The sequence below is a fragment of the Bufo gargarizans genome, chromosome 2, assembly GCF_014858855.1.
Source record: "Bufo gargarizans isolate SCDJY-AF-19 chromosome 2, ASM1485885v1, whole genome shotgun sequence".
In the NCBI taxonomy this organism is placed as follows: domain Eukaryota; kingdom Metazoa; phylum Chordata; class Amphibia; order Anura; family Bufonidae; genus Bufo; species Bufo gargarizans.
The window spans coordinates 371,236,765-371,380,943 of record NC_058081.1 but is presented as its reverse complement, the minus strand read 5'-3'; the positions used below and the strand labels follow the sequence as shown (position 1 = coordinate 371,380,943).

The window sequence follows — 144,179 nt, the reverse complement described above, 5'->3', positions numbered from 1 at the left end:
CCCCACTCTACAGTAGACTTTTTTTATTTTTTTATACTCTGCGTGTACTGTACAGAACCCTGAAGACGCTCCGGTCCTCTCTTATTATATATTATAATTATTCATACCCCTGGCAAATTTTGACTTAAAGTTACTTTTATTCAAACAGCAAGTCATTTTTAATCAACTCAACAGCAGCTCTCTGTAGTCGGTTTGTGGACAGTCATGGCAAAGACAAATGAGCTCAGTGTGGACCTGCAGCTGCGCATTGTGGCTGCTCACAAGTCAGGAAAGCTACAAAGCCATTTCTAAATGTTTTCAAGTTCGAGTGGCTACAGTGCAAAGTATTATAAAAAAAAATATACAAGTTCCGCACTGTGGAAAATCTCAGAGGACGTGGTCGGAAGCCAAAAGTGACACCTGTGCTGGCCAGGAGGAGTTAGGGAGGTGAAAAAGAATCCAAGGATCACCACCAAGGCCATCCTGGTGAATTTGGGCTCTGCTGGTGGCAATGTCTCAAGACAGACAATCCAACGGACACTGCACACTGCTGGGTTCCACGGATGCAGACCAAGGAGGATGCCACGTCTCCAGATAAGACACACAAAAGCTTGCTTGGCCTTTGCAAAAGCTCATCTAGACAAAGAAGAAGACTTCTAGTCTTCTGTGTTATGGTTAGATGAAACAAAAATTGAATTGTTTGGTCACAATGATGTTTCCTTCATTTGGCGTAAAAAAGGAGAAGCCTTCAAACCAAAGAACACCATCCCCACTGTCAAACATGGTGGTGGGAACATAATGCTTTGGGGGTGTTTATCAGCCAATGGACCAGGGAACCTAATCACAGTAAACAGCACCATGAAAAAAGAGCAATACAAGAGGATTCTCAATTACATCAGGCAGTCTGCAGAGAAACTTGGCCTTGGGCACCAGTGGACATTTCAGCATGACAATGACCCAAAACACATAACAAAAGTGGTGAAGAAATGGTTAGCAGACAACAACATTAACGTTTTGGAGTGGCCCAGCCAGAGTCCAGACTTGAATCCAATTGAGAATCTGTGGAGGGAGCTAAAGATCAGGGTGATGGCAAGAAGACCCTCCAACCTGAAAGATTTGGAGCTCATTGCTAAAGATGAATGGGCAAAAATACCTGTGGAGACATGCAAAAAGCTGGTCTGCAATTATAGGAAGCGTTTGATTGCTGTAATAGCCAATAAAGGCTTTTCTATTGATTATCGAGAAGGGTATGAATAATTTTGGACTGGACACTTTTTGCTCAAATGTAAATAAAAGCTGAGAAATGTTTTTTTTTCCACAATAATGCCTCTTGTACATCGTCTTATTATCTTTTGGGAGACACCTATGTCATTTCCCGTAAAAAAAAATACTTGCTGGTTGAATAAAAGTAACTTTAAGTCAAAATTTGTCAGGGGTATGAATAATTATGGGCAGCACTGTATATAAAAATGAGTTTCTCTCTATCTTTAAATGCGACTGGACCGATCTGCACCAAATTTGGCACATGGATACATCGGGTGTACGGGAAGGATTTAGACCGGGTCTCAGCTTTCTAGGACGTACCGTTCTTGACATACTCCCCAAAAAATTAAAATATGGCACCATCAAATGACTTGCTTTAGCCAATAGAAGCCTGCAGGTCTTTCTCTTCATATCCCAACTGCCAGTCACACGGTCATATGACCCTTATCAACCAATAGAAGCTCACAGGTCCTTAGTCTCCACATACACACAGTTTTACACCAGGTTTCCATAACAACCCAGCCATTTTTCTTCACTGCTGTAGGTCACCTTTAAAGGGGCAGGGCATTGTGGATGACACTTAAGGAAGCAGAGTTTTGTGGAGGAACAGTTAAGCATGCAGGCTGATGTGGAGGTCACAGTTAAGGGGACGGTCTACTATGGAGTTCAATGTTAAGTGGAGTTCTGTAGAGGTCGCTGTTAAGGAGGTGGGTTACTGTAAAGGCCACTAATAAAGGGGCGGCCGCTGTGCAGGTCACTGTTAAAGGGGTAAGCGCTGTGGAGGTCACTGTTAAAAGGGCAGGAGACTGTTGAGGTTACTATTGAAGGGGCAGCTGCTGTGGAGGTCACCGTTAAAGGGGCGGGTTATTGTGGAAATCACTGTTAAGCAGACGGGGTATTGTGTAGGTCGCTAATAAAGGGGCGGGCACTCTGGAGGTTACTGTTAGGGGGGCAGGGGACTGTGGAGGTCACTATTAAAGGGGCAGCCGCTGTGGGGGTCACTGTTAAGGCAGTGGGGTACTGTGGAGGTCACTGTTAAGGGAGGAAGGTACTGTGGAGGTCACTTTTAAAGGGGCGGGCTCTGTGGAGGTCTCTGTTAAGGGGGCAGGGAACGGTTGAGGTCGCAGTTAAGGGGACAGTATGGAGGTCAGTGTTCAGGGCAGGTTCCTGTAGAGGTCACTGTTACGGGGGCAGGGTTTTGTGGAGGTCACATTTTAAGGGAATGGAGCTCTGTGGAGGTCACTGTTTAGGGGGCGAGTTATTGTGGAAATCACTGTTAAGAAAATGGGGTACTGTGGACGTTACTTATAAAGGGGCAGCTGCCGTGGAGGTCATTGTTAAGGAGTGGGGGGTTATTTATTGTAGAAATCACTGTTAGGCCTCTTGCACACAAACGTTGTGCATCCGTTCCATGCATTGGGGACCGCAATTCATAAACGTCCGTACGGCGGCTGGGACGGATCGAGACCCATTCAACTTGAATGGATCCGTGATCCGTCCGCACCGCGTAAAAATAGAACAAATTCTATTTTTTTGTGGCGCGGAGGCACGGACAGAAACAACACGGAAGCACTCTGTAGTGCTTCTATGGGGTTCTGATCCGTGCTTCCGTTCCGCATTCTCGTGATTGCAGACCCATTCAAGTGATTCAAGTGGTCACTGTTAAGGGAGCGTGTTATTGTGAAGATAACCGTTAGGCCTCTTTCACACGAGCGTGACGGATTGGCTCCGGATGTGTTCAGTGAAACTCAAAATAATTTTGCAACCAAGTTCAGTCCATTTTGTCTGCGATTGCGTTCAGTTTTTTCCATGCAGCCGCAAAAAACTAAAGGTTTACAAACATCTCTAAGCAACCATCAGTGAAAAAACGCATTGCATCCGCACTTGCTTGCGAATGCAACGCTTTTTTCACTGAAGCCCCATGCACTTCTATGGGGCCAGGGCTGTGTGAAAAACATAGAATATAGAACATGCTGTGTTTTTCATGCAACGCAAAACTGATGCTTGAAAAAAATTTACACAGACCCATTGAAATCAATGGGTCAGGATTAATTGCGGATGCAATGCATTTTTTACTGAAGCCCTATTCACTTGTATGGGGCCAGGGCTGCGTGAAAAATTTAGAACATAGAACATGCTGTGTTTTTCATGCAACGCAAAACTGATGCATGAAAAAAAATGTACACAGACCCTTTGAAATGAATGGGTCAGGATTAATTGCGGATGCTATGCGTTCATGTCACGCATTGCACCCGCGCAGAAAACTCGCTTATGTGAAAGGGGTCTTAACAAGACAGGTTACTGTGGAGATCACTAACAAAGGGGCGGCCTCTGTGGAGGTCACTGTTAAAGGAGCGGGCACTGTGGATGTTACTGTTAAGGGGAAGGCGGGGTCAGTGTTAAGGGGTGGGGGGCTGTGGACTTTACTGTTAAGGGTGCTGTTGAGGTCACTGTTATGGGGGATACTGTTGATATCTTTTAATGACACACACAAACATTAAATGATATAGATGAAATATACCGGTGCAAAGCCGGGTCCTTCTGCTAGTATATATATATAAAAATGAGTTTGTCTGCCTGTCTGTTCTTTATGCATGACCAAACGACTGCACTGATCTGCACCAAATTTGGCACATAGATACATTGATACAAATTTGGCACATAGATACATATGAGATATTCCCTAATATGGCACCATCACATGATCTGCATTAGCCAAATAAAGCCTGCAGGTCTTTAACTCATATCCCAACTGCCATACGCATGGCCACATGACCCTTATCAGCCAACTGAAGCTTGCAGACCCTTTGTCTCAACATACCCAGGATATTGCAAAATTGTTACCCATCACTTGTCCTACACTTTAGCAAAAAAATAAAATAAATATGACAGTTATCCTTTAATTCACACACAATGGAAAGTTCATATTGCACAAGTCACCTTGTTGGCAGTTCTGCCTCCAGTAGTCCACAGCAGCCTTTAGGGGGCTTGTTCCCCCATCACATGGGTCTCAGCCCTCCAGTCCACAACCAAACCTTAGATCCCAACACAGAGACTCAGCTGCTAAGCCCAGCTGCCTATTTAAGGACAGCCAAGTGCTGCCAAAACCCAGAGTGGCACTTAAACTACGGTCCAGTATTTGACCTCACCTGGCTGGAAACCAGCCCTGTTGCACATGTTGGGAGGTAAATATCTGCCTTCCCAGACAAAAGGTACTGGTGATCTCCTGATGAACGAGCAACTGCTAGTTCATTGGGTGATGGTGTATTTTGGATGGAACTTAAAATCATGGTTTCTGTGCAGCAGATTGTTGTGTACAATCAAAGATCTGCTGCCCAGGAGCAATTATTTTCTATAGGGACACCTCCGCTGCCCTCATACAGCATAGGTGATTGCTGCATATAAATGTAGCCCTCTTCTCCGCATTTCTGCACCATATCCGCACCAATATCCACAATTTCTAATTGTAGATTTTGGTGCGGATAATGTGCAGTTTAGCCAGAGATTTCAGCCTTCATTTGAAAAGGGTAAAATCTGCAGCTAAAACCACAAACATAATTGAAATGCTGTGAATTTAGAAATCACACGGCAGGTAAATTTTTGCACGGAAAACATCCAAAAAGCGTACATGACATTTGTGTAATCTCTTTGCTAGTACTGTACTGTGCTGAGGTTTTTATACATGAGAATCCATGCGGAAAAACAGTGCATATTCTACATTGTGTGCAGGTGGCCTGGTGCCTGCACATCATGCAGCTTATGCATGGATTTCGTACGAAAAAAAACGCAGCACACGGGTTCACGCACACGAACGTTGTTAGCCAGTGCCCGTATTGCAGCCCACAAACAGAGGGTCCACAATATACAGGAATCGGTCTTTTGAGCACCGCATCAGGGATGTGGACCCATCCAGAAGGTGCAGAACAGAGGCACGGAACCACAGAAGCACTATAAAGTGCCTCCGTGGATTTTCTGTCCGTGCTTCTGCACTGCAAAAAAATATAAAAAATAGAACATGTTCTATTTTTTTTGCGGTGCGGACGTATCACGGACCCATTCAAGTTGAATGGATCTGCATTCGTCTTTGCCAGTCACACGGACAGTGCCCGTGCATTGTGGTCCCCATTGCACGGAAAGTGTGGCACACTTTGTGTGCATGAGCCCTAGTACAATACCAGCAAAGTGTATGGGATTAGGCAAATTTTATGTGGCGTACTTTTCGCCCTATAAGATGCAAAACCTCTGGCACATAATGCAGATTGTGAAATTAACACAAGGTAAGCAAATAGGGGTATTTACAGAATGAGGACCTATCCTCTGGTGTTCTGGGTATCTGATATTCATGACCTATCCTGAGTATAGGTCATTCATATATTTTCCCAGAAAACCCCTTTCATTCTATAGTATATAGAAATGGTAAACTTGGGTTCAAAAGTAGACACATTAAAAAAAGCCATCTTAGTGTCTTAAAGGGATTCCCAGTGGTATCAGTCTGTTCTATATGGCTCACAAGGTTGCTCTACCGCTACTGTTCCAATGCTTCTGCATTTCCTGTTTAACATGCCGAAAATTATAGGAAAAGGGCAGAGGCTGTAGATGGTCTTTCCGTCCCCTGGTGCAAAGATTCAATGGGGCACTCTTCCCCACCCCACTTGCAACTTAACTAAAACAGTTTTCCCTGCCCAGATAATGTATCATACACAAACTGTACCACTATATCATACACTATATAGCACTGCTATATCATACACATAAGTAGTATTATTGTACATATTTAACACCGTACAGATACATACAGCGCATGTTACAAATATTAGACATACTTGCCTCTCCTTCAGATCACAAGTATAAGACAAGAAAAAAGGTACAAGAAAATTTCTGTGTGATATCAGGAAGAAGTGAAGCAGCAGTCCCAGAAATTGGAGTAAGTCCCTTCTCCAGAAAATCAGCCAAAGTACATATGTGTGGGTCCGAGCTAGGTTTCCACAGGCAGGCGTTTCACTCACAGGAAGATTCTATGGAGATTCCACGATGTTACAGGCACATCTCCAATAACAATCCCGATACCAACCAGCAAAGTATCTTTCCTCTTGTCCTTCAGGAGAAACAGAACATAGTGCAATACCCAGGGTGTTCAATATTCAGTAAGGTTTATTGTACTTACAAACATCAATAGGTAAAAAGCGTGTGTAGATGCCCGACCCGGGTTTCGCCTTTGCTTCATCTGGGGCGTTACAAACTAATCAGCCAAAGCTGTGTTCTTATACCTCCCAACTCTTATGTCAGATCCCGTTTCCTGAAATCCAATTCACATATAATCGTATACATTCGATAAACATTCGATTTAAATCGTATACATTCGATAAACATTCATTTAAAAACGCATCGTAAAATCGTATACATTCAATAGACATTCGATTATTTAAAATCGCATGATAAAATCGACCCTTTTAAAACATACAATAAAATCGTATGAATATTTAATTTTTTTTTATATGAAAAATCACCAACACGTTGCTACATTGTTGAAAAGGTACATGACTTCAACGAACACATTAAAGCAAAGTGTCAGTGTGCGCGCTCTGAGTTGGACTTGAGCCACACATATAATCTAGGTGTCATACTTCATTATATTTTCTACACATTTCAAAACCTAAAAGGAATTATGATAACCCCAATGCCTACTTATATTAAAAAAAAAACACCTATGTCATGGAAACTGTTAATGTGCTAAGGACTACCTAATAAATACCCCACGCTAAAACCTCTATTAACCCACCCTGTACCTCAACCACCTATTTTCCTACATATACTAAATAAGGAGCAGCTTATGGACACTTGAAGATATCTAAACTGGTGATCACGTTCAATACATGCTAACTGCCTTCATGTCCCATTCTATATTTAGGCCTTTAGGTTGCAGGGTATTCAGTTCGTATATACATTTTGCCTCGATTTTATTGATCTGTTGTACCGCATCCCCACCTCTCCAATTTTTCTGCACATGTTCAACTCCAACAAATCTTAAACCGGCAGGATTCTTCTGGTGGACTCTTTTAAAGTGTGCAGATACACTGTGTGACTCAAGACCCCGTTTTATATTGCCTATACAGGTCCTTCTAAAAAAATTAGCATATTGTGATAAAGTTCATTATTTTCTGTAATGTACTGATAAACATTAGACTTTCATATATTTTAGATTCATTACACACCAACTGAAGTAGTTCAAGCCTTTTATTGTTTTAATATTGATGATTTTGGCATACAGCTCATGAAAACCCAAAATTCCTATCTCAAAAAATTAGCATATCATGAAAAGGTTCTCTAAATGAGCTATTAACCTAATCATTTGAATCAACTAATTAACTCTAAACACCTGCAAAAGATTCCTGAGGCTTTTAAAAACTCCCAGCCTGGTTCATTACTCAAAACCACAATCATGGGTAAGACTGCCGACCTGACTGCTGTCCAGAAGGCCATCATTGACACCCTCAAGCAAGAGGGTAAGACACAGAAAGAAATTTCTGAATGAATAGGCTGTTCCCAGAGTGCTGTATCAAGGCACCTCAGTGGGAAGTCTGTGGGAAGGAAAAAGTGTGGCAGAAAACGCTGCACAACGAGAAGAGGTGACCGGACCCTGAGGAAGATTGTGGAGAAGGACCGATTCCAGACCTTGGGGGACCTGTGGAAGCAGTGGACTGAGTCTGGAGTAGAAACATCCAGAGCCACCGTGTACAGGCGTGTGCAGGAAATGGGCTACAGGTGCCGCATTCCCCAGGTCAAGCCACTTTTGAACCAGAAACAGCGGCAGAAGCGCTTGACCTGGGCTGCAGAGAAGCAGTACTGGACTGTTGCTCAGTGGTCCAAAGTACTTTTTTCAGATGAAAGCAAATTTTGCATGTCATTCGGAGATCAAGGTGCCAGAGTCTGGAGGAAGACTGGGGAGAGGGAAATGCCAAAATGCCTGAAGTCCAGTGTCAAGTACCCACAGTCAGTGATGGTCTGGTGTTGGTCCACTGTGTTTTATCAAGGGCAGGGTCAATGCAGCTAGCTATCAGGAGATTTTGGAGCACTTCATGCTTCCATCTGCTGAAAAGCTTTATGGAGATGAAGATTTCATTTTTCAGCACAACCTGGCACCTGCTCACAGTGCCAAAACCACTGGTAAATGGTTTACTGACCATGGTATTACTGTGCTCAATTGGCCCGCCAACTCTCCTGACCTGAACCCCATAGAGAATCTGTGGGATATTGGGAAGAGAAAGTTGAGAGATGCAAGACCCAACACTCTGGATGAGCTTAAGGCCGCTATCGAAGCATCCTGGGCCTCCATAACACCTCAGCAGTGCCACAAGCTGATTGCCTCCATGCCACGCCGCATTGAAGCAGTCATTTCTGCAAAAGGATTCGCGACCAAGTATTGAGTGCAGAACTGAACATAATTATTTGAAGGTTGACTTTTTTTTGTATTAAAAACACTTTTCTTTTATTGGTCGTATGAAATATGCTAATTTTTTTAGATAGGAAATTTGGGTTTTCATGAGCTGTATGCCAAAATCATCAATATTAAAACAATAAAAGGCTTGAACTACTTCAGTTGGTGTGTAATGAATCTAAAATATATGAAAGTCTAATGTTTATCAGTACATTACAGAAAATAATGAACTTTATCACAATATGCAAATTTTTTGAGAAGGACCTGTATGTTCACCAATCCTAGTTTTTAATTTTCTTAAGGTTCTACCAACATATTGTAGCCCGCAGGGGCACACTAAAACATAGATTACCCCTGCGGACTCACAAGATAATTGTCCTCATGCGCAATTCATTTTGATTGGAGCAGGAAGATATAGTATTCTGAGTACTACACTTTTTATCCATCATGGATCTATTTTTGCAACCCAAACAAAAACCACACCACACAAAGTTATTTTTGGTGGACTTTTCTGTCTTTGCTTTTAGACATCCTCTTACTATTTTGTTCCGTACAGTGGGTGCCCTCTTAAAAATAAAAGGTGGTTTGCTTGGGATCAGAGGCCCAATGACCTCGTCAGTCTTCAATATTCTCCAGTTCTTCCTGATTGCCTGCTTGATCTCAGGACAAGAAGCTGAATACACAGTTTTAAATGCCCACTTGAATCTATCAGTGTTTTTCTTTCTAGCCGTTTTTATTCCACCTTGGTTTTCACCAATTACACTTCTTTGATCTTGTAGTGCCTCCTCATTATAACCCTTTTCTTTGAACCTATTTACAATGATCTCACTCTGTGTCTCATAGTCTGCCTGGTGGGAGCAATTTCTTTTTATGCGTTGGAGCTGACTCTTGGGGACCCCCTGTAGCCATGGGCTATAATGACAACTAGTGGCATCGATATAGCCATTCCTATCTGTAGGCTTGAAGAAGGTTTTAGTTGTAAGTCGTTGATTGATGATAGATATTTCCAAATCAAGGAAATTAACCCTACCTTTACTACTCTCCTCCGTAAATTTGATGTTCCAATGATTATTGTTGATATACTGAATGAACGCTCTTAGAGAAGACTCATCACCCTTCCAGATACACAGGCAATCATCAATGTATCTTCTCCAAAGAATCAACATACCTCCTACTCCTATTTTCTGTATGATTGGGGTAATAAACATTTTTCCCCAGTAGGACATAAAAAGATTGGCGAAACTGGGTGCGAATTTCGCACCCATCGCCACTCCAGACGTCTGTAAGTAAAAGGAGTCACTGTACCAGAAGTAATTATGGGTTAAACAATATTCGTTGCAGTTTAAAATAAATTATTTTTGTTCAATTGTCATGCATTGATCTTGATCCATGAAATATCGTACTGCCTCCAAACCCTTATCATTGGGAATTATGGTGTAGCGTGATGAAACATCTGCTGTCATCAGATGAACATCCTCTGTCACCTTATCAACCTCATTCAAGATCTGCAGAACATGACCTGTGTCTTTGAGGTAGGATGGTGTAGTGGGCACATACTTCTGAAGAAATATGTCCACATATTCTGAGATCCTGCTGGTGATAGATCCGATCCCAGAGACGATCCCTGGTGGATTGACTGGATCCTTGTAGACTTTCGGCAAATAATAAATAAAGGGTGTGATTGGATGAATATTGTGGAGCTAATCAAATTACTTTTCATTTAAGATCTCCTTCAGATCACGGTCACATCCTGGCAGTAGAGAGGAGCCATAGTGAGTAGAGAGCGCTGTGCTCTCTGCACACTCCCTCTCCTGTCTGTCTCAACAGAACTGCTGCCTGCATCAAGTTACACCAGCCAGAAGAAGATCTGGCAGTTCTAACTTAAAAGGGAACCTGCACCATGTTATAGAGCAGGAGGAGCTGAGCAGATTGATATATAGTTTTATGGGGAAAATACTGTAAAACCTGTAATTTATACATTTCAACTTATGCTCATTATAGGCTTTAAAGTTGAGGAGGAGGTCCTATCAGTGATTGACAGCTCTGTCTGTATACACAGTCATAGAGGGAAACCTGTCAATCACTGAATTGACAGGACCGCCTACTTGACTTAAAAAAACAGGCTAAGCAGAAATTTAAATAAAACTAAATACAAGATGTCACGTGCCAGAAGCCCAAGGCAGACCTGGGAACAGGACACAGGCAAAAAAGAACAAGGACCCACAGAGAACTTTATTACAAGTGTGATAAAAGCACAAGAGTGGGAGACCAGAAGCAAAACCCAGAGAGCGGAGAGCCAATGAACCCAGTTCTTCACAGAGCCCCTGGTGGTGGGGATGAACTGGGCTGAGGGCTCACTGGTAGCACCTCCAGGAAGGTCCCGGTACACTTGGCCCCTACCTGCAGAGAACTACGCACGTGCAAGCACCAACGGAATAGACAACGGAACTTGAACCCAACCAAACACAGGACATGGAACTGACAACAAGACGAACGGGAACCAGCACAGAAGCAGATGCCTGGACCCCAAGCAGAATGGAAGCATGGCAGTTTCAGGGAGAGCTGCACACAGACTAGAGATCCCCCCTCCGGGGAAGCCAAGGACCCTCTCAGGAAGGCAGGACAAACATGGGACAGGAACAGACCAGAAATGAACTACAGGCAGACAACAACAGACAAGGATCAGAAGCAGTAGGCACTGCCAGGCAGGACATAGGACAGGAAACACTCAGAAGCAGTTTAGCACTGCCAGGCTATCAGATGCAGTTGCGCACTGTTAGGCGAAACAAGGAACAGACAAGGATAACATAACATCACACCACACAGGACAGGTACAGATCAGACAAGGACATAAACTCAAACACCATAACAGAACAGGTACCAACATCAGATAAAGCAGCAACAAACACCAATGCAGAACCAGGCGACACCACACAAAAGGGAGAATGGCAAGAACCCCCTGGGTCAGCAGCAAAGGGCTACACCTAGAAAGACACAAGAAAGACTGACCTCCTGGGTGAGCAGCGAGGTGCTACACCCAGCAAGACAGACTGACCACAAGCCCCACAGCTCACATGTAGAAATAGCTGCTTAATGAGGGCACCTGTAAAGCTACACCCAGGCACAGATCAGGGGAAGTTAACCACATCAGAACAGGACGACAGAACCACAAAATACACAGGCGGCAGTACAGGATTACATCTCGGTGCCTGTGAGATCCAGGGCGCTGGATCTCACCGGCTGTCACGGAAGGCAGCCACGATGACTAAGGAAGGCAATGGGCTGCCTTCCCTGCCATCAGGTCGCCGTCACAGCAGCACGGGGACCCGATGGACACCCTGCACACGTCTGAAGACCGTGCAGGGGTTAATGCGCTGGCATCAGTGATTTCACAGATGCCGATGTATACAGCAGGGGTCCGGCTATCAGTGACTGCCGAACCCCTGCCGCAGATCCTGCACCCGCCCGATCAGCACGCCTTATATGTACGCCGCTGGGCGCTAAGTCACGTCCGGTTGCGCAGTACATGTACGGCGCTGGCCGTTAATATTTTCTCATAAAACTATATATGATCTGTTCAGCTCCTCCTGCTCTATAACATGCTGCCTGCAGCTAAGAAAGCATGTTTAATGTGACAGGTTTCCTTTAAAGCAGTGCAAGCAGAGAAGGGAGAAGGCAAAGTCTAAACACCCCTATCCTGCCCCACACCCCAAATCTGCGCTTGGGCCAGTGCTCTGCCGCTCTTCACAAACTACACTAGTGTGGGCCATTTTTTGTGAGGTTTTAGATTGTTATAGTGTCTAGTAAAAACAAAATTCATTACAAGAATTTTTTGAACAGTGATGGCATATGTTTAACAAATGAAAGGGAACCAGTCACCATGAAAATGCAGTGCAATCTACAGGCAGCACGTTATCGAGCAGGAGGAGCTGCGGAGACTGATTTATAGGGAAAATATTCAGTACAGCTTATGACATACAAGGAAGGTGATCAATAATTGACATGGTTCATTGAGATAATATAATTTGCTTTTTGTTTCTAGTGCTGTTCATTTGAAGAGATCATTTGCAAGATCAGCTGTGCCAATGCATGTCTTATGTGAGCAAGAGTGACACCTGCTGTTCATTCAGAAATACTGTATTCATGGAAAGATTAAACAAATAACATTTATTTAGTCCTGAGAAAAGACATCTAAGGGGAGACATGATTAACCTATACAAATACCTATACCTCTTTGATTCCAGAGGGGAAACCTCTTTGATTCCAGAGGGGAAACAAACCAGGCTGGTGTAGTGAGCTGCATCTATATTTTGTTATATAAGGAGATATATAACGCGAGTTTGACCGCGACGCATGGTTGATTTAAGTGTGGTTGCATAAGTGTGTGACTTAAGATTAAGTGACTTTAGATTCAGGGACTTCAGTGGGGGACTGTAATTAGCCAGTTTCTTAGTACTACATTATATTGTATTTTTTGCTTTGCTGGTGTAATCCCCATTTAGTATGTGTTGCACAATTGACAACGCAGTCCAGTGCACATCTTGCATGATGTATGCAGTCCTGGAACAGAAGTTTAAGGGTGCATATCTTTGTTCAAGATGTCAGCAAATTACCCGTTTGGAATCGCTAATAGAGTCTCTAAATGGGCAAATTGCAACACTGAGAGGCATTGACAATTTGCAAAAGAGTTTGCTTCTCACCGAGCAAGCACTCTTTGGGGTAGATGAGGGGGAGGGTGACAGAGAGGAGGCTGAGGAAAGTGAGGTAGCTAGCTGGGTAACATTAAGAAAGCGGGGTAGAGGGAAGAGTGTCAGGGAGGCTAGCCCTGATCTGACACACCCCAACAAGTTTGCACGTTTGGCAGATGAGGGGGATGTCAGTCCAGGGATGGCACTGCTGCAGCCAGACACTTCCTCTGCCAGTCAGGGGAATGTCAGCTCCGGTAAGCAGGGGCCCAGGAGAGCAGGGCAGGCCAGACAGGTGCTGGTAGTGGGAGACTCAATTATTAGGGGAACAGATAGGGAAATCTGTCACAAAGACCGTGATCGCCGAACCGTGTGCTGTCTTCCTGGCGCTAGAGTTCGACACATCGCGGATCGGGTTGATAGATTACTGGGAGGGGCTGGAGAAGATCCAGCGGTCATGGTCCATATCAGAACCAATGACAAAGTTAGGGGTAGGTGGAGAGTCCTTAAAAACGACTTCTCTATCGGCTACAGGCTCTATCGTAGGGACGGGCTGCACCTCAATGGGGAAGGGGCAGCTGTGTTGGGGAAGAAGATGGCTAGAAGGTTGGAGGAGTGTTTAAACTAGGGACTGGGGGGGAGGGTAATTATGTTATAGAATGGGAAGATAGTGCAGATAGAGACCGGGGGCAAGGTAGTGAGACTGGGGGAGGAATGGAAGGAGGGACTAGAACAGTTCAGAAGGAAAGGTGTAGAGTAAAAAAGATACATAAACCTCTCAAATGTATGTATACTAATGCCAGAAGCCTGACTAATAAAACTAGTGAACTGGAATTAGTGATGTGTGAGGAGGATTATGACATAGTGGGAATAGCTGAGACATGGCTGGATGATAGCTATGACTGGGCAGTTAATGTACAGGGTTACAGCCTGGTTAGAAAGGATCGTCAAAACCGGAGAGGGGGAGGGGTCTGCCTTTATGTAAAGTCCTGTCTAAAGCCCACACTCCGTGAAGATATAAGTGAGGGACATGAACATGTGGAGTCACTGTGGGTAGAGATACATGGCGATAAAAACAATAATAAATTACTAATAGGAGTTTACTATAAACCACCTAATATACCAGAGTCCACAGAAAATCTACTACTAAACGAGATAGACGAGGCGGCAAATCATAATGAGGTGGTTATTATGGGGGACTTCAACTACCCAGATATAGACTGGGAAACTGAAACTTGTGTATCTCATAAAGGAAACAGGTTCTTGGCAATAACCAAAGACAATTACCTCTCCCAACTGGTTCAGGACCCGACTAGAGGGATGGCCATACTGGACTTAGTATTAACAAATAGGCCTGACAGAACAACAGACGTGCAGGTCGGGGGACACCTGGGAAAAAGTGACCACAAAGTAATAACCTTCCAATTATCATTCAAGAGAGCGTTTGTACAGGGAGGAATAAAAATACCAAACTTCAAAAAAGCTAAATTTAGCCAACTAAGAGAGGCCATAGGCCTAACTGGGATAAAGTCCTCACAAATAAAAATACAGCCACAAAATGGGATATCTTTAAAAGCATCCTAAAATCTCATTGTGAGAGGTACATACCGTATGGGAATAAAAGGTTAAGGAACAAAAATAAACCAATGTGGATAAACAGAACTGTAAAGAAAGCAATAAATGACAAAAATAAAGCATATAAAACACTAAAACAGGAAGGTAGCACGGAAGCATTGAAAAACTATAAGGAAAAAAATAGAACATGTAAAAAACAAATAAAAGCGGCCAAACTAGAGACTGAGAGATTAATTGCCAAAGAGAGTAAAACTAACCCTAAAATGTTCTTCAATTATATAAATGTTAAAAAGTATAAATCTGAAGGTGTCGGCCCGTTAAAGAGTAATGAGGGGGGAGTCGCAGAGAGCGACGAGGAGAAAGCAAAGCTGTTAAATATTTTTTTCTCCAATGTATTCACTGAGGAAAATAAACTGTCAGATGACATGCCGAATGTTGAAATAAATTCCCCATTAAAAGTGTCCTGTCTGACCCAGGAAGAAGTACATCAGCGACTTAAAAAGATTAAAATAGACAAATCGCCAGGACCGGATGGCATACACCCTCGTATCCTAAGGGAATTAAGTAATGTCATAGCCAGACCCTTATTTCTGATATTTGCAGATTCTATATTGACAGGGAATGTCCCACAGGATTGGCGCATGGCAAATGTGGTGCCAATATTCAAAAAGGGTCCAAAAACAGAGCCTGGAAACTATAGGCCGGTAAGTTTAACATCTGTTGTGGGTAAACTGTTTGAAGGTTTTCTGAGAGATGCTATGTTAGAGCATCTTAACGGAAATAAGCAAATAACGCCATATCAGCATGGCTTCGTGAGGGATCGATCATGTCAAACAAAATTAATCAGTTTCTATGAGGAGGTAAGTTCTAGACTTGACAGCGGCGAATCAATGGATGTCGTGTATCTTGACTTCTCCAAAGCATTTGACACTGTACCACATAAAAGGTTAGTATATAAAATGAGAATGCTCGGACTGGGAGAAAACGTCTGTAAGTGGGTAAGTAACTGGCTCAGTGATAGAAAACAGAGGGTGGTTATTAATGGTAAATACTCAGATTGGGTCACTGTCACTAGTGGAGTACCTCAGGGGTCAGTATTGGGCCCTATTCTCTTCAATATATTTATTAATGATCTTGTAGAAGGCTTGCATAGTAAAATATCAATTTTTGCAGATGACACTAAACTGTGTAAAGTAATTAACACTGAAGAGGACAGTATACTACTACAGAGTGATCTGGATAGATTGGAGGCTTGGGCAGATAAGTGGCAGATGAGGTTTAACACTGACAAATGTAAAGTTATGCACATGGGAAGGAATAATGCAAGTCACCCGTACTTATAAAAATGGTAAAACACTCGGTAACACTGACATGGAAAAAGATCTAGGAATTTTAATAAACAGCAAACTAAGCTGCAAAAAACAGTGTCAGGCAGCTGCTGCCAAGGCAAATAAGATAATGGGTTGCATCAAAAGGGGCATAGATGCCCGTGATGAGAACATAGTCCTACCACTTTACAAATCATTAGTCAGACCACACATGGAGTACTGTGTACAGTTCTGGGCTCCAGTGAACAAAGCAGACATAGCAGAGCTGGAGAGGGTGCAGAGGAGGGCAACTAAAGTAATAACTGGAATGGGGCAACTACAGTACCCTGAAAGATTATCAAAATTAGGGTTATTCACTTTAGAAAAAAGACGACTGAGAGGAGATCTAATTAATATGTATAAATATATCAGGGGTCAGTACAGAGATCTATCCCGTCATCTATTTATTCCCAGGACGGTGACTGTGACGAGGGGACATCCTATGCGTCTGGAGGAAAGAAGGTTTGTACACAAACATAGAAGAGGATTCTTTACGGTAAGAGCAGTGAGACTATGGAACTCTCTGCCTGAGGCGGTGGTGATGGTGAGTACAATAAAGGAATTCAAGAGGGGCCTGGATGTATTTCTGGAGCGTAATAATATTACAGGCTATAGCTACTAGAGAGATATCGTTGATCCAGGGATTTATTCTGATTGCCTGATTGGAGTCGGGAAGGAATTTTTATTCCCCTAAAGTGAGGAAAATTGGCTTCTACCTCAGGGTTTTTTTTGCCTTCCTCTGGATCAACTTGCAGGATGACAGGTCGAACTGGATGGACAAATGTCTTTTTTCGGCCTTATGTACTATGTTACTATGTAAATATATAAATGGGCCATACAAAAAATATGGTATAAAACTGTTCTATGTAAAACGCCCTCAAAAGACAAGGGGGCACTGCCTTTGACTGGAGAAGAAAAAGTTCAGAAGCGTCAAAGCTTCTTTACTGTAAATCTGTGGAAGAGACTACCTCAGGATGGTCAGAACAGGAACAGCGGGCGGTTTTAAAAATGGCTTTGATGAATTCTTAAAGGCTATGTACACCTACGGGGGCAATTCTATTTTATCACTGCATTTTATTCATATAGGCTAAAAATCTTTTTTTTCAATTAGTCTTTATTAAAAATATTGAGCCGTTCTGTCACAAAGGGTTAACGGTTTGTCTAGGGGTGCCTTCATAAGTGGCAGATTTTGTGCCAGAAAATTCAGGGACTGAAAATCTGTTCCATTCATTTTAATGAGACAGCAAGCACATGGATTTCTGCAAGTTCTACAAAAGGTAAATGGTACAGATTTACAGTCACAGAATTTTCTGCTACAAAATCTGCTGCTTGTGAAGGCACCCTGGCTGTCTGAATGTACTTTTGCTTTCACTTTGTGCTGGTCATCTAATAATCCTTATCTCTAATTTACCAAGAGGTCATAAACACTTATTTAAGCCACATTCTTATCAGTAAGATAAGAACCAAACTATAATTGGATTTTTGTACTTACCGTAAAATCCCGTTTTTCATTCAATTCATTGGGGGACACAGCACCATGGGTATACACCCAACTACCACTAGGAGGCGACACTAGATATAAAAAAGGTTGGCTCTGCCCAGGTGGGCTATACCTTCTCCACAGACACTAGGCTAATCAGTTTGTACCAATAGCAGTAGGAGAGAGAAACAAAAGCAAAGAACCAACATGTCCTGGATCGTGGAAGGAAAGAACAGCAGCCCGGTGACAAAGAAAAATGAAAACAAAGGGTGGGATCTGTGTCCCCCAATGAATTGAACAAGAAAGGGATTTTACGGTAAGTACAAAAATACAATTTTCTCGGTCATCTCACTGAGGGGGACAGCACCATAGTACGTCCCAAAGCAGTCCCCGAAGGTGGGAAGGAAATCTCATGCAAAAAGTTGGGCACACAGGTGCATGAGAACCATGTGACCCAACAGGACCAGGAGTGGCCATAGCATGAAATGGTAGATAAAAAACTAAGGAAGTGAGCTGAGAGGCTCCAAGACCAGGAAGAGTCCAAAGAAAAAAATTGTAGGAGACCGCCAGGATCCCAAGGAGAAGTGTCTCAAGGCCATATGCAAGAAAGGAATAAAGGGAAACACCCAGCTCCACCCAAGGTGGGAAAAATAAAGAAGCTAGAGCAGTGATGGCTAATCTCCAGCACTCCAGCTGTGGTAAAACTACAACTCCCAAGATGCACACTTGCTTAGCTGTTTTCAGAATTCCTTGGAAATGAATGGAGCATGCTAAGAGTTGTAATTTCACCTCAGCTGGAGTGCCGGAGGTTAGCCATCACTGAGCTAGAGGATAGGGAGCAGGGCTAGATGTCCTGCACAATAACAGAGAGTTGAACAAGTGCACACTAGAGAGCCAGAGGAAGGATCTGGAAGAACCAGGGCTCCCCCTGAATAAACAGGAGAGCAGCACAACCGGAAGGCGTCTGTTGGCAATGGCCTAGCGCTCTGCATATAGAATGATGCTCCAGGAGGAGGATGTATAAGAGGATGTATAACAAGAAAAATTAGACCATGAGGGAACCTGTCAGGAGAGAAAATGCATGGGAAAAGGACAGAAGCAGTCTTGAACCAAGGAAAAAAACACTTCCTGGAGACAAACTAAAGGAAGACCCTATGGACCACCTCTCGGCAAAAGAAAGGAGATTCCATAAAGCCTGGAAGCAAAGGAGAAGGGAACGTAAAGACATGAGTAGTAAGAGGGTATATGTTTCGTCAAACTAAAAGTGACAGGTACCACGCCCCCATTTATACAGTTAAACCCGCCCCTTTTATATTGATGGATAGTGTTTGATATAAAGTTTATATCGCTTGATACTGCTTGATATTACGTTTATATCGCTTGATACTGCTTGATATTAAGTTTATATCGCTTGATACTGCTTGATATTACGTTTATATCGCTTGATACTGCTTGATATTAAGTTTATAGCGCTTGATACTGCTTGATATTAAGTTTATAGAGCTTGATACTGCTTGATATTAAGTTTATAGCGCTTGACATTGTTTGATATAAAGTTTATAGTTTGATATAAAATTTATAGTGTTTGATATAAAGTTTATATCGCTTGATATTGTTTGATATAAAGAGTATTCATCTCTTAAAATTTATAGGGCTAACAAAATTTATAGTTCGAGCTATTAAAATTTATAGTGTTTGCTTTTAAAATTTATAGGTCTACTATTAAAATTTATAGGTCTAGCTATTAAAATTTATAGTGTTTGCTATTAAAATTTATAGTTCGAGCTATTAAAATTTATAGTGTTTGATATTAAATTTATAGTGTTTGATATTAAAATGTATAGTGCCTGATATTTTAATATAATAGTATTAAAATCAAACGATGACAAATATAATTCGGTTAAAAAGCTTTATTCATTTTGTTATTTGCAACATTCACGTAGGGACAGGCACGTTTGCTTGTAATTACAGCATCATATACATAAGCGTTTAATGCACTTTGTTACAAATGATCGCACAATACGGTCATTTTTTCTAAAATCGTTAGTGAACATTTTTAAAACCTTTTCAAAAGATATTCCTTTAGCGAGACATTGTAAGATATAGATACAGTAATGGCCGCAGACGGAGCTAACGGCGTCTTGTATTTGTCTGTTTTGATATCTTATAGTCTTAGAATTTTTATATAAAAACTGCATAAAGTCGCCCGGAAATATTTCATTTGTGGGGGATAAACCATAACTATCAAAAAAAATTGATATATCATTCGGGTATAATATAATTAAAATCCAATGCTTCCCCCGCTGATACGAATTATCCATATTTACAATGTAGGCCGTGGGCCTGTCGATGATTTTATCCCCGGTAATAAATCACACGGGAATACACCTTTAAATATGCGCCTGGCGTTAATATCAGCTTTAATAACACATGCAATTTCATAATTATTCATGTCTATTGAAAATCATATAATACCTCACGACGATTATTTATTTCAATAATATTTTCATGAACTGAATATACAATCATATTAATTGTGTTCGCAATCGGTTCGGCAAATCTAATTTCAGCTCGCAGATTGCCAGTTTTTACTAGAGAGAAATGACCGCCTGGCTCTTGATCTGGCAATAAATCAAAAGCGAACAAAGTGTAACCGTTCAAAAACTCGTGTCGATTGACGGATAAAGCGTTGTCGGCCTTTTGTTTCCCCGAAATATTTACTAGTGACATATATTCACGAACAGCTGATTCGTCTTGGAAGTTAGGTTAAAAAGGTTTTGCCGGTATCTGTTGACCATCCAAATATAAGGCTGCATAATTCACATTATAGTGGTTGAAGCACAAAGGGTTTCTTTGGTAACTCCCCGAAAATGATTCGTTATCCACAAACGCTAGTATTACTGTTTTTGGTAGGTTGCCGAGGAAAAGATTCTCGTGGTTACATATGCGAGTGCCGGCGGGTACGCTATACACTTTAAGTGACGCCCGATCGATCGAGTACTTTGCGTTAGCGGTTAACAGAGCGCGACTGTGACCGATTCTTACAGCGGGCGATACTTGTACTCTTTTGACAAACAGGGAAGCGTGCTGTATTTGTACTTTAAAATGAGCCGCCTCGGCCGACATAAGGCAGAAAGTGTCTTTGTTTCTTGTCAATTTTATCTTTAGATCTAAACCGTTCAGTATTAACTTCGATTGATTAAATATATCGGCGTAAATGGGGCCCATTAATTCAACACTCCTAGAACGGGCTGAATACTTTGCTCGCTTGCCGAAGCCGTCATTACGCCCGTCGAGAACCCGGTCATCATGATGTCCCGCTGTGTCTTTATAGAATAAACCGGCTGTAAATTGGGACGTTAAAGTTTGTGAATTATAATTTATTAGGGACTCTATATACGCTCTATACGTATAAAGGTTGTCGCTTCTTGAAATCAGCGTGTTGCCGAGTTATATCCAGTTGATTAAAAAGACTCGCTATAGGGTAGTTAATAAGTGCAACGCGGGATCCTTCTGGTATGGGTGTGTTATCAGGACTAACGATTTTGCAAACGACGTGCAACAATGTGTTATTAAGGTCGTAATAATATTCACCGCTGCCCGTGATGTAGAATTCCAAAGGGGCATTGTCAGTGATTGCGGCGATTGGCTGCACCTCTACATAAAGCGATTTTTCAATGCTTGTTTGGGTAGGAGGTATTTGAAAGATATCCAACTCTGATTTGGCGTACTCGGCGGATGCGTCATGCACGAAAGCCATAGCGGCGGCCTAGAAGATGTCACTCGGTGAGCGACTTCTTGTTTTCTGGCGGCGACGTCTCTTAGGTTGTGCTACTTTATTCATAAAAGTTGGTAAGACAATGGCAGCGCGTTCACGTTTTCTTTTACGTGTTTTTTAACGTATTTGTACGACACCAGAGCCCTCCTGGTTCTGAGTCAACCTATTTATACGATCCATAAAGGCTGTCGAAGCCGTAGTGACAACGTCTTTAGCGATGTTACGGGCGGCTGTTTTCACGTGCGGTTTTGCAAGCTCCACACCTTTCTTAAATAGGGGAACGACACGGCGGAACAGACCCCGAAATAACCCGGCGAGTCCAGAACCATGCATGAATTCAGTACCGTGAAAGCCGTCCAAGCCATGACCGGCTTGCGTTATGTAATAATGCGTATAAGCGTCCGGGTCACCGTACACTCTCTGGGACAACATTTTAGTGCGTCGTCACCGCGTGCGGTCTAAAGTGTAATCGCACAATAGTCTTACCGTATTTGAATTTAACAGGTTTAGCCTGATCCGTCAGTATCGATATTGTAACCGTGTCAAAATGATGTTTACAAACAGGTATATAGTCCAGACGGTGATACTTTTGTGTGACTATATCACCATTTTTACCGCCTAACTCGACAGTTCTTAAAAGTTGTACGTAACTATCGCCAAACAAGTTGATGTTGGACGATATCGGTACATACAATGAATGTATAAAATCCGGCTTTAATATCGGAATTAATTTTTTTCTCTTTTGATGAAACTAGAGCAATCCCCTTTATACCACCAACATGATGTTCTAAAACAGGTAAGCCGGGTCCTTTGTAGCGGAGAGTGATGCGCTCGGTGTCGACATTCTTGAGCGGCGGAGTTTTCGAATACCCCGTCAGCCCCAAAATATTCCCCAACTTCACACAAGGCATGAACTTGTATGCTGGTGAATTCAGTACATAAACGGTTCTGTCAATATTGTCGTATCTTAGACGCAATTGATCGGAAGGTATTTTTATAGATTCAAGTTTGCTATTAACGGATTTGATGAGATCTTGCATATTGGAGTAATAACCCGATTTAACAAAAAGCTTGCTGATCGTCTCGTCGCGCTGTGCGACGTAGAATACACCATCTCCCGGGCCAAAGGTTTCCCACGTATGTGGATACTAAATCTCCACTAAAGCTACTTCGTAAGGGCCGCAAAGATGCACCGCTTTTGCTAACTTAGTGGTGTAATCGGCGCTGCTTCGGGATAAAGTTTGGCGGAGGCGTTGCAGGGCAGCGTGATAAAAAACGATCCATCCTCCATAGTTTACAGACGCATCAACTGTTTTTCAGGCACCCAAGAGTTAAACTTGTCAGGGTAACCTATCCACTTTACAAAACACAACGTTTTACCCCGAACTTTCTTCTTTTTCAGTATTTTTTCTATCCTGTAAACGCGTAGCTTGTCGAGAGTTACTTTTTGGACTTCTTCCGGGTAGAACGAGCCTTCAATGAACTCATCAGACAGGTCTTTCAGCTTATAAAGGGGTCTGAGGCCCCTAGTGTTTACAGCGTGAATTTTAAATATCTCGTCCGTATAGGTTTGTTCATACCCCTTTGTAAAAACACCCTTATAACGAACAATTCTGACGTGATCACCTATTTTTAATACCTGTTTAACTTTTTTAATAGTACCGTAACACCCGTAGATATTTTTCCAAACGGTTAAAGAGTTCTCTTTTGTAACATCGACGGGGCGCCGCCTTATAGTTCTGTGGTATGTGTGGTTGTAACTATACACCTAGTCTTGTAACTTGTCGATGTATCTGTACGTGTTTTGTTCTCTAAGATAGCGCTACATTTTAGTTTTCAGCGTTCTATTAAAACGCTCGACCAATGATGCCTTAACAGCATTTGTAGTTAAAAAATGATGTATTTTATAGGTTTCACAAAGACGCCTCATAGGTTTGTTTATAAACTCACGGCCCCGATCAGTCTGGAGCTTTCGGGGGGTTCGGCCGCTTAACTTAAATATCTGCTCAAAAGCGGTAGCCACGGTAGCACCGGACTTATTTGAAAGGCCGGAAACCCGGGCATATTTAGATAGAATATCAACGACCATCAGCAGGTATTTTACACCATTATTTTCTTTAGAAAAATCCATCATCGACACAAGAGATGCCTGCCATGGAACATCTATATCAGACACCATAACCTTGTTTCTTGTAAAGGATTTTTTAACTGGTTTGTACAATGTGTAAGTATCCTCGTTGCTCAACCAGAGTCTTTTCTTATTCCAAATTTCCGTACTTCTCTGTATAAAGAGTCAATGCCCCCATAAGAGCCGACAGCTTTTGGCGTGTAGTACTGTTTTCGCAATATTTTGCTTTTTGCAGGCATTTTAGCTGTGCTTTAAACAGCGTCTACTCAACAACACGTCCTAACTGTTTATACAATTTTAAATAATCAAGCTATTATATTTATTGTAAAAAGAAAAAACAGAATACATTTTTATTTAAAACTGTTTATGTATAGTAAATAAAACATTATAAGACATTACACACCAAGAAATTTTATATACATGCAAAGTAAAAATTTATGTAAAACAAAATATAAACATTATAAGATGTTTACTACAAACAAAGTTTATATACAATCGCTAGGCTTTATATACAATCGCTAGGCTTAAAAATACGTCCGTAGATGCAACAGATATACGCCAAACAGCCATACGTCGCTTAGATGATGAGATTAGCGAAATACTACACAGGAATGACCTTTCAGATGATGAAAAAATTAAGAGATACACAGTCGTGTTACAGAGGTACTTAATGCTCAACAAACAGTCCGGTAAAGAAATGCCTGGTATAACCCTGATTACACAGCCGCAAACCGATCAACAACAATTGTCAAATGCAACCTCAAGCAGCACCGATACTAACGAGATACTTGACAGTATTAACACACGTTATAGAAAAAATGCCGAACTATTGTTAAGTAAACTGTACCGCGCTGGTAATAAGCCGTACTGGAACGCTATGGGTGAGTTCATTTACAAAGAGCAAACTGTGCCCGGATCCAACATTATTGACCTGATTCGAACAGCTACCCAGAGTCACGGCTTTCCTAATATTAAACCTCACGGTTGGGACTATTTTATGGAGACTATCGCACAGCTGAACGCACCTTCAACGGTTATCGGCAATACAAGAACAAGAGAACTTTTCGATAATTTGAAAAAGCGGTTGCTGAGCGAGCCCTTTGACGTGGCTCGAAGCCCGTTTACACCCCCGGTGTTATTAAGATCGCCTAGTGTATCGCTGCGTGGCTCATTATTACCTAAAAAGAGGCCACCGCCCTTGTTGCAAGCTGCTTGGTTAACGTTGTAATTTTTCTTACTTTAGCGATTGTATATAAACTTTGTTTGTATTAAACATCTTATAATGTTTTTATTTTGTTTTACATAAATTTTTACTTTGCATGTATATAAAATTTCTTGGTGTGTAATGTCTTATAATGTTTTATTTACTATACATAAACAGTTTTAAATAAAAATGTATTCTGTTTTTTCTTTTTACAATAAATATAATAGCTTGATTATTTAAAATTGTATAAACAGTTAGGACGTGTTGTTGAGTAGACGCTGTTTAAAGCACAGCTAAAATGCCTGCAAAAAGCAAAATATTGCGAAAACAGTACTACACGCCAAAAGCTGTCGGCTCTTATGGGGGCATTGACTCTTTATACAGAGAAGTACGGAAATTTGGAATAAGAAAAGACTCTGGTTGAGCAACGAGGATACTTACACATTGTACAAACCAGTTAAAAAATCCTTTACAAGAAACAAGGTTATGGTGTCTGATATAGATGTTCCATGGCAGGCATCTCTTGTGTCGATGATGGATTTTTCTAAAGAAAATAATGGTGTAAAATACCTGCTGACGGTCGTTGATATTCTATCTAAATATGCCCGGGTTTCCGGCCTTTCAAATAAGTCCGGTGCTACCGTGGCTACCGCTTTTGAGCAGATATTTAAGTTAAGCGGCCGAACCCCCCGAAAGCTCCAGACTGATCGGGGCCGTGAGTTTATAAACAAACCTATGAGGCGTCTTTGTGAAACCTATAAAATACATCATTTTTTAACTACAAATGCTGTTAAGGCATCATTGGTCGAGCGTTTTAATAGAACGCTGAAAACTAAAATGTAGCGCTATCTTAGAGAACAAAACACGTACAGATACATCGACAAGTTACAAGACTTGGTGTATAGTTATAACCACACATACCACAGAACTATAAGGCGGCGCCCCGTCGATGTTACAAAAGAGAACTCTTTAACCGTTTGGAAAAATATCTACGGGTGTTACGGTACTATTAAAAAAGTTAAACAGGTATTAAAAATAGGTGATCACGTCAGAATTGTTCGTTATAAGGGTGTTTTTACAAAGGGGTATGAACAAACCTATACGGACGAGATATTTAAAATTCACGCTGTAAACACTAGGGGCCTCAGACCCCTTTATAAGCTGAAAGACCTGTCCGATGAGTTCATTGAAGGCTCGTTCTACCCGGAAGAAGTCCAAAAAGTAACTCTCGACAAGCTACGCGTTTACAGGATAGAAAAAAATACTGAAAAAGAAGAAAGTTCGGGGTAAAACGTTGTGTTTTGTAAAGTGGATAGGTTACCCTGACAAGTTTAACTCTTGGGTGCCTGAAAAACAGTTGATGTGTAAACTATGGAGGATGGATCGTTTTTTATCACGCTGCCCTGCAACGCCTCCGCCAAACTTTATCCCGAAGCAGCGCCGATTACACCACTAAGTTAGCAAAAGCGGTGCATCTTCGCGGCCCTTACGAAGTAGCTTTAGTGGAGATTCAGTATCCACATATGTGGGAAACCTTTGGCCCGGGAGATGGTGTATTCTACGTCGCACAGCGCGACGAGACGATCAGCGAGCTTTTTGTTAAATCGGGTTATTACTCCAATATGCAAGATCTCATCAAAGCCGTTAATAGCAAACTTGAATCTATAAAAATACCTTCCGATCAATTGCGTCTAAGATACGACAATATTGACAGAACCGTTTATGTACTGAATTCACCAGCATACAAGTTCATGCCTTGTGTGAAGTTGAGGAATATTTTGGGGCTGAAGGGGTATTCGAAAGCTCCGCCGCTCAAGAATGTCGACACCGAGCACATCACTCTCCGCTACAAAGGACCCGGCTTACCTGTTTTAGAACATCATGTTGGTGGTATAATGTTCTAGTTTCATCAAAAGAGAAAATAATTAATTCCGATATTAAAGCCGGTTTTTATACATTGTATGTACCGATATCGTCCAACATCAACTTGTTGGCGATAGTTACGTACAACTTTTAAGAACTGTCGAGTTAGGCGGTAAAAATGGTGATATAGTCACGCAAAAGTATCACCGTCCGGACTATATACCTGTTTGTAAACATCATTTTGACACGGTTACAATATCGATACTGACGGATCAGGCTAAACCTGTTAAATTCAAATACGGTAAGACTATTGTGCAATTACACTTTAGACCGCGCGCGGTAACGACGCACTAAAATGTTGTCCCAGAGAGTGTACGGTGACCCGGACGCTTATACGCATTATTACATAACGCAAGCCGTTCATGGCTTGGACGGCTTTCACGGTACTGAATTCATGCATGGTTCTGGACTCGCCGGGTTATTTCGGGGTCTGTTCCGCCGTGTCGTTCCCCTATTTAAGAAAGGTGTGGAGCTTGCAAAACCGCACGTGAAAACAGCCGCCCGTAACATCGCTAAAGACGTTGTCACTACAGCTTCGACAGCCTTTATGGATCGTATAAATAGGTCGACTCAGAACCAGGAGGGCTCTGGTGTCGTACAAATATGTAAAAAAACGCGTAAAAGAAAACGTGAACGCGCTGCCATTGTCTTACCAACTTTTATGAATAAAGTAGCACAACCTAAGAGACGTCGCCGCCAGAAAACAAGAAGTCGCTCACCGAGTGACATCTTCTAGGCCGCCGCTATGGCTTTCGTGCATGACGCATCCGCCGAGTACGCCAAATCAGAGTTGGATATCTTTCAAATACCTCCTACCCAAACAAGCATTGAAAAATCGCTTTATGTAGAGGTGCAGCCAATCGCCGCAATCACTGACAATGCCCCTTTGGAATTCTACATCACGGGCAGCGGTGAATATTATTACGACCTTAATAACACATTGTTACACGTCGTTTGCAAAATCGTTAGTCCTGATAACACACCCATACCAGAAGGATCCCGCGTTGCACTTATTAACTACCCTATAGCGAGTCTTTTTAATCAACTGGATATAACTCTTGGCGACACGCTGATTTCAAGAAGCGACAACCTTTATACGTATAGAGCGTATATAGAGTCCCTAATAAATTATAATTCACAAACTTTAGCGTCCCAATTTACAGCCGGTTTATTCTATAAAGACACAGCGGGACATCATGATGACCGGGTTCTCGACGGGCGTAATGACGGCTTCAGCAAGAGAGCAAAGTATTCAGCCCGGTCTAGGAGTGTTGAATTAATGGGCCCCATTTACGCCGATATATTTAATCAATCGAAGTTAATACTGAACGGTTTAGATCTAAAGATAAAATTGACAAAAAACAAAGAGACTTCCTGCCTTATGTCGGCCGAGGCGGCCCATTTTAAAGTACAAATACAGCACGCTTCCCTGTTTGTCAAAAGAGTACAAGTATCGCCCACTGTAAGAATCGGTCACAGTCGCGCTCTGTTAACCGCTAACACAAAGTACTCGATCGATCGGGCGTCACTTAAAGTGTATAGCGTACCCGCCGGCACTCGCATATGTAACCACGAGAATCTTTTCCTCGGCAACCTACCAAAAACAGTAATACTAGCGTTTGTGGATAACGAATCATTTTCGGGGAGTTACCAAAGAAACCCTTTGTGCTTCAACCACTATAATGTGAATTATGCAGCCTTATATTTGGATGGTCAACAGATACCGGCAAAACCTTTTCAACCTAACTTCCAAGACGAATCAGCTGTTCGTGAATATATGTCACTAGTAAATATTTCGGGAAAACACAAGGCCGACAACGCTTTATCCGTCGATCGACACGAGTTTTTGAACGGTTACACTTTGTTCGCTTTTGATTTATCGCCGGATCAAGAGCCAGGCGGTCATTTCTCTCTAGTAAAAACTGGCAATCTGCGAGCTGAAATTAGATTTGCCGAACCGATTGCGAACACAATTAATATGATTGTATATTCAGTTCATGAAAATATTATTGAAATAAATAATCGTCGTGAGGTATTATATGATTTTCAATAGACATGAATAATTATGAAATTGCATGTTATTAAAGCTGATATTAATGCCAGGCGCATATTTAAAGGTGTATTCCCGTGTGATTTATTACCGGGGGGGTAAAATCATCGACAGGCCCGCGGCCTACATTGTAAATACGGATAATTCGTATCAGCGGGGGAAGCATTGGATTTTAATTATATTATACCCGAATGATATATCAATTTTTTTTGATAGTTATGGTTTATCCCCCGCAAATGAAATATTTCCGGGCGACTTTATGCAGTTTTTATATAAAAATTCTAAGACTATAAGATATCAAAACAGACAAATACAAGACGCCGTTAGCTCCGTCTGCGGCCATTACTGTATCTATATCTTACAATGTCTCGCTAAAGGAATATCTTTTGAAAAGGTTTTAAAAATGTTCACCAACGATTTTAGAAAAAATGACCGTATTGTGCGATCATTTGTAACAAAGCGCATTAAACGCTTATGTATACGATGCTGTAATTACAAGCAAACGTGCCTGTCCCTACGTGAATGTTGCAAATAACAAAATGAATAAAGCTTTTTAACCAAATTATATTTGTCATCGTTTGATTTTAATACTATTATATTAAAATATCAGGCACTATACATTTTAATATCAAACACTATAAATTTAATATCAAACACTATAAATTTTAATAGCTCGAACTATAAATTTTAATAGCAAACACTATAAATTTTAATAGCTATACCTATAAATTTTAACAGCTAGACCTATAAATTTTAAAAGCAAACACTATAAATTTTAATAGCTATACCTATAAATTTTAATAGCTAGACCTATAAATTTTAAAAGCAAGCACTATAAATTTTAATAGCTCATTTTAATAGCTTGAACTATAAATTTTAATTGTTAGCCCTATAAATTTTAAAAGAGATGAATACTCTTTATATCAAACAATATCAAGCGATATAAACTTTATATCAAACCCTATAAATTTTATATCAAACTATAAACTTTATATCAAACAATATCAAGCGCTATAAACTTAATATCAAGCAGTATCAAGCGATATAAACTTAATATCAAGCAGTATCAAGCGATATAAACTTAATATCAAGCAGTATCAAACGATATAAACTTTATATCAAACACTATCAATCAATATAAAAGGGGCAGGTTTAACTGTATAAAAGGGGGCGTGATACCTGTCATTTTTAGTTTGACGAAACATATACCCTCTTACTACTGAAATGGTTCCCACACAAAGAAGGCGAGAATCGAGCCTCAGAAAAACTGAAACAAATTATCACTGTGAAATTTAAGACCAGAGAAATCTCTGGCCACATGACATCTCAGGGAAAAAGGAACCAGTCACAGGGCCTGGTAGTACAAGTGGAGAAACACTTGTCTGAGAGATATTGGAGTAGAAGAGAGAGAACTCCAAACAGCCTAAGGAGGAACAGTTCTCAAATCGAGGAAAACGCCATCCCAGAAGTGGCCAATATGAATGTAAATTGCAAACCGGAGCAACAAACTCCCAGTTACTAGGACCTGAACCCCTGAACCTGGGGAGACTAGAAGAGAGGTTAGAATCTCAAGATGAAAATAAGCCTATGGGGACCCAGGAGGGAAAAGAACCAAACCAGGCCCAAAGAAGCAGCTGTCATACAGAGCATGTGCAGCCAGAGATGAGATGATTAGCTTCCCCAGAGAGAACCGGCCAGCTAGATGGTCTAAGAATCATTGGGGCAGGGACTCCAAGCAGGATTACCCAGTCAGAGGCTCAAGTAGGGTCCACAGAACTGGACCACATGAGGACAATAATAGCCAGATTATCAAAGAAAAAATAGCCATGGTTAACCAACCATCCTAAGTGTAGTGACTAGCATACTGTATAACACTGCTCCGGAAGGGGCAAGTACAGCACCCTGAATTTTGTAAAAGAATCGCCAGACATCCATATGTCAGAAAAAGATGCAGAATTCGCCAGGGGAAACCGGGAGAGACTACATTGACATGTAGAAACCAGCTACCAGCAGAGCACAATGAAACCCCCAATGAAGGGGAAAGAAACTGACACGTGCAGACAACGGCAAGGCCCAAGCGAACGGCACTTCTGTAAGTGCGATTGCATTTGTGTTTTTGCGTTTGTATCTGTATTTCGCCATAGCAATGTGCACCTGCATACAGGGTTGTGCTGACTGAACCCCCCACATTTTTTTCTTTGTAGCATATATTGGAGGCGTGGCGATCTCCATGCAGTCATGCACACCTGACCAGTTTGTCTGCCCTGGAGGCTGGTTTTAAAGTCAGTATAAAACCGAGTCTGCTTTCATAGCGCCTACCAGTAGCCATTTGGCTCCAGGAGAAGTATATAGTGGGCTCAGCATGCATGTTGGTACTTGCATCCCTGGATCCAATGAAAGCTGTAATGGCACCGGACAGGGTTAAAAGCAGAGTGTGCCTGGCGTGCATGCTGTACAGAGAGTCTGTTAAATTTGAAGTACCGCACACCGTATTGCTGGTGCCAGCAAGGACTTGCTTGTCGAAATCAAGTAGTAGAAAATTGCAGCATACAGTATTTTTCTTTTCCGTTTAGGTTATGTTTTAATCGTATATTATCATATGATCATCATGATCCAGTGCAAAAACAGGATATATTAGGCAGTCATATACTTTTCTACTACAGCCATATCAGAGAGGATGTCCAGCGATGACCCGAAAACTGCAGTAGTGGCTGGTGCTCACAATGATGCATATCCCTGCAGGATAGAGCATCCAGTGGTGATCCAGGTACTGTGCCAGGACTGGGCCATGTAACTGTGAAAACAAAGCAGAGAGGCAGTAACAACAACGCAAGTACTCCATCCATTAAATGGGGTAACGCAGCTGTGCAGAATATAGTAGTACTTTATACAACCTGCCCATGGCAAAGGGAGTGTGGTTGTCTGGTGCTTAACAGGACTGAGAAGTCCTGTTAAGTAGTGCGTCAAGCAGTAAAGTAAAAATCATGCCTAGTACAGGGGCAATGAGGAGACTTGGTTCACTCAGAGGGCCTGGTTCAGGAGGTACTGCACTGGGTGTCAGATCTTAACAGGCCAGCCATAAACTGGACTCCACTCCGCCCAAGAAGGGGGGGGGCATATGGTTACCAGATACATACTACAACCAGGATGGCTTGTCGGATAAAGCGCCTTGAGATAGTACAAGTACACCGCTGGGGACGACGGTAATGGGGTGCCAGATGCATACTAGAACCAGAAGAGTGATGAATACAGTATCTGGGGATGGCACCATCACTCCGCATAAAGAGGAGTCTCAAGACTGAGTAGCATACATTAGAGCCAGGAAAGGGCAATGCAGGAGCTGTATGCTCCACAGATTGTACCGAAATGGTATAGATACTCCGCTTGATAAAGGAGTTGTAATAGGACTGCGTGATGCACACTAGAACCGGACAGGTGTAATGGCTACAGCATTTGGAGATGGTACAGGTACTCTACCTAATAAAGGAGTAATACGGCTGTGTAGTGCAGACTAAAACCAGACAGGTAAAATGGCTACAGCATCTGGAGATGGTACAGGTACTCCACCTAAGAAAGGAGCAATGTGGCTGCATGGTGCACACTAGAACCAGACAGGTGCAATGGCTACAGCATCTGAAGATGACATCTGTACTTTGCCTGATAAGGGAGAAATACGGCCTCATGATGCACACTAGAACCAGACGGGTATAATGGCTACACCCTCTGGAGATGGTACAGGTGCTCCACCCAATAATGGAGTAATATGGTGCATGGGGAGCATTAGAACCAGACAGGTGAAATGGCTATAGCATCTGAAGATGGTACAGGTACTCTGCTTAATAAGGGAGCAATATGGTTACGTGGTGCACACTAGCACCAGGATGGTCTGGAGAAGTAATACAGTGGCCTGGAACACTCTCCGACTAGGAGGGTGTGTTGAATATAGCCCCTGGTAATAGTGAAATTACTCCAGCTGAAAAGGAGACACATTGAAACTAGGAAAGTCTGCCGGATACGGCATTTGGCAGTGTGAAGGGGAAGGCGTACGTACCTGGGACACCACATAGGTGTGCCAGGGTGCTAAACAGGGTGGTGACTAAAGCACCACCTACTGGAGAGGCTGCAAGCTAACTTACCTGTGTGGATAATTACCTGTGCAACCAGGGGAGTGTAATTTGAAAATCCACTAAAGGGGATACCAACCCTGGAGAGGAGAGGTTCCTCAGTGGACATTTGTCTTTGACCACCCAGAGGGATTCTGTATGGTGGAAGACCGCCTGATGCTCTGTTCTGAGTCAGAATCGGTGCAGAGGAGTCCCCCGATGAAGCAGAAGAAACCTGAGGCATTTCCCTCAGTGCTAGTCCCCTCCTTGGAGGAAACCAGGATGCAGGGGATGAGCGGGACCCATGAGGGGAGACCCTTCGGCCGCTATTTTGTACCAAAAAAAGTGCTTAGAGCCGCAATCTGAACCCTTAGTACTCACTGTCAGACCTTTGTCAAGGCCTGTTTGTTGAAAGTCTAGGATTAGACTTATGTTTGGTGACATGGAGGAGCCCCACGTGTCTTTTGCAAACTGAAGGAAAGCTTCCCAGGACCTTAAGTAAATTTTTGACGTCACCGGCTGTGCATCAGAGTGGTGATAACCGCATCTGAAAGGCCCTTCTTTCTCAAGAAGGTCCTCTCAACCTCCAGGTGCTCAGACGGAGCAGAGGAATGCTGAGATGAATAACTGGACACTCTGACAAAAGATGCGGAATGGGAGGGAGAGACCAGAAATCTTCCCCCGGCAATTTCTTTATTACCGGGAACCAAGCCCGCCTGAGCCAGAAAAGTGTTATTTATATGATTTGGGCTTTCTCTTCTATTACTTTTGCTAGTACTTTGGGGATTAGCGAGAACGGAGGAAAAGCGTAAAGTAGGCCTCTGGGCCAGGGAATTGATAAAGCATCCACTTTCAGTGGTCGATCCTTTAGGGACAGAGAGTAAAAGTTCTTCACTTTCCTGTTCTCCCTTGATGCAAACAAGTCGATTTTTGGAGAACCCCATTTTGCACAGATCTGATAGAACACTATCAGATTCAGACTCCAATTTCCTTCTTTTAGATATTTCCTGCTCAGAAAGTCCGCCATTAGATTTTCTTTTCCTCTTACATGGACCGCTGAAAGGGACAATAAATTATCTTTGGCCCAGACAAAGATCTTTTTTGCCAGCAGAGTGAGAGATCAACTCTTCCTCGTTCCTTGTTTGTTCAAGAAGTCTACTGTGGTGGTATTGTCGGAAAGAATCCTTACATGACCTAACCGAATCGAGGGAGCGAAGGCCTTTAGGGCCTGCCACACTGCATTCAGCTCTCGCCTGTTGGAAGATGCTTGTTATATATCTGCATTCCATAGCCCCTGCTTCATGGCAACCTTCATGTGTGCTCCCCAACCCTTCTTGCTTGCGTCTGTCGTAATGACTTTTTGGTTCGTTTGATGCCATTCCACCACCAGACAGGTTTTCCCGCTTTGTCCACCAGGACAGAGAGACCTTTACCCACCTTGGAACGCTCACTTTTTTGTTCAAGGAAGTTTGTTTCTTGTCCCATACCTGTAATAAAAAGGACTGAAGGTCCATCAAGTGGTCCTGTGACCACTTTACTGAAGGGATAGTGGACGTCATGAGCTCTAGGATTGTAAAGATTTTCCGAATGGAGGCTATTTTCTGTTGTTTGAATCTTAGAATCTTCCCGTTTAATTCCTCCTGTTTCTGGGCTGGAAGAAACGTGGACATCTGATTGGAGTCTAGCAGTACTCCCAGAAAAATCCTAATTTGTTGGGGAAGACGACCCGATTTTTGTAGATTCATGATCTAACCCAACTGAGAAAAGGTTTCTGACACAGACTGAAGTTGGATCTGCAGAAGGCTTTCCGATGGTGCTGCAATTAGGCGGTCGTCCATGTATGGAATCAGTAAAATTCCTGCCAGGTGGAAGAACTTTGCTTTTGCTCTGCCATAATTTTTGTGAAGATTCTCGGTGCTGAACAAAGTCCGAATGGTAGGACCTGAAATTGTCAGTGATGCAATATTCCTTGGAACCAAACTGCCATTCTCAGAAATTTCTGATCGTGAATAGGCACATGATAATATGCATCCGAGAGGTCTATTGTGCTCATGAAGCAGTCTTTTGTCAGGAGATTGATTTCATCATTTCCATCTTGAACTTCTTGTACACAATGTATTTGTTCAGATTCTTTATTTATTCTGGTTTAGAAAGAACCGTTTGGTTTTCTGACCAAGAATATTGAGGAGTAAAATCCTTTTCTTTGTTCCTCTAGTGGGACTTGTACTATGGCATTTTGGCACTTCCCCTTCGTCAAAGTCCTGTTCCTGTTCAAAGAGGCCTGTTCTTCCAAGATAAGGGCCTTAGATGTGGAGACTAGGAGAAATGGCCAAAAGCTTTTCTTCAACTGCCGCTCCAATCTTCTCTTTAATCATGGCCCTCAGGCTCTCTACTAGGTTCATAGTTTCTTCCGAGACTACCTTATTGGCACATCTTGGGCACAAAGCTTTTTTGGAAGAAGCCTGGAGACCCTTTTTACATATTGCACATTTCTTCTTTTGGGACGGTTCTCCTTTAATAATCTCTCTCCCCTAGAAAATATAATGTTGAGGGAGACTCCTAAGCAGATATTACTTTTAAGCCAGAACAGTCACCCAAGAAGAAATAGCCCCTTGTGCACAGATAAAATTAGTGACAAGTACGCATTTAACAACAGAAGGAGGCTTACTGGGCTTGGAGGGCCTAGAGATATCAGTGGTCTTGCTGGTAGAATCGCTGTCTGCTTGTAGAAACATGATGTTTGCAGGAGTTGCGCTGTACCCACCATACGCCAGATACCATGTGAGCCCCGGCGTTCTTTATTTCAAACCTGTCTCTTTGCAGCACGCTGACGTCAGAGTTAGGACGCAGATACCCACGTCATCATGAGATGCGTCTGTGTCACTCCGCGACCCAATGACACTTTCTCCACCTTGGGAGCGCTCTCCAGCCCTCATGGGAACGCCCCCTACCACTGCATCAAGCGGTTCCTTTACCGAACACGGATAATGAGCCCGTGTGCTGGACTTACACAGTGAGGAGCAATCCACTTTGCTCCGCGACCCCTTCTTACTGCAGTGGCCCTCCAAAAGAACCGGGACAACCTACCAACAAGGCCCTGTGTTCCATGCTGATCCCACGATCCTGGCTTCAAAGGCACAGGAAACAACTGGAGAAGGTAAGAGGGAGGGGGCCTTTTATTGACTGATCTCATAATTGTTACCTGTCCTTGAGAAGGCGGGGTAACCCTCCAGTTGGTGCCGTTGTGGAGGCATGGGGAAAATGAGTGTTTATAATGTCAGAGATAAGGAGCGGTCAGCAGAGCTGCTTGATGGAACAGAGTGAAAATACAGAGTCTGCTATTACAGAAACTCAAAGCTGCAGAAAGACAGTGGTTAAAAATGTAAATTAAATGTTAAAAGGGAACCTGTCACCATAATCATATGTTTGATCCAATATTCTGATGCTCCATAGATTCAAAAAACAATGTTTTAAGCGCCATCAGTCTCACGCATGCGCGGTGCGCTCCTTGGTTAAGCGCAATCCTGTCTCAGGCTGCCGCTGTTAGCCGGGTTTCAGCGGCGCACTGCGCATGCACGAGACTTGTGCGATCCCAGCCGCACTGCAGGCTGTCAATCTAACAAAAGTGGGGACGGTTAGGGGGCGTGCTTACCTTGACTTGAAGCAAGGAAGCCACTGTCCCCTTGACTACATGCTGACTAAAATTCACATTCACATCTATCCCTTGGTTGAACTTGAAAGCCTTTTTTCAACCGCATTAACCATGTATCCAGAGGATAGGTAATCAGTAAAAAAATAAATAAATCTGGCCCAGGTAAAAAGGTATGGTCTCTCTATACAATAAGATACACGGGGCTGCACCTTGCTATCTTGCTATACTGAATGAAACTAAGCTCAATAAGGGAAAGTGTACATGTGTGACAAATCTGGTGCAAGTGGGTGAAAAGATTTTAAAAAACAGATATAATAGAGGAGCTGGTTTTATTTTAAATAGTTACAAGAACCTAACCAACAGACCAATATATAAGATGAAACAAATCTGCAAATGGCTTTAAAATATCCAGTAACTTCTGTACAAGCAGAAAAACTACTGGTGACCGGGCTAGCCTTTATGGAACCAAATAGTATCTGTAAAGCTGAAGCTACATGGGTGCTGCTGATAAAACGGCAAACATTTTCAGCATTATCAGAGGGACTGATAAATCCCACCATGCTGCTGGGTTGATTTCTAGAAGAACGCTGCATACTACATCTTTGATGTGGCTGTTGGGTTGTGGCCATGTAGTAGAGCCTTGCTTACTGGACTGCATGCAGCCCTAAGACTAGTGGTTTTTAATACTGTAGATAGAATATACAGTACAACCATTTATACTATGATAGTGTATGACAAGTATATATGAACAGGAGTCTAAACGTCCTTGACTGGCCTTTTTTTCCCCCAATAGCTGGTGTTTACAGATTCTTGAGGCCACGTAGGTTGCTATTTAATCCACCACATACACCAAGGTATCGCCAAGATCTATCTTTAGGCCATTGTCTGCAATATGTACTTTCTTCTCCTTAAGGTCAATGTAAAAGGCAGCTTGCTGGGAGATCAATGTTTTGCCTGAATCTTCTTTTCCAAGAACTGGAACACGTCTAGGTCCCAAAACTGGGTCATCATATCGCATAAGTTTCACCTTTGTAACATCTGTAAAGAATAAAAGTGAATACATATGAAGGTATTAATGACACATTAAACATGCATTTAGTAAATTATCAAGAAGTAGAGGGAGTATGACAATAGGATCACAGGGTTTTGGTAGCATGTAACCATGGAAACAAACTGAGCTGAAGATACTACAGTAGTGGTGATGAACCTATGGCACGCGTGCCAGAGGGGGCACTCAGATCCCTCTCTGTGGACACGTAGCTCTGTTTGTGGGGTTACCACCTGTGATGAAAACTCCGACTGTAGAGAGCTCATTAGTACATCTCTTCTGCTTGTGAATAAAAACTCACCTCATCCATTTGTGTCGTGGGGAACACTCACTGCTCACTGGATGCAAAGAACAGGACCTGTACTCCAGCGTGATGAAGTTTTGCAGCATTTACTGGAAGCAGCAGGACCTGCGAAACGCCATCATGCCGGAGCGCAGGTCTTGTTCTTCGCATCCAGTGGTGCGATCAAATGGATGAGGCGTGTTTATTAATTGTTATTTATTTTTTTGCGGAAAAAAAGAGTAGGGAAGTGGGCATTGATAATACTGGGGGCCATTAATAGGGGCCTTATTAATACTGTGGGCCATTAATGGGGGCCTTATTAATACTGGGGGCCACTTATGGTGCACCATTAATACTGGGGGCCACTTATGGTTCATTATTAATACTGGGGGCCACTAAAGGGGCATTATTAATACTTGAGGCCGCTACTAGGGCATTATTAATACGGGGGGGCCACTAATGGGATATTTTTAATACTAGGGGGCGGCATTCATTTTACTGAGGCCTTTGTGAAGCCAAGCCCCCATAAATTAACTTGGCCGGTATTTGTCAGTATTCAGGTTAAATTGCTTCTTGATTAAAAATAAAAGTGGGTTTCTGGTAGCTGTTTGGGCACTGCACTATAGGGTAGTATATTTTAATGAAGACTATTTCCAGAAGGGGTTTTGCTGGAGTTTAATATTAATAGCCTATCCTCACAATACGTCATCAATATCAGATGGGCAGGGGTCTATCTCCCAGCCTCCCTGATGATCATCTATTTAAAGAGGCAGCGGCGATCTGGTGAGTGCTGCATAGGCAAGTGACATCATCTTCATTAGTCACATGGCTTATTTGCAGCTCAGTCCCATTCAAATGAATGGGCCTGGGCTGCAATACCGAGCACAGCCACTACACAATGGATGGTGCTGTCCTTGGTAAGCTGTGCAGAGCCTCTTCAAACAGCTGCTCAGAGCAGGGGTGCTGGGTCAGACTCCCACTGATCAGATATTGATGACGCATCCGAGAATAGATTAAACTCCTGGAAAACTAGGGCTGTTCAATAGGGGAAAATTCTTTAGACAGGGAAATTCATGGAGAGGTCCTCTTAGCCAGCCAATGTCTGAGCTTGGTCAACACTATGGCCAGTAACTGGCTGAACAGGAATTTCCTGTGTGTCAAGACTGCACCAGGATGTAGATCCAAGGGGGTCCAAAGTTAGGGTTGGAAGGGGAACGGCGGGTGAATCGGTGAGTGAGATAAATATTCAGGTGGCAGATGTTGATTTCACATATGAATTTTCTACTTAACAGCATCAGAACAAAATCATAAGAAAGCAGACATACAGTTGCAAGAAAAAGTATGTGAACCCTTTGGAATTATATGGATTTCTGCACAAATTGGTGATAAAATGTGATCTGATCTTCATCTAAGTCACAACAATAGACAATCACAGTCTGCTTAAACTAATAACACACAAAGAATTTAATGTTACCATGTTTTTATTGAACACACCATGTAAACATTCACAGTGCAGGTGGAAAAAGTATGTGAACCCTTGGATTTAATAACTGGTTGAACCTCCTTTGGCAGCAATAACTTCAACCAAACGTTTCCTGCAGTTGCAGATCAGACGTGCACAACGGTCAGGAGTAATTCTTGACCATTCCTCTTTACAGAAATGTTTCAGTTCAGCAATATTCTTGGGATGTCTGGTGTGAATCTCTTTCTTGAGGTCATAGCATCTCAATCGGGTTGAGGTTAGGACTCTGACTGGGCCACTCCAGAAGTCGTATTTTCTTCTGTTTAAGCCATTCTGTTGTTGATTTACTTCTATGCTTTGGGTTGTTGTCCTGTTGCAACACCCATCTTCTGTTGAGCTCAGCTGGTGGACAGATGGCCTTAAGTTCTCCTTCAAAATGTCTTGATAAACTTGTGAATTCATTTTTTCTTTCGATAATAGCAATCTGTCCAGGCCCTAACGCAGCAAAGCAGCCCCAAACCATGATGCCCCCACCACCAAACTTCACAGTTGGGATGAGGTTTTGATGTTGGTGTGCTGTGCCTCATTTTCTCCACACATAGTGTTGTGTGTTTCTTCCAAACAACTTATTTTTGGTTTCATCTGTCCACAGAATATTTTGCCAGTACTGCTGTGGAACATCCAGGTGCTCTTGTGCAAACTGTAAATGTGCAGCAATGTTTTTTTGGGACAGCAGTGGCTTCCTCTGTGGTATCCTCCCAAGAAATCCATCTTTGTTTAGTGTTTTACATATCGGAGATTCGCTATCAGGGATGTTAGCATATGCCAGAGACTTTTTTAAGTCTTTAGCTAACACTCTAGGATTCTTCTTCACCTCATTGAGCAGTCTGCGCTGTGCTCTTGCAGTCATCTTTACAGGACAGCCACTCCTAGGGAGAGTAGCAGCAGTGCTGAACTTTCTCCATTTATAGACAATTTGTCTTACCATGGACTGATGAACAGCAAGGCTTTTGGAGATACTTTTATATCTCTTTCCAGCTTTATGCAAGTCAACAATTCTTAATTGTAGGTCTTCTGAGAGCTCTTTTGTGGGAGGCATCATTCACATCAGGCAATGCTTCTTGTGAAAAGCAAACCCAGAACTGGTGTGTGTTTTTTATAGGGCAGGGCAGCTGTAACAAACACCTCCAATCTCATCTCATTGATTGGACTCCAGTTGGCTGACACCTCACTCCAATTATCTCTTGGAGATGTCATTAGTATAGGGGTTCACATACTTTTTCCACCTGCACTGTGAACGTTTACATGGTGTGTTCAATAAAAACATGGTAACATTTAATTCTGTGTGTTATTAGTTTCAGCAGACTGTGATTGTCTATTGTTGTGACTTAGATGAAGATCAGGTCACATTTTATGACCAATTTGTGCAGAAATCCATATCATTCCAAAGGGTTCACATACTTTTTCTTGCAACTGTATGTGTTCTTAAAGGGATTCTGTCACCTCCCCTAACCCAAAATCCGATTTTAAAGCAGCCATGCAGCACAGCTTACCTTGATTAGGCTGTGCCCTTCTATCTTGTAATCCGTCCAGTAGTTTCTGTAAAAAACGACTTTTATGGTTATGCAAATGAGCCCTGAATGTGCCCAGAGGGGCGTTTTGTTCCCCTTAGTGAGCCCAGTACCGCCCCTCTTACAGTGCCCAGCCCGCCTTCCTTGCGACTGTCTAACCGCCCCCAGCCTCTCCACCCTCTCCTCCCACTCCCTCACGGCCGAACGAACTCTCGCACAGGCGCAGTACCCACTGAGGGCTGCGCCTGTGCGATCTGCAGGAGACTGAGGGCAGGAGCTTCATCCTTGTCACTGGGCATGCGCCGAGCCCAGTGACGTCCGATGCTCGCTCTTCCCTCAGTCAGCAGGGAAGAGCGAGCATCGGACGTCACTGGGCTCGGCGCATGCCCAGTGACGAGGATGAAGCTCTTGCCCTCAGTCTCCTGCAGATCGCACTGGCGCAGCCCTCAGTGGGTACTGCGCCTGTGCGAGAGTTCGTTCGGCCTTGAGGGAGGGGGAGGAGAGGCTGTGGCAGGCTGGGGGCGGTTAGACAGTCGCAAGGAAGGCGGGCTGGGCACTGGGCTCACTAAGGGGAACAAAACACCCCTCTGGGCACATTCAGGGCTCATTTGCATAACCATAAAAGTCTTTTTTTACAGAAACTACTGGATGGATTACAAGATAGAAGAGCACAGCCTAATCAAGATAAGCTGTGCTGCATAGCTGCTTTAAAATCGGATTATGGGTTAGGGGAGGTGACAGAATCCCTTTAAAGTAAGTCACAATACTGAACCTCCTTTCAATGCTTCTTAGGGTGGGCTCACGTGATGCATTTGCTATCCGTTTAATGTACACATTGGTTTCCATTCTGCAGAGCCCAGTAAATTTACAATAGAACTCTATGGTGACGGATACCCCTGTATGGCATCTGTCTGAGGACTCTGTTTAATGTATACGTGATGTGAACCCGGCCTTAGTCCATGACTTCTTGTGTCTGCTCGACATTACAGTACATTGACATTCAGTGTACAGAAAACAGATAGAGAGTTACATTTCTACTGATTTCCATTGTACACCACTTAATCATGACAAAAGCCTCCCTTGATAGGAGGAGGGTTACAGTATAATTGGGAGGCAGCCTTTCTATAAAGGAATTATACTCTTCTGTCGAAAATTAACCATATTCTGTATGATCTTTGCAAATTACAGAGCTCATATTCCCCACTACACAGTCTCGCAGAGCTCTCTTGGGTGCTTGGTCATCATGCATAGTAACAAGATTAGACGAAGTCTTCAGCCTTTACAATACTGATCATAAAAACTGCATTTCATTCAGACCGCAATAATTGCTCATTAAAATTGTCCTTACTGCCAGTCATTTGCTCAGATCCCCAGAGACCTGTGAAGAACATTCATCCCAGATCATCACTATACTGCCCTCTTCTTGTCTGCAAGTTACCTTTGATCCCGCGATCAGCCTTCATTAAACGTCTTATTACCGAATCTCGGCTGTCTCCTTGCCGGATTTCAATCTTTGTAGAGAAGTGACCATTTGACGGCTGTGGGTTCACTAAGAACACGGGTACTCCAGGCTGGGAAAAGGTAAAATATAATATCATAAGCATAACAATAGCAATTTACGTTACAGGGACATGTTTTTGCTCATCAGAAATCATATTATACAGGAAAGTAACTGGTGGCTGGAGCAAAAGGTCTCTTGCAGTTTTTCGATATATGAATGAACTGACAATAACAGTTTATTGAATGTGTTCCCACATGTTGATGAGTGCTGGATGGTCAAATACAGTAAATTTCCTTTGAAGAGTATCTAAACTTTTATTAAAGTCCATTTAATAATTTTCTAAATCGCTGCTCCTGTCTGTGCCCCCTCAGCTTCGCTAAATAGTGGCATAGCAGATTGGGACCCTGTCAAACTGATTTAAATCATATTTGTCATCACTAGTCAGTAAGGCTTGATTTAAATCCTAGTTTTCTACATAAAGACTAATTCTTGCTGGTATAACTTATAATATGCAAGTAGATGAAGATTTTTTGAATAATAACTTTTCATATTAGTTTGATTCTACATTCATAGGTTTGTAGAAGTTAGGATTAAGGTATTTTTCTCAACTCTGTTCATGTTATAACATTTTTGCTGTGAAGAAGAGGCATGTGATCTCTGCTGAGTCAAATTCAGTTTTGAGAACTGCAAAAGTAAACCAAGCATCTGTGATAATATCTTGTAGGCAGAGAAAGTGCCCAATAATCCAACCTCTGGAAGAGCATGACATTGTGAATGGACAAGGGGGAAAACTAACGCTCCTTAGGGAGAGAGCACCTTAAATCAGTGTGAGGAGACTTATAGGCCATACATGCTCCTCTGGAATTCTGGGAGGGAAGAAATGCAAATGAGCTCTTAACAAGCTTTGCCTCTAATGCCACCAGATGTAAGGCAACTATCATATGAGTCAATATTCAGCTCTTAAAGTATAACTGTCGTATATATATTTTTTGGGGGGAGTATTGGATTGTGGCAATTAATATCTCCTTAGTGGCCTTATTTAAACTTTTCACTGTGTATTCAATTACCCCTTAATTCCACAGTTTTGTTCCCTGTACTGCCTACTTTTACCTGTGCTTAAAATAGGGTTGCTAGGCATGGTCCGTCTATGTGTTGAAGGACGGAGCACGCAGAAGCAGGCAGCGTGCAAGGTCAGATTACAGCCAGGGACTGTGTGTAAATGATTAAAGCCAGGTCCTCCCCAGCAGCTGATAACAGTGCCTGGGCTGTGTGCACTACTTCTCCCTGTCCCTGCGCTTGGCAGACGCTCCCTCACTCAGCAGAGCTGGAGAATGCAGAGTGGAAGCCGCGCAGACCAGTGAAGGGAGATCTAACATCTGCTCAGTGTATAAATGAAAGCAACATGTGGTAAGAGGACCCCTTTGTGCTGCAGGAGATTAACCCTTTAGGGGCAGGGCTGTGGTTACTGACACTTTTGGGGGGCTATTGTTACTGGCTAGTGAGGGCAGGCGGGATTAGCCTCAGGGTGAGGGCAGTGGCGACCATCTTAACTGAATAGTGAAATTGCAGTTTTATGCAGACTTGTTGCTAAGGGCTTAATCTTATTAAATATAGGGTAAGTCAGTCTAATAGTAACTGATTCTGGAATATCATGTTATTAGTAACTACATATATGAAAATTGAAATTAGGGTCTAAATGTGACAGTTATCTTTTAAAATAAGCCTTGAGACATGACTTGGATATTAAATAAGCCAGCACCTCATCTGCAGACAGCTGTTTCGGACACAGGCCTCCTACCCAGTTAAGCCAGTAATCTCTGCTCTGCACTGATGAGGGGCAATCATCCCGAAACAGCTGTCTGCAGATGAGGTGCTGGCTTATTTAATATCCAAGTCATGTCTCAAGGCTTATTTTAAGAGCTGAATATTGATTTATAGGATAAATGCCTTACATCTGGTGGCATTAGAGGCAAACCTTGTTAAGAGCTCATTTGCATTTCTTCCCTCCCATTGTGAATGGAATGGGATTTATTTAACAAAAAAATTAAACATATACAGCCTTATTCTATATAATTTTAAAAAATAATCTTTATTTCACGATGGAATAACCTTTGGATGGTAATATATTTTCCTCAAAAAGCATTTTATATTATAAAAAAAATCCCATTTAAATACAAAATTCCGATTTTAGTTTTTTTGTTTAATCATTGATTTTTATCCACCCTAGACCCTGTACAGATGTGCTATGACAGGTTTTAGATGAGCGGAGCGGGCTCCTGCCTGTGCCTGTTTCGTTCAGCTATAAGCTCTGCACAGCACATTGGTAACCTATACAGATGTGCCATGATAGGATTTAGAGGAGCAGGCTCCTGCGTTCAGGAGCAGTGGGCACAGGCAGGTATCCGCTCCACTCAGCTAAATCCTGTCATAGCACATCTGTACAGGGTACTGATGTGCTGTGCCACAATTTAACCAAGTTGAGGGGCACAGGCAGGAGCAATGAGGTGTGCTCTGGCCTACACAGCGTTCCTGTGGTCCCAACGAAATCTGTACTAGTATACCGATTCTAAAGTGTGATAGGCACCTAGGACTTTGAGTTCCTATTTGCTTTGGAAAACAGCTAAAAGAATTAATAAAGTATATTAGACTACGCTATTTAGAACATTTTTAAAGAAACTTTAGTTTAGTTTAGTTACTCTTTAATCCAACATCAATTGACCCTTACATCACATCAAATTTAAACCCATAGAGCCTTTAAAGCTCCCAGCAAATGTATACCTAGGGATCCATCCACTCAGAGGCACGAGTGTCCTTTTGCTCTTAGTCGGGCTGGTGTATGTTAGTAAACCCTTTTTAGCAGTATGAAATAGAATAGTAGACTACGCTACTCTGTCCAAAGGTACACAGCACCATGGTATAGGTTAGTTTACACTGAGAGCCACTATTACTGATGTATCCCACCTCTGTTACCTATGTTCCTCCTCTACTGATCTCTTAGTATTAGTGAAGAGAAGCAGAGCTATGGCATGGACAATATAAGTGTATTGTATTACTGTAACTGACATCTGTGATGGGGACGTAATGCAGCTAATGGGATTGACCTGTCCATCTGATGTCTCTAACATCTCGGCTATGCATGATACTATCCCCAGTGTCCATGCACTATGAAATGCATACCATGATACCATGCTCCCTGCTCTCAGCTGCCACACATAATGCAGCATATCATAGTACTTATAGCATTTCCCAGCTGAGCAACCCGGGTCAAAAGTACTTAACTAACATTTCTTACACTATCGTAATATAAAAAGCACTGGTATAGATCACCATTTCACTTACCTCTGTTCTAAATACCGAAAATGGTTTCCCAGGGCAACATTCTTCCTTAATTTTATCATCTGCTTCTGATGCAAAGTTGACATCAATCTGATCCAACTGGGGAACAAGAGACAAACATTAAATCAAAAGCTTTTCCAAATGAAGAGCCATGAAAACATTGGACATAGTTCACTTATTTCTAAAAAGCTTGAGCTGACGGGTTGGCCGTACAGTCTTTGTTCATTGCTTTTAAAGGGATGGGAAGAAAGACTGCACAATGCTTCCTTATCTTATCTGGACAACGTCAACCACTAGAAGATATTGATATTCCTCCACTATTGTTCCAGTCACGCAGAGCGCAGCAGGGATCACTGGTGGTTAATTAAATGTAAGCTTTTAGCAGCTTCTTAAGCAAAGGAAAAAAATAAATAGAGTGATTGACACAAGCCGAGATGTAGATGAAATATAAAGGTAAAGTCAGGTATCCGCAGTGTGGAACAACTAAAAGGTCTGCAATCATTAACCTTGTGAAAGATAATAAATGAGAACATTGGAAGATACACTCAGAATTCAAATTCCCTACAGCATTTTAGCAGCAGGAAAAATAATACATAATTAACCTCTAATCTTTCATCTTTACTAAAGACCATTTACAATCAGCATTGAGCGGTTCTGTCAACACCTCCATGTTTAGTAGTGCGGACTGCAGTATCATCCTGAAAGAAATATCTGGTGGCACAGCAATGAAATACTAAGTGCCAGACAGAAAAGTAATGAAGATAGCACTAACCTCAAGGGAGTTGGTGAGATAGACAAGGTTTTCCAGAAGAACAGCCCGCTCATCGAATTCCAGCTCAAGGTCCAGAATACGAGATCCTTTCTTCTCAAGATTCTCCTGTGGGAATACAGAAAATATATCACAATTCCAAAATCAACAGGGGAAAGTAACCTTACAGGGCACATAAAACAGATGCGAAATGGAATTCAGGGAGAGCTCCACTACCAAAGCCCACGCAAAACAGTAGGGATGACAGAGATTCCCAAAATCATATCAATGATGGACAAGCGCAGAAGATATGTGGTAGCACATGTGACTAAGTCACCAACTGGGCGACCATCGGGTTTAGTATAATGAGTAGTAACTGAGAACAAGCTAGAAATTGTAATATAAAAAGGATGTTGATGTAATATACAGCCGATTGAAATATGTATAGAAGACTGGAAAGGACATGGTCTAAAAGGAGTGATCTGCTACATCAGTGGTCCTCAACTCCAGTCCTCAGGGCCCACCTACCCAGTCATGTTTTCAGGATTTCCTTAGTATTCAGCAGCTGACATAATTAGTGTCCATCCATCAGGATTTACCACAGGTATTCATTCTGTGGGATACTCCTAAATCCTGACTGGCAAGTGGGCCCTGAGGGCTGGAGTTGGGGAACCCTGTGCTACATAAAACCAAAAGCAGGCTGAGCTTCCTCCTAAAAGAACACTGTCCTGGATTTACTAATGTATCTGCGCCAAAATCTGAATTAAAAAGTGGAGCAGAATGGGGCATCTAGGGGTTCTACACTTTTTTCTGAAAGGTGTGGAGCTTCATGGTAAAGGGGTATGGGCCTAAAATGTGCCATCTACAGGCTTAGTAAATCTGGGCCACTATTATTTGCTACGCAGGCCTCTATATATAAATCATGAACATGTTCTGTTTACTTACCTTAATCATAGCGACAAACGGCATGACCCGCTTCATGTATTTCTTCAGCTCAGGTAAACCATTTAATTCAGTTGCTATGATTTTATTATCTGGCAGGTGGCCACCATTTGCCTAAAGAAATACACATACAAGTTCAGAAATAATTAAAATCAAATTAAATCTAAAGTTCAGTATGCACCGTCCGTGTGTTAGTGATCCATTGATGTGACGGCAGATTGCTCTCGCCACCCAATATGGCATTTCCTTAGTCCCTTAACACACCAAAAGAACATTTCGGTGGGAAAATAATTCCTATTCTGCACTACTGGGTAAGCTTTGCCCTTTGTGCTCATAAGGGAGCAAAACTAAAGCGACCAGTAACATAACATTGTTTAAGAGAAAACAAATCATCAGAGGCATTTCTTTCTTTCACATCCATTGGTCTAGAATGCAAGCTAATAAAATACAGGTCAACTGAAAATCCGATCAACCATCCATATGAATACTGTATTTGAGAGCCACATGTTCTGGCCAAATAATAGGATCTTGTCTCATCAGAGAAAAGAAGGAAAACCTAAAGGGGTTGGCCAGCTAATAAAAGACACTTTAAAACATCCCACAATGGAGTACACAATAAAAAGAAAGCATACTTACCTCAACAATCACCTCCCCCCCCCCCCCATCCTTCCTGGGCCCTCTCAACACAAAAAAATGTCCCACTCAGCAAATCATTGGCCACAGCAAGGACAGCCTCAGCCAGTCACAGGTTAAGTGTTCATTTCCTGCATGTCCAGAGGAAAGAGGAAGCGGAGAGCGGTGTTGGACCCAGGCGGTAGCGGAGTCGTGAGGATGTTTTTATAATTTTTATACCCCACTGTGAGCTGGCCCTTCAACTTGAGGAAATAAAAACTGTATGTGAAGATGCTTGTCATCGACTTTGTATGAAACAGCTGAAGTAGATTTGCATAAAACTTTGTTCTAATACTGTACAGAGCAGGAGCTGCGTACAGTATTTGAACGTATTGGTTCCGATGATCCAAAGTTATTGCTTCACGTAGTCTCACGTAATAACTTTATAAATTAATTTGTACTGAAAAAAAAACATTTCCCGAACTTGGGTTCAGTTCCAAGTGGTACCTTTTACAGTACAAATTAATTTATGAAGTTATTGCACAAAGCCCTGAGATCCTGTTCCGTACAGTATTAGAACGACGTTTTATGCGAATTGACTTCGGATGTTCCATCCGAAGTCGATTCGCTTATCTCTAAATACAACATCACAAATATATGTATGTCGAAAGTGCAGTCGTATGACCTAAAGTTTATACACCTGCGGTATATTTTCATCAAAAGTCTCTGGCCAGGTTTATTCCTTAGGTGTACAGTCATTGCCAAAAGTTTTGGGACTGACACAAATTTTGGTTTTCACAAAGTTTGCTGCTTTAGTTTTTATGGTAGCAAGATTGTTACGAAGAGTGATCAGATTAATTGCAATTAATTGTAAAGTAATTCTTTGCCAAAACTAATTTCCAATTCACTTTTGCCCTGCCACAAAATGACCTGCTAACATCATTTTATTAGCTCATAAGTGTTAACAAGTACATGGCAGGTGATAAACTCTCCAATGGGGTAGAATTGGAAGAAAGGAGATTTTTTTTGTGAAACTCACCTGTAAAATCTTTTTCTTGTCTTTTCCATTGGGGGACACAGACCATGGGGTATAGCCTAGGCCACTACTAGGAGGAGACACTATGCAAATAAAGAAGAAAGCTTCTCCTCCATGGGCTATACCCCCAGGCTCCAACAGGAGGACCTCAGTGCGTGCAAAAGCAGTAGGAGAAGGAGACCAAACAAATTTGCAAAAGAAAACCAGAACAAAGGAATACCGCCATCGAACCGTAACCATAAAGGTCCTAACATAATTAAACCAACCCCTCCTGCAACAGACAAGAATGGGTGGGAGCTGTGTCCCCCAATGGAGAAGACGAGAAAAAGATTTTACAGGTGAGTTTCACAAAAAAAAAAAAAAATCTCTCCTTTTCTCGCCCATTCCATTGGGGGACACAGACCATGGGACGTCCCAGAGCAGTCCATGGGATGGAAAAAAGATCAGCACCTCCAGAGGGAAACGTCCAACGGTCAAACAGGAACCACAGCCTGCAATACCTTGCGCCCAAGGGCAGCATCAGCAAATGCCAAAGAGTGCAGTTAGTAAAACTTTGTAAAGGTATGTAAGGACGACCAGGTGGCCCCCTTACAAAGTTGCGCTGCAGAGACTCGATTACGCCTAGCCCAGGAGGCCCCCACCTCCCTGGTGGAGTGTGCGGTAACCCAACTGGGGGAACTCTGCCACGGGAATGATAGGCCATGGCAATAGCCGACCGAATCCACCAAGCCACAGTGACCTTGGAGGCTGACAGACCCTTGCGAGGCCCCACGGGAACCACGAAAAAGGAGTCCGAACGGTAGAAGGGGGCAGTAACCGAAAGGTACACCTGCAAAGCACGGACAACGTTTAGGGAATTGAGAGCACGCTCCTTGGGGTTCGCCGGGGAGGGGCAAAAAGAGGGCAGGACTATGTCCTCATTTAGGTGGAAGGTGGAGACCAACTTGGGCAAAAAAGAAGTGACCGGGCGCAGCACCACCTTATCCCTGTGGAAGACCAAAAAGGGCTCCCTAGAGGAAAGAGCGGCCAGCTCCGACACCCTCCTGATAGAGGTGATGGCCACCAAAAAGACCACCTTCCAGGTGAGAAGACTCAGGAAAATCTCCCTCAGAGGCTCAAAGAGAGCCGCCTGGAGGGAAGACAGAACCAGATTGAGATCCCAGGGGGGCAGGGGAGGAACGTATGGAGGAACCGAATGTGCCACCAGGAAGGTCCTCACAGGACTGAGCAGAGCCAGGGGCCGCTGAAAGAAAATGGCTAGAGCCAAAACCTGACCCTTCAGGGAGCTCAGGGACATTCCCATCTCAAAGCCCAACTGGATAAAGGAGAGGACCACCGGAACAGAGAAACGAAGGGGAAAAACGTCTAGCTTCTCGCAAAAGGCAAGAAAGGCCTTCCAGGTACGATAGTATATCCGGGAGGAAGCTGGTTTCCTGTGGCTTTGATCATAGTCTTCAAAACGGAGTCCAAGAAGCCCCTCTTCTTCAGGATGGCGGTCTCAACATTCTGGTGGAAGAGCGGTCCTTGAGACAGCAGGTCCTGCCTGAGAGGAAGAGGACATGGGACGTCTGCCAGCATCCGAGTGACCTCCGAGAACCAGTCGCCGCGAGGCCAATCGGGGGCGATGAGGATGGTCTGTATCCCTTCTGCCGCAACCCTGTGAAGAACCTTTGGGAGTAGAGGCAGTGGTGGAAAGACATAGAGGAGAGCGAAATCTTGCCACGGAGCCACCAGAGCATCCACCCCGTATGCCTCCGGATCCCGAGCTCAGGCCAGGAACGTGGGAATCTTGTTGTTGAGCCTACACGCCATCAGGTCCACATCCGGGCAGCCCCAACGGCGACAGACTTCCTCGAATACATCCGGATGCAGAGACCATTCTCCCGGATGCACCTTGTTGCGACTGAGAAATTGTCCAACTGGACCCTTACCGGGAGACCCGCTAGGAGAGGAGTCCAATGAGAAAGGAAGAGGAAAATTGCTCTGAGCTCCAGTATGTTGATCGGAAGGCAGGCATCCACCGCTGATCAAACCCCCTGAACCGTCCGCGCCCGGAGAACGCCACCCCAACTCAGGAGACTGGCGTCGGTGGTGACAACCGTCCAGGAGATTGGAAGGAAGGACCTCCCTGAAGTCAGGTTCTGAGAGGACAGCCACCAGGGGAGTTCTTCGCGAACCCGAGGAGGCAGGCGGATCCGAGAGTCCAGACCCCGCGATGTCCTGTCCCAGAAGGATAGGATCGCCTGCTGCAGAGGCCGAGTGTGAAACTGGGCAAAGGGGACGGCCTCGAAGGCCACCATCAGCCCCAGAACCTGCATGCACTCCAGTATGGAGAGACACCGGGAACGCAGAAGGCGAGACACCGACTCCTGTATCAGAGAGGACTTGGCACCCGGAAGGAATACCCGGGCTGCCGTGGTGTCCATAATCATCCCCAGGAAGGTCACCCTCTGGGAAGGTTGAAGAGAGGACGTTGGGAAGTTGATCAGCCAGCCGAACTGTTCCAGAGTCTGAACAGTGATTCGGATGCTGTCCTTGGACTGGGGAAGAGAGGGAGCCTTTATCAGTATGTCGTCCAGGTATGGCAACAGAGATATGCCTCTGGTACGGAGAAGCGCCATGAGCGGCGCCAAGATCTTTGTGAATACCCGAGGGGCTGTCGCCAGTCCAAAGCGAAGGGCGACAAACTGATAATGATGGCCACCAATGGTGAAGCTCAGGAATCTGAAGTGAGATTCTGCGATAGGGACATGCAGATAGGCGTCTCGGATGTCCACCGACGCGAGGAACTCCCCCGGGAGAAGAGAAGCAATAAAGGAGTAGAGGGATTCCATCCAGAACCTCCACACCCTCAGGGACTTGTGTAATAGCTTCAGGTCTAGGACCGGCCGCACCGATCCCTCCTTCTTAGGCACTACGAATAGGTTGGAGTAGAACCCTGCGCCTTGTTCCTCTAGGGGGACTGGGGCAATCACTCCCCGGTCCAGAAGGGAAGAGACCGCTTGTAAAAGGTCCGAGGCCCGGGCCGGCTCCCCCGGAACTAGAGAAGTGAAGAAACGTTCCGGAGGTTACAATTTCGAGGGCCCAGGCGTCCTGGATGTGAGCTCTCTAAACCTGCTAAAAGGAGAGCAGTCGGCCCCCCACCGCAAGAGGTGGGGGCGCCCCTTCAGGCGGAGGACTGTTTGGGAGCCGCAGGGCGGGCTGAACTCCCCTGGAACTTAGCCCGCGGGCGCCAGGAAGGTTGAGGCTTAAAGGAAGGCTGCTTGCGGGAGTCCTGAGAGCCACCGGAGGAGGGGGCCATCGCAGACCTGGAGGAGAAGCGACAAAAGGACTGGTTCCTAGGACTAGAGGACCGAGCTCTGAAGGTACACTTGACATGGATAAAGAGTATCCATGCGTCTTGTGGCACCTGAGGGGCTAATTGACGATGTTTGCCGGTTTCCCTGTCACTGTACATTTGCATTTAGGGGTTAATTATATTCATTGGTCGCGCAGTGGCCAAAAGCCCCTACTCTACACCTCAGTAATATACTCAATGGTTGCAGTGGCAGCTTCCGATCGGAGCCCCAGTAGTGAAATCACAGGGCTCTGATCGGTTACCATGGCAGCCAGGACGCTACTGAAGCCTTGTTTAAGGGCACTTTCACAATAGTGTTATTCTTTTCCGGCATAGAGTTCCTTCACAGGAGCTCAATACCGGAAAAGAACTGATCAGTTTTATCCTAATGCATTCTGAATGGAGAGCAATCCGTTCAGGATGCATCAGGATGTCTTCAGTTCAGTCTTTTTGACTGATCAGGCAAAAGATAAAACCGTAGCATGCTCCGGTTTTATCTCTGGCGAAAAAAACTGCACTTGCTGGATCCGGCATTAATTTACATTGAAGTGTATTAGTGCCGGATTCGGCATTAAAGGGAACCTGTCACCCAAAAATCGCCTATTAAGCTGTTTACAGTACCTTATAGTGCTGTATAGTCGTTTCCTGATGCACTTTTTGTTAGTTTTGCCGCATGTATGCTCAGTCAGAAATCGATGTTCTATTCAGCTGCTGCCCCGTGCTTCAAGTCAGGCTTGAAGTCACGGGGGCAGCGGCCTCGGCGTCTTACATGGCCCTCTCCCCGCCCCCTGCCTCTGTGACTGACAGCCGAAATCCGATTCCGGGACCGCGCTCAACGGCCGCATGCGCAGTAAAGGGCGGCAGGAGCGCGGTCCCGGCTGCCGCGCGTACTACGCGCCGTCTTACTTTCGCCGCACTGCGCATGCGCCCGACATCCTGTATCAAACGCGCCCGCGCCCGCGCCCAGATGCCGGGCGCGGGCGCGTTTGATACAGGATGTCGGGCGCATGCGCAGTGCGGCGAAAGTAAGACGGCGCGTAGTACGCGCGGCAGCCGGGACCGCGCTCCTGCCGCCCTTTACTGCGCATGCGGCCGTTGAGCGCGGTCCCGGAATCGGATTTCGGCTGTCAGTCACAGAGGCAGGGGGCGGGGAGAGGGCCATGTAAGACGCCGAGGCCGCTGCCCCCGTGACTTCAAGCCTGACTTGAAGCACGGGGCAGCAGCTGAATATAACATCGATTTCTGACTGAGCATACATGCGGCAAAACTAACAAAAAGTGCATCAGGAAACGACTATACAGCACTATAAGGTACTGTAAACAGCTTAATAGGCGATTTTTGGGTGACAGGTTCCCTTTAAGTGTTACGGCAAAACAGATCCGCAAAAAAAAAATAAGAATGTTCAATTATGGGCCAGACGTCCCATAAAATGCGGAATGCACAAGGCTTCTTAGGAGTTTTTCTTTTGCGGGGTATCGAATGGTATAGAGTATCGCAATACTTTTTATGGTATTGAAAATCGAATGATAATGGTATCGCGACCACCCTAGACCATTCATGTTATATCATGTGTGGAGTTGCTTCTCACTGAAGGGAGTGGGCTCACTCACAATTTTCCCTAAGAACACCGCCATGAATAAAGAATGGTAACAGAACATCCTCTAAGATTAACTTCTCCCAACCATCCAGGAGCATTCTGGCGATGAACATAGATTTTTCCAGCACGATGGAGTACCACGTCACAAGGCAAAAGTGATAACTAAGTGGCTAGCTGAACAGAACATTAAAATTTTGGGTCACGGCCGGGAAAATCACCTTAGCTTAATCTCATTGACAACCTGTGGTCAATCCTTAAAAAGCTGGTGGACAAACAAAAAACACAGTGTAATAAATTCCAAGCGGGGGGGCGTGTCCGGATGTGGAGCTGAGCGGACGCTTACCGCGCTAGCTCCGTGACCTGTGGCATAAGAAGCGGCTCACAGCGCAGTACAGTGTACCCCCACACACTGTAATTTAACAGAGGGTATTGCCAACCCACCCAGCACCCGACAATATGGGCCGCAGCAAGAAAAATGAAGGCCCGCCGAGCAAAATCACGGCATTCAGGGCCGCAGGAGGAATCCAAGATGGCGCCCGCTCCCTGCACCATGAAGCGCCGGAGGCAAGTTACTCCACTGAGACACCAGCAAGGCGCACTAGAAGCGCTAGTAATGTCAGCCCACGAAGCGCAAGTAATGTTAGCCAACGAAGCAACTCACCCTCCTCATCTCCTGTTAACTCCTCACCTCGTAAGCTGCAGCTTGATTCACTGCCTGCTAGTTATAGGCATACTTTACAAAGCTCAGCAGCTCCATCTACTGGTCAGAATATGTATCAGCACCCAAGTGAATGTAAATCACCATCTTCCCTCACTACTACTGATGGTCACTCTGTTCCTGTTACTGAGGCCACATTAAGGTCCTTATTAGGTGACCTAAGGCATTCTATACAGAAGGACATTTCCTCTGCATTTTCAGCATTACAAAAAGATATAAGCCAGATCGGAGAAAGAACTTCCCATATTGAACAAAAGATGGAAGAATTCACCAACGCCCACAACCAGCTAGTGGACGCCCACAACGACGCAGATGATGAAATTTCTGCCCTAAAACTTAAACTAGCGGACCTTGAGGACCGTTCAAGACGCAACAACCTAAGATTTAGAGGAATCCCAGAAACCGTCGAACCTGACAAAATCAAGGACTTCCTCACAGATTTCTTTGTGGCCCTAATGCCAGAAGCGGAACAGAAAGATCTACTAATTGACAGGGCGCATAGGATCCCAAAACCTAAAAGCGCCCCTAACGCCGCTCCCAGAGACATCATCGCCAGACTGCACTTTTATCACTTCAAAGAATTAATCCTCAAGACGGCGAACTCAAAACAAGATCTCCCGGATCGTTTCAAAAATATATCAATATTCTCCGACCTCTCTGCAGTCACCTTAAACAGACGCCGAGAATTCTCAACCACCACTAAAATCCTCAGAGACCACAACATCCCTTACAAATGGGGATACCCAGTGAAACTCCTAATCTTCAAGAATGGGACAACACACGTAATCACGTCTCCAAGCGACTCGATGAAGCTTCTCCAGAAATGGTCCCTAGCTACGGTGGACGAAGACACCATCTCACCGCAGAAGAAAAGACCCCCTACCCTGATCAAAGAGTGGACCTGAAACTTCTTCCTGCAAGAAAAGAGCACTCCTACCCTCCAGAAGGACATATCCTTTCTACTGTGCAGGGTCACTAGACTGCTATAAATGTTTTACATTTTGTGCCGCAGGTTCTCTACGGAGATAACTCACCTGCTTTTCTAACACCACCCCCAAATTACCTGGATAAATTTTGGTATCCAGTTGGTTCTCTTTGAACCGGACTTTGTTGTTTCTACTTGTTTTAGATAAAGTGACTTAATTTGGTTTTACTTTATCTAACCCCTCCTATCCATCCTCCCCTCTATTTCTTACTTCCCTTACTCCCTCACACCACTATTACCACTTAAGTGACAAGTGAAATTGTTCTTCCTGTATCTCTATGTGATTTATGCTGAGGAGCATCTGCGGTGTCTCATTAAGACTGCGCGCTCTTGCTCTACAGCATATTCTACAATTTACAGCTTTATCTAACCTGCAACTTTTCATTACTGGAGATGGTCATAAAAATCTCTTCACTCAATGTTAACGGACTAAATAGTCCAATTAAAAGATCATTACTTTGGAAAGAAGTACTTTCTCTCAAAAGTGATGTGATCTGTGTTCAAGAAACCCACCTGAATGAGTCTGATACATATAGGCTTAAACATAAGAAATTCACTAACCTATTTGTTTCACCGGCTGTGAACAAGAAAAGAGGAGTAGTCATTGCTATAAAGGACTCCCTCTCTTTTCAACTAATTCAAAGTATCAGTGACAGTGAGGGGAGATATGTTATTTTAGTGTGTAACATTAATAATGCTCTATATACACTAGTCTCCCTATATGCACCAAACACAAACCAACTCACATTTATAAAAGAAGTTTTAACGTCTGCCTTAGCCATTAAACAAGGATCACTGGTTGTATGCGGGGATTTTAATTTACCTCCTTCACCAATAATTGATAAATCTAACCATGTCACCTCTCAATCTCCCTCACAATTTGCACAATACTTGCTATCTGAGGATTTATATGATACATGGAGAGTCCTACACGCATCAGAACGTGACTATACTTTTTACTCTCATCCTCACAAACAATATTCAAGAATTGATTTGATACTAGTGGACAAATGGACTCTTCAAAATGTCACATCCTCTAATATAGGATCCATAACATGGTCCGACCATGCCCCAATATCTTGTCAAATTTCAGAACGTTTCAACCATCGCTCTTTTATTCCTTGGCGTATCAATAACTACCAAATATCCCTACCTTCTACTCAATCACAAATTACAGAAGCACTCCTGGAATATTTTAAACATAACTCTACTTCAGACGTCCAGCCCACCACAATATGGTGCGCCCATAAAGCCTTCATAAGAGGTCATCTCATTCGTATTTCATCTTATATAAAAAAGCAAAAACGCATACGTACAGAACATTTATGCGCAGAGATAATACGGTTAGAAACTTTAAACAAAGCAAATCCTTCCCAAACTATTAGTAACCAACTCAGAGACCTAAGATTCGAACTTTACCAACTCTACCAAAATACATTTGAACACAATTTGAGACGGTCAAAAGCGAAATTTTATGCGCAAGGAAACAGAGCAAGTAAAGTACTAGCCTACAAAGTCAAATCCCAATTAAATAGGAAAAAACTACCATATGTATATAATTCCAATAAGGAAAAGGTAATTAACCCTCAAGGAATAGCTAACACTTTTGCCAACTACTACTGTAATCTATACAATCTTAAAGACCACAAACTAACTCCGCAACCAACTCCGGATTTAATCGATAAATTCCTAGCGGATATTTCATTGCCCAAACTCTCCCCAGTACAACTAGAACAGATCAACAAACCAATAGATATCAATGAAATACTGCACGTTATAAAATCATCCAAAAGTAATAAATCCACAGGCCCGGATGGACTATCCAATGAATATTTTAAAACCTTTGGAAATATTTTATCTCCTTTCCTTTTAAACACATTTACCCATATATTGTCCACCGGAAATATACCTCAAGAAATGCTCCAAGCTACTATTGTAGCTATACCCAAACCAGGGAAATCTCCCGATGTCCCAGAAAATTTCCGTCCGATCTCCCTTTTGAACGCCGACCTCAAACTTTACTCAAAACTACTAGCCAATAGATTATCGTTACTTATTCCCCATCTTATTCACCATGATCAAGTGGGTTTTGTCAAGTCAAGACAGACCCTAGATGGCACCAGACGTATAATTGACCTCATCTATTTTTCCAGGGCAAATCGGATGCCTTCTCTGCTTCTGTCTCTAGATGCGGAGAAGGCATTTGACCGAGTGCATTGGGGGTATTTGAGAGCAGTCCTAGCTAAGTTTGGCATACATGGGCAAATTAACAAAGCAATAAGTGCATTATACTCCAAACCATCCGCTAATGTCCTTATAAATGGAATGCTGTCTAATCAGTTCTGGATTAACAACGGAACAAGGCAGGGGTGCCCCCTATCTCCCATCATTTTCGCACTTGCTATTGAACCCCTAGCAGAAAGTATCAGGACCCATACACAAATAACAGGTATAAAAATTGGAGAAACAAACCACAAAATTGGTTTATTTGCAGACGACATAATACTGGCACTAACCAATCCAACAACATCCCTGCCTATTGTCATGCAAATATTAAAATCCTTTAGCTATATTTCATACTATAGCTTGAACGTAGCTAAATCTCAAGTCCTCAATCTAGGGCTAGAGGCTTCGGACCTTAATTCGCTGAAATCTAAATTCCCCTTTAAATGGAATTCTGAACATATCACTTACCTCGGAATTAAACTAACCCCATCACTCTCTGATCTCCTAACAGTAAACTATAACATCCTAAAAGAAAAAATCAAATTGGACCTAAACAAAATGAAAAATTGTGAAATTTCTTGGATGGGAAGAATAGCGGCCCTAAAAATGTTCATCATCCCACAAATACTATACCTATTCCGCAACCTCCCAATCTCTATTCCCATAAAAAACTTAAAAGAAATCCAAACACTACTTCTTAAATTTGTATGGCAAGATAAAAAACCAAGGATTCAGGCAGATGTAATGTATCTACCCATTGCCAAAGGAGGACTGGGATGCCCCTCTATAATCAAGTACTATAGGGCGTGTATTTTAGAACAACTGAGATACACTTGGTTAAACCAGACTAACAAGCACTGGGTCACAATCGAAAACTATATCATGGGTGTTAAAAACCCCCAATTATTTTTCTTCTCCAACTCCCTATTGGGAAACATTCGCATCCCAAATTTATGTCCCACAATTCAGGCCGCTTTTGAACTCTGGATCCTATTGACGACAAAACTAAAACTTATTAATGTCTCATTTACAGACATCCCCTTGGGGACATTGGAGAGATGTATCCCACACTTAAGGATCTCTAATTGGACCGACCTAGGGATTAAGAACCTAAGTCAACTCTACACCAATAAGACTTTAAACTCCTTTACAGACCTGGCAGGAAAATTTAAGGTTCCCCATAGAGATTTTTATAAGTATTTACAAATCAGACATTTTTTGTCTGGGGTAACCCTCCCCACTTCCTCTGACACTTGTAAAATAATGGGAATCTTACGAAACCCTCTAAGTACCCTCAAGGCCCTATCTCTCAGCTATCACCTTATGGCGGAGAGATCGGACTCACCACTGACCCCTTTACTAAATAAATGGGAATCAAAATTAAGCTTGAAGATTTCCTCAGAACAATGGGAAACTGCATTCTCTATTATACGGGCTTCTTCTAAGTGTATTAACCATCTTGAAAACTCCAGGAAAATGCTTTATAGATGGTACTATACACCCTACAGATTATCCAAGATGTACCCTCTATCATCCCATGTCTGCTGGAGATGTTCTGCAGCTGAAGCCGACATGGAACACATATGGTGGGAATGCGGAGACATCAAACCGGTCTGGAACTCAATTAATCGTATCCTTACTCAAATATGTAATATCCCAATCTCACTATCTATAGCTCAGGCCTTACTCTCCGTGGATTTAGACTTATTTCCTCATACTATTAGAGTAGTTGTTACTCATGTAATTGTGGCCACTAGAATGAAAATTGCCTACTTTTGGAAGAATCCAAACCCCCCTCCACTAGCGGAAATTATAAATGCTGTTAATAACAACTGTCTATGTGAGATGTTCAATGCTTCCATATCCAATAAACGAGCCAAGTTTAAACTTGCATGGGATTGTTGGCTTCACTCCAAATTTAACACAGTCCTAACAGATAGGTAAAGCTCAGATGTACTTAACACTCCTTGTCACTCCCCCCCCTCCCCCCCCCTTACTCCTTTATATCCATTTCCTTTCCTCTATTCTCCCAATGTTACTTATAGTAATGTTTATATAACCTGCTCTGTTAATTATTATGTTAAAAATGATGACACCATACAGAGTATATTAGAAGATTTATAATGATTCTTAATGCTGCAGACAAAACATACATTTTGGGCTCTGTATGTGACACTTACCTGTTCTTTTTCTTCTGAAAACAATAAAAATTATGTTCAAAAAAAAAAAAAAAAAAAAAAAAAAAAAAAAAAAAAAAAAATAAAAAAAAATAAATTCCAAGCACTGATTAGGTACTAATAGGTTGCCATCAGTCAGGATTTGGCCCAGAAGCTGATATCCAGCATGCTAGGGCGAATTGCAGAATTCTTAAAAAAAAAAAAGGGGTCAACGCTAATTTGTGCAAGTCTAAAAAATTTTGACCACTAATGTATCGTCGGCTCAATTGTACCCATAGTTCTTCCTTCCCAAGTAACCTCACTTCCCGCAAAATACACATTAACCTCCTAATATTTATAAGTCAACGCTATTACAATTTTACTCATTTCGACAGTTCACCTCATAATGCTTGCGAAGAGTTGATAAAGTAATGTGCTGCCATGGCGGATATGTCTTGGCCACATAGATGGTACAATGTGATGGCTTCTGCGGCGGCAGTTTGTCCCCTTTCTAAAAGAACAGAAAATGGGAATGACAATATAAAGATAAAGTGCATTTCTAACCAATAAAATATATATAATGTAGGTACCAAACCTTTTGTAAGAAAGCATGCCTACAGTAGTATTTCTATTCCTAGATGTGGAACACATGCATTATCTTACCTTTCCCTTAGCTGGAGCCATGTAATTCTTGAGTCGTATTCGAAGGTCATGAGCAGTTTCTGATAGGTATTGTGAGGAGCGGATCAGGACTTCATCTGTTGGGCCGGCAACTGGCCACGTGGCATCCATAAGAGAACCCTGCTATAGAAAGAACAGGATGGCATAATATAATCATTAATGTCGAGAATGCAAGTCTCCGACTCCCACCCTAGCTGATGGATGCAGCAGTCCAGTGAATGAATGGCGGAACCAAGCCTCTTTGGCAAACTGCTAATCGGGTCTGGTGGGTCCTGAGGTCCATTTACACCATTGGTCAGATGGCCGATTACACACACAGATCTTTTGTTATACACACCAACTATTGGTCTGATCCGACAAAAATTGGTCAGATTGATCTGTCGGTTTAAAAGCACCCTAGGCGATTTGCTGGTTTACGCTTCAGGCCACTAGATATTGTGTTCCTTACATAGCGCTTGTTTCTAATGAAAGGGCGACTATTTGATATATGGCCTTCCAGGGTGGGCCTCTCTTTGCAGTGTCTCTCACAGTTGGGGTTCCAACTCTATGACTAGAATACATCTCAATGGGGAGTATGGAAAGGGATTTATGAGATAACAAAAATATGGCTGGTTTCTTCTGCAAAACATGGCATGAGTGTTAAGTGAATGGGGCAGAACTGCAATACTAGACACAGCCTATAGACAAGAGTGCTGCTGCTGGAAGAAAGCAGCTGTTTCTTAATATCATAAACACTTTTAATTGTTTCTTATTACCACCACATTTTTACAATTACTATCAATAGCACACAGGAAATCCATAATTAATAACTAGAGTAAATTATAGAGTAGAAGGCTCTTTTACACAGGCCGTGACTGAACACTCATCCCTGAGCATTGCCCCCCATAAGAGTGCACATACGTGGTGCAGTAACTGTATGCTGATGACTGGTAATTGGCGGGCAGCACCTGTACATGCAACTTAAATCAGTGGCAATCTGCATCCTAAACAGGGCAGCGATCAGTTGGCAGATACTCAGCTGATAACATCTTTTATGTGGTCAAAAAATGGATGTGGGATGTGCTGCTGACATAATGTACAGTGTATGAAAGGAGGGGTAGCAGCGATTGCACCAAGGATCACTCACTCATCCGCCTCCAATCACTGAAAAGTAAAAACAAGCCCAGATCGATTGCTTACTGGGAGCAGAAAATCTAATATCGTAAATTACAATATTAGATTTGTACTAGGACGCCAAAGCTGGGCATACATTAGGATTTCCTGCTCCTAGTTAGCAATTGATCTGGGCTTGTTTTTACTTTTCAGTGATTGGAGGCGGATGAGAGAGTGATCCTTGGTGTAATTGCTGCTACCCCTCCTCTCATACACTGTACATTATGTCAGCAGCACATAAGGATCACTCGGCCAACAGCTCTCTCTCCCGGTCCTCAGCCAGCATGCATATGTTCTGAATATGGAGAGGAGAGAAAATCACTGCCACCGGTGGCATATCTCTTGAGAAGAAAAAGATCAGGAAGTTGAAATCCAATGTGCCCAATCCGCAGCCATCGGGGGCAAGTTGGGAGGGCACCATACACATTAGATGGTTGTCCGCAATATAGACACCATAGATCAAATGTGTATGGCCAGCTTTAGTCTAAATATATCTGGGGTACAGTGGCATAACAAGGGACATTTGGCTTTATTAAATTTCCCAGAATTCCACATAATAAAATGGACACTGCGATGTAGAATTGGATTTAACTACAAGATGAATGAAGCTACACCTATAATCACACTGGCTCTGTGCGGGAGACTTACCAAAGGTTTTATGCCACTATTGTGGTGTAAAAAAGTTGCAGATTATGGCACATGCCATTATTGCTCCATGATTTGTGAATTCTTAAGCTTAATTCTTAACACCAAAAAATAAATGGGCAAATAACAATACAACTTTTCCGCGCTAAGCCCCGATGCGCGTCTCACCTGATGAAGCTTTATATGAAACGCGCATCGGGCCGCAGGGTCCCTTTGGTTGCTATGGTACATTTATGATTTACTTGTCCTATTGTTGCCTGATCTTACTGGGCATTTTGTACTTGGCCCTTAGTCACTGAATTGTATTCTTGCACTTTATTACTTATTTCTCTCATATATATATATTTGTGACCAGGATGGGTAATATCTCTTTATGGTAGTAACCATGTGCCGTCCATAGTGATTCCCTGCTTTGGCTATGTGCCTTACATATTTCTCGCACCACCACAGATCTTATGTTCTTAGGTGAAAAATGGCAGGGTCCTGAAGGGGTTAATCATGTGATTTTATTGTAATCATGTAATAAACAAACATTCATTGTTTTACTCTATTCCCACCTGTTGCTTTTTGGTGTTTACTTTTCTAAGGTAGTGAAGGCAGTGGCGCTTAGCAAAGGTGCAGGGTTCACAAGTACCACTGGCATAAGTTATAACCCAAATCTATACCAGGCCATAGATGGCACAGACTTAAATTCTTGCACATGGCAGGGAGGAGACAGGACTAATTTATTAAGAGGCTTCAGTCTAAATTAGGCACATCTCACTCCAGCGCACAGGGGATCAAGACTGGCGGATGGGAATACCAGTCTTTATAAGCATCCTCCAATATCTATATAGTATGTGCCCAAATACAATAAAAAATAGGATCTTTTGTGGTTACCTGTAAAATCCTTTTCTCGCCAAGTTCATTGTGGGACACAGAAGACCATGGGTATAGCTGCTGCCACTAGGAGGCGACACTTAGCAAAAAAAAAAGTGTTAGCTCCTCCCCTCAGATATACCCCTCCTGCAGACACTGAGCTAATGAGTGTGTAAAAAAGCAGTAGGAGCAGCCTGGAGAAGCCAAAAGAAAACAATAAAAAGTAAGAAAGGCGAAGATGGGTCAGAATCAAGAATCGGAGGGACCCGTCAAGGAGCGCCAGCAATGTACTTACGGAGTGGGAGCTGTGTTCCCCAATGGACCCAGAGAGAAAAGGATTTTACAGGTAAGAGAAATGCAGGGGAGGATACACCCAGAACCCTGAAAAGGGACAGGAAGAATCATTCCCAAGGAAGGCCAGCCAGAGAGCGGCTGAACACCCAGAGGCTCCGGCTGGGGAGAAGAATAACAGTCCAGGGAATAGAAGTCACGGCTTAGGAGACTGCAGAAGATACAGGAGAGAGACCTAGCCTGGATTCAGAAGACTTCTGAGGAAGTGATATCCATGGGTCAGAACCCCAGGAAAAAAACCACGCTAGAGCCATCAACAGACACAACATGGTGTGAGAAGAAAAAAGGGAACCACTCAGTGGAAAACTGATTAGAAGAAGACGAACGCTTGGAATAAGCAGAAGGTGGCCTGACATGAAGTCTAACCTCAACCCCCGCTCCCCCTTCCCACGGGGGGGGGGGGACACCTGCTGGAACTGAGGCCTCAGGTGAAGGTAAGCAGGCCTCCGTGGGCAATATTCATATGGGAAAACCTAAGAAGGGGGAGGGAGGAGGAATGGGGCCTTGGGGACTGAGAGAAAAATCATCCGTCTGGCGTTTTCTGCCCCCCTGGCTCCAGCCGGGTCACCACTTGGTGAGGGTAGCTACACAGGTAAGAGGGTCCCAAGGGGACTTAGTGGAGGCCGGACCTGGTGACCCGAAAGCTGGCGGGATACAGAGGCTTTAGGAACCTCTAGTCCTCCTTGCCTTCTGGAGACCGGGAACGAGCACCGGGCTTGGGGACCCCCTGGACTCCCGTCTCTTGGGTGGGAACGCAGGCAGCTTGGAGACTGCCAGCAGCCCAGCTAAAAGGAAAGAAAAAGTAAAAAATGAAAGAAAAAAAATCTGCAGACCTGCAAAGCAGGAGGGTCTCAGGATTAGCTCAGTGTCTGCAGGAGGAGTATAGCTGAGGGGAGGAGCTAACACTTTTTTTTTTTTTTGCTTAGTGTTGCCTCCTAGTGGCAGCAGCTATACCCATGGTCTTATGTGTCCCCCAATGATACGAGCGAGAAATGAAGATAGTTATTTCACACCAAAAATAACATAACATATTTTAGTGCCACTGCGTCTACAGATGTAAGTCAGAAAGAACAGCACTATCTCCCGTTCCGACTGAAATTGCAGACATTTGATACAATTTACAGCAAAGCTTTATGAAAGCATCTTAAAATACTGGTGTAGCGACAATTTCTACTGAACTGTATTTACATCTCCAAGCAGGAGGCCCCCTGTGTGCAGATGAAGAGCGGAGAACACTCAGCACAGACAGCTCTCTTGCTGGAAAATTGATGAAAATAAGTGTAGACATATACTTTAGAGTATCTGTGTCAGATGCAGGCTTCTCGGTCAGTAATTATTCGGGATAGCAGTTGATCGGCAGGAAATGACAACTCTGATGAGAACCCTTTACTACACAGTGTTGTGTTTGCAGTAATGACATACCTTTCCTAGCAGAGACCACACATATTCACACAAGTGAGGGCAGATAGGAGCCAGCAGCAACGTCTGGGTTTCAATAAAGCGGAAAACCAGGGCTTGATGCATGCCTTCAATTGCTAGTTCTCTGTATTTATCCTTTGCGGCCTGCAAGACAATGATGAGTATAAGGATAAGACATTAAATAGTAAAGTAAATTCTGCGTCACCCCCAGGGTTATCGCAAAGTCTCACCTGAAACTCAAAGAACCCAGTTTTTAAAGCTTCCTTGAACATCATTTTTTCATAGTTCTGTTCCGTTTTCAGGATTCCAGCATTCATCTCACTGAAAAGAAGTGGTGCAGGTTAAGAATGAGAAATATAGAGGATAATATAGTAAAAGAAACGTCCGCTAGCACTCTCAGTATTATAACATAGTGGAATAAGATTTTTTGGGTACTAATATTTGACAAATGAAACGACATGCATGTAAGAACATTGAATTTCACAGCCTTTAGCAGACTTTCAATACATAATCCGAAATGTTTCCCAGGTTTTGAACGGCTATTTTCTTTTTTCCATCAAAAGGATCCAAGGATTGAGCTATCCATTGGACAGTTCCGACATAGAGTGCATGTGGTCAACTAGGCTCTGTGCACACTGCGTTTGGCGAATATGCTGGGAAAAACTTTGGGTGCATATACAGCAAACATATCCATATGGTTCCATTTACACAACGGAGGCCAAAAATGTGTCCTTTTGGCCTCCATTGGGGTGGAACGTGTTAACTTACCATTTAACTGTATAGGAAAGTGCTGCAGACTGTGTCACTGCAAGAAATGTATGTAAAGTGGTGTATTTTATATTGTCTTTTATTTACAATGGGAGCCTATGGGTGACATATGACTCAACAGAGGCATACATCAGAGTCTTCTCCCAGAGGTATACATAGGGAAAAACTTCCCGACTTATCCCACAGATGAAAGTTTCAAACACAGTGTGCACTGGGGCTAATTACTAAAGATTTAAGGGGTTGTACCAAAAATGACAAGAGCCCCAATGCACTACATGGAGAAAAAACATTTGTGACTATAATTAGCTATCAAGATTGAAGATGTAAAAAGAGCCCAAACCCACCGCACCAATGTCCGCAGGGTGTTTATCATTGTTTGTGGCAACATCTATTCTACAGGACAAGCATTTGCAGATTGCCCCACCGTACAGGGAGAGTTCAGCTGCACTGGCTTGTCCTGCATGTGAACCTGTATACAAAGCACATGGGGCGAAGGATGCTTAGGAAAAATGAAGCCTTCCCTACTACAGGGCGTGTTTGAGTACCCAATGGATGCAGGACTGGGGGAAGTGGGGGCACAGAGAGGTTGGGTGAATGCACAGTTGATGTGCATTTACAATATTAAAATGCGTTTAAAGGCTTTTACTATTGATGACCTATCCTCAGGATTGGTCACCAATATCAGGTCAGCGGGGATCACTTTTCCTGCTCGCTGCTGCTATGTCTATGGCAAAGCAGCAGTGAGCAAGAAGAGATTCAAGAGACTCTCCTCATACAGCTGATCGTCGGGGTGCCGGGGTGTCAGACCCCTGCCAATCTGATATTGATGGCCTATCCTGAGGATAGGCCATCAATATTAAAACCCCAGAGAACCCCTTTAAAAGGGAATCTCTCAGAAGTGATCTCCCCATCATACTGCTTGCATAGACACAGCTGTGTTTCACCCTGATTAAAAAGCTGGTTTGCTTGTGTTGATCTGAGACTCCCTCCCCAATTTATGATACTTGTTCTTAATATACAAATTAGGCTTTTGGTGCAGTGAGGGCATCAACATTGCTCCTGTTGAACCCAAGCTCCACTTATTTCTGTGGCTAGCCGCACCCTCACTGCTTTGATTGACAGGGTCAGGCAATGGCAGAACAGTGAATGAGGAGCTGGCAACAGAAAGGACTGGAGCTTGGGTGCAACAAGAGCAATGGTGACACCCTCACTGCACCAAAAGCCTAATTTGCATATTAAGAAAAAGTACCACACATTGGGGAGGGAGTCTCAGATCAACAAAAGAAAACCAGCGCTTTAAATTCAGGGTGAAACGTGTCTGCAAGCGCTGCGCTCTATTCACCGTTTACCTGCTCACCATCAACATTGCAGCGGTGAGCTTCTTCGTCCCATTCACTTAAATAGGGAGGAGCAGTTGTAGTTACACTACGTCCCATTCAAGTGAATGGGACGGAGGAGCTGCAGTTATACCTGCTCTCGGCTGCAATGTTGATGGCGAACAGTGAAGAGAACACAGAGCTCGTACGAGTGCTGTGTTCTCTTCGAATAGCTGATCTCCCAACACCCCAACCGATTTGATATTGATCAACATAGGAAAGCGGACAACGCCTTTACAATATAAAAAAATATATATAAAAAAGTAAAAAAATACCTTTCAAATACCCGATCATTATACGTATGGTTGGTGCCACTTCTAAGGCTATCAAAGTTGGCCAGCATTTCTTTAACCCATTCTACCCAGGTGTACAAACGAAGAATGCCTGCATCAGCCATGGCTTCCACAAAGTTAGCATCTTCCACAGTGTCTCCAGCATCAGCCAGTGCAAGCCGCATGCCTAACAATAAAGAAACACAACTGAGAGTAACATATGATTTAGCATGACGCAATTCTGTTACGGAATTTCTCAGTTATTGCCGTGGAGAAGTCCAGCTTGTTCAGGCCTCCTAAACAAATAGCCTAATATATACGCTATGCTTCTATTGAGGTTGAAACTCTACTAACCGTCGGCTGAGAACTTGCCAATAGCTTCTTTCAGCGTAAGGAAGTTTCCGGTTGACTTAGACATCTGAGTGAAAATAGAAAAAAAAAAAAAAAGACATTTGTCTAAACTCAACAGCCTGAGTATTCCGGTCTGCAGCAGTGATCACCTAGTCACTCAGTCACCCATCCTGTTTACCCCCAGCCACAAGAGCAGGGGACAGTTTTTGGCTATGTTCCTCATTCACTCAGACTTCCAATAGAGCAGCAGGGAGCATGCTATATTCAAATACCTCCTAGCCGAGGTCTTGCAGCTGGAGGGAACATGGGATAAGGGTCCCCCATTCTGGAGATTGATGAGGTCAGACCCAATCACCGATCCAGCATTCACCACCTAGCAGGTTAACAGGTGATAACTGCTACAGGCTTGAGTACCCCTTTAATGACAGTTAAGTAACAGCATAACTATAGTGCTATACCTTTTCCGAATTCAGAAGCAAGTGTCCATTTGCCCTCACAGCCACTGGCCATTTCCCACTAACGTACAAATAGAGAGCAAGAGTAAAAAGGTTTTAGTGTCCATTTCACAGATGATGCATTCTATCATTTTATATAAGAAAGTGATGTACTGTAAGCCAGAGCTCATCTAGATGAAGGCAAATATGAAATGACCTTCCAGCCCTGGTGAATATAGCAAATAAGAACCCTGAATATTGCTCCGGAGCTCAACACTAGTATCAATCATGGAATACTCACTAAAATTCAGCAATGAAGTACAGAATAATGCAATTAAAGGGAACCTGTCATGAACTTTATGCTGCCCATACTAACGGTAGAATAAAGTAGAGACAGGTGAGTTGATTTCAGCGGTCTATCATTTATCAGTTACAAGTAAGTGGTTGCCAAGAACCAACATCACAATCATTGCAGACTGGGCCTGGAAACCTGGAAAAGAGTCCCGGCCACCTGAGACTAGTCCTGGTTATTCATAATCTCCTGCTCTCCCTGACAGTCTTCTACCTAGTTTTCTCCCTTTCTCTCTAGGAGAGCGCTGCCAATCATCAGCAGATAGACGGGGAGAGCAGGAGATTATGAATAACCATGACTCTTCTCAGGTAGATTTGACTCTTTTCAAGGCCTGGGCTGCAATGATTAGGATGCTGGTTCTCAGCAACCACTTACTTTTAGCTCATGAGTGACAATACTGAAATCTGCATTTCTGTCACTATTTTATGCTGCACTCAGTGAGGTCAGCATAAAGTTGATGACAGGTTCCCATTAAAGGGGGCTTTTAACAAAAAAATAATGCACATCATGTTATATGCATGAATATTGGGTAGATTTTCAGGATAGTTCCTCTGTGTGAAGTCAGCCCTACTGTACACTAAGAACTGTTCTGCCTAAGGGCTTATGTACACGACCACCCTGACATACCTACAGGCAACATTCAGCTGGAATGTTGTAGAAAAGCCATGTGCGTGAACCCCATCATGTCATGTTAAAGTGACCAACAACATCTAACCATTATGTGCAGAGTACTAGTAGTAAATGGTGCATGTCCTCAATATTAATAACCATATAATCACTAGAACCCTAAAATGAAGCAAAAGTGAAAACATCCCAGTGATGCACAAGGCCCAACCTAAAGAAATGATCAAGCCATTATCTCACCTATCTTCAGGCCACATAGCCACATGGTTGTACAGGTAATAAGACAAGTGATTTGGGACAAGGTCTTTTCCAGACGCTCTCAAATCAACTGGATACCAAAACTCAAACTCCTTCTTTAATACGTCCAGTTTCTCTTTAGGGATGGTTGTTTTTGGAAACTGTGCCTTCTTAAAAAATATGTAGTCCCACACTTCCTTGGTCATTTGTTCTGGCCTTTATATTAAGAAACACCGTCAGCACCAAGGAGGCAAGCAGTAGAAGTACATGAATAAATTGCATTTATTCAATAAACCAAGAAAAATTTACCTGATATCTATGGGAGAGACTCCTTTTCCGCTAAGATCATTCCCCTGCAGAAGATGACAAACTGTGTAGTAGGCCATGTAAATCGTAGAGTCAGACAGAGACTCAATTAACCACTGCTCATCCCAAGGCAAGCGAGATCCTAAAATAAGAAGCACATGACAGAATGAATAAAGCATGTCCAACTATCCTGTAAGGAACCCCAGCATAAAGTGGTTTCTTTGGATTCAACCACTGACAACCTATCCTCAGGATAGGTTATCAATATTAGATCAGTGGGTGTCGGACCCATGGCACTTCAGACGATCAGCTGTTTTTCAGAACTACGATCTTTACATTGGGAGTTGGCTATGCTTGGTTACTGCAGTGCTGCAGCCATATTCCTGACTGGGATCGCTGCTGCAGTAACAAGACATGGTCACTACACAGTGTGTTGAGCTGTGATGGTCAAGTGCCTGGTTCCCAGAAACAGCCAAATAAAGGGGGTACTAATACTATGGAGGCGAGCAGATCCAGCTCAGAGGGCCAAAAGGAGAACAAAGAGGCTCATTTATGTACATGCTGTGGTGAAGAAGATAGGTACCCATCATGGCACCTCTTGAAGTAGTACCAGGCACAGTGACAATTCATAAAAAATGACCCCTGGGGGTCAGACTCAGACCATAAGCAATCTGTCAATTAACCCCGATTTACATGTAACCAGAACATCCTTTATATTATAAAGATATAAAAGTGATTAGACTTACCCAATCCATAAGTCCTGGAGCATGCATGTTCTTGTAGCCAACCCAAAGAGGCTTCAAAGTTTTTTCGGGTCTCTTCACAAAACCTTTAAGCAATTCAAATTAAATCATTGCCTAGATGCATTACAGTCATCTAAAATATTCACTCTGTATTAATATTGAAGCAGAGAGCGAGACGTGAATATTGCATCCTGCTCCCCAAGTGCTTCGCTAAAACTTACGTTTCCAAGTTCTTCAGGCACTCTGAAGTCTCTTTCTTCCAGCTCTCTTCTCCATAATCCAGGTACCTAAGTAAAATATACCACAGAATGTCAACGAGATGTAGAAATATTTAACATTTTGAGTACCTAGACTGTTTACTTAAAGGGATATTCTCATTTTGGCTTTACGTGGCAGAAATGGGAATAATCAGAGCAAGCGTTACGGATGTAATGGAAACCGCATAAGCTCACTGCACTATATCGTCTGCTTAGCTCCTATCCACTGCTATGAGAGTTGCAGAACCAGTGGCACGCAGGCCACTTGACCATTTCCATAACGGCTCACTCACCCCTGCTGGCACATACTCTGATTATTTTTATCTCGCCCATGAAACTGCGAGATGGGGATACCCCTTTAATGCAAAACAAAGACAACAGAAATATATATTTTGCAATACTTGAGCCTTCCACAAAGCTGGCAAAAATCAGTGAGAAGAATACTCACCATTGGTCACACAGCGCAACCACACATTCATCGGCTGAACGGGAAATAACCTGCTTTTCTGGCTCCATGTAAATCATCGCTCCATTCTATGGATGGGAGGAAAATTATTTATTTGGTAAACGGTTCCTGGCTTTGTGTAACTAAAAACTATTCAATGTATAATGAAACAATATGTCAACTTTCTAATAGGCTAAGCGCTGGCCTAGCATGGTCTTGTAGAAATGATGGAAAGGAATTCCCAGGTCAGAACATTAGAGAAAATGTCATAAAAACCATATACACAACCTTACATGGACTCAAACAGCAACTATGTCTGGGAGATTTATCATAATCCCCTTCGCCCAAATGGTGGTGCTGAAAAGTCGCACAATTTTGTGTAAACCCCGTTTTGCACACAAATGATCAATTTCGTTTTTTGGCCCCAACTCCGTCAGTTTTGCTAAAAGTGGGTAGGATGAGGGTGACAGGGGACAAGGCCTAAGTGGCTTGACATATTTACCACTACTTATGCCAGTTATCTGGCACAAGTAATGCCTAAGACTTATGCCAGATCATAGCTGGCATAGGGACCAGCAGTTTTGTGGAAGAATTACTGTCATGAACTTCTTAATAATTTTAGTTTTTCACAACACAGCACTCAATATCAAATCTACCCCTCTGTATCTTGCCCTCTCCCACCCACTTTTGGCAACAGGGTGCAAGATGCAGAGAAGAGACAAAAAGCCATACGTTCTTGTTCAAACGGGGCCAGTGCAAATATTTGTGATGTGGATGTTGGGTCTTTAAAGATGGTGTCACACAGAAACTGAGCCGGCACTATACATGGTGGGTTCTTGCTGTTTTACATAGCAGAGACCTTCCAGCAGTGGCCATGCTCAGAGACAACTCCAGTCATGGATATTTAACCCTCAGATGCCATGGTGAATTGCAATCACTGCATCCGAGCTGTCGTTTTGGGGAGACAGGCTCCCTCCTGAAGGCTCCCAGGTCTGCCCCAGCCACAGTAAAGTTCTTGTTAAGGCCTGCCTCAGGCAGGGCTTCATTAGCTATTAACTTTTAACACAACTTTGCATAAATCAATAGTACAAGCGACCATAAGAAACTTTGTAATATATCTTCTCAGACAAAAATGCCTTGTTCCAGGGTTATCAGCTGCCCCCCCTTTTAAATGAACTTTGACTCTGAAAATTATGACAAACTAGAAACAAGTACCTGTTGCTGCGCGAGTATGAAGTGTTGGTCTGTGTGTTTATTGGATTTGACCCAAAGGTGCCAATCCATGCCCTCATTACACACTGTTTATTTTATTAACTGTCCTTCATAACACTGATGTCCACAGCACCCCGCCCCCTTAACTGTGACCTCCACTGTGCACCGCCCTCCTTAACAGAAAACCTGCACAGCACTACACCCCCTCAACAGTAACGTCCCCTTAACAGTGACCTCCACAGCACCACGCCCCCTTAACAGTGACCTCCACAGCACCACGCCCCTTAACAGTGACCTCCACAGGACAAAGCCCCCTTAACAGTGACCTACACAGTGCCCTGCCCCCTTAAAAGGGACATACACAGTGCCTTGTCCCACCCTTAACGACTCCAAGCCCCTTAACAGTGACCTATAACAGTGAAAACAAATGGCTGAGCTGTTATGGAAACCTGGTGTAATACTGTATGTCAGTAGGTTAAAGAACCTACGAGCCCCTATTGGCTGATACATTTATTAGTAATATCTCAGAAAAGTAACATCCTAGAGACCTTTACTAAAACCTTCCCAGACAACCGATATACCCATGTGCCAAAATTGATGTCCATTGGTTCAGGTGTCTGGATGCCTATAGAGGACATACATTTCTTTTTATAATATAGACTTGTCTTGGTGAAACCAGTATGGCTGCCATTCAGGGGCGTAGCTAAAAGCTCATGAGCCCTGGTACAAGAGTTCAGCTTGGGCCACTGTCCCTCAGTGCTTGTTGGCAAGGGGCAGGGGAGCACATAGCCTTCCTGCTGCCTGAGGCAAACATTAAAAGGGCACCCCCTCATGCCAAATTCTTAACCTTACTCCTACCCCTCCAGCCACAGGTGTAAATTGACCTGCATGCACTTTCTATAATGCCAGTGTCTTATGTGGCACAAGGGTCTTTGGGCCCCCTCAGGCTCCTGGGCCCGGTAGCGACTGCTACCTCTGCACCCCCTGCTGCCGTTTACTGAAAGATCAGATTACATCATCCCATTCTAGCCTATGGAGAGGGAAGGAAGGAGGAGTGAGCAGGTCGGTACTTCTCTGTAATGTCCTCCATGACTCTGGTGATGATGCTGAGTATGTGTGAGAAAATCAGGAAGCAGATTCTCATCTCTTTCTGTGTGCTATGAATGGGAGCTAGTCTCCGCCCACCAGATTTGGTAGAACAGCAACCAAAAAATAAAAATCGAGCATACAGAGGGAAAAAAAAGTTAAATGACAGATAAAAGTGATACAATGGCCAAAAAAGGAGATTTTTGTATAACTTACCAGTTAAATCTCTTTCTCGCTCTTCCTTGGGGGACACAGACCTTGGGTATAGCTCAGCTCCCTAGGAGGCGTGACACTAAGTAAAACTGTTAAGCCCCTCCTCCATCAGCTATACCCTCAGCCTGGAGATAGAGGCTACCAGTTGCGTGTCCAAGTACTGAAAGGATAACAACCAATAACGGAAACAACCAGCCAGCAACCCAACGGGGCGCCAGACCATAACCCTGTAACCAAACACAGAAGGGTGGGTGCTGTGTCCCCCAAGGAAGAGCGAGAAAGAGATTTAACTGGTAAGTTATACAAAAATCTCCTTTTCTCGCCCATTTTCCTTGGGGGACACAGACCTTGGGACGTTCAAGAGCAGTCCAAGAAGGGAGGGACCAAAACCAGGCGGCCCAAAGCAGCATCCGCTGATGCATGCGTATGCACCCTATAGAACTTTGTGAAGTGTGCAGAGAGGACCAAGTGGCTGCTTTGCACAACTGTTCAGCCGAGGCCCGATGCCTCTGCGCCCAGGAAGCTCCGACTGCTCTGGTGGAATGAGCAGTGACGCCGAAAGGCGGAGGTCTGCCCTTGGCTCGATAAGCCTCAGACACCGCCAGTTTAATGAAACGGGCAATAGCCACCTTGGAGACCGCCAACCCTTTGCGCGAACCCTCCGGAACCACAAACAGGGAGTCCGTGCGCCGAAAGGACCCGGAGACCTCCAAGTAAATCCTCAACGCCCTGACCACATCCAGACGGTGCAGTTCCCGTTCTCTGGGGTGGGAAGGAGAGGGACAGAGCGACGGAAGGACGATGTCCTCATTGATGTGAAAGGCGGAGACCACCTTTGGCAGGAAAGTCGGGACAGGCCGAAGCACAACCTTATCCTGGTGGAAGATCAGGAAAGGTTCGGAGCAAGAAAGAGCCGCTAACTCCGACACCCGTCGGAGAGACGTGACGGCCACAAGAAAGATGACCTTGCAGGACAGAAGGCGAAGGGAGACCTCCCGTAAAGGCTCGAAGGGGGCTGATTGGAGCGACGAGAGCACCACATTCAGGTCCCAGGAAGGAACTGGAGGGCGGTACGGCGGAACAGAGTGAACCACCCCTTGTAAAAAGGTCTTAATTGGCCCTAGAGGGGCCAGGGGACGCTGGAGAAGAATAGACAGCGCCGAAATCTGACCCTTCAGAGAACTGAGGCACAGCCCCAGGTCCAGACCCGACTGGAGGAAGGACAGGATTGTGGGAAGAGAAAACCGGAGAGGTGGGATGCTCCGGGACTCACAGAACCCCAGATAGGACCTCCAAACCCGATAGTAGATCCTAGAGGATACGGGCTTACGAGCCCGGATCATGGTGCGGACTACGTCCGCGGAGAAACCCCGTCGCGTTAAGACGGCGGTCTCAATAGCCACGCCGTCAAACGTAGCGAGCCTAAATGCTCGTGGAAGATCGGTCCCTGAGAGAGAAGGTCTTCCCTGAAGGGCAGTGGCCACGGTGCGTCTGCCAACAGCAACATTAGGTCGGCGTACCAAGACTGGCGGGGCCAATCCGGGGCGATTAGAATCGCGGGGACGCCCTCTGCCGCGATCCTCCGAAGAACCCGTGGCAGGAGGGGAAAAGGAGGAAAGACGTACAGAAGGGAGAATTCGCGCCACGGAAGGACGAGCGCGTCGGCGCCGTATGCCTTCGGGTCCCGTGCCCTGGCCAGGTATAGGGGGACCTTGTGGTTGAATTTGGAGGCCATGAGGTCCACGTCGGGGCGACCCCAGCGAAGACAAAGGGCTTCGAACACCTCTGGGTGCAGGGACCATTCTCCCGGGTCGATGGTGGACCGGCTGAGGAAATCCGCCGCCCAGTTGTCCACCCCCGGGATGTAAATCGCAGATAAGGCCGGCACGTGCGTCTCCGCCCAGAGGAGAATGAGGGTCACCTCTTGCATCGCTGCAGCGCTGCGAGTGCCTCCCTGATGGTTTATGTATGCCACAGCCGTGGCATTGTCCGATTGGATCCGAACAGGGTGGCCCCTCAGCAGATGGGTCCAGTGTCTGAGGGACAGAAGAATCGCCCTCAGTTCCAGAATATTGATTGGAAGTCTGGACTCCGATAGAGACCAAACGCCCTGGACGGACCGGGGAGGGAAAACCCACCCCCACCCCCGTAAGCTGGCATCTGTGGTAATCACCAGCCAGTTCAGTGGAAGGAAGGACTTCCCCCTTAGAGGGATATGCAACCACCAGCCGAGGGAAGCCCGAGCCAGGGGAGGCAGAAGAAAGGTCCTGTCCAGACTCCTCGGTGATTTGTCCCAGGCCGACAGAATTGCCCTCTGAAAGGTGCGGGATCGGAATTGTGCGAACGGCACCGCTTCGAAACAGGCAACCATCTTTCCCAACAACCGCATGCTGGATCTGAGGGAAGGGTGGTGATGACGGAGGAGACTGCGAACCGACCCGCGAAGGGCCAGACGCTTGTCCGACGGAAGGCGGACCTCCGCCAACTCTGTATCCAGGAGCATCCCCAGGAAGATCAGCCGTCTGGAGGGGGTAAGGGAAGATTTGGGGTGGTTGATAATCCAACCGAACCGCGTCAGGGTCTCCAGAGTGAGTTCCACACTGCGGGATGTCTGAGAGAAGGAGGGTGCCTTGACCAGGATGTCGTCCAAGTATGGGAGAAGAAAAACACTTCTTGAACATAGAAGGGCCAAGACAGGGGCCAGGACCTTGGTGAACACTCGAGGAGCCGTCGCCAGACCAAAGGGAAGGGCGACGAATTGGAAGTGATCGTCCCCCACCGCGAAGCGCAGGAAGCGGTGATGACATGGAGCAACCGGAACGTGGAGGTATGCATCCTGAATGTCGATTGAGGCCATGAAATCCCCTCTTTCCAGGGAGGCCACTGCGGACCTGAGAGACTCCATCCGGAATCTCTGCAGTCGGAGAAAACGGTTCAGGCGTTTTAGGTCCAAGATCGGACGCACTGAGCCTTCCTTCTTGGGAACCACAAAGAGGTTCGAGTAGAACCCCCTGAACCTTTCCGTCGGAGGCACGGGGGCGACGACACCCTTGTCCATTAGAGAGTGAATGGCCGCGAAGAAGGCGGCCACTCGTACGGGATCTCGCGGAGGACGGGATCGGAAGAAACGGTCTGGCGGAATGGACGCAAATTCGATTTTGTATCCGCAAGATACAATCTCGAGCGCCCATGCGTCTGAGATGTGGGCCCGCCATACGTTCCTGAATAGGAGAAGGCGGCCCCCCACCCGGGTGGGTGGGGGCGCACCTTCAGGCAGAGGGCTGCTGGCCTGTGGGAGCCCGTGCAGGCTGGGACTTGCGCCAGGTAGGTTGCGTCCGAAAAAAAACGGCTTCTTGCGTCTATCCTGGGCTGGGCCAGAGGAAGAAGAACTGGCCGCGGGTCTAGACCCGGTGGGCTTGCGAAAGGACCGAAAACGGGACGAACCAGCGCGACCACGGGGGGCGCCCATTGGCCTGGACTGGGGGAGGCGAGTACTCTTCCCACCCGTGGCCTCTGATATAAGTTCGTCCAGACGGGTTCCGAACAGGCGGGAACCCGTGAATGGTAGGCCGGCCAAAGAGCGTTTGGAAGCGGCGTCCGCCGCCCAAACCTTCAGCCAGAGTTCCCTCCTGACAGAAACTGCCAGGGCAGAGGAACGGGCAATGAGGGCACCCGCATCAAGGGAGGCCTCACAGACGAATTTTCCGGCCTGAACAATTAGTTGGGCTAAGGAACGGAGGTCCTGAACAGGGACGTCCGACCCTAACTCCCGTTCCAGTTGCAAACCCCATTCAGAGACCGCTTTGCCAACCCAGGCGGAGGCAAAGACCGGTCTAAGGGCCGAACCAGAGGCAGTAAATATGGCCTTGGAGAGGGATTCCGTACGACGGTCCTCAACAGACTGGAGGGAAGATCCGTCCTGTACAGGAATAGTAGTGCTTTTGGACAGGCGAGCCACGGGAGGATCAACCTTAGGCGGGGATGTCCACGTGGTCACAGAATCCGCTGGAAAGGGATAACAAATGTCCAGCTTTTTGGGTGTAATAAAGCGGACGTTAGGCCGAGTCCAAGCCTTGGATACCACAGAAGAAAAATCAGCGTGTATGGGAAAAACCTTGGAGGCCTGTTTGGGGCGGAGAAAGGACACGCCGGCCTGTTCAGAGCTGGGGGGGTCATCGTGTAGCTGAAAGGTATCACGGATGCTAGTGACAAGATGCCCCACCGCGGACGCCAATTTGGACGGAAGCTCTGAGTCCATGTCCACGTCCGAATCCGCCAGTTCTCCCTCAGAAAGCGTATCCCTTTGAGAGGATAGACTTGACTGAGCTCGCACGCATGGCGGAGAGAGCGAAGCATCTGGAGAAGATGTGCGCTCAACCCTTGAACGTTTCTGAGTATGCCGGGCCCTGGAAGATTCGCTGGGAGGCAGGGAACCAGTGGGGGCGGCAGAAACGGTAGTCCCAGCGGGTGCGACAGGGATTGTGGCAGCCTGCGGGAGAGGCGGTCTATCCACGAGACGGCCCACTACGTGTGTAAGGCTTTCCACCGCCTGAGACAGAGACCTAGCCCAGTCAGGGGGTTCAGAGGCACCGGGGGGCGCAGCGGGAAGCGGGCCCTGCACCGGGGCCTGACATGCAAGGCAATGCGGCTCAGATTGCCCACGCGGAAAAAGTTCCTTACAGGCGGTACAGGCATGGTACCAGGGTTTGGGGGCACCTGTGGGATCTGACATGCTGAAGTGTGGTTGTACTCTAATATAGAGACCACAAAGGGTTATAGCAGCTATGACCAGGAGGCTTAGGAGAGGGTTAACTGTCCTACCAGTGCCTCAGAAGAACGTCAGGAGATGGCCCAGATCAGCAGCAGCAGCAGCAGAGAAGCAGTGAACAGCAGTGAGCAGCAGAGAGCGCCCACAGAAGCCGAGCGATGTACACAGGAGGTTAGAGTCCCCCACCGTGTCCCAGCTTCCTGTCAGGAGTGAGGAAGCGCGGGAAACCTCAGCAGAAAGCACGGGGAACAAGCTCCGCCCCCTCCAGCGCTTGAAATGTCTCCTGTGAAGGAGAACGTAGCTCCGCCCCCAAAATGACGCGCGCGTAAGCCCCGCCCCCTGCCGGGCCCGCTAAGCCCCGCCCCCCGTTCTCGGCGGGAAGGGGGAGAGAGAGAAGAGAAAAATGGAGTCAGCCCCGAATGAGGGGGAGGGGGGGGGGGGGGAGAAAGATAGCAGCGTGGGGGGGAACGGCGTGGGGGTGCTGAGGATGCTGCTGTGCTGCATTGTCCTGCAGATGAGCGCTCAGAATGAGCGACCACGGGTGCCCCCCTTACCCAGAGGGGTAGATGCTGCAGATAGGGACGGGGTATGGGCTGGAATAGCCATCTCACCGTCCGACGTCTTCACCCTCAGTCCTTTCCAGCAGGGTCGCCCCTTCAGCCACTGGCACCGCAGTGGCAGGAAGCTGGAAGACGGGCTTGGCGTGCGGGCGACCCCCTAGCTGGCGGGATGTAGGGGAGCCATTGCTGCCCAGATCCTCCTATTGCTTCTGTGGGGGAGGCAGCAGTGCAGATAAGTTGGCACTGGCGCAGCTCAACCCCGGGAGAGCAGAGAGGTCTAATGTGTCTCTGGTATCCCTAGGAAAAAATAAAATAACAAAATTAGAAGAAAAAGTAAAAATAACAAGGAGAAAACAGCCCTGCAGTAGCAGGGAGTGTCTTGCCTCCTTGGACACTAAGCTAAAACTGGTAGCCTCTATCTCCAGGCTGAGGGTATAGCTGATGGAGGAGGGGCTTAACAGTTTTACTTAGTGTCACGCCTCCTAGGGAGCTGAGCTATACCCAAGGTCTGTGTCCCCCAAGGAAAATGGGCGAGAAATATATATTTTTGTACTTAGCGTAAAATACTTTTCTCGTTGGATGCATTGGGGGGACACAGCACCATGGGTATATGCCCAGCTGCCACTAGAAAGAAAAAAAGTGTTGGCTCAACCCAGGTGGGCTATACCCTCTGCACAGGCACTAGACTAACCAGTTGGTACTGCAGCAGTAGGAGCACCAAACACCAGAACAACGAGAGAAGCCAACATGTCCTAAATCAGAGAGAGTACCATTAACAAAGAATCCCAGGAAAACCTGAACTAAGAACGAAACAACGAGGGTAGGATCTGAGTCCCCCCAATCCATCCAACGAGAAAAGGATTTTACGCACAAAAATCTATTTTTGCTGTGAATGGCATTGGGGGACACAGCACCATGGGACGTCCCAAATCAGTCCCCGAGGGAGGGAAGAAACAGCCATACGGAGCACCCAACGCACAACCGCTTGCAAAACCTTGCGACCCAGACTGGCATCAGCAGAGGCCAGGGAATGGATGTGATAAAACTTTGAAAATGTGTGAACTGAGGCCCAGGTGGCGGCGTTGCAGACCTCAGAAGCAGAGGCCTGAAGACGGACCGCCCAAGAAGCCCTGACCGCCTTAGTAGAGTGAGCGGTCAATCGAAAAGGAGGGACACGACCCTTCGCCACACAGGATTCCTTGGCAGCCTACCAAATCCAGCGGGAGATGGTGGCTTTGGAGGATTGTAAACCCTTACGGGGGCCCTTAGGAACTACAAAGAGGGAGTCAGAACGACGGAAGTACTCAGTCAACTGAATATATAGCCCAAGCAACATCCAGGCGGTGGAGGGACCGCTCTCTGGGATGAGAGGGGTTGGGGCAGAAAGAGAGCAGCCGCCATCGGACGTCGGCGAGCAGAAACACGAGATCTGCGTACCACGCCCTGCGGGGCCAGTCTGGGGCCACCAGAATCTCGGACGGATCCGACAAGGAAGCCGCGTCAGCCAGAGGAAAGGTGGTGGCCTTGGTCAGACGTGCCACCTGGGGATCTACTTGAGGTGGGACCGACCACAGATTAATGGACTACCCGGAAAAAGGAAAGAGAATGTCCGAACCCTTTGAAAGCTGAAGGCGCTTATCAGGGTAACGCCACTCCTAGAGCGGTGGAATGATACGGATTCTTGAGACAAGGAGGAAGGGTCTTCCTGCAGGCGGAGCCCGTCACTGACTGCCTTGATGAGGTCCTGCCGAGCCGTAGACAGTGTTGCGCTCTGTTCTGATCCAGAATCAGAGGTGTCCCCAGAAGCGGCGGATACAGCAGAGAAAGATACCTCGCCAGCCTCAGACTTGTTCAGGGAGTGACCCGAGGAAGCTGAGGATGAGCGGGACCCAGTTGAGACAACTCGAGGTCGTTTGTGGGACCTGGTGTCAGAACGAGAGCGTGCCCCGACCGCGGGGGGTTGTCCTGCTAGGGGCAGAGGCAGCTGCAATTTGGGCAGGCAAGCGATCCAGCGACTCGACCATAGATTGGGAGAGACAGGCAAGGTTGCCAGTGGCTTGGGACAGAGAAGAGGCCTATTCAGGAGGGCCGGACCCAGAAGGGGCGACCAGGGCATTTTGAGAGGGCTTGGGGGCAAGGCACTGCACATAGACAGGGTTAGGCTGACAGCACGGCAACTTTTTATTACAATGGGAGCACACGTAAAGCGTGGCAACCCCGAGGGGGTTCTGGGAATAGGAGTCTTCTCTGACGACATGAGGGCTGAGGGGGAGCCTGTAAAAGGAAAAATCAGCCAGCCAGAGGCTGTCCTACCGGACCCCAGGTGCTGTGTCCCGAAGAGGTGCTACAGCAGGCGCAGAGGTAGCAGGAGAGATGCCGGCAAGATAGAGGCTTCCTCTTCCAGGCAGGAGAGAGAAGGATCCGACCCTCCCCCCAAACTGAAAGCCCACGCTTGGCCGAGATAGGATGGTGAAGAAAGCCCCTCCTGTAGCCGGGAGGGATGAGGAGGGGCCATAGAAAAAGCCTGGGAAACAAGGATGGGGGGTGGGGGTTAGGACGAGGGAGCAGCCTAGTAGTCCCAAAAATCGGGGCCTCGATTTATGAGGCGGCCGGAAAGGGAGCGCGGTAAGAAGGGGCGTACCACAGGTGACCTGGAAAGGAACTGGGTGAGGAGGGTAGAGGGAGGGAAGCTAAGCCAGAGGAGGGGCAGCTCGGGGCAAATGGAGCACCAGGGGCCCAGGAACGGGCCGGAGAAAATGCGGCGTAGTCCCGAAAAAGCTGGGGACCAGAGTAGCGAGGAAGGCCGGGGAGTGAGCGGGGTTGGGGGTTCTGGAAGACTGTGGAGGAAGCGGACTGGCCAGAGAGCAGAGCACCCCTTCCGCAGACTCAACACTTACGTGGGAATGCCGGCATGCCACTGCAGATGCAGTCATGGGGACTGGGTGATGGGCGAGATACTTGACTACGCGCCCACAGGGGATGCAACTAAACCACGATGGAGCCCCAACCTGCAGCAGGTCGAGACCTGCAGAAAAAAGAATACAAAAAAAAAAACAATAAAAAGCAGCAAGACCTGTGAAAAAAGAGCCTCCTATGGATGCTAGAGTAAAACTGGTTAGTCTAGTGCCTGTGCAGAGGGTATAGCCCACCTGGGTGGAGACAACACTTTCTCTTTCTAGTGGCAGCCTCCTATTGGCAGCTGGGCATATACCCATGGTGCTGTGTCCCCCAATGCCATCACGAGAAATAGTGTTATTCCTCATGTACACACATTGTACTACTGATTAATGCAAAGTTTGTTGAATGGCTAAAGAAAATAATAATTTCAGCAGACTAGCAATAAATTACCTAAAAAAAAAAAAGTCCTTGAAAATACTATACATAAAAACAAAAGAAATGTTAAATTGAAAATTTAAATTCCCTATTTTACAAATAAGATAAAATAAAAAACATTGGCATTGCCTGTTTGAAAACAGCCAAACTATTAAAATATGAATGCATCCCATCCCCAAGTATTAAAAAAACATACTGCCCTACAGAATAAAGGTAACCTGCACTATTCACCATACCACCCCATTAATATTTTTTTTTCTAGCTACCAAATACATTGTATTGAACATTAAAAAGTGCCCTTAGAACATGATATCCTCAATTAACAGAAAATAAAAAAAAGTTATGGCTTTTTGAAGGCACAGAGTAAAAAATAAATAAAATATTTAAGACCGGAAGGGTTAATAGTTGTGTAAAGGTTCGGTCATTAGAAAACAGCTCTGATCTCTAAAAAGAATTTTGGAATTACTGTATATACTCGAGTATAAGATGAGTTTTTGGCACATATTTTTGTGCTCAAAAAGCCCCCTCGTCTTATACTCGAGTCTCGATTTGGCCGACCCGAAAATGCCACTGCAGCGAGCGGCCCGGCCGGCGCGTGACTGACGTCACTTAGTAAGGCTCCCGCTCGCTCTAGTGCATTCATCGTGACAGTGAGTACAGCCGGACCTGTTATCAATAGGAGAGAGATTATTTTTCACAGGAGTAACATACTTTACACGCAAAGGCAGTTATGTGCGCAGTTTAGGACACGAGGGGACACATAGGGCCATGAGGGGGACCAGCATAAGATACTATATGTCTTATGCTGCCCCCCCTCATGGCCCTATGTGTCATAGCACATATCCCCTATAACAGCGTCCTCCACAGATCCACCCCATAACAGCGTCCTCCACAGATCCACCCCATAACACTGTCCTCCACAGATCCCGCACATAACAGTGTCCTCCACAGATCCCCCACATATGCTGCATTTCCCACCCTAGTCTTATACTCGAGTCAATAATTTTTCCCATTTTCTGAGGGTAAAATTCGGGGCCTCGGCTTATACTCGAGTATATACGGTATTTAGAATATCTGAACTTAAATCATAGTTATACTTTCCTGATTCAGACCACCATCAATCCCCTATACATCCGAAACGAACAAAAATACTAGACACCACTCTAAACCTACAGGGATCTAAAATGGATGTGTCCAAAATGTGTAAAAGTACAACAGTAACAAGAAGAAAATTAATACTGATTAACATACATCATCGATCATCATCTTCTGGATGGTCTTTTTGACATCTTGTACCTTCTTGCCTTCATATCCAGGAACTAGCATTACCTAGGGGAGCATAGGAAAGACATGAGATCAGATACGCTGGCCACAAATGTTAAGGACCCGCACCCAACCCATTGCTACTGTGATATCTCTTCATGAAAAGCATATATGGAGATATCATGATCAGATATTGTTATTGACCCACATGTAAATTATCAGCAGAGTTGTGTAAACCCTAGCATGGTAGTCTTAAAAGCTATATACACCTTTGGGAGCATTTTTTTTATTATTGCATTGTACTCATTTTGAGATAAAAATTATTTGGCCTTTATTAAGAATTTTAAGAATCCCTTTTCTCTGTACAGTGCTGAGTTTCTCTAGTAGCAGCATATGAATTTTATCTCTGTTCCGTCAGGCAGCTCAGCTGACGGCTCCTTATCTCAGACCTCCTAAACACTCATTAGAGCTCAGTTCTGATCTTACTGATAAGAATGTGGCTTAAATAAGTGTTTATGACCTTTCAGCAATTTAGAAAAGGAGATTTTTGTATAACTTACCAGTTAAATCTCTTTCTCGCTCTTCCTTGGGGGACACAGACCTTGGGTATAGCTCAGCTCCCTAGGAGGCGTGACACTAAGTAAAACTGTTAAGCCCCTCCTCCATCAGCTATACCCTCAGCCTGGAGATAGAGGCTACCAGTTGCGTGTCCAAGTAGTGAAAGGATAACAACCAATAACGGAAACAACCAGCCAGCAACCCAACGGGGCGCCAGACCATAACCCTGTAACCAAACACAGAAGGGTGGGTGCTGTGTCCCCCAAGGAAGAGCGAGAAAGAGATTTAACTGGTAAGTTATACAAAAATCTCCTTTTCTCGCCCATTTTCCTTGGGGGACACAGACCTTGGGACGTTCAAGAGCAGTCCAAGAAGGGAGGGACCACAAACCCAAGGCGGAACACCACCAGAGCATCAGGAAACCGCTGCCTGCAAAACCAGGCGGCCCAAAGCAGCATCCGCTGATGCATGCGTATGCACCCTATAGAACTTTGTGAAAGTGTGCAGAGAGGACCAAGTGGCTGCTTTGCACAACTGTTCAGCCGAGGCCCGATGCCTCTGCGCCCAGGAAGCTCCGACTGCTCTGGTGGAATGAGCAGTGACGCCGAAAGGCGGAGGTCTGCCCTTGGCTCGATAAGCCTCAGACACCGCCAGTTTAATGAAACGGGCAATAGCCACCTTGGAGACCGCCAACCCTTTGCGCGAACCCTCCGGAACCACAAACAGGGAGTCCGTGCGCCGAAAGGACCCGGTGACCTCCAAGTAAATCCTCAACGCCCTGACCACATCCAGACGGTGCAGTTCCCGTTCTCTGGGGTGGGAAGGAGAGGGACAGAGCGACGGAAGGACGATGTCCTCATTGATGTGAAAGGCGGAGACCACCTTTGGCAGGAAAGTCGGGACAGGCCGAAGCACAACCTTATCCTGGTGGAAGATCAGGAAGGTTCGGAGCAAGAAAGAGCCGCTAACTCCGACACCCGTCGGAGAGACGTGACGGCCACAAGAAAGATGACCTTGCAGGACAGAAGGCGAAGGGAGACCTCCCGTAAAGGCTCGAAGGGGGCTGATTGGAGCGCCGAGAGCACCACATTCAGGTCCCAGGAAGGAACTGGAGGGCGGTACGGCGGAACAGAGTGAGCCACCCCTTGTAAAAAGGTCTTAATTGGCCCTAGAGGGGCCAGGGGACGCTGGAGAAGAATAGACAGCGCCGAAATCTGACCCTTCAGAGAACTGAGGCACAGCCCCAGGTCCAGACCCGACTGGAGGAAGGACAGGATTGTGGGAAGAGAAAACCGGAGAGGTGGGATGCTCCGGGACTCACAGAACCCCAGATAGGACCTCCAAACCCGATAGTAGATCCTAGAGGATACGGGCTTACGAGCCCGGATCATGGTGCGGACTACGTCCGCGGAGAAACCCCGTCGCGTTAAGACGGCGGTCTCAATAGCCACGCCGTCAAACGTAGCGAGCCTAAATGCTTGTGGAAGATCGGTCCCTGAGAGAGAAGGTCTTCCCTGGAGGGCAGTGGCCACGGTGCGTCTGCCAACAGCAACATTAGGTCGGCGTACCAAGACCGGCGGGGCCAATCCGGGGCGATTAGAATCGCGGGGACGCCCTCTGCCGCGATCCTCCGAAGAACCCGTGGCAGGAGGGGAAAAGGAGGAAAGACGTACAGAAGGGAGAATTCGCGCCACGGAAGGACGAGCGCGTCGGCGCCGTATGCCTTCGGGTCCCGTGCCCTGGCCAGGTATAGGGGGACCTTGTGGTTGAATTTGGAGGCCATGAGGTCCACGTCGGGGCGACCCCAGCGAAGACAAAGGGCTTCGAACACCTCTGGGTGCAGGGACCATTCTCCCGGGTCGATGGTGGACCGGCTGAGGAAATCCGCCGCCCAGTTGTCCACCCCCGGGATGTAAAATCGCAGATAAGGCCGGCACGTGCGTCTCCGCCCAGAGGAGAATGAGGGTCACCTCTTGCATCGCTGCGAGTGCCTCCCTGATGGTTTATGTATGCCACAGCCGTGGCATTGTCCGATTGGATCCGAACAGGGTGGCCCCTCAGCAGATGGGTCCAGTGTCTGAGGGACAGAAGAATCGCCCTCAGTTCCAGAATATTGATTGGAAGTCTGGACTCCGATAGAGACCAAACGCCCTGGACGGACCGGGGAGGGAAAACCCACCCCCACCCCCGTAAGCTGGCATCTGTGGTAATCACCAGCCAGTTCAGTGGAAGGAAGGACTTCCCCCTTAGAGGGATATGCAACCACCAGCCGAGGGAAGCCCGAGCCAGGGGAGGCAGAAGAAAGGTCCTGTCCAGACTCCTCGGTGATTTGTCCCAGGCCGACAGAATTGCCCTCTGAAAGGTGCGGGATCGGAATTGTGCGAACGGCACCGCTTCGAAACAGGCAACCATCTTTCCCAACAACCGCATGCTGGATCTGAGGGAAGGGCGGTGATGACGGAGGAGACTGCGAACCGACCCGCGAAGGGCCAGACGCTTGTCCGACGGAAGGCGGACCTCCGCCAACTCTGTATCCAGGAGCATCCCCAGGAAGATCAGCCGTCTGGAGGGGGTAAGGGAAGATTTGGGGTGGTTGATAATCCAACCGAACCGCGTCAGGGTCTCCAGAGTGAGTTCCACACTGCGGGATGTCTGAGAGAAGGAGGGTGCCTTGACCAGGATGTCGTCCAAGTATGGGAGAAGAAAAACACTTCTTGAACGTAGAAGGGCCAAGACAGGGGCCAGGACCTTGGTGAACACTCGAGGAGCCGTCGCCAGACCAAAGGGAAGGGCGACGAATTGGAAGTGATCGTCCCCCACCGCGAAGCGCAGGAAGCGGTGATGACATGGAGCAACCGGAACGTGGAGGTATGCATCCTGAATGTCGATTGAGGCCATGAAATCCCCTCTTTCCAGGGAGGCCACTGCGGACCTGAGAGACTCCATCCGGAATCTCTGCAGTCGGAGAAAACGGTTCAGGCGTTTTAGGTCCAAGATCGGACGCACTGAGCCTTCCTTCTTGGGAACCACAAAGAGGTTCGAGTAGAACCCCCTGAACCTTTCCGTCGGAGGCACGGGGGCGACGACACCCTTGTCCATTAGAGAGTGAATGGCCGCGAAGAAGGCGGCCACTCGTACGGGATCTCGCGGAGGACGGGATCGGAAGAAACGGTCTGGCGGAATGGACGCAAATTCGATTTTGTATCCGCAAGATACAATCTCGAGCGCCCATGCGTCTGAGATGTGGGCCCGCCATACGTTCCTGAATAGGAGAAGGCGGCCCCCCACCCGGGTGGGTGGGGGCGCACCTTCAGGCAGAGGGCTGCTGGCCTGTGGGAGCCCGTGCAGGCTGGGACTTGCGCCAGGTAGGTTGCGTCCGAAAAAACGGCTTCTTGCGTCTATCCTGGGCTGGGCCAGAGGAAGAAGAACTGGCCGCGGGTCTAGACCCGGTGGGCTTGCGAAAGGACCGAAAACGGGACGAACCAGCGTGACCACGGGGGGCGCCCATTGGCCTGGGGGAGGTGAGTACTCTTCCCACCCGTGGCCTCTGATATAAGTTCGTCCAGACGGGTTCCGAACAGGCGGGAACCCGTGAATGGTAGGCCGGCCAAAGAGCGTTTGGAAGCGGCGTCCGCCGCCCAAACCTTCAGCCAGAGTTCCCTCCTGACAGAAACTGCCAGGGCAGAGGAACGGGCAATGAGGGCACCCGCATCAAGGGAGGCCTCACAGACGAATTTTCCGGCCTGAACAATTAGTTGGGCTAAGGAACGGAGGTCCTGAACAGGGACGTCCGACCCTAACTCCCGTTCCAGTTGCAAACCCCATTCAGAGACCGCTTTGCCAACCCAGGCGGAGGCAAAGACCGGTCTAAGGGCCGAACCAGAGGCAGTAAATATGGCCTTGGAGAGGGATTCCGTACGACGGTCCTCAACAGACTGGAGGGAAGATCCGTCCTGTACAGGAATAGTAGTGCTTTTGGACAGGCGAGCCACGGGAGGATCAACCTTAGGCGGGGATGTCCACGTGGTCACAGAATCCGCTGGAAAGGGATAACAAATGTCCAGCTTTTTGGGTGTAATAAAGCGGACATTAGGCCGAGTCCAAGCCTTGGATACCACAGAAGAAAAATCAGCGTGTATGGGAAAAACCTTGGAGGCCTGTTTGGGGCGGAGAAAGGACACGCCGGCCTGTTCAGAGCTGGGGGGGGTCATCGTGTAGCTGAAAGGTATCACGGATGCTAGTGACAAGATGCCCCACCGCGGACGCCAATTTGGACGGAAGCTCTGAGTCCATGTCCACGTCCGAATCCGCCAGTTCTCCCTCAGAAAGCGTATCCCTTTGAGAGGATAGACTTGACTGAGCTCGCACGCATGGCGGAGAGAGCGAAGCATCTGGAGAAGATGTGCGCTCAACCCTTGAACGTTTCTGAGTATGCCGGGCCCTGGAAGATTCCTGGGAGGCAGGGAACCAGTGGGGGCGGCAGAAACGGTAGTCCCAGCGGGTGCGACAGGGATTGTGGCAGCCTGCGGGAGAGGCGGTCTATCCACGAGACGGCCCACTACGTGTGTAAGGCTTTCCACCGCCTGAGACAGAGACCTAGCCCAGTCAGGGGGTTCACAGGCACCGGGGGGCGCAGCGGGAAGCGGGCCCTGCACCGGGGCCTGACATGCAGATAGGGACGGGGTATGGGCTGGAATAGCCATCTCACCGTCCGACGTCTTCACCCTCAGTCCCTTCCAGCAGGGTCGCCCCTTCAGCCACTGGCACCGCAGTGGCAGGAAGCTGGAAGAGGGGCTTGGCGTGCGGGCGACCCCCTAGCTGGCGGGATGTAGGGGAGCCATTGCTGCCCAGATCCTCCTATTGCTTCTGTGGGGGAGGCAGCAGTGCAGATAAGTTGGCACTGGCGCAGCTCAACCCCGGGAGAGCAGAGAGGTCTAATGCGTCTCTGGTATCCCTAGGAAAAAATAAAATAACAAAATTAGAAGAAAAAGTAAAAATAACAAGGAGAAAACAGCCCTGCAGTAGCAGGGAGTGTCTTGCCTCCTTGGACACTAAGCTAAAACTGGTAGCCTCTATCTCCAGGCTGAGGGTATAGCTGATGGAGGAGGGGCTTAACAGTTTTACTTAGTGTCACGCCTCCTAGGGAGCTGAGCTATACCCAAGGTCTGTGTCCCCCAAGGAAAATGGGCGAGAAATAAGGTTTAATAGATGACCAGCACAAAGTGAAGGTAGGATTCACACAGCTAGACAAACCGTTAACCCTTTGTGACAGAATGGCTTAATATTTTTAATAAAGACCAATTGAAACAATGATTTTTAGCTCACAATTATTAAAATGCACTTATAAACAAAATTGGCCCCGATGGTGTAGATAGCTTTTAAAGGCCATGTACACATTCTGGGGCATTTTTTACGATAATATTTTACTCATTTTGGGTTAAAAAATCTTTTCAATTAGCTATTATTAAAAATGCTCAGCCGTTTTTGAGATACAAGGGTTAAAAATCAGTTTGAAAACAGGCAATTTAATAACGGAAAGAACAGAAATAATGACGATATTTGCGGATTATTATAAGCAGTTGTACGCCACTAAATTAAAGCGCAGTGACAGTAAGATTCGGGACTTTCTCACCTCGGCCAGGCTACCAGTGCTGACGACGGAACAAATAGAGAGCCTTGAAGAACTCCTTAGTCTGGAGGAGTTAGAAGTGGCAGTGGGAGGGCTTCCTAATGAGAAAGCGCCGGGGGCGGATGGTATACCTGGGGAACTGCTGAAAAAATATAAAGACTTTCTGTTACCGCATCTCTTAGAGGTCTTTGATCAAGCAAATATGCTAGGCGGCTTGCCCGAGTCTATGGAAGAGGCCATAATAATAGTTCTGCCGAAACCGGGTAAAGACCCCACGTGTCCGGGATCATACAGACCCATCTCCTTATTGTGCACGGATGTCAAGCTGCTGGCCAAAGTTTTGGCCAACAGATTGGCGAAAGTGATCCTTAGCTTAATACACGGGGACCAGACTGGTTTTATGCCGAGCAAACCTACGGCCATCAATATTCGGCGATTATTTCTTAATCTGCAGTTGTCTGGAGGACGAGCAGGTAGCCATGCAATCCCTTTCGCAGCGTCGAGTGGAAGTTCTTATGGAAAGTAATGGAGAGTATGGGGTTCGGACACAAATTTGTATCCTGGGTAAAATTATTATATAGAAGACCGAGAGCTAGAATACGTACAAATGGGGTATTATCCGAGGCACTTACTTTAGAAAGGGGTACACGTCAGGTGTGTCCTTTATCGCCGATGCTATTTGCCTTGGCTATAGAACCCCTGGCACAGTTAATACGTGCGTATCCCAAAGTAACGGGCTTGTCATATGGAGGAGTAGAGGAAAAGATTGCACTGTACGCTGATGATATGTTGCTCTTTTTAGATAAAATTGAACAATCAATACCCCATGTCATGCAGCTCATTGAGGAATATGGTGCCTATTCGGGCCTAACTGGGACAAATCGGTAATGCTCCCCATGGATTCAGTGCCAAGTTCACTCCAGATCAAAATAGCTCCCTTGCAATTGGCCAGACAGTTTAAAGGGGTTGTCCAGGTTCAGAGCTGAACCTGGACAGCCCTCCATTTTCACCCCAGCAGCCCCCCTGACATGAGCATCGGAGCAGTTCATGCTCCGATGCTCTCCTTTGCCCTGCGCTAAATCGCGCAGGGCAAAGGCATTTTTCAGAGTTCCGGTGACGTACCGGGCTCTCCATGGGGCTGACAGGAACCCCGGTGATGTCACCGGCACTGATGGGCGGGATTTGGCTCTGCCCTAGCCAGTAAAACGGCTAGGGCAGAGCTAAAGCCCGCCCCTCAGAGCCGGTGACGTCACCGAACACACTGCTGGGCGGAAGTTACCGCCCGGCAGTGTGTTATTAAAAACAAAAGAGCCTGTGCCCTGCGCGATCTAGCGCAGGGCACTGGAGCGCATCGGAGCATGAGATGCTCCGATGCTAGGCTCAGGGGGGCTGCCGGGGTGAAAATAAGTGTATGTCCGGGTTCAGCTCTGAACCCGGACAACCCCTTTAAATACTTAGGGATACAGGTAACATATAGGTGACGGTCACAAGAATATGTTGACCTGAATCTGAGCCCACTACTGCCAAACAGTGCCCAAAAGGTTGATAGCTGGTGTAAGTTGCCATTATCTGTTATAGGGAGAGCTAACTTAGTTAAAATGGTTCTAATGCCACAATTTCTGTACATTTGGCATAATAGCCCAATTTGGATACCAATGAGACACTTTTACAAAATACAGGGGTTATTCAGGACCCTAATATGGAATAAAAAATCCCCAAGAATTCGCTTAGAGACCTTACAGAGGAAGAAGGATAGCGGTGGACTGGCGATTCCCAATCCGTGGTTGTACTTTTTAGCGGCACAAGCTCAACAGTGCAAATCCTGTAGTGTCCTGGGTAACTCGGGGTCTGTGAGTGCGCTATTATCTTACTTGATGGGAGGGAGACCTCCAGGGTATATACTGGAGCTTGGCTCTGTTATCCGTCCCCCAGAACCCATCCCGTGTGTTACTCTACTATGCAAAGCATGGAAAAAACTTAAAGATATCACCAAAATCTCGGGGTGTAGTGCCCTTACTCCCTTATGGAACACTCAAGTCTCCTGGAACTGAGTAGGTTGGAAGGCTTTGATAGTTGGGAGAAAAAAGGAATTTACTGGGTGTCACAACTGTATACAAACAAAATCTTCAAAAGCTTTGAACAACTGAAGGAGGAGTTTCAGCTCACGAACACAAACTTCTATCGGTACTTACAATTACGCCACGCCTTGTCAGCGCAGGGAAAGACAACACATATAACTATACAGGCATCTATGATAGCGGAACAGATCAAAAAGGGAGGGGATACCAAAGGAGTGATCTCCAGCTTCTACAAGTTGTTGCTATCATTCTATCAGGACCACTTTCCATTGACTGTTAGGGAAAAATGGTCCCGAGAGGTTGGCCCCCTGAATGATGCGCAGTGGTCCGAAATACTGTCTTAAAGCCCCTTGTTATCATTGCGTGAGACACACAGACTGTCACAATTATACTTAATACACAGGATTTACAGAACCCCTAAATTCCTACATAAAATAGGGGTACACGACACATCTAACTGCCCGAAATGTCGGAGGCACATATAATGCACATGTTTTGGGAGTGTACTGCTATAGGTCCCTTTTGGAACCTAGTGTTCGATATTATTTTTCAGGTGTTCAGGATCAGACTTCCAGTAGATCCTTTGATATGTGTATTGGGCTTGTTACAAGACGAATTCACAACCGATCTCGATATTGGCATTAGTAGAACATTATATCAAGCTAGGAAATTGATAGCCAAATACTGGATAGGCACTACAGTACCGGCTAAGGAGGAATTTATTGCACGTATGAATGTGATCATAGGACATGAAAGGGGGGTATACTTTAAAAGAGGTATGAGTAAGAAGTTTGAGTCTATATGGGGACCATGGTTGAGAACGCCAGGACTACCCACTGGATGTCTTCTGTCCTTGCAATTAGGATGGATGCCTAGAGTAGGATGAGTGTAACACGATAATGGGTTGTTACGGATGAACGGGTTATGGTGAAAACAGAGGTAGATGTTTCTCAAGATGTGTGGAGGAGAAAAATGAGTTGACATTGTGGTGCGGTGCAGGTTGGGGGGGGGGGGGGTGCATTCTTCTAAGTTTATATTTTGTGTATTATTGTACCCAAGTTGGGTCTCTACTTGTTTATGTCAATGTATATTTGATGTATGTCTATCTATACAAATGGGATTTTTTTTTTTTTTTTATATAAAAATGACTTGATTAAAAAAAATCAGTTTGAAAGCTGTCACAGTCTTTTGTTTGCATCCCGTCATCTGATGTCTCCTCTGTAGCTCTTATCTCCTGACCTCAAAAACACTCATTATAGCTCAATTCTTATCAAACGGATAAGAATATGGCTTAAATAAGTTTTTATGAGGTCAGGAGATCAGTGCTAAGGACTACAAATGAGCCACCAGCTGACAGGGTTCAACGAAAACAGACTGACAGCCAACACTGATTTTTAACCCTTGTATCTCAGAACCAGATAAACATTTTTAATAAAGACCAATTAAAAAATATATATATTTAAGCCCAAAATTAGTATAATGCAATCATAAAAAATGGCCCAGAAGGTGTCCATTGCCTTTTAGCCACTAAAGAATCAGCAGCTATTCTGTCCACTCAGTGCAGAGGAACTGCAACACATGTCCGTTTACTCGAATGAAGCTGTATGGCAGTTCCCTGCATAAGACGTATACCACCCCTTAACTCATACTAGTGTCAAGAGTCCCGGAAGGGGCTATGACTTCACATAACATGCCCTTTTGATTATGACAATAACTGCTATGTCTAGGGCAGCTGTACTCAAGTATTTTAAGAATTATTCAGTTCATAAAGCTGAATGAATAGCAACATGTACTGTATTTCTGAATCCTTATCAATCTACAAATGTAATGTGTACATACTCCCTCATAAAATCCTTTTAAATACACTTTTTCTTTTGCTTCTGCTAACTTTTCCCGGTCATTTTGGCTCTGAATTTTCAGCTCATCACAGACCAAGGGAGCAGAGAGACTTCCATAGCCAGGGATGTCAATGATGGGTACCTTAAAGGAAAAATGATCAAGATGAGAAGTGAAAGGTCACATTCTGCAAGAAACTGTCCAAATTGCATTGCTAATGTGCAGCACACCAAGCCAATGGAAGTGTAAAGGACACTCTTTTGGTCTCGGTCAGGTACCGTATTTTCCGGCGTATAAGACGACCCCCAACTTTTCCCATTTAAAATAAAGGTTTTGGGCTATACTCGCCGTATAAGGCTACCCCTGAATGCCCAGCCCTCCCTGTCTTCAAGACCATCTTCTTCAGTCCAGGGAACTGACCGGGATCTGTGGATGGCACTGTTATGGGGAGGGGAATCTGTGGATGGCACTGTTATGGGGAGGGGGATCAGTGTATGACACTGCTATGATGGGGGGGGGGGGAGATCTATGGATGACACTATATAGCATCTTATGCTATATGTGTCATCCACAGATCCACCCCATGACAGTGCCATCCACAGATCCCCCTCCCCTAAATAGTGCCATCCACAGATCCCCCTCCCCTAAACAGTGCCATCCACAGATCCCCCTCCCCTAAACAGTGCCATCCACAGATCCCCCTCCCCTAAACAGTGCCATCCACAGATCCCCCTCCCCTAAACAGTGCCATCCACAGATCCCCCTCCCCTAAACAGTGCCATCCACAGATCCCCCTCCCCTAAACAGTGCCATCCACAGATCCCCCTCCCCTAAACAGTGCCATCCACAGATCCCCCCCTCCCCTAAACAGTGCCATCCACAGATCCCCCTCCCCTAAACAGTGCCATCCACAGATCCCCCTCCCCTAAACAGTGCCATCCACAGATCCCCCTCCCCTAAACAGTGCCATCCACAGATCCCCCTCCCCTAAACAGTGCCATCCACAGATCCCCCTCCCCTAAACAGTGCCATCCACAGATCCCCCTCCCCTAAACAGTGCCATCCACAGATCCCCCTCCCCTAAACAGTGCCATCCACAGATCCCCCTCCCCTAAACAGTGCCATCCACAGACCCCCCTCCCCTAAACAGTGCCATCCACAGACCCCCCTCCCTGACGCTCACAGGAGTACATTTATAAACTGTAATCCGTAACTTTAACTTTAATCATCGCTCATCTGTTTACTAGGATACCTTACACTCAGCTGCGGTAACAGCAGGCAGTACTGGCGGCGCTCACTCACTGACATCAATCGCCTGCACCGCCTAGTGGGAGGAGAAGGCACGTAACATCAGTGAGTGAGCGCCGCCTGCACTGCCTGCTGTTACCGGAGCTGAGAGTAAGGTATCCTAGTAAACACATGAGCGATGATTAAAGTTAAAGTTACATATTACAGTTTAAAAATGTACTCCTGTGAGCTGCGTGGCCCTGTATATTTTAACCCCCAGGCAAGCGTCCCCGTCACCATGGGGACGCTTGGGGGTTAGAACATACCATCGGATCTGAGTATACCCGGCGTATAAGACGACCCCCGACTTTTGAAAAGAATTTCTAGTGTTAGAAATTCGTCTTATACGCCGGAAAATACGGTAAATGTGGGCTAATGTCTAAATTCACTATGCACACGGCTCACAATATCCAATGCGAACAAACATTTGGTTATGATTGTCAATCACCCAACCTGTTTCTGCACCTAGACTTGTCTACTAGCATACAGAATGTAATATATTGTAATGAAACATGACGTATACTTACAGGCTCAAACGGCAAAACCATCTCATCTCTAATCCCATACTTGGTTCTCAGAGCCTGCAGAGGGCAAAAAGATACCCTTATGAAATAAACAAAACCAGTTCACCATTATAAAGGAACCTACAAAACGACTAACCACAGAATGGAAATACACCACATCCTTCGGGGAATGGAATCACTGATCATAATGTCTAGAAAACTCACCATATGTTACGTGGACGGATAAGGTTTGGCTTATGCCACCTGTCTATGTGATATGTGTAGCACCCAGTGATATCTGAAGCACTGTTTAGGTAGTCACTTAATGGGGGTTTCTGAGAGAAGAACATTGATGACTAATCCTCAGGATAGGTCATCAATATCAAAATCGTATCCGAATCCCGGTACCCCTGCTGATCAGCTGTTTGAAGAGGCAGCGGCCCTCCGGTGAACACCGTAACCTCTTACTAGGCCAGTGGTGTCACATCCATTGGTCACATTATCAAGTGAATGGGACTGAGCTGCAATACCAAGCACGACCACTATACAAGGCAGGATGCTGTGTATGGTAAGATGTGAGGAGGACACAGTGCTCACAGGAGCACCGCAGCCTCCTAAAACAGTTAATCAGTGGGGGGTACCAAGTGCCAAACCCCCACAGATCCGATACCGATGACCTATCCTAATGAACGCTCAGAAAACAAGACACGGCATTACAAAGGAAAGGCTTCAATGCAGGTTTAGTGATTTTGCCGTTTCTGCATGTACAGTGGTTCAATGTGTTAAATCCATGAGGACAGGTTACATAACTGAGGTTTAGTGACCTGGAGGTCATGTGTACATTGATGAGGTACTGTATCTGATCATATAAGGGTAGTGCTTACTGTTTTTTTCTTCAGGTCTCGTAATGCTGCAATGTCATCTGGAGCATCAGAAGGGACGCTGGTAACCACCCCAGTGCCTATGGTATAAAACAAGAACAAAGTGACATACGTGGCATGAAAATATCTGTACCAAAATGAATCGGGGCAGTCATTCAACCGTACCTTTTTCCTCCTTAATGGTGAGCATGGGGAGGGCATATATCACTTTGTAGGAAGTCAATGGTGCAGACAACGCAGCTCCGAGAAGGTCCTAAAATGTCAAAGATGAAAAATTATTTGCAGAACGTATACAATCTCGATTTTATGAACAGAACATTAACAGCTTGTTGGCTGGACAAATGCATCGTGAAGGAACTAATGAGATTTCCTTATGATAACTTGCAGCCTATATCCATTTCATTTACAAGGAGAACATTGGCCCAGCTCTTCCTAAAGCAGCTATGACATACATTTCACATTTGGGGAATAAGACCTTTATCAAGCTTGCTGCAGACATACAGAGCTGCCTAGGTAAACCTCTACTGGATGGCTAAAGGGCATATTCACACAGTGGTTCTTTATGCAGGTTTCAGCTCATTTTCTGTCCCATATATAAAAAAATGAAATAAAAAGTCCCATTGAAAAAGGCTATACCAGTAGAATCCACAGCGGTGTATGCTATAAACCGTGGCAGAAATCTTGAGGGTCAGCCTTGGATTTCTGCCAGGGGGTTCACAGCACACATATTTTTCAAACCTGTATTTGCACTGTGTGAACAAACCCCGACAGTATAACCATCACCATGAGCTCCTGATCTCTTGATACAGAAAATGGAAAGAATTTTGAACTTGGTTTAAACATGAAGAAAATTCTAAATCAGTATTAGAGAAAACTTTTTTATAAAAGCTATAAAAGCAGAGTATTCCTTTAAACTGGAATTCAAGGACTTTAAAGTGAAGCAGTGAGGGAGGGGCTGGACACAGAAATCAATGGAGCTTGGGTGCAACAAGAGCAATGGCAAATACCTAATTTGCATATTAAGAAAAAGTATCATAACCCAAGAACGTAGCCTCAGATTAACAGAAGAAAAACTGTGTTTTTATCAGCTGAACCATAGCTACAGTTGTGTTCAAAATAATAGCAGTGTGGAGTTCAATGAGTGAGGTCATTCTTTGAAAAACAGGTGGCAATTATTGCCTTTATTTAAGGAAGGCAGCATTTGAATGGATAGAAGAATAGCCAAAATGGCAAGGACTCAGCCAACAATCAGCTCCAGGAAGATGAAAGAAGGTCTAAAGTTACCTGTGAGTACTGTTACAACTAGAAGACGCCTATGTGAAGCCAAGCTATCTGCAAGAAGCCCCCGCAAAGTCCCACCACTGCTGAAATAAGACATGTTCTGAAGAGGTTACAATTTGCCAAAGAGCACATTGACTGGCCTAAAGAGACATTTTGTGGACTGAAGAAAGTAAAATTGTTCTTTTTGAGTCTAGTGGCCGGAGACAGTTTGCCAGACGACCCCCAAACACTGAACTCAAGCCACAGTACACTGTGAAGACAGTGACGCATGGTGGCGCAAGCATCATGATATGGGGATGTTTCTCATACTACGGTGTTGGGCCTATTTATCGCATACCAGGGATCATGAATCAGTTTGAATACATCAGAATACTTGAAGAGCTGATGCTGCCTTATGCTGAAGAGAAAATGCCCTTGAAATGCGAGTTCCAACAAGACAACAACCCCAAACACACCAGTAAACGTGCAACATCTTGGTTCCAGACCAACAAGATTGACGTTATGGAGTGGCCAGCCCAATCCCCGGATCTTAATCCAATAGAAAACTTGTGGGGTGACACAAAAAATGCAGTTTCTGAGGCAAAACTAAGAAATAGAGAAGAACTGTGGAATGTAGACCAATCATCCTGGGCTGGAATACCTGTTCACAGGTGCCAGAAGTTGGTTGACTCCATGCAACACCAATGTACAGAAGTTCTCAGAAACAGTGGTTATACAACTAAATATTAGTTAAGTGATTCAAAGGAAAGCAAAATCGTCAAACATTTTTCAGTTTGTATAGTGAATGTTTGAGTTTGTAAAGCAGAATACAAACACTGCTATTTTTTTTGAACAGTCTAATATTCACTTTTCTTCAGGAACAACACAAATTTGATATATTTTTCGTCATGATTTGATTTGGAATAGAATGTGTAATGTTCCCAATGCATTTGTATGTATGGAAATAAATGCTATTAGAAGGATTTTGAGCTTTATTCACTTTTTTAAAGACACTGCTATTATTTTGGACACAACTGTATGTCTCCATGCAAACAGTCCGTTAGCGGGGTCGCTGGTGACAGATTCCCATCCCATGGCAACGACTTATCCCCTATTCACTATGTGGCTGCCAGAAATAGCCAAAGCGCTCTAGCAGTCCCACCGAGTTGAATGGAGTGGTGGATATGCATGCGCGTCTGCTGCTCCATTCAGATGGAGAGAATGGACTCCCATTTGAGTAATCAGCAGAGGGGCCCCAGCAATCTGATCAACCTCCCCTGCAATCAGACACTTACCCCCTATCCTGCTGATCGGGAATAAGCTGTTGTCATTGGGACTATTCTAAGTACAGGCCATTAATGTTTCAGTCCTGTAAAGCCATTATATTTTACTTTTTGCATTCCAGTAGTGGCAAGTTATTCCTTTTCAACAGGCTAGTAAAATACTACTACATCGGTGGGGGTCTTATCACTAGGACCCCCACTCATCAGAAGAACAAGGACCCTCTACAGCTCAGAGCCCCCCAACCAAAATAAACAGAGCAGCAGGTTGGCCATGTGCACTGCCACTGTAGTAAAGCGTCAGTGCACATGCCTGACCTGCCGCTGCGTTTATTTCAGGGGGCTTTTAAGTGTACAGGTTCCCATTCTTGTGATCAGTAGGCGTTCCAGCAGTAGGACCTCCACCGATCTAACACTTAGCCCCTATCTTCAGGATAGGGGATAACTTGTCACTTCTGGAATATCCCTAAGTTATAAGTTGAAGTGAACCTGTCAGGTGATTTACCGTATGCTGCTCTCAGAGAAAAATGGGTGGCATCAGTTAGCTAAGAATTCTGTGCTCATAGCATATCCATATCTGAGCTGCCAATGGATAGTGTATGTGAGTAACATAAGGAAAAAGCTAACCTCTCCCATGAGCTCCTTGACAACTGGTACAACACCATTGTCTTTTGTAAAACCTTGGTATGCCATGTTCCTGGCCGCTCTTTGAGTGGAGATAAATATATCACCATTGGCTGTCTCAAATGCGATGTAAGGCATGTCAGGTCGAAGCCAGCAGTTGGTCTGTCCAAACATGGTTTCTGGGCGCAAAGTGGCAGCTACCAGGAAAATATTTCGTCCTTTCAGACCGCTGGAAATTAATATGAACAGGAAGAAAACATTATTGGCATACGTGGTTGGAGATATTCTACAGGAGGGCACGAAGTCATGAAGAATCCACAACCTTTCCAACATACAGTTTAATGTGAGCTGCAATGAATGCAATGTACTATCTATCACTGTCCAATTGCATCTTCCATCACAACTTTGCTATATAATGACAGTCTAAATGTTGAATCAATTATTACCAGATGTCATGAGTCTAGTATAACGGTATTTTGGTGCTGCTTCTTTTAGCTTCACCATCCGTTTTCTCTGACATACTGCTTGTGGAGCTAGAAGTTCAGAGCTCAGTTGGCATTCAATATGAAGCATGCTCTCTCTCTTTCTTTCTCCACACTAAATGCACTACCCTATGTGTCTCCTTTGCAATTGTTCACATTATCAAGGCTGTCATTTCGTGGAGAAAATTTAAGTAGGCCATTTCCCCAATTATATATAAAATGTGTAAATACTGACCTCATTAGACTACACATGCCTCTACAAGTGCACAGGAGCTGGGTTAGTAAGAATCAGGAGTAAGAGAAAGGGGGACAATGTATAACACAGTCCCAGACTACGTGCAGAGTTTGTAGTCTGTAACCATGGAAACACAATGGCCTGCATAGGAGACTTAAACAGAAAACTGCACAGTACAAAGTTACTTTATTTTGTACCTCAACTTAGCTGGAGATGGTTCCAGAACCTTCATTTTGATGAGTGTGTATTCTTGTGGTCCTACACCCTAAAACAAAACATAGTACAGAAATATAAAATATTTACGTTACACACCCTAAGCAAAATGTAGAAACAGATATAACAGCATTTATGTATGTGAGCAAACAAAATGAATGTGAACTAGTCACCTGTTAGGTCACTTCAAGAAATACTGATAGAAAATTAACCAAAAATCCTAACCTCTCCAGTCTGTCTATCATGATCCATGCATGGCTGACCATCTCGTGGAGAATAGATGGTGTACCTGAGGGGGAAAAAAGTAAAAATTATTAGTAGAATCCTATCAATGTGAACATGTATAAGATAATTTAGGGCACACAGAAATCAATCACCATAAATAGGCTGGGGGATATTTAATTTACATATCAGCCAGAAACCAAAGTGATTTGTAGTAAAATGTACCAAATCTGGTAAAATGTACATACTTCTTAACCACTTCACATCCGGGCCATTTCCCCCTTCCTGAGAGAGCCTAATTTTGCAAATCTGACATGTGTCACATTAAGTGGTGGTAACTTTGGAACGCTTTTACTTATCCAAGCCATTAGGAGATTGTTTTCTCGTGACACATTGTACTTCATGAAAGTGGTAAATTTGAGTTGCAATTTAGAAAATTTCTATTTCTCTGCTTTTAAAACAGAAAGTGATACCTCATAAAATATTTAGTACTTAAAGAGGACCTTTCACTTGTAAAAACAATGTGAACTAAGTATGCTGACATGTAGAGCGGCGCCCGGGGATCTCACTGCACTTACTGTTATCCCTGGGCGCCGCTCCGTTCTCCCGTTATGCCCTACGGTAGCTTTGCTCTGTAAGTTATAGTAGGCGGTGTCTGCCCTTGTCCTGTGGGCATCTCCTTCTCCTAGGCTGCAGCGCTGGCCAACCACAGCGCACAGCTCACAGCCTGGGAGAAAAAAAAAACTCCCAGGCTGTGAGCTGTGCGCTGCGATTGGCCAGCGCTGCAGCCTAGGAGAAGGAGACGCCCACAGGACAAGGGCAGTCTCCGCCTACTATAACTTAGAGAGCAAAGGTACCGGAGAGCATAGCGGGAGAACGGAGCGGCGCCCGGGGATAATAGTAAGTGCAGTGAGATCCCCGGGCGCCGCTCTACATGTCAGCATACTTAGTTCACATTGTTTTTACAGGTGAAAGGTCCCTATATGTCTACTTTATGTTGGCATTATTTTGGAAATGTCATTTCATTTTTTTAGGAGGTTAGAAGGCTTAGAATTTTTGAAGCAATTAAAATTTTTAAGAAAATTTCCAAAACCCACTTTTTTTAAGGACGAATTCAGGTCTGAAGACACTTTGTGGGGCTTACATACTGAAAACCCCCCATAAAATGATCCCATTGTAGAAACTACACCCCTCAAGTTACTCAAAACTGATTTTACAAACCCTTTAGGTGTTTCACAAGAATTAAAGGAAAATGGAGATAACATTTCAAAATTTCACTTTTTTGGCTGATTTTCCATTTTAATCCTTTTTTTCTTTAAAGGGAATCTGTCACCTGCTTTTACCATTTTAAGCTGGCACCATCGCTATGTTCACTAAAGTACCTTATTTCCAGCAGTCTTCTTTTTACTTTATTTCGTTTTGTATTTTTGATATAAAAGCGGTTTTTTTCACTCTCCGGTGCCCAGTGACGCCCCCCTGCAGTGCCCAAGAACGCCTTCTGATCCTCAAATAACCTCCCACAGCTCGGAAAACGGTTCCGCCCCCTCCCCAGGTCATAGTCTACCTTATAGAAATGCCCCGTCCTTCCTGTCTGCGGCCCAAAAACTTGCGCAGGCGCAGTACCGCCTGCGCGATCATCAACGTCCTGAGGGCAACAGCGCTCAGGTTACATCACTGGGCTCAGCGCATGCCCAGTGAGACTTTTGAGGCTGTTGCCCTCAGGAGGTTGATGATCGCGCAGTCGGTACTGCGCCAGCGCGAGTTTTCTGGCCTCAGACAGGAAGAAGGACGGGGCATTTCTATAAGGTAGACTATAACATGGGGAGGGGGCGGAACCGCTTGCCGGGTTGTTGGAGGTTATTTGAGGATCAGGAGGCGTTCTTGGGCACTGCAGGGGGGCGTCACTGGGCACCGGAGAGTGAAAAAAAACGCCCCTCTGGGCACCTTGGAGCCTCATTAGCATAACATAAAAAGCGCTTTTATATCAAACGAAAAAACGAAATAAAGTAAAAAGAAGACTGCTGGAACATAGCGATGGTGCCAGCTTAAAATGGTAAAAGCAGGTGACAGATTACCTTTAACACATCGAGGGTTAACAGCCAAACAAAACTCAATATTTATTACCCTGATTCTGCGGTTTACAGAAACACCCCACATGTGGTTGTAAACTGATGTAAGGGCACGTGGCAGGGAGCAGAAGAAAAGGAGTGCCGTATGGTTTTTGGAAGGCAGATTTACCTGAACTGGTTTTTAGATGCCACGTCCCATTTGAAGCTCCCCTGATGCACCTTTACAGTAGAAACTCCCAAGAAATGAAGCCATTTTTGGAACTAGGGGATAATGTGCCAGTTTTATTGGTACTATTTTGCAGTATATATAATTTTTAATTGCTCTATATATTAAATTTTTTGTGAGGCAAGGTAAACCAAAAAATGACCGTTTTGACACTGTTTTTATTTTTTATAACATTCATTTGACAGGGTAGATCATGGGCTATTTTTATAGACCGGACACAATGATATCAAATAGGTCTACTTTGTTTGTTTCAGTTTTACATAATAAAGCATTTTAGAAAAAAAATAATTATATTTTTGAGTCTCCATTTTCTGAACGCCATATTTTTTAAATTTTTCTGTCGATCGTCTGGTGCGGGGGCTTGTCTTTAGCAGGAAGAGCTGACGTTTTTATTGGTACCATTTTTGGGTACATATGATTTTTTGATCATTCATTATTTCACTTCATAGGGCAAGGTGACCAAAAAATTGGTTGTTTCAGCACAGTTTTTATTTATTTATTTTTACAGCGTTCATCTGAGGGGTTAGGTCATGTGACAGTTTTATAGAACAGATCATTACCGACTTGGCAATACCTAATATGTATAGTTTTTATTTAAGTTTAACACATTAATAGCATTTTTTAAACCAAAAGAATTATGTTCTAGTGTCTCCATAGTTTGAGAGCCATAGCTTTTTTTATTTTTTGACCGATTGTCTTATGTACGGTATCATTTTTTGCGGGATGAGGCGACTGTTTGATTGGTACTGTTTTGGGGGGCATACGCCTTTTTGATCACTTGGTGTTGCAATTTTTTTGATCCAAGTTTGTTTGCACACTATTTTTATTTAATTATTTTACAATGTTCATCTGAGGGGTTAGGTCATGTGATATTTTTATAGAGCTGGCTGTTACGGATGCGGCGATACCCAATATGTATACTTAATTTTTTTTCTATTTAAAAAATTCTTATTATTACTTAATTGGGGAATTTACTTTTTTTATTTTTATTGTTTTAGTTATTTAATTTATTTCACACTTTGCGTCCCCAATAAGATCATACAAGACCTCTGGGGGACATTTACCTTCACCTTTTTTTTTCCCCAGCATTGATTTCTCCTGTAACTGGGGCTTTCAGGGGAAACACAGCCCCCAGAGAGGCTGTACAGCAGAATACAATGCTGTACAGCCTCAGTGCAGGGCTGATCCTGCCAGCTCTTTCACTCCCCCGGCGGCGCTTCCCGATCTGTATACACAGTGCTCGTTGAGCACTATGTATACAGCGTTCTAGAAGGCATGGACACCTGGGAAGTGTCCCTGCCAGCTCGGCAGCTGCACAATTAGCGTGCAGCTGCCATCCTTGAATGGACGTTCCAGAACGTCCATTCAGAGATAAACATCCACCCATAGGACGTTTATATCCTATAGGCGGATGTGAAGTGGTTAAAGGGGTTTTCCGAGTGTTTTATACTGATGACCTATCCTTAGGATAGATTATCAGTATGTGATCCGTAGAAGTCCGACTCCCGGCATGTCCGCTGTTCAACTGTTAGACAAAGCCACTGCACTCTGGCAAGCGTCATGGCCTACTCACAGCTTACCAAGCACAGCACTCCATTGGATAGTGGCTGGGCTTGGTATCAAAAGCTCAGCCCCTATTGATTTCTATGGGACTGAGCTGCGCAGAGGCCACGTGACCAATGAATGAACATGATGTCACTGACCTTGGAAGGGGCTGTGGTGCTCTTCAAACAGCTGAATAGGAGGGGTTCCAGGAGTGGGACTCCCACCGATCTGATACTGATGACCTATCCTGAATAAAGGTCATCAGTATAAAACTCTTCCACAACCCCTGTAATAAAACTGATGAATTGTGGGCTGTCCTAGAGACTAAAAATAAAATCAATTCCTGCTATGAGCAAAGTGTAGCACTGTGTTTAAAGGGTCACTAACGTTTCAAAAAACTTTTGATATGCCATAGAGACGGTGGGGCTCTGAGTGCTGAGACCCCCACCAATCCCTAGAACTAGAGGAGAGAAGCACTCACATAGCGTGCTCTCGCTCCTCGCTGCGGAGGACGGAATCAAGACAGGCCCATATACTACTATGGTTCCAGTCTGGTGCAGCAAGGAGAGAAGGCACACCATATGCGTGCTTCTCTACCCACTACCCTTGCTCATTGGTTGGGGTCTCACTCAGACCCCCACTGATCACAACTTTTGATATGACTTCATGACATACATACCAAAAGTTTTTTGAAAAGCTAATGACCCTTTAACTTTGTGCTATATTCTTTCTTACATGCCATCTCACAGTTAAGCCTGCCCACTTTGCTCATCAGTTGACAAAATGGGACGACTGCTTTGACAGCAGCTTTCCCATCACAGAAACAAATGGAAAATACCGGACAGGACAACTGATAAAGAGGACAGTGTTCCTCACAACACGTACGGACAATGGCAATGAAACTGAAGCTTTTAGTCTTTTAATGGAATATTCTAGTTGGCGCAATATTGAGATGTTACCGTTTGCCAAACTTGATCTTGTTCCTCTCTCTCAAAGTTAAGAATTGCCATTTTACAAAGGAATCGTAATATGGATTGACATCAGTGGTAATGAAGGAACGACGCCAGTCAACCTAGAAACAAACCAAGCATATGCAGACTTGTGAATTGCAAATGTCTAAACAGGTGCAGACCATCAATGGTTAACATTGTGCGGCAGAGAAAGGAAGTCTGACCACTCAAGAACAACTGCTGGTCCAGAGAACATATGGCACGTTTCAGTGTTACAACCCGTGGAATCACAAAAAGGAATCGGGTATCATTTTCTCATTATGTAATAACAGAAGCTCTACTGATTGCACCCTGTTACCCCCATAGCAAGTGCATTTTGGTCTTCGTCATTGTCTAGACCGTTATGGCAGCTCACAACATGTTTTAAGTATATAAAACACAATTCTTGTAAACTAGAATGCATTTTTAAGATCTCTGCTTACTTCCTGTGAACATTCACTTTTAGTTGCAGTGTATCAGTTCAGTGATTTGCAAACTGTGAGGTAGGTCCTTACTGGGGAGTTGCCCTCAAGATGGTGGCGATCCCTAGCAGGGGTCCAGCACCGCCACTCTAGTCCCCGCTGGTTTCCATTCACTTCCAGGTGGCAGTGCACGGTATCACCACTGAGACCAATAGTTGAACACTGCCCTGGAGTGAACAAACAACGGCAGGAACCAGAATGGCAACAGGCGGCTTAAATGGATTTGTCCACCTTTAAGATACGGATGACTTATTCTATGCATCACAGAGGTCAACTACCTAAAATATAGCTTTTATTGAGTAATGTTAAAAATTACCGTGAATCCCTCACATGGGGAAAAATGGACTAGACAGACAAACAAACAAGCACGAGTGGGCTAAATTAAGGACAGGGGGATAGGTGGTAAAGATGGAATGAGGGCTGGCCAGAGGGGTCCCTAGTATAGCCCTAGGGTGTCCCTTACTCGTACTCAGCCCAGAGATGCACCCAGATGGTGGGAGCACTCTGTCCCCGTGCCTAACCTATCTGTCCTTGAAAACCCCTACAACACACAGTGGACCCTTATGGATGCCCGGGTCATATAATATAGTAAGAAATTAGTACAAAAATGATTGTCTAAACTGAAGGTTCTCGTCTCGACGCGTTTCCCCTTGTAGATTAGGTTCGTCAGGAGACAACTAGAGAAAAACCCAATAAAACGCTGCCACACCACAGCGTGTATACACTGACAATCCAAAAGAAACAAACCAAAAATACTGGAGCACCAAAAGGACAATGTCAAGCCGTCCGACATACAACCAATTGTGCAAAGATAATGCAGCCAAGAGGAAGATGTATAAGCAGAGCATGCGGCGCCGCAAAAGAGTACAAACATCAACCTAAACAAAGATAAAAGATGCTATACTTATCATATAAGCAGCGCTTACGGCGGAAGAGTACACATATCAACCTCAACAAAGATAAATAATTCTATACTTATCATGTGAAGTATGTCCGGCGGCTTGAGGTGCTCCAGGGGGCACTAAAATGAGGCTCCAATGTGTGAGCTGCGCCATTCCTATTTAAACCCTAAGTGGGAGGTCCCTATTGTCACTGCCCCAATCAGATTGAGGGCTGGGTCACATGATCCCCCCCATACATCCTACTTGTTTTAGTTTTATTAAATCCCCAGGAGTCCCCTACCAAGAAGTTTATACAAATTGTGGGCTAATAAATGATATATCCTCCAGATTGAATGAAATAAGTAAGGGGCATTACAGGGTGATGAACCTTATCTTCTTATATTCCAGGTGGAACGCACGCCGAGCATCCAAGATGGCCGTGCGTTCCACCATGGACTTACAGGCACTATGAGATAGGGTTCCGGCTATGATCCTCGGGCGCGTGGAACGTACGCTGAAATCCAATATGGCCGTGCGTTCCACCGTCCAGGAAGTACCAAGTTCCTTTGCCTGAATACGGTGGCCATGTATTCCACAGCTAATCACTCATTCTCGATCCTGTGGAACGCACGCTGGAATCAAAAATGGCCGTGCGTTCCACAGTCCAGGAAGTGCCCAAAGCATAATGTTACTGTGCCTGGGCTGGGATGCAGTGATTTATGCCTTGATGAAAGGTTACCCATAGATGTAGATGGGTGCCTCCACAGGGAATTAGAGCAGCAAAGGAATCATGGTGATCAGGGGGCAAAAAATTATTAAATATAACAGAGCCTAATTAGACAATTGATAAAGTCGACCTTTGCCAGTATCCGATCGCCAAAAGGTGTAAACCCATATATCCAAGGTGCATCACCCCCAATTTAGGATGTATGTCAGAGGTAAGCCTACCCCGTGACAAAACGGAATAGATCAGGACCACGCAAATCCATGTAAATAGGGTTAAAGGCTACTAAAATGTTGGTACCGTCTAAATATAATAAACGATTTTCTGGGTATACATGATAAAAGAAAAAACCCTAAGATATATATATTTGACACTTCTTGTGTCGATGTCAATTTCTGTCATATGAGGACGGGAAGTAGACATGGGAATAATCCCCAATTCTAAAGACAGGATTGCCTAGGTCTGCTATAAGAAACAGGTAAATGTGAGTAGTTCGTTCAGGCCCCCCGGTGTCTGAGACCGCAGCCGGAAGATCCATTCGGTCTCTTTTTGGAGGCTCCTGCGGTCCCAGTCATCCTTTCTCGGAGAGGGTCTGATTAACTCTAATGCCGAAAAATTAATAAGTCGGGGGTCTCCATTGTGATGTTCCCACATGTGGTTAGCTAGAGGGGTATCTTTCTTGTTCTTTATATGTTCAAGGACCCGCCTCCGGAACTCCCTAAACGTTTTCCCCACATAATCTCTTGGACAGGTGCACTGAGCTAGATACACCACCCCCCTTACTTCGGCAGTTCACAAAGTCACGGACGTCATATTTTTCCTGTGACTGAACAGGTATTCTGTCTGGAGTTCCAAATATTACGACACGCCAGACAGGATCCACAACGAAAGGTACCCAGGGGCCTGCGATCAAGCCAAGTGCCCCTCAATGCAGGCCCTGTATAATGGCTGTGAACAAGTCGATCACGAAGACTTCTACTGCGTCTAAATGAGATGCTTGGTAGAGGGGAGAGTTTGTCCGACACGTCCGGGTCCATTAACAAGATGGGCCAGTATTTTCTGATGATATTTCTAACTTCCTGGCTTATGGTATCGAAGGTCGAGATTATTCTAATGACCTCCTTATCTTCTTTCTTAGATTCTCTCAGGACCAATAGGGTATTGCGTTCACATGCAGACGCATGTTGGAATGCATCCCTAAGGACGTGTTGTGGATAACCTCTCATAGTAAATCTCTATTGTAGTTTCCTCGCACCTTCCCTATCAGAAAAGTTTCTTACTATATTATATGACCCGGGCATCCATAAGGGTCCACTGTGTGTTGTAGGGGTTTTTAAGGACAGATAGGTTAGGCACGGGGACAGAGTGCTCCCACCATCTGGTTGCATCTCTGGGCTGGGTACGAGTAAGTGACACCCTAGGGCTATACTAGGGACCCCTCTGGCCAGCCCTCATTCCATCTTTACCACCTATCTCCCTGTACTTAATTTAGCCCACTGGTGCTTGTTTGTTTGTCTGACTAGTCCATTTTTCCCCATGTGAGGGATTCACAGCAATTTTTAACATTACTCAATAAAAGCTATATTTTAGGTAGTTGACCTCTGTGATAGATAATTCTTTATACAACTACCAGAAACATATTTTTCCAGTGTTGACTTATTCTTTGCTCTAAGCCGTCAGTATCAGAACAGTGGTGGTCCGACACCTCCACCAATCAGCTGTTTGCTGCGTTACCGCCTCTGGAGGAGTAACAGTGGGCAGAGCAGGAAGCAGAAGGTGCTGTCCACTATGGTCTGGCTTTTCCAGCGTATTCCAACTCTGCTTCTATTCAAGTGGATGGGTCCTTCTGCTTCCGGCTCGGTCCACGGTTACGTCACTGGTGCAGACAGCTGATCAGTGGAGGTGCCAGGTGTTGGACACCCACAGATCTGATATTGATGATCTACCTAGAGGATAGGCCATCAATATCTAAAACGTGAGCAACCCCTTTTAAACATGCAAGTATGCATTATTTTATTGAATATACATCCCTGTAATAGCATTATTGTTTCACAGTTGTCTTCAGAAACAGAGTTCACAGAGCTGAACATATGCTTAAAAAATGAACCTACCTTCAACCCCATTCCCTTGAGATCTTCTATTGCTAAAGGGGGGAAATAGCCAAGCCAATGTTCAGCCTCACAAAATTTGACTATCTCTTCATCTGAAAGGCCTAGGGACTTCATTATCCCCCACTGGTATTTTGATGAGCCACTCTTTGCTGCCGCTTTACTCTATGAAAAAGTAATGTGGAGAATTTTTAGACACAGCAACAATACATCTGTTCCCATTACACAGGTTAGCAATGTTTTCACAAAGGTTTCACGGGAAGAAGGGTTTGCAAAGAGGTTGATGGGGAAGGGGGGTCCTGTTCAGAAATGTGCTGTGGGGCCCAGTCATTTTCTAGTTACGCCACTGGAAATAACTGCAGTCATCATAAAAACATTCTGGAGCATCTTTTCTCCGTTGTGCTGTTCCTCTGTTATACCTCCTAGAAATTTTTAAAACAACAACTATCCCCCATATGACCGGGACCCTCACACCTAATCTACTTACCTGGCTCCCTGTGTCGCTCCTGGTTCCCACACTGCCACTTCCCATGCGTGGATGAAAACATCCGGTGTCGGGGGGAGGGAGTAGCCGATGGCAGACGGTGACAGGGACGAGCCTCCCTAGCATCGCAGGTGAAGCTAGAAAGGCTGCCCTCCCCGACATGGAGAGAAGCATCTGCGGCGGTGCGGGGACTAGGAGCGGTGCAGGGAGTGAGGAGCTGGGTAAGTACATTGTGTGAGGGGCCCGGCACATGGCGGGCATTTTTTTTTGTTTCGGATGACCCCTTTAAGTCTTTTGGTCAGTTGGGGGTGTCTCTATACAATCTGACTGACATTGCCAGCATTGAGTACACAGAGTATGCAGGAACACGCCATTGACAAGGAGGATGACCACACCTAGTTGGAGGAGGAACAGCACAAGGGTTCCAAAACTATATGGTCTAGCAATGGCAAAGCATTTAGTAAAACAGACGGCCTGGGGTCCTCTATAACAATTACCTTTTTCCCTTTAGCTTTGTCCTTGATAACCAGCTCCTCCTCTATCTTAGACGATGGCTCTTCATCCTCTTCCTCATCCTCAGGAAACTGAGGTGGGCAGCCATACAACTCCATTTCTCTCTTCAGCTTATCGGCACATGCCTGACACAAGAAATGATATTACCAAACCATGATCATAGTGAGAGCACAATGTATGTCCGCACATTCTGGCAGGTACTTACTTTGATGGGCATGCCGGTACAGTGCAGTCCAAAGGGGAACAGACATACCTTGCCCTTCAGCCTCTGGAAGCCTACAGAAAACTAAGCACACAAGATATGGACCAGTCAGCTCATCAGGTGCCCACAGCCGCTGCAGGCAGGACACTGGCTTTTTTATTATCACATCATGTATAACAGAACCGATTCTGACATTTATATTCCTCTGTTTTATAGTAGCTTTTAACAATTAAAGGGCATCTGTCAGCAGGTTTGTTCCTATGAAACTGGCTGACCTGTTCCATGTGCACTTGGCAGCTGAAGACATCTGTGTTGGTCCCATGTTCATATGTGCCCGCATTGCTGAGAAGAATGTTTTAATATGTGCAAATAAGCCTCTAGGAGCAACGGGGCATTGCCATTACACCTAGAGGCTCAGCCCTCTCTGCACTTTGACAGTGTCTGGTGTAGGGATCGACCAATATTGATTTTTTTAGGTCCGATACCGATAATTTGTGAACTTTTAGGCCGATAATTTATACCGATATTATGTGAATTTTCATTTTTGAAAAAAAATATAAAAAATTCCTGCTGAAAATGAATGTTAATGTGTATTTTTTTTTTTTTTTTTTGTAAATCTTTCTTTTTCATTTATACTTAATATTTTGGTGGGGGGGTTTTTTGTTTTTGTTTTTTTAACTAACTTTTAGCCCCCTTAGGGACTAGAACCCTTGTCCTAATCACCCTGATAGAGCTTTATCAGGGTGATTAGGACTTCACACTGTCCCTGCTGCTCTGTGCTTTGTGCACACAGCAGCATGGAGCTTACTATGGCAGCCAGGGCTTCAGTAGCGTCCTGGCTGCCATGGTAACCGATCGGAGCCCCAGCATTACACTGCTGGGACTCCGATCGGAGGAGGAGGGAATCCTGTGGCCACTGCCACCAATGATTAATACTGCGGGGGGGGGGGGGGGGGGGGGGCGCACTGCGCTACCAATGTTGTTAGTCAATACTGGGGTGGGGGGGGCGCGGGCGCACTGCGCCACCAATGTTGTTAATACTGGGGTGGGGGGCCGCGGGCACACTGCGCCACCAATGAAAATAAATCTCATTCATTCATATACAGGAGGCGGGAGCTGGCTGCAGAATCACATAGCCGGCTCCCGACCTCTATGAGCGGTAGCTGCGATCCGCGGCACCTGAGGGGTTAACTACCGTAGATCGCAGCTACTGCTCATAGAGGTCGGGAGCCGGCTATGTGATTCAGCAGCCAGCTCACGCCTCCTGTATATGAATGAATGAGAGACTTATCTTCATTGGTGGCGCAGTGGCCATAGCTCCTCCCCTCCTCTTGTTCCCTGTCCTCCCATTGGCTGCAGCAGCAGCACAGGGGGAGGGAGACACTGCTTCCTTCTCCCCTGTGCTGCAGAGGGAACACGGAGAGCGCTGACAGCAGCACGATCTGTGTTCCTGATTTGTTATCGGAATATCGGCTAACCGATAACAGTTAAAATCCTCAATATCGGCCGATAATATCGGTAAAACCGATAATCGGTCGATCCCTAGTCTGGTGTGATGACATATTCATTGCTTGTGCTGTCAAACTGCAGCTGCAGGGAGAACGGAGCCTCTTGGTGTAACGGCAACGCCCCTGTTGCTCCTAGAGCTCATTTGCATATATAAAAACATCATTCTTCTCAGTAATGTGGCCACATATGAACATGGGACCAACACAGATGTCTTCAGCTGCCAAGTGCACATGGAACAGGTCAGCCAGTTTCATAGGTACAAACCTGCTGACAGATGCACTTAAAACAAAACAGCAGGTGGCGCCATACAGATGCATTTTACCGATTATCTCAGTGGCTATACTACATTTTGAATTACATGCAATTAAGAAAGTACTCAGATCTAGGTGCTGGTTTGAAAACTGTAGAATATTTTTTGTGGAACAACCCCTTTAAAGTGGCTGTCCCATGCAAAATAGTCTCTGTTTTTAGATGTAATTAAAAATGTTGCATGGCCACTGCGATAATCAATTTTCATTTCTTCTTTTGCTTATTTCTCCATCTACCTTAGAACCATTGTTGTGGTGGACACGAGTTCCATGCCACCAGCCATATGTATTGTTAGAAGCTGTGGCAGTTACAGGGAGAGAGCTGCAGCAGAAAGGACATGCCTCCTGAGCTTTGATAGGGAGAGAGGTGAAGCAGAAAGGACATGCCTCCTGAGCTTTGATAGGGAGAGAGGTGAAGCAGAAAGGACATGCCTCCTGAGCTTTGATAGGGAGAGAGGTGAAGCAGAAAGGACATGCCTCCTGAGCTTTGATAGGTAGAGAGGTGAAGCAGAAAGGACATGCCTCCTGAGCTTTGATAGGTAGAGAGGTGAAGCAGAAAGGACATGCCTCCTGAGCTTTGATAGGTAGAGAGCTGCAGCAGAAAGGACATGCCTCCTGAGCTTTGATAGGTAGAGAGCTGCAGCAGAAAGGACATGCCTCCTGAGCTTTGATAGGTAGAGAGCTGCAGCAGAAAGGACATGCCTCCTGAGCTTTGATAGGTAGAGAGCTGCAGCAGAAAGGACATGCCTCCTGAGCTTTGATAGGGAGAGAGCTGCAGCAGAAAGAACATGCCTCCTGAGCTTTGATAGGGAGAGAGCTGCAGCAGAAAGGATATGCCTCCTGAGCTTTGATAGGGAGAGAGCTGCAGCAGAAAGGATATGCCTCCTGAGCTTTGATAGGGAGAGAGCTGCAGCAGAAAGGATATGCCTCCTGAGCTTTGATAGGGAGAGAGCTGCAGCAGAAAGGATATGCCTCCTGAGCTTTGATAGGGAGAGAGCTGCAGCAGAAAGAATATGCCTCCTGAGCTTTGATAGGGAGAGAGCTGCAGCAGAAAGGATATGCCTCCTGAGCTTTGATAGGGAGAGAGCTGCAGCAGAAAGGATATGCCTGCTGAGCTTTGATAGGGAGAGAGCTGCAGCAGAAAGGATATGCCTGCTGAGCTTTGATAGGGAGAGAGCTGCAGCAGAAAGGATATGCCTCCTGAGCTTTGATAGGGAGAGAGCTGCAGCAGAAAGGATATGCCTGCTGAGCTTTGATAGGGAGAGAGCTGCAGCAGAAAGGATATGCCTCCTGAGCTTTGATAGGGAGAGAGCTGTAGCAGAAAGGATATGCCTCCTGAGCTTTGATAGGGAGAGAGCTGCAGCAGAAAGGATATGCCTGCTGAGCTTTGATAGGGAGAGAGCTGCAGCAGAAAGGATATGCCTCCTGAGCTTTGATAGGGAGAGAGCTGCAGCAGAAAGGATATGCCTCCTGAGCTTTGATAGGGAGAGAGCTGCAGCAGAAAGGATATGCCTCCTGAGCTTTGATAGGGAGAGAGCTGCAGCAGAAAGGATATGCCTCCTGAGCTTTGATAGGGAGAGAGCTGCAGCAGAAAGAACATGCCTCCTGAGCTTTGATAGGGAGAGAGCTGCAGCAGAAAGGATATGCCTGCTAAGCTTTGATAGGGAGAGAGCTGCAGCAGAAAGGATATGCCTGCTGAGCCTTGATAGGGAGAGAGCTGCAGCAGAAAGGATATGCCTGCTGAGCTTTGATAGGGAGAGCTGCAGCAGAAAGGATATGCTGCAGGAAAGTAAGAAAGCAGGAAAGACAAGCTCCCTAAGCTGGATAGGGAGAGAGCTTCATCAAAAAGGACACACCTCCTGAACAGTAATAGGGAGAGAAAGGACTCACCGCCTGAGCTGCTAGCTTGAAATAAATGAAGCGGAGCAACTAGAGAAATGAATGGGGAGATCTCTAGAACCATGTGAGGTACAGGGCTGGTTCTAGCTTTGTTAGGGTGTACCTGGACACGGGTGCGGGTGAACACACAAGAGATTCATCCGATTTCTGTGCATTTCTGCAGCAAATTCACACCCACATCTGCAATTTTTAACAGTAGTTTTTGGTGTGGATTTGATGCGGTTTTGCCGCAGATCTCACCATTCATTGGAAAACTCAGCAGCTAAAACCGTACACATAATTGGCATGATACACAAGGCAGGTGAATTTCACTGAAAAAAATCCCGCAACGTGTACATGACATTTGTGTAATCGCATACACTTTCGCTGGTACTGTATTAGGCTGCGGTTTTTGCACACCGGAATCCACGCGTATTCCGCAACGTGTGCTGATGTCTTGATGAAATTTTTTTATTTTCTTATACCATAGGTCACAGTGATGGGCAAACTGCAGCTCTCCAGCTGTTGCAGAACTACAACTCCCAGCATGAAAAGACTGCCTACAACTTTCAGCCTACAGCAGGGCATAGTGGGAGTTGTAGTTTTGCAACAGCTGGAGAGCCGCAGTTTGCCTATCACAGCCATGGGATAACCCCTTAAAAAAATAAAATAAATTAAAGCCTCCACACTAAAAAGACTGCAAAGTCGTACAGGAGGCATATCCTAAACATACCGTGTAATACAGTGACGTGCCATCAGGGTAGCCATTGTACAAATGGCTACCCTGATGGCACGTCACTGTATTACACGGTAAGTTTAGTGTAGGGAGGAGCGTCAGGGTTTCTTTATTCATTCCCTCTCCAACCTCAGCATCGGGTCATTAGACAGCAACTAGTAATAACACCGCCATGTCTTACCTCACATTTAGACAGGGAGAACGTGTGGCCCAGGTGAAGACGCCCATTCATGTAGGGGTAAGGAAAGGTCACAAGGTACTTGCCCTGGCTATGACAGAAAGAAGATTATCAGCATATCAGATGACGCTGGATGTGTCTCTCCTGGGACCGCCATGTTATCTGGACACGGGTGGGCGGTGGAAAGGAGAACTGGATTACTTGCTCATAGCAACCAATCAGATTCCACCTTTCATTTGAAATTTCAATGGAAGGTGGAATCTGATTGGTTGCTATGAGCAAGTCAATCAGATTTCCTTTTCAGCAGTTTTGATCAATCTCCCCCAGCGTATATATGTATGCAGAGCGGCACGATAACAATTCTGTAATTACAATACTCTGACATCCTAATAAATGGCCAATTTTAGGTTTTCCTTTGTCTTTAATGAGGATCTGTAGCCACTCCTGACATGTCTGGGTAATCTTTTAGCAGAACTTTAGGTTGTGCTGTCCCCTCTGTTATTCCACCTGCGAATTCATGGATAAACTGGCAACAGTGTGTTATCAACCCCTTGTCCCTGGATGGACAGTGTGAGACTGTGCAGGGTCTCAACCCGACGGGTAACAGTTCACAATCTATTCATGAATGTCTAGTAGGAATAAAGGGGGGAAAGCTGGAGTTATAGAAGCTGGTATATAATTCTTCCCTTGATGTATGACTACTATGTTACTGAGGGGCTTCATTTCCTTTTCCAGCTACTATCCTTCATTACATTCACACATCCACAAAACACGGATCCGTTTGGCTGATCCATTGGACAATGCCTATCCCTGTACGCAAGAATAGGACATGTTCAATCTTTTTTGTGGGGCTATGGAATGGACATACGGATGTGGATAGCACATGGCGTGCTGTCCTCTTTTTTGCGGCCCGACTGAAATGAATGGGTCCTCATCCAATCTGCAAAAAAACGGAACGGACATAGAAACAAAATATATTTGCGTGCATGAGGCGTAAAACATATTGCCCTGTCAGTAAGAAAGTATCAGGGAGGCGGCAGAGGTGTATGCATTCACATGACCGTGGATCAGCAAAAAATAGGGATGAGGTCTGTGTTGCATCCGTTTTTTTGCAGACCCATTGAAGCAATGCCTGTCCTTGTCCACAAAACAGAAGAATAGGACACACTTTGTATTTTTAACGGAGATGCAGAACGGACGGTTGCAGGCAGCACACGGAGTGTTGTCCGCATTTTTTACGGCCCCATTGAAATGAACGGGTCCGCATCTAATCCACAAAAAATGGACTGCGGTGTGAATGGGGCCTTAGACTTACCTGTTCTTAATATCAGAAGCATTGACTTCAAAAACCTTCTGACTCTGCCATTGCGCTTGGATCTCCTTCTCAATCTTCTTCAGGAAGTCAACCTTAGCTGTTCCCTTACGCTCCTTCAGAAGCAACAAGGGGCAGAGGGTTAGCGGACAGGAAAAATGCTAACTATCCAGCACCTCCAAGGGTGGAGAAGACTGCCCAATACCACACAGGACGCCTGGCATCTGCCTCATAGGGCGCTCTATCCCAAATACATGAGCCCTGATTCCAGCAATGTCTGCACCTTTACTGTGTGCGTATTATCCAAGAAGTTCACAGCATACAACACCGAGTACATAGCAGGCAACTCGAGAAGTAACCGTCAGCAGGAGCAACCCTACTAAACTACTGCCTGGTAGTGTGTTTAGTGCATATTGGTTGTGGCGTGGTTTGATTGTTCATGTGCATAAGCCCTTATTCTTTATAAAAATTAGGACCTTAGTGCACCCAGGGCCAGGTCCTAGCCCCTCGGTGCACTAAAGCCCCCATTTGAATAAAGAATAGGATCGCCACAATCAATTTTCACAGGACAGGTATTAGTTTATTCAGCATTTTGCCTGGTGTAATAGGGTTGATCCTGCATAGAGGAAAACACTATATAAAAATATGTCATCTATAAAGCTTTGATCAGTAATGTGAAATCTGAGCCAAAAGCAAGGAGACCCCCGGGATTTCTCATGATGGAGGCTCTGGCATACCTAGTGGACATCAGAAAGGTCAGCCACCTGCATTCCTCTATTACTCCTCCTGGAAATATATGACTAAACTGACAACTTGGTGCTACCTGAACAGGCATGGGGATTCCCTAGACACTTCCACAATGAGTGGAGAACTAGTTATCCCTTTCTTCATATATTTCCAGGAGGAATAACAGGGTAGAGAGGTGCTCCTGCACATGACATATGGCTCACTGACAGCTGCTATGTTCGGGGTACACTTCTGGGTTCAGGTTTCTACAGGTGTACCCCCAATGGACTGATTACGTGGTCGTAGAGGCTAACAGCCTTGTACTGTATGGGGGGCCCCTCCTACCCCACCAGCTCTCCGAGCCCGGGGCCCATTCCCCTGCCCGCACTTAATGCACTGACCGTCATGATGTGACGTTCTCCGCAGCACAGGCCGCTCACACCCGCACGATTCAACTATATCACACACGTTGCCGGCTTCTAAGCGGAAGCCGATCCTTTCCCCGCAAAGCATGCCGGTGACACGTTATACTGCCCTACCTCGTGAGATTTCCCTACCCTCTGACTTCCTGTCGCATGAGCGATGACGTCGGGGGGCGTGTCTCACTTTTCTCCATCTGCGCATGCCCAAAAGGACACTCTAGTGAAAATCTCAAGGCTGACATTAGCAGCACGCCGGGAACCTGCGCATGCGTCTGGGAGCCGAGACGCGCCTGCGCAATGTGATGGTAGGGAAAAATTACGTCCCAGTGCGCAAGCGCCGAGGGTAAGCATGAATATCCATGCCAAAAGCACTTTTAACCCTTTGCAGGAGCTATTCTCATATTGGTTCTTGACTGATTGTCCTCCTATATATAGGTTCTATTATATAGGGGGTCTGTCTGCACAGTATATGGGGGGGTCTGTCTGCACAGTATATGGGGGGGTCTGTCTGCACAGTATATGGGGGGGTCTGTCTGCACAGTATATTTGGGGGGCTGTCTGCACAGTATATTTGGGGGGCTGTCTGCACAGTATATTTGGGGGGCTGTCTGCACAGTATATTTGGGGGGCTGTCTGCACAGTATATTTGGGAGTCTGTCTGCGCAGTATATAGGGGGCTGTCTGCACATTAAATGGGGGGGCTGTCTGCACAGTATATGGGGGGCTGTGTGCGCAGTATATGGGGGGGCTGTGTGCGCAGTATATGGGGGGGGCTGTGTGCGCAGTATATGGGGGGGGCTGTGTGCGCAGTATATGGGGGGGCTGTCTGCGCAGTATATGGGGGGGCTGTGTGCGCAGTATATGGGGGGGCTGTCTGCGCAGTGTATGGGGGGGCTGTCTGCGCAGTGTATTGGGGGGCTGTCTGCGCAGTGTATTGGGGGGCTGTCGCACAGTATATGGGGGGGGCTGTCGCACAGTATATGGGGGGGCTGTCTGCGCAGTATATGGGGGGGGCTGTCTGCGCATTAAATGGGGGGCTGTCTGCGCAGTATATGGGGGGGGCTGTGTGCGCAGTATATGGGGGGCTGTCTGTGCAGTATATGGGGGGGTGTCTGCTCATTATATAGGGAGGTCTGTGCAGTATATGGGGGGGCTGTCTGTGCAGTATATGGGGGGGCTGTCTGCGCATTATATGGGGGGGCTGTCTGCGCAGTATATGGGGGGGCTGTCTGCGCAGTATATGGGGGGGCTGTCTGCGCAGTATATTGGGGGGGCTGTCTGTGCGGTACGGTATATTGGGGGATGTATGTGCAGCATATTTGGGGGGGGCAGTGTATTATATTTGTGGCCTGTGTGTTAGATGTGTACAACCCTATTTTAACAAAAATAAAATAAAAAATTCCCTATATCTCCTATGCCATGGCATGTTTTTTGCTACGAAACTGCAGTCATCTCGTCACTTGGAGAAGGATGAGAAGCGGCCCCCATCCAGAAGGACACACCTGCCACCAAATCCGTCTCTCACTGGATTCTGTAATCCCCGTCTGCTGTGTATGTGTGCACCGTCCGTCTGCTGTGTATGTGTGTGCACCGTCCGTCTGCTGCACTGCGTCTGTTCTGCCATTTGCTCTAACTATTTTAATAAAAAAAATTTGTGTCACAACTCTGACCAGCATGTTCTCCTATGGAACACAAAGTACCTGAAGTGGTAAGAAGAAGCCCATGTGTGAGGCCCGCGCCCTGGCGGGAGCATTGAAGGGGCATCTGACAGGTGACGAGCTGCTCCTGTGTACTGTGATCACCGCGAGTTCAGAGGTCGGCACCCATAGGCCGTCCACATGCTGTGAATTACATCTTCCATCATGCTGGTAAAGTATTATGGGAGGTGTAGTCCAAAACATCTGGAATACCAAATGCGTATGAATGAAAAGCATGGTGTGTGACTGGTCAGTAACAAGGGTTGAAGCCTTGACGTGGCGTTACTGCTCACATGTGTATCCATGTGCCAATTCAACCAATGTGAGTGACTGTAATTAATACTGATTAGGTAACTATAAATACTGTGACAATGGAGAATTAAACGACTGTATCTCCTACACACCGCTTACACTGTGACCGTATCTCCTACACACTGCTTACACCGTGACCGTATCTCCTACACACCGCTTACACTGTGACCGTATCTCCTACACACCGCTTACACTGTGACCGTATCTCCTACACACTGCTTACACCGTGACCGTATCTCCTACACACCGCTTACACCGTGACCGTATCTCCTACACACCGCTTACACTGTGACCGTATCTCCTACACACCGCTTACACTGTGACCGTATCTCCTACACACCGCTTACACTGTGACCGTATCTCCTGCACACTGCTTACACCGTGACCGTATCTCCTACACACTGCTTACACCGTGACCGTATCTCCTACACACCGCTTACACTGTGACCGTATCTCCTACACACCGCTTACACCGTGACCGTATCTCCTACACACTGCTTACACCGTGACCGTATCTCCTACAAACTGCTTACACCGTGACCGTATCTCCTACACACCGCTTACACTGTGACCGTATCTCCTACACACTGCTTACACCGTGACCGTATCTCCTACACACCGCTTACACTGTGACCGTATCTCCTACACACCGCTTACACTGTGACCGTATCTCCTACACACTGCTTACACCGTGACCGTATCACCTACACACCGCTTACACTGTGACCGTATCTCCTACACACTGCTTACACCGTGACCGTATCTCCTACACACTGCTTACACTGTGACCGTATCTCCTACACACTGCTTACACTGTGACCGTATCTCCTACACACCGCTTACACTGTGACCGTATCTCCTACACACTGCTTACACTGTGACCGTATCTCCTACACACTGCTTACACCGTGACCGTATCTCCTACACACTGCTTACACTGTGACCGTATCTCCTACACACCGCTTACACCGTGACCGTATCTCACCTTTTGGACTCTTGTACACGACTATATGCACTAAAACATGTATAGTGTTAGTTAACGGGCCATATTGATCGTGCGTACAGGAGCACATGGCATCTTGATGTTGTTCATGTTGTGCCTCACAATGGGCTATTGTCCCGCATTCATATGATCTATTCTCTATTCGTGCTAAACAATAGCCCCACCTGAAGCTCGACTTGCGCAGCATCATTGTAATCTAGGATTGTGTGTACTCCTGTTGGCATGATCAATGCCAGTGCGGGACATATGGCCCTCTTGTAGGGAATACAGTCGTGTGAAAGAGGCCTTAAAATGAGTTTTCTCATCTCAGACAATAGGGGCATATCGCTTGGATATGCCCCCATTGTCTTATAGCTGCTGTTCCCCGCACCTATATTGAGAACTGGTCCCCGAAATTGGAGTATGGCGCAATGCGCATGCTCTGCCGCCCTCCATTCTTCTCTATGTTAGAGTTGTGGATTAGCAAACAGTGGTCGACGGACCCCATTAAATCTGGTGTCCTCCAGCCACAGCGCTACCTGCTCCGTTCTTAATATAGGTGCGTGTCCCATCGGTGGTACCCACACCTATCAGACAATGGTTGCATATTCAAGTGATATGCCACCATTGATTGGGATACCCCTTTAACAGCAGTTAGTCCCTTGTGTGTCCATTGTGGTAATCACACTAGTTATGTCATAGTGTCATAGGGAAATCATTAATCAAACTGTTAAATTACAATTTATTAAGGAATTCCTGATGATGCTGATGGACCGTGACTCCCACAAGGGCTCATATGAAAAGGGGCAAGATTGAACAACGAACAAGCCTTTGCTGTTCATGTGCCAATCATAGGGTCTACGATCAATAAAGAGCCAAAAGATCGCTCATTACTGATTGTATTGTTCATGGTTCACCTTTGGCAATAATGTCGTTTAGGGAAAAAAAAAATACCAAGGGCTTTTCAATAAACGTACAGTAGTGACCCTATGGTAGTTGTAATGTCACCACAGCGGTAGTGCCAAAGGGTACTGTTACCCTGTACCGGCCAATGAAAACACAAATACATCGAAGTTAACTATACATTTTTTTATTTTTGTATAAATTACAATATATCCATAAAAAAAAAATATATATATATACATACTATACAAAAAATAATTTTTTTTAGTGGAGTAGGACTGTCGTGTAGGTGGTTTGAGGTTGGCAATGGTAGCCCCCCTGTCCTCTTTATTCTCTGAGCTAAAAATACAGTCCACAGGAAAGGATGCAGGTTGAAATTGTGGGTTGTATAAGGGTCTGAAGAGGAGGAGGGTACCCGAGCATGTGAAGAGGTGGTGGGGAAAATAGTGGGACGGAGAAGTAGAATAAGAGACAGAAGGGAACACATGCCCGGGGGCTGGGAATGGGAAGGTTGTCGGTAATGGTCACTGGTGTGGGATGAGGTTGTGGGGGCCGTGGCCAATTTCTGTGACACATTCTCTAAGCATGATATTAAACTCATGCAACTGCTCGGGCGTCATTGAGTCCACCAAATTGATTATGCTTACCCCATAATGGTAGTTAGGGCTGCATTGGATCGCTGACTCTGCTCCCTCCCAGCGGCGAATCAAGGCAGCACTAAACTCCTTCTGATGTTCGTCCAAACCTTCTACAGTGTTGGAAACAACCTCTACACGGTCCACATAATCATTTTGCTTTGGCACACCGGATCTCTGCATGCTCAGCAGGGCTCTTAAATTTGGATGTCAACCTAAGAGCCTCTGTTGAGCAGAGGGATCCGGTAGGGGACCCGGATTCTCCCGAGCAGATGCATGAGGGACAGGAGGTCTGGCGTTGGCGATCCATTCATTTTCCGCATCAGGAGGTTGTTCAGTCTCCAGAGCGCTGCTCTTAGTTCTGTATGAAAAAAATGAAATAAAAATTTACCTTTAAAAACACCATCCATGTCCGATGCTACGTCTACATTACACCATAAGTTGGCTGTCCAAAACAGGGTAGCCAAACGCTCTGCTGTTACAGACAGTCCCTTAAAGGGAACCTGTCACTGGGATTTTGTGTATAGAGCTGAGGGCATGGGCTGTTAGATGGCCGCTAGCACATCCTCAATACCCATTCCCCATAGCTCTGTGTGCTCTTATTGTGTAAGAAAACAGATTTGATACATATGCAAATTAACCTGAGATGAGTCCTGTCCCTGACTCCTCTCACATACAGGACTCATCTCAGGTTAATTTGCATATGTATCAAATTGATTTTTTTAAGCAATAAAAGCACACAGAGCTATGGGGAATGGGTATTGCGGATGTGCTAGAGGCCATCCAGCAGCCCATGTCCTCAGCGCTATACCCCAAATCCCGGTGACAGGTTCCCTTTAAATTACATTTCTTTTTACATTTCATTTACATTTCTTTAAAAATATATATAATTTACCTTCTTTGTGCCATTGTGCGTCGTCGTAAACCAAGGCCGCTATATATGTACTCCCTGAGGTTGCGCCGGACCCAATCGGGACTGAACCTCCTTCTTATAGTCCATCCTGAAGCCGTCCTGGATAGATCAGCAACGCGTTGTGTAACCTGTTTAAATGTTGGGAAAAAAAAACATAACATGATGTAAGGTTAAGAACAATATGAATGTTTAAAAAAAAAATTGCTGTTCTTACAACATATCTTCTGAGACACCGCATTTAAATCCCCCCAGGTCTCAGAAAGGTCAGAACATATGTCCCTCTATGGCAGTGTAAGCGGTGTGTAGGAGATACGGTCACAGTGTAAGCGGTGTGTAGGAGATACGGTCACGGTGTAAGCAGTGTGTAGGAGATACGGTCACAGTGTAAGCAGTGTGTAGGAGATACGGTCACGGTGTAAGCGGTGTGTAGGAGATACGGTCACGGTGTAAGCAGTGTGTAGGAGATACGGTCACAGTGTAAGCAGTGTGTAGGAGATACGGTCACGGTGTAAGCAGTGTGTAGGAGATACGGTCACGGTGTAAGCAGTTTGTAGGAGATACGGTCACAGTGTAAGCAGTGTGTAGGAGATACGGTCACGGTGTAAGCAGTGTGTAGGAGATACAGTCACGGTGTAAGCAGTGTGTAGGAGATACGGTCACAGTGTAAGCAGTGTGTAGGAGATACGGTCACGGTGTAAGCGGTGTGTAGGAGATACGGTCACAGTGTAAGCGGTGTGTAGGAGATACAGTCACGGTGTAAGCGGTGTGTAGGAGATACGGTCACAGTGTAAGCAGTGTGTAGGAGATACGGTCACGGTGTAAGCAGTGTGTAGGAGATACGGTCACAGTGTAAGCAGTGTGTAGGAGATACGGTCACGGTGTAAGCAGTTTGTAGGAGATACGGTCACGGTGTAAGCAGTGTGTAGGAGATACGGTCACAGTGTAAGCGGTGTGTAGGAGATACAGTCACGGTGTAAGCGGTGTGTAGGAGATACAGTCACGGTGTAAGCGGTGTGTAGGAGATACGGTCACAGTGTAAGCAGTGTGTAGGAGATACGGTCACGGTGTAAGCAGTGTGTAGGAGATACGGTCAGGGTGTAAGCAGTGTGTAGGAGATACGGTCACAGTGTAAGCAGTGTGTAGGAGATACGGTCACGGTGTAAGCAGTGTGTAGGAGATACGGTCACGGTGTAAGCGGTGTGTAGGAGATACGGTCACGGTGTAAGCGGTGTGTAGGAGATACAGTCACGGTGTAAGCGGTGTGTAGGAGATACGGTCACAGTGTAAGCGGTGTGTAGGAGATACGGTCACGGTGTAAGCGGTGTGTAGGAGATACAGTCACGGTGTAAGCGGTGTGTAGGAGATACGGTCACGGTGTAAGCGGTGTGTAGGAGATACGGTCACAGTGTAAGCGGTGTGTAGGAGATACGGTCACGGTGTAAGCGGTGTGTAGGAGATACAGTCACGGTGTAAGCGGTGTGTAGGAGATACGGTCACGGTGTAAGCAGTGTGTAGGAGATACGGTCACGGTGTAAGCTGTGTGTAGGAGATACGGTCACAGTGTAAGCGGTGTGTAGGAGATACAGTAGTTTAATTCTCCATTGTCACAGTATTTATAGTTACCTAATCAGTATTAATTACAGTCACTCACATTGGTTGAATTGGCACATGGATACACATGTGAGCAGTAACGCCACGTCAAGGCTTCAACCCTTGTTACTGACCAGTCACACACCATGCTTTTCATTCATACGCATTTGGTATTCCAGATGTTTTGGACTACACCTCCCATAATACTTTACCAGCATGATGGAAGATGTAATTCACAGCATGTGGACGGCCTATGGGTGCCGACCTCTGAACTCGCGGTGATCACAGTACACAGGAGCAGCTCGTCACCTGTCAGATGCCCCTTCAATGCTCCCGCCAGGGCGCGGGCCTCACACATGGGCTTCTTCTTACCACTTCAGGTACTTTGTGTTCCATAGGAGAACATGCTGGTCAGAGTTGTGACACAATTTTTTTTTATTAAAATAGTTAGAGCAAATGGCAGAACAGACGCAGTGCAGCAGACGGACGGTGCACACACATACACAGCAGACGGACGGTGCACACACATACACAGCAGACGGACGGTGCACATATACACAGCAGACGGGGATTACAGAATCCAGTGAGAGACGGATTTGGTGGCAGGTGTGTCCTTCTGGATGGGGGCCGCTTCTCATCCTTCTCCAAGTGACGAGATGACTGCAGTTTCGTAGCAAAAAACATGCCATGGCATAGGAGATATAGGGAATTTTTATTTATTTTTTTGTTAAAATAGGGTTGTACACATCTAACACACAGGCCACAAATATAATACACTGCCCCCCCCCCCCAAATATGCTGCACATACATCCCCCAATATACCGTACCGCACAGACAGCCCCCCCATATACTGCACAGACAGCCCCCCCCCATATACTGCACAGACCTCCCTATATAATGAGCAGACACCCCCCCATATACTGCACAGACAGCCCCCCATATACTGCGCACACAGCCCCCCCATATACTGCGCAGACAGCCCCCCATTTAATGCGCAGACAGCCCCCCCATATACTGCGCAGACAGCCCCCCCATATACTGTGCGACAGCCCCCCCATATACTGTGCGACAGCCCCCCAATACACTGCGCAGACAGCCCCCCAATACACTGCGCAGACAGCCCCCCAATACACTGCGCAGACAGCCCCCCCATACACTGCGCAGACAGCCCCCCCATACACTGCGCAGACAGCCCCCCATATACTGCGCAGACAGTCCCCCCATATACTGCGCACACAGCCCCCCCATATACTGCGCACACAGCCCCCCATATACTGCGCACACAGCCCCCCCATATACTGCGCACACAGCCCCCCCATATACTGCGCACACAGCCCCCCATATACTGCGCAGACAGCCCCCCCATTTAATGTGCAGACAGCCCCCTATATACTGCGCAGACAGACTCCCAAATATACTGTGCAGACAGCCCCCCAAATATACTGTGCAGACAGCCCCCCAAATATACTGTGCAGACAGCCCCCCAAATATACTGTGCAGACAGACCCCCCCATATACTGTGCAGACAGACCCCCTATATAATAGAACCTATATATAGGAGGACAATCAGTCAAGAACCAATATGAGAATAGCTCCTGCAAAGGGTTAAAAGTGCTTTTGGCATGGATATTCATGCTTACCCTCGGCGCTTGCGCACTGGGACGTAATTTTTCCCTACCATCACATTGCGCAGGCGCGTCTCGGCTCCCAGACGCATGCGCAGGTTCCCGGCGTGCTGCTAAGTTCAGCCTTGAGATTTTCACTAGAGTGTCCTTTTGGGCATGCGCAGATGGAGAAAAGTGAGACACGCCCCCCGACGTCATCGCTCATGCGACAGGAAGTCAGAGGGTAGGGAAATCTCACGAGGTAGGGCAGTATAACGTGTCACCGGGCAATGTAGTGTTTATTTACAACTAGAAAATAACACTGAACTCAACTAGGACCACAATTCCCAGCATGCACCGGGAAGGATATTGCATCAGCTTTATTGACACATCGCGTTTTTTACATGTCAGCTTTAGTTCTCCAATGAGATAGCTGCAGAGCCAGAATTCATTGCAGTAGAGGTGGACACTGGACAGAGCAGCCGTCTGTGAGTCCTCCACAGAAATGGAAGCGGAGGGGCAGGAATTGTGTCCAGCTCTACAACCCTTTCTTTCTGTAGAGGAGAAACTTAATGTAGGCTCCAGGTGGTATCAGGGCTTTTACAAGAGGAATGACAGAATGGAATGCCCATAGAGAATAATGGACCAGAGTGGAATGCCCATAGAGAATAATGGACCAGAGTGGAATGCCCATAGAGAATAATGGACCAGAGTGGAATGCCCATAGAGAATAATGGACCAGAGTGGAATGCCCATAGAGAATAATGGACCAGAGTGGAATGCCCATAGAGAATAATGGACCAGAGTGGAATGCCCATAGAGAATAATGGACCAGAGTGGAATGCCCAACAGAGCATAATGGACCAGAGTGGAATGCCCATAGAGAATAATGGACCAGAGTGGAATGCCCATAGAGAATAATGGACCAGAGTGGAATGCCCAACAGAGCATAATGGACCAGAGTGGAATGCCCATAGAGAATAATGGACCAGAGTGGAATGCCCATAGAGAATAATGGACCAGAGTGGAATGCCCAACAGAGCATAATGGACCAGAGTGGAATGCCCATAGAGAATAATGGACCAGAGTGGAATGCCCAACAGAGCATAATGGACCAGAGTGGAATGCCCATAGAGAATAATGGACCAGAGTGGAATGCCCATAGAGAATAATGGACCAGAGTGGAATGCCCAACAGAGCATAATGGACCAGAGTGGAATGCCCATAGAGAATAATGGACCAGAGTGGAATGCCCATAGAGAATAATGGACCAGAGTGGAATGCCCATAGAGAATAATGGACCAGAGTGGAATGCCCACAGAGAATAATGGACCAGAGTGGAATGCCCATAGAGAATAATGGACCAGAGTGGAATGCCCATAGAGAATAATGGACCAGAGTGGAATGCCCATAGAGAATAATGGACCAGAGTGGAATGCCCATAGAGAATAATGGACCAGAGTGGAATGCCCATAGAGAATAATGGACCAGAGTGGAATGCCCACAGAGAATAATGGACCAGAGTGGAATGCCCACAGAGAATAATGGACCAGAGTAGAATGCCCATAGAGAATAATGGACCAGAGTGGAATGCCCACAGAGAATAATGGACCAGAGTGGAATGCCCACAGAGAATAATGGACCAGAGTGGAATGCCCATAGAGAATAATGGACCAGAGTGGAATGCCCATAGAGAATAATGGACCAGAGTGGAATGCCCATAGAGAATAATGGACCAGAGTGGAATGCCCATAGAGAATAATGGACCAGAGTGGAATGCCCACAGAGAATAATGGACCCGAGTGGAATGCCCATAGAGAATAATGGACCAGAGTGGAATGCCCACAGAGAATAATGGACCAGAGTGGAATGCCCATAGAGAATAATGGACCAGAGTGGAATGCCCATAGAGAATAATGGACCAGAGTGGAATGCCCACAGAGAATAATGGACCCGAGTGGAATGCCCATAGAGAATAATGGACCAGAGTGGAATGCCCATAGAGAATAATGGACCAGAGTGGAATGCCCGTAGAGAATAATGGACCAGAGTGGAATGCCCACAGAGAATAATGGACCAGAGTGGAATGCCCATAGAGAATAATGGACCAGAGTGGAATGCCCATAGAGAATAATGGACCAGAGTGGAATGCCCACAGAGAATAATGGACCCGAGTGGAATGCCCATAGAGAATAATGGACCAGAGTGGAATGCCCATAGAGAATAATGGACCAGAGTGGAATGCCCATAGAGAATAATGGACCAGAGTGGAATGCCCACAGAGAATAATGGACCAGAGTGGAATGCCCATAGAGAATAATGGAAATGTAATATCTGAATTAGAGACAAATCCGTTTGACATATCTAATAATTATTTAGCAGACATAATCTCCAAGTTCAGTTGGATTATTTAATGTTCAGATTAAGTAGAATTATCACTGTTTTCTGCAGAATGACGAGGGTGAATGTCACAATGGAATGCCCATAGACTATAATGGGAAATAAACTATGAGCTCATGTGCAGGTAAATCTGTGTTATGTAGGACATTAACCTTTACCGCAAGTGTTCCCTGGGTAGAGTAGCCTATTGTGAAATGAAAATTACGTTGAATTATAACGGTTTTTCTTAGAATGCAAAGGCGAGTGACATAATGGAATGCCCATAGACTATAAGTGACATAATGGAATGCCTATAGACTATAATAGGAAGTAAAACGTGACTTGATGCCAGAAACATTCAACATATCAAATAAATCTGTAGCAGGTTTACTCTTCAAGTTCAGTGGGATTATCATTGGTTTCTATGATATGAGAAGGGGAATGACACAATGGAATGCCCATAGACTATAATGGGAAGTAAAACGTGACTTGGTGCCTGAGCCATTCAACATATCAAATAAATCTGTAGCAGGCTTACTCTTCAAATTCAGTGGGATTATAAAAATTTGAGATTAAGTGGGATTATCGTTGGTTTCTATGAAATGCCAAGGGGAATGACACAAAGGAATGCCCATAGACTATAATGGAAAGTAAACTATGAGCTCATTTGCAGGTAAATCTGTGTTATGTAGGAAATTAACCTTTACCGCAAGTGTACCCTGGGTAGAGTAGCCTATTGTAAAATAAAAATTACCTTGAAATATAACAGTTTTCTATAGAATGCAAAGGTGATTGAATGCCTATAGACTATAATGGGAAGTAAAACGTGACTTGGTGTCTGAGCCATTCAACATATCAAATAAATCTGTAGCAGGCTTACTCTTCAAGTTCAGTGGGATTATTTAAATTTGAGATTAAGTGGTATTATCATTGGTTTCTATGAAATGCCAAGGGGAATGACACAATGGAATGCCCATAGACTATAATGGGAAGTAAAACGTGACTTGGTGTCTGAACCATTTAACATATCAAGTAAATCTTTAGCAGGCTTAGGCAGCAGAAAATTTGCTGTGTATGCGCTAGGAGCAGACACACAGGGCTTTTCTCCGCTGCAGTCCTGCATCTGAAGTGAGGTTTTGAGGTGGCCATGCGCGTCACAGTTACGTCGGTGCACTTGGCCTGCCTCCGAACCTTAATGCACACACAGAGCTGCAGAGGAAAAGCCCTGTGATTCTGCCCCTAGCGCATATGCAGTGTATTTCCCGCTGTCCGGCACATTTCTTTCAGCCTCAAATACGCTGCGTATGCGCTCAGTGTGACCCTACCCTAAGGGTGTATTCAAATGTACTGTATCCTGCACATATGTGATGCTGTAGATTTGACGTTGTGTTCAGTCATTCTATAGAAAACAGTTATAATCCAAGGTAATTTTCATTTTACAATATGCTACTCTACCCAGGGAACACTTGCGGAAAAGGTTAATGTCCTACATAACACAGATTTACCTGCAAATGAGCTCATAGTTTACTTCCCATTATAGTCTATGGGCATTCCATTGTGTCATTCCCCGTGTCATTTCATAGAAACCAATGATAATCCCACTTAATCTCAATTTTATAATCCCACTGAACTTGAAGTGTAAGCCTGCTAAAGATGTATTTGATATGTTAAATGGTTCAGACTCTAAATCAAAAGTAGCCTCCCATTACAGTTTATGGGCATTTCATTGTGTCATTCCCTGTGTTATTTCATAGAAACCAATGATAATCCCACTTAATTTTAAATAATCCCACTGAACTCGAAGAGTAAGCCTGCTAAAGATTTACTTGATATGTTAAATGGTTCAGACACCAAGTCACGTTTTACTTCCCATTATAGTCTATGGGCATTCCATTGTGTCATTCCCCTTGGCATTTCATAGAAACCAATGATAATACCACTTAATCTCAAATTTAAATAATCCCACTGAACTTGAAGAGTAAGCCTGCTACAGATTTATTTGATATGTTGAATGGGTCAGACACCAAGTCACGTTTTACTTCCTATTATAGTCTATGGGTGTCACAACCAGACATCTGAGAAGCTCTGACAGATGCCTTTCAGAACCTCCTCCTTGAGCTTTCTTTGTTTTGGTTTTCAGTTCCTCATCTTGTTAGCCTCTCTCAGCTGTCTTATAGTTGGACTGATTGCATACCTTTAAATTCCTCCCCATAATGCATTAGTGTGCGGTTTATACAACTTCCTAGAGCGTGTGTGCATGCTGATCCTATTTCCCAGTCTTCTACAAGATAAGTGCTGTACATTCATTTGTGATTTTCTGTTTGCTGGATCCCAGGTGACCCTGACTCCCTCCGTATCTAGTGTAGGGAGCCGGTGGTCGTGTCCCCTCACTATTGTAGGGTGTTCAAGTGTCATATAGTCGAGGTACGAGGATATGCGATCATCCACCATTGGGGTGTTCGCATAGGCTGAGCAGTCAGGGAGAGTGCCAGGTCTTATGCAGGGGTCTCCCTTTTGTTCCTTAGCTTTGGATCCAGTGAGTCATACATTCATTTTGCATTGTCTTGTTTCCTGTACACCTTTCCGTGACATTATAAACTGCCAAAACCATCTCAAGCATGGATCCGGTTTCACTTTTGACTGAACACTTCCAGGGTCTTTCATTGGAGGTAGATGATCTCCGTAAGACTCTTTCTCAGTTTCTAGTGACCGGTTCAGCTTGCGTTCATGGAGTTTGTTCTGAGCCTAAGATCTCGCTCCCGGATACGTTCTCCGGGGGTAGTTAGAATTTTGTGCGTTTCAGAGAGGCTTGCAAACTCCATTTTCGCCTTCTTCCCCATTCCTCTGGTGATGAGGAACGGAGGGTGGGGATCATTATATCGCTGCTCAGGGGTAACGCTCAGTCGTGGGCCTGGCTCACTAAACATAACCCCACCATTCATTGGCAAGCAAGGCAAATAAATGGTTGGAGTGACTTTTGCAGAGAGAATTGCCTCACAACATCTGTTTCTGAGGTTTCTACTAAGACCGTACCACCTTTTCTCTCTAAATTTTCGGATGTCTTCTCTGAGAGTGGAGTTCAGGATTTGCCCCCGCACAGGGAGTACAATTGCCCTATTAATCTCATCCCAGGCGCCAAGCTGCCTAAATCTCGTTTATACAATCTTTCCCAACCTGAAAGGGTCGCTATGCGTGCTTATATCTCTGAGAGTCTGAGAAAAGGACACATACGACCTTCGAAGTCACCTGTTGCCGCTGGTTTTTTCTTTGTTAAGAAAAAAGATGGTTCTTTAAGACCTTGTCTGGATTTCAGGGAGCTGAACAGTATCACTATTCGTGACCCTTATCCGCTTCCTCTGATCCCGGACCTGTTTAACCAGATTGTTGGGGCTAAAGTCTTTTCCAAATTAGATCTAAGAGGGGCATACAACCTGGTCAGGGTCAGAGAAGGAGACGAATGGAAGACGGCCTTCAATACCCCTGAGGGCCATTTTGAGAATTTGGTTATGCCTTTTGGTTTGATGAATGCCCCAGCCGTTTTTCAGCATTTCGTGAACAGCATTTTTTATCATTTAATGGGAAAATTTGTATCCGTGTATTTGGATGACATTTAGATTTTTTCTCCTGATTTCAAAACTCATAAGGAACACTTGCGTCAGGTCTTGCTCATCCTGCGGGAGAATAAATTATACGCGAAACTGGAAAAATGTGTGTTTGCGGTTCCAGAAATTCTATTTCTGGGGTTTCTTCTCTCCGCTTCTGGTTTTCGCATGGACCCCGAGAAGGTCTGCGCTGTGCTTGAGTGGGAGCTTCCTGAGAATCAGAATGCGCTGATGCGTTTTTGGGCTTTGCCAATTATTACAGGAAGTTTATTTTGAATTATTCCTCTATTGTTAAACCACTCACTGATATGACCAGAAAGGGGGTAGATTTTTCTTCCCGGTCGGTAGAGGCGCTTAAGGCCTTTTCTAATATCAAGGAGAGTTTTGCTTCCGCTCCCATCTTGGTACAACCTGATATTTCTCTACCCTTCATAGTTGAGGTTGATGCTTCTGAGGTGGGTGTGGGTGCGGTCTTGTCTCAGGGTTCTTCTCCTGCCAAATGGCGACCGTGTGCCTTTTTCTCGAAGAAACTCTCCTCCGCAGAGAGAAATTACGATGTGGGAGATAGGGAGTTGTTGGCCATCAAGTTGGCTTTTGAGGAATGGCGCCATTGGCTAGAGGGAGCCAGACACCCTATTACCGTGTTTACTGACCATAAAAATCTGGCCTACTTGGAGTCAGCCAAGCGTCTGAACCCGAGACAGGCCAGATGGTCTTTGTTCTTTTCAAGGTTTAATTTTGTTGTCACGTTCCGCCCTGGGGTTAAGAATGTGAAGGCAGATGCCCTGTCACGTTGTTCTCCGGGAGGTGGGAATTTTGAAGACCCGGGTCCCATTTTGGCCGAAGGTGTGGTGGTCTCTGCTCTTTTTCCTGAATTGGAGGCAGAGGTGCAGGCAGCCCAGTCAGAGGCTCCTGATCTTTGTCCTCCTGGGAGGTTGTTTGTGCCTCTCGCTTTAAGACACAAGATTTTTAAGGAACACCACGATACGGTCCTTGCTGGGCACCCGGGGGCAAGAGCCACAGTGGATCTCATCGCTCGGAGATTCTGGTGGCCTGCGCTTCGTAAGTCGGTTGAGGGTTTTGTGGCAGCCTGCGAGACTTGCGCTTGTGCCAAAGTCCCTCATTCACGGCCATCAGGTCCTCTCCTTCCCTTACCCATGGCTTCCCGTCCTTGGACACATCTGTCCATGGACTTCATAACGGACCTGCCTCGTTTCTCGGGGAAGACTGTGATTCTGGTGGTGGTGGTCCGTTTTAGCAAAATGGTGCATTTCATCCCTTTTCCTGGTTTGCCCAATGCTAAGACGCTGGCGCAGGCATTTATTGATCACATTGTCAAATTGCATGGTATTCCTTCAGACATAGTCTCTGATAGGGGCACACAGTTTGTTTCCAGATTCTGGAAGGCTTTCTGTTCTCGCTTGGGGGTTCGGTTGTCATTCTCTTCTTCTTTCCACCCACAGTCGAATGGCCAGACAGAGCTCGTCAAGAATCTGGAGACATATCTGCGCTGTTTTGTGGCGGAGAATCAGGAGGATTGGTGTTCTTTTTTGTCCCTTGCTGAGTTTGCTTTAAATAACCGTCGTCAGGAGTCCTCTGATAAGTCACCATTTTTTGGTGCATATGGGTTTCATCCGCAGTTTGGGACTTTCTCGGGAGAGGGGTCTTATGGTTTACCTGATGAGGACAGATTCTCCTCATCTTTGTCATCTATTTGGCAAAAGATTCAGGATAATTTAAAGAGCATGAGTGAGAGATATAAGCGTGTGGCAGATAAGAGACGTGTGCCTGGTCCGGACCTGAATGTTGGTGATCTGGTGTGGTTGTCTACCAAGAATATCAAATTGAAGGTTCCCTCCTGGAAGTTGGGTCCTAAGTTTATTGGGCCTTACAAAATCCTGTCTGTCGTCAATCCTGTTGCCTACCGTCTTGATCTTCCTCAGACTTGGAAGATCCATAATGTTTTTCATAAGTCCTTATTAAAACCTTATGTTCAACCCATTGTACCCTCGCCTTTGCCTCCTCCTCTGATTATGGTTGATGGGAATCTTGAATTTCAGGTCTCTAGGATTGTGGATTCTCGTGTTGTCCGCGGTTCTCTCCAATACCTCGTTCATTGGGAGGGTTATGGTCCTGAGGAGAGGATGTGGGTCCCAGTGACGGACATTAAGGCCACTCGTCTCATCAGGGCTTTCCATAGGTCCCATCCTGAGAAGGTGGGCTCTGAGTGTCCGGAGTCCACTCGTAGAGGGAGGGGTACTGTCACAACCAGACATCTGAGAAGCTCTGACAGATGCCTTTCAGAACCTCCTCCTTGAGCTTTCTTTGTTTTGGTTTTCAGTTCCTCATCTTGTTTGCCTCTCTCAGCTGTCTTGTAGTTGGACTGATTGCATCCCTTTAAATTCCTCCCCATAATGCATTAGTGTGTGGTTTATACAATTTCCTGGAGTGTGTGTGCATGCTGATCTTATTTCCCAGTCTTCTACAAGTTAAGTGCTGTACATTCATTTGTGATTTTCTGTTTGCTGGATCCCAGGTGACCCTGACTCCCTCCGTGTCTAGTGTAGGGAGCCGGTGGTCGTGTCCCCTCACTATTGTAGGGTGTTCAAGTGTCATATAGTCGAGGTACGAGGATATGCGATCATCCACTATTGGGGTGTTCGCATAGGCTGAGCAGTCAGGGAGAGTGCCAGGTCTTATGCAGGGGTCTCCCTTTTGTTCCTTAGCTTTGGATCCAGTGAGCCATACATTCATTTTGCAGTCAGTGTCTTGTTTCCTGTACACCTTTCCGTGACATTGGGCATTCCATCACCTTTGCATTCTATAGGAAACGGTTAAAATCCAAGGTAATTTTCATTTTACAATATGCTACTCTACCCAGGGAACACTTGCGGTAAAGGTTAATGTCCTACATAACACAGATTTACCTGCAAATGAGCTCATAGTTTACTTTCCATTATAGTCTATGGGCATACCTTTGTGTCATTCACCCTCGTCATTCTGCAGAAAACAGTGATAATTCCACTTAATCTGAACATTAAATAATCCAACTGAATTTGGAGAGTATAATTACGCTGGTACTGATTTTCCTATTACTCTCCATATTTTTATGTGCATACTGTCAAGGCTGTGCACCACCGGGGCGTGTAAAAGGGACAGGTAGTTGAAGACCGGGTATCAATACAAATGTGACGTCTGGCAGTGCCGCCTATCAATCTATTCTCCACACTTTTAAGGAACTTGGAGAGTATGTCTGCTAAATAATTATTAGATATGTCAAATGGTTTTGTCTCTAATTCAAATATTACATTTCCATTATTCTCTATGGGCATTCCACTTTCCTGTTAAAGTCTATGGGCATTCCATTATGTCATTCCTTTTAGTAGGTCCCTTTTACAGGGGTTGTGTCAGTAAGTGGCCTTTAATACAAGGCACTTCCTAATGTATTGTTATTATCCATATTGCCTCCTTTGCTAGCTGGATTCACTTTTCCATCACATAATAAACTGCTTGCTTCCATGGTTACGACCACCCTGCAATCCAGCAGTGGCGGACTTGCACACTATAGAAAAATACACCAGCCTCCATGGTGGCCGAGTCCAGTTTGGATAGTGTCCTCTGAGACCTCTGCAACAAGGTTTTTCTGTTACCATGTCTACCATAATTTGGTTGTCTTCTGGTTTTTGTGCCCTGGCTTACGTTTAATGACCATTCTCGTGTTTCCCTATTAACCATTGCATAGTGTCACGGTATTTACTTTGGGGTTTTTACCCAACCCCGACCGATGTGCCCAGCCACCCCGCTACTGACACCTGGGAAGGTCTCTGCCAAAGTCCCCATTCCTGCTTTCACCTTCCCTTTTTCACCTTTGATCATGTTCTGTGTTTGTTCTCTGTCCAGACATCTTGGTGTTTTGGCATTCTTTGCCCGTCTGACTCTTTCACCATCTCCTATGAGGGTCCAGGGCCCCTCTGCGGGATGCCAGATAAAATGATAGTCCTTGTACAGGAGAGGCCCTGCATTTGGGACACATGGTCTGGGGAGTACCATGACTGGTACAAGAAGGAAGCAGTCTGGCTGGAGCTAACCCAGGAGCTTTTTGCAAATGTTTGGCCAAAGACTGCTGAGAAAAATAGGCATGGTCTGGGCAAGTTCAATTAGGATTTATTTTTTTTAACATTAGCATATATTAACTAGCCTAGCACATGTGATACACTGTAGTATGTAGCCTGGCACATGTCACACACTGTAGTATGTAGTCTAGCACATGTCATACACTGTAGTATGTAGCCTTGCACAGAGCACATGTCAAAGAGTACAGATAATTTTTATTTTCAACTTTATGTTTATTAAACATTTTTCATTTTGCAAGTATCAAAATATGAAGCAAAATCTTCCACAGACAACATGGCTATGGTAATGTAGCCAAAATATAGGATTACATAATAACAGATGTTAGACTATGGATCGACTCTATCAATTTTTTCTATGTAGATAAGGATAGAAACAAAAAGAAAGGGGGAGACCAAAGATGGGAAGGGGGGGGGGGGGATAAGAAGCTAGGAGTTCTCTCCCTTGCTATAAGCGGAGCTCTTCATGGTGGAGATCCCAACATGACCAAGTCTGTAGGAACTTGTCCACAGTTCCCCGCGACAAAGCAGTATAATATTCTAAAGAGCGAATATCCTGGATACGGGAGTAATAATCCACCTTAGACAGGGGAGTGGTTTTTTTTCCAAAAGAGGTCTATCAAACCCTTTGCTGCAGTGAGAAGATGCAGGAGCAGCCTGGAGTTGCAACCCCTCATATCCCTAGGTGGGACATTCAACAAGTATGAAAGGGGATCCAACCTCACGGCATGCCCAAAAACGTCCTGCAGTACAGAAGCTACCATCCTCCAAAAGGGTATTACCAGGGGGCACGTCCAGAATATGTGATATATGGCAGCCCCGTTGGCTGAGCATCTCCAACAAACATTAGGGATATTCCTATTTAAGGCATGCAGCACATCCAGTGTGTGATACCAGTGCATCAGTAATTTTATTTGAGTTTCTTTATAAGTTATGCAAGATGAGCTAGTGAAAGCTCTGGACCATATCACCTGCCAGAGGTTTATCGGGATTTCCCTATTTAGCCATTTCTCAAATTTTAGCATATATAAGTGCTTTACCCCCAGTAAGTAAGTCTGGGTGAGAAGCAGATCATATATATTCGAGATGAGACCTCTAAATGATGGGCCACGGATGCACAATTCAGTACAGATAATTTTAACATTATCGTGTCTGTGTTTTTTTGTTTTGTTATGTACATTTTAGTGGAAGAAATTAAAAAGAGATGGCGGAGCTGCCGGGACCAGTTCCGCAAGGACCAAATAGGTACTGGGCTCCCAAAAAAATGCCCCTATATGTTTAAGGAGCAGCTAATGGTCCTACGTGACGTAATGGATTTGCGACCGTAAGTAATATGTTCATAATGTGCTATAGTAATTGAAAATATAGTATGTAATGTAAATATAATATTACTCTATATTTTTACCTTCAATGATCTTTTCTAGGTCTTTTTTTTTTAGAATATTTGGGTAAATATGCAGCCATCTTTAATGTCTGGGTGTGAAAAAAAAATTGGGAAGCAGAATATAATAAATGTGGTTGATTTGTGGTATAAACAATAGTGGAGATTCTTCACACTTGTGTAAAGTAGAACTGGCTTCCTTGTCCATAGCAACTAATCCGATTCCACCTTTAATTTTCCAAGGGAGCTCAGAAAAATTAAAGGAGGAATCTGCTAATTCCACATTACACCAGTTTGATAAATGTCCCCTAATGTTTTGGGCAACTTTTTATATCAAACTGCCATACTTGCCCATATTAACCTATAATATTTGAGCTAAATGTTATAAAAACATTCTGTGATAGCAAGACATTTACTGTAGCATAGGAATTATGGACCTATGAAAAGTGTATTTAAAGGGGTTGTCCGGGTTCAGAGCTGAACCTGAACAACCTCTTTAAACATCACTATGTGTACTATCAAATGGCTCCTACATATCATTATGTCACAACTTAATGCTGGTCGCAGATTGTTTGTAAGTGTCACCGCCAGACATCTGAGAAGCTCTGACAGACGTTCTTCAGAACCTCCTGCTTGAGGTTCTTTTGTTTTGCTTTCGTTTTGTCACCTCGTTTCCCTCTCTCAGCTGTCATCTAGTTGCACTGATTGCATCCCTTTAAATCCCCTCCCATACTGTATCACTTTGCGGTTTATACAACTTCCTGGAGTGTGTGCATGCTGGATGCTACAACTGATGCTTCTACAGATAAGTCTGTTCATTTATTTGTGTTTTCCTGTTTGCTTGATCCTAGGTGACCCTGACTCCCTCCGTATTAAGTGTAGGGAGCCGGTGGTCGTGTCCCCTCACTATTATAGGGTGTTCAGGTGTCATACAGTCGAGGAACGAGGGTATGCAATTATCTACCATAGAGATTTTTGCAAAGGCTGAGCATAAGGGAGAGAGCTAGGGCTGTTACAAGGCTTACCCTTTGGTTCCTTAGTTTTGAATCAAGTCAGTCGGATCTTCATTTGTGTCTTCTAGTTTTCTGTAACACCTTCCGTGACAGTAAGTTTTCCATTAAAAATTAGGATATGACTCTGTGTTTTGTAATTTTTTAAGTTAGATACATCATATTTAACATGTTGCCTTGTTTTTTGTGAAGAATGGAGGACAACCTTGAGGAGTAAGTTGAGGAGACATTGGAGCAGCACTCCAGTGCATGAGAGGATGAAGGTCCAGCATCCCAACCTCCTCCAGAAAGTGGTGAAGGGAGAGTGTCTATTGTGTCCCATGCCAGTGTTCCTCCTCCAGTGGAATTGGACCCAGCTTTGCCTCTCCAGACGAGGCGGAAGAGACCTGCTCCAGTTATAGAGACTGCAGTAAATACTCAGGTCCTAGAGTATCTTTCTCTAGCATGCCATAAGGACAATTTTGACCTATATGTAAGGAGTCTGGCTACTCATTTTAGGAATCTGCCTCCAGAATGATACCTTAGAACTCAAGCAGTAGTAGGCATTGTTATGGAGGCAGTCACTCTTCCAAATGACCCCTCCTAAATTTTTATGGCTTTGGAGAACTGGCGCAGCCATGGGCACATCACTGGCCCTGTGGCAAAGCCACCGCCTCAAGTTTCCCAGCACCCACCAGAATACCCTCCTCAAGGGCAACAATATGGCCCCCCATCTCGACATTATGGGCCTACATATAGTGGGGTGTCTACTTACGGCCAACATGCCCCCTGTTCTTCCCAACCTGGACCTTCTCACCAGCCAACAACCTCTTCACATGGCAGTTACCATGGGCAACAGTATGAGGGATCCCCATCCACACCAGGACGTTTTTTTCATTTGTAATTTTATGTTTTATTTTGGTTTTTGGACCTGCACAGGTTAATTAAGTATAATATAGGTGAAAAATCTCACTTTTAAAATAAAGGACATTCTTTGTTCACTTGTAGAGTTGAGCGGACACCTGGATGTTTGGGTTCGACGGGTTCGGACGAACTTTGGAAAAAAGTTCAAGTTCGAGTTCGGGACCCGAACTTGACCCCGATCCCGAACCCCATTGAAGTAAATAGGGACACGAACTTTTGAGCACTAAACTGGCTGTAAAAATGTCATGGAAAGCGCTAGAGGGCTGCAAATGTCGTCAAAATGTGGTTAAAAGCATGGCAAGTGCTCTGCAAACAAATGTGGATAGGGAAATGACTTAAAATAACATAAAATACATAAAAATAATAATCTTGATCTAGGAGGACCAGGTCCATATGGAGTAGGAGGTTGAGGAGGCGGAGGATATAGCGGTGTAGGTGGAAGTGGCGGTGGAGGTAGCCTACACTGCTTTTTTGTTTTAAAATGTATTTATTTTTTAAATTAGGGTACACCCCAAAACATTGGGAAATATAACCCTCCAGTCAGTGGTGTATCTTGGTTTTGTACTGCCCTAGGCGAGACTAAACTCGGGCACCCCCCTAATATAAATTTGACCCACCCCTTCCTGTCAAGGCCAAACCCCTTCCTCTGTAAACCCCATCCCTTCCTCTTTAGGCTCCACCCTTTCCAGTTAGAGCTAGTGATGTATTAACCCCTCCCTAATTCTCCCCCCTCTAACCACCCAACGGGTCCCAACCCCCTTACCCCATAAAACATGTTTTGTGAATTACTGTAATTTAAGTACTTACAGTTTTTGAAGACAGCAGGCTCAGGGATCAGTGCATTGGTGGCCGGGGCCTGGCCTCAGTTTTCACGGTGACCGTGTGCAGGATCCGTTCTGCACTTGGAGGAGATAAGGCTCACCCTAGCGTTGCCTGCCCGTGACTCCACCTCCGTGTGACGTCACAACGGCAACGTGCGGACGCAAAAGGCAGGGGAGGTCGGGAGGAAGTCAGGAGGAGGAGGAAGTAAGTCTTTCAACTCCTTCACTATGCGATGCCGCTCGCATAGTGAAGGATCGGATCGGACAAGGGGCCAACAAAAATATTTTGCATATTGTGTAACTATCACTAAGCAAACAAGGCATTTTGCCGCCCCATTGGCAAGTGCCGCCCTAGGCAAATGCCTTGTTTGCCTTGTGATAGATACACCCCTGCCTCCAGTCGTGCTAAACACATGTACAGACAATACACCGGCTGCAGGGCAGGCCAGTACTTCCAACGCGTAAAGGGCAAGCTCAGGCCATGTGCTCAATTTGGAGACCCAGAAGTTGCAGGGGCTGACCCCTGTCAGTTAGTTCGTGTAGGCGTGTGCATACTTACTGCCCCACCAAAATTGGGATTGAGAAGAAATGTGGGAAAAGCTATTGAGGCGCAAATGTGGGACAAATTACAGAAGCCCAAATGTGGGTCAAAAGAGTCAAGTGGAATTGTGGGAAAAACTATTGAGGCGCAAATGTTGGCCAAAAGAGTATAGCGGAAATGTGGGAGAAAGTATTGAAGCTTAAATGTGGTACAACTTGTTTAAGTTTAAGCATTGAATCAAAGGAGGTGGTGCGCATCAATTAAAGAAGCATTTCAGAAATTGTATTCCCTGTCACCTATGCAGAGCAGGAGTTTATTCACTCTAAAATTGTATAATGTCAACCCAAGAATGTAACAGAAAAATTTCTACTTGGTAGAGTAGGGGTCTATGACAGAAAACAATTGTTTATTGTCACCCTAAAATGTAAAATAAAAATTCCCTTACGTCCTAAAAAAAAATACATTTGGCAGTTACATTTTAGGATCAAATTCACCAATTTTTGGGTGTAATATACCCCTCCTCTACCTAGTTGACAGCTTAATAAATGTCAATAATCGTTAATTTCTAATGATAATTTGTTTTCCCTTAGTCCTAACAGCAGCACAGATGGGGTTAACTGCCCCCTGTGGACTGGTAGGACCGGCGGAATTTTTAATGAGCCCAAGAACCAATAATAAAGTTCCCACTCCCTCAAAAGGAGGGAACTACCCCCAGACACCGTTTTCTCAGCAAGCATATGTACTTAGGGTGGGAAATTTGTGTGCTGCTGCCTGGCAGAATCAAGGATAGTCTGCCCAAATGCCGAAAACTCTGCAAACTTAGCACCGACTCTGTAGTGAGAGATAAAAGTCGATTCGGAGCTCCAGGAAGCCAATTTGCAGATTAACTCTAAGGGAAGCTGATTTCTTTCTGCCACTGAGGTTGAAACGGCCTTAGTAGAATGGGCCTTAACGAACTCTGGAGGGTCCAGAGATTGAGACAGAAAAGACTCCCTAATGGCTTCTCTGATCCAGCGACTAATGGAAACCTTAGACGCTTTGCGGCCTTTAGATTTACCGGCAAACAGGATGAAGAGATTCTCATCAATCCTGAACTCCCTGGACCTATCCACATAGGTCTGGAGGCATCTCGAAATGTCCAGAGGATGTCTGACAGGAACATCGGAGTAGGCGGAAGAAAATAAAACTGGTAAAGAAATGACCTGGTTAACATTCTGAAAATATAACACCTTAGGTCTGAAGTAGGGTAAGAATTTAAGGAGAACCCGGTCCTGCAAAAAGGTGATAGATGCAGAGCCGAGACGGCTTGTAACTCCGAAACCCTCTTAGCTGAAGTCACAGCTAGCAGAAATACCGTTTTTAAGGTGACAAACTTGAACCCGACCTCCTCCAATGGCTCAAAGGGAGGAGATGATAACCCATTGAGCACTACTGAAAGATCCCACTGAGGAATGGGTCTCAGTATTGTAGGCTTCAATCTGTCAGCTCCTTTAACCCCTTAAGGACCGAGGACGTACCGGTACGCCCTATTTCCCGAGTCCTTAAGGACCGAGGACGTACCGGTACGTCCTGACTTAAAATCTGCATTCCGGCGCCGCGGGGGTTAATCGGAACGGGACGCCGGCTGAAATCATTCAGCCGGCATCCCGTAACAATGCAGGGGGGGGTCATTTGACCCCCCCGTGTCGGCGATCGCAGCAAACCGCAGGTCAATTCAGACCTGCGGTTTGCTGCGCTTTTTGCAGTTTCTGATCCCCGCGGTCCCTGACCTAAAATGCCTAAAATCAATATTGCGCACCCCCCCCTGCACCCCTGCATGATTTGATGGCGGCGGGTGGTGCAGGGGCGGTGCGGCAGGCGGGATCGCGATCCCCCGCCCGCCTCCCATTGCATAATCGTTGGCGTCTAGTGGGTTATACCAGGGTGCCAGCACATTGCTGGCACCCTGGTATAAACGGCTGACATCGGTGATGCGATGTCAGCCGTTTAACCCTTTCCATGCAGCGGTCCGTACGGACCGCTGTATGGAAAAGGTTAACAGCGCAAGGAGCTCCCTCCCTCTCCGATCGGGGGGCTGCTGTGCCTTTGCAGCCCCCCGATGGGAGAGGGAGAGAGCCCCCAGAGAGCCCCCCGAAGCCCCGTCCTCACCCTTCCCCGTCTGCGAAGTTGTGACAGACGGGGAAGGTTCCCATGGCAACAGGACGCCTGCTCAGGCGTCCTGCTGTCCATGGTGCTGAACAGATCTGTGCTGAAAGCATAGATCTGTTCAGTGTAAGTAAAATACAGTGCAGAAACCTATATAGTTTCTGTACTGTATTTTACAGACATCAGACCCACTGGATCTTCAAGAACCAAGTGGGTCTGGGTCCAATTTTTTTTTAAAAAAGTGAAAAAAGTTAAGATAAAATAAAAAAACATTTATCACTGAATAAAAATAAAAATAAAAAAATACACTACACATATTAGGTATCGCCGCGTCCGTAACGACCTGATCTATAAAACGGTCATGT

The 144,179-nt window shown here is 45.3% G+C and overlaps 1 protein-coding gene across 3 annotated transcripts; it reads right to left on the bottom strand.

Moving 5' to 3' along the window:
- Positions 1-36,934: 36,934 nt before the first annotated feature.
- On the bottom strand, positions 36,935-118,418 carry LARS1 (leucyl-tRNA synthetase 1). Of its 3 annotated transcripts, XM_044280747.1 has the most exons (33): positions 118,363-118,418; positions 118,246-118,320; positions 117,122-117,234; positions 115,810-115,897; positions 111,201-111,281; positions 110,980-111,120; positions 110,002-110,163; positions 105,774-105,886; positions 100,978-101,041; positions 100,737-100,804; positions 99,826-100,051; positions 96,824-96,911; positions 96,662-96,738; positions 95,802-95,855; positions 93,991-94,131; positions 83,875-83,952; positions 71,455-71,540; positions 70,971-71,036; positions 70,753-70,835; positions 70,010-70,148; positions 69,704-69,916; positions 68,512-68,569; positions 68,057-68,120; positions 67,706-67,889; positions 65,517-65,607; positions 65,290-65,430; positions 60,844-60,984; positions 60,581-60,691; positions 47,517-47,627; positions 46,596-46,700; positions 45,827-45,922; positions 42,425-42,557; positions 36,935-37,660 (listed from the first exon to the last, which is right to left on the bottom strand). In XM_044280747.1, the coding sequence occupies exons 2-33, from the start codon at positions 118,249-118,251 to the stop codon at positions 37,455-37,457; spliced, it is 3,528 nt and encodes a 1,175-aa protein (XP_044136682.1). In that variant the 5' UTR covers positions 118,252-118,320; positions 118,363-118,418; the 3' UTR covers positions 36,935-37,454. The 3 variants fall into 3 exon arrangements, with proteins under 3 accessions (XP_044136682.1, XP_044136681.1, XP_044136683.1); XM_044280746.1 differs by having other exon boundaries at positions 118,246-118,383; XM_044280748.1 differs by having other exon boundaries at positions 60,844-60,981; positions 118,246-118,383.
- Between the last annotated feature and the right edge of the window lie 25,761 nt (positions 118,419-144,179).

Coding starts and splice junctions, on each gene's coding strand:
- LARS1 (XM_044280747.1), bottom strand. Junction 100,052..100,736: donor CCATCTCCAGCTAAGTTGAG/GTACAAAATAAA, acceptor ATTAATTTCCAG/CGGTCTGAAAGGACGAAATA. Junction 71,541..83,874: donor AGAAGATGATGATCGATGAT/GTATGTTAATCA, acceptor TCCCATCCATAG/AATGGAGCGATGATTTACAT.